This window comes from Salvia hispanica, chromosome 3, assembly GCF_029641045.1.
Source record: "Salvia hispanica isolate PSC_SH4W2 chromosome 3, Shi_PSC_v1, whole genome shotgun sequence".
Lineage (NCBI taxonomy): Eukaryota > Viridiplantae > Streptophyta > Magnoliopsida > Lamiales > Lamiaceae > Salvia > Salvia hispanica.
Window position 1 is genome coordinate 58525395 of NC_142694.1, and position 143372 is coordinate 58668766.

At 37.0% G+C, this 143372-nt stretch overlaps 10 protein-coding genes, 2 non-coding genes and 2 pseudogenes across 24 annotated transcripts; 8 read left to right on the plus strand and 6 right to left on the minus strand.

Annotated features, from left to right (window-relative positions):
- Positions 1 to 7341: 7341 nt before the first annotated feature.
- LOC148931164 (uncharacterized) lies at positions 7342 to 8620 on the plus strand (annotated as a pseudogene).
- An 11481-nt stretch (positions 8621 to 20101) lies between these two features.
- LOC148931165 (uncharacterized) lies at positions 20102 to 21455 on the plus strand (annotated as a pseudogene).
- A 7258-nt stretch (positions 21456 to 28713) lies between these two features.
- LOC125217292 (small nucleolar RNA SNORD14) lies at positions 28714 to 28835 on the minus strand. Its single transcript, XR_007175705.1, has one exon. It is a non-coding gene; the product is annotated as a small nucleolar RNA SNORD14 (small nucleolar RNA).
- Positions 28836 to 28863: 28 nt separating this feature from the next.
- LOC125217239 (small nucleolar RNA snoR99) lies at positions 28864 to 28960 on the minus strand. Its single transcript, XR_007175656.1, has one exon. It is a non-coding gene; the product is annotated as a small nucleolar RNA snoR99 (small nucleolar RNA).
- Positions 28961 to 30418: 1458 nt separating this feature from the next.
- Positions 30419 to 33077, plus strand: NST-K1 (nucleotide sugar transporter-KT 1). Of its 3 annotated transcripts, none has more exons than XM_048112879.2 (7): positions 30419 to 30697; positions 31017 to 31101; positions 31455 to 31590; positions 31716 to 31900; positions 31984 to 32184; positions 32267 to 32428; positions 32500 to 33077. In XM_048112879.2, exons 3-7 carry the CDS (start codon positions 31455 to 31457, stop codon positions 32830 to 32832), a joined length of 1017 nt encoding a protein of 338 aa, XP_047968836.1. In that variant the 5' UTR covers positions 30419 to 30697; positions 31017 to 31101; the 3' UTR covers positions 32833 to 33077. The 3 variants fall into 3 exon arrangements, with proteins under 3 accessions (XP_047968836.1, XP_047968837.1, XP_047968838.1); XM_048112880.2 differs by having other exon boundaries at positions 30419 to 30606; XM_048112881.2 differs by lacking the exon at positions 30419 to 30697 and adding an exon at positions 30705 to 30935.
- A 15957-nt stretch (positions 33078 to 49034) lies between these two features.
- On the plus strand, positions 49035 to 53006 carry BRI1 (Leucine-rich receptor-like protein kinase family protein). Its single transcript, XM_048113638.2, has one exon. It carries the CDS (start codon positions 49251 to 49253, stop codon positions 52782 to 52784), a length of 3534 nt encoding a protein of 1177 aa, XP_047969595.1. The 5' UTR covers positions 49035 to 49250; the 3' UTR covers positions 52785 to 53006.
- A 13397-nt stretch (positions 53007 to 66403) lies between these two features.
- Positions 66404 to 83899, plus strand: LOC125213606 (spatacsin carboxy-terminus protein). 2 transcript variants are annotated; one of them, XM_048114247.2, is made up of 26 exons: positions 66404 to 66540; positions 66975 to 67162; positions 67262 to 69364; positions 70065 to 70140; positions 70378 to 70500; positions 71304 to 71559; positions 71631 to 72116; positions 72191 to 72376; positions 72714 to 73004; positions 73940 to 74584; positions 74879 to 75263; positions 75366 to 75508; positions 75639 to 75809; positions 76025 to 76237; positions 77042 to 77596; positions 77693 to 77752; positions 77882 to 78204; positions 78370 to 78793; positions 79144 to 79614; positions 79728 to 79844; positions 80124 to 80245; positions 80362 to 81067; positions 81407 to 81661; positions 81956 to 82138; positions 82350 to 82691; positions 82779 to 83899. In XM_048114247.2, exons 2-26 carry the CDS (start codon positions 66982 to 66984, stop codon positions 83526 to 83528), a joined length of 9567 nt encoding a protein of 3188 aa, XP_047970204.1. In that variant the 5' UTR covers positions 66404 to 66540; positions 66975 to 66981; the 3' UTR covers positions 83529 to 83899. The 2 variants fall into 2 exon arrangements, with proteins under 2 accessions (XP_047970204.1, XP_047970206.1); XM_048114249.2 differs by having other exon boundaries at positions 67310 to 69364.
- Positions 83900 to 83954: 55 nt separating this feature from the next.
- SAMC1 (S-adenosylmethionine carrier 1) lies at positions 83955 to 87784 on the minus strand. Of its 2 annotated transcripts, XM_048114251.2 has the most exons (13): positions 87715 to 87784; positions 87503 to 87576; positions 87079 to 87186; positions 86710 to 86792; positions 86272 to 86348; positions 85985 to 86075; positions 85774 to 85827; positions 85516 to 85611; positions 85164 to 85253; positions 85011 to 85062; positions 84561 to 84622; positions 84406 to 84486; positions 83955 to 84223 (listed from the first exon to the last, which is right to left on the minus strand). In XM_048114251.2, the coding sequence occupies exons 2-13, from the start codon at positions 87555 to 87557 to the stop codon at positions 84098 to 84100; spliced, it is 975 nt and encodes a 324-aa protein (XP_047970208.1). In that variant the 5' UTR covers positions 87558 to 87576; positions 87715 to 87784; the 3' UTR covers positions 83955 to 84097. The 2 variants fall into 2 exon arrangements, with proteins under 2 accessions (XP_047970208.1, XP_047970207.1); XM_048114250.2 differs by lacking the exon at positions 87715 to 87784 and having other exon boundaries at positions 87503 to 87707.
- A 1201-nt stretch (positions 87785 to 88985) lies between these two features.
- On the plus strand, positions 88986 to 91151 carry LOC125210468 (glucan endo-1,3-beta-glucosidase 8-like). Its single transcript, XM_048110019.2, has 2 exons — positions 88986 to 89391; positions 89765 to 91151. Exons 1-2 carry the CDS (start codon positions 89060 to 89062, stop codon positions 90876 to 90878), a joined length of 1446 nt encoding a protein of 481 aa, XP_047965976.2. The 5' UTR covers positions 88986 to 89059; the 3' UTR covers positions 90879 to 91151.
- Positions 91152 to 95308: 4157 nt separating this feature from the next.
- On the plus strand, positions 95309 to 99386 carry LOC125210589 (tRNA(His) guanylyltransferase 1-like). Of its 2 annotated transcripts, none has more exons than XM_048110124.2 (15): positions 95309 to 95415; positions 95570 to 95727; positions 95801 to 95932; positions 96011 to 96055; positions 96193 to 96362; positions 96526 to 96611; positions 96713 to 96823; positions 97007 to 97266; positions 97348 to 97479; positions 97557 to 97601; positions 97683 to 97852; positions 98012 to 98097; positions 98290 to 98403; positions 98490 to 98649; positions 98910 to 99386. In XM_048110124.2, exons 2-15 carry the CDS (start codon positions 95624 to 95626, stop codon positions 99263 to 99265), a joined length of 1971 nt encoding a protein of 656 aa, XP_047966081.1. In that variant the 5' UTR covers positions 95309 to 95415; positions 95570 to 95623; the 3' UTR covers positions 99266 to 99386. The 2 variants fall into 2 exon arrangements, with proteins under 2 accessions (XP_047966081.1, XP_047966082.1); XM_048110125.2 differs by having other exon boundaries at positions 98897 to 99052.
- Positions 99387 to 101789: 2403 nt separating this feature from the next.
- LOC125214669 (Tetratricopeptide repeat (TPR)-like superfamily protein) lies at positions 101790 to 108855 on the minus strand. Of its 8 annotated transcripts, XR_007175149.2 has the most exons (9): positions 108703 to 108855; positions 108039 to 108123; positions 107179 to 107351; positions 106966 to 107000; positions 106713 to 106808; positions 103544 to 105799; positions 103303 to 103412; positions 102583 to 102652; positions 101790 to 102038 (listed from the first exon to the last, which is right to left on the minus strand). XR_007175149.2 is itself a non-coding variant. In XM_048115785.2 (7 exons), exons 4-6 carry the CDS (start codon positions 106996 to 106998, stop codon positions 103544 to 103546), a joined length of 2385 nt encoding a protein of 794 aa, XP_047971742.1. In that variant the 5' UTR covers positions 106999 to 107000; positions 107179 to 107351; positions 108039 to 108123; positions 108703 to 108855; the 3' UTR covers positions 103097 to 103412. The 8 variants fall into 8 exon arrangements, 7 of the variants coding, with proteins under 7 accessions (XP_047971742.1, XP_088924819.1, XP_088924814.1 ...); XM_048115785.2 differs by lacking the exons at positions 101790 to 102038; positions 102583 to 102652 and having other exon boundaries at positions 103097 to 103412; XM_089068693.1 differs by lacking the exons at positions 101790 to 102038; positions 102583 to 102652 and having other exon boundaries at positions 103097 to 103412; positions 106713 to 106822.
- A 737-nt stretch (positions 108856 to 109592) lies between these two features.
- Positions 109593 to 112414, minus strand: LOC125210628 (Tetratricopeptide repeat (TPR)-like superfamily protein). The gene is made up of 4 exons (XM_048110167.2): positions 111688 to 112414; positions 110874 to 111020; positions 110585 to 110665; positions 109593 to 110143 (listed from the first exon to the last, which is right to left on the minus strand). Exons 1-4 carry the CDS (start codon positions 112363 to 112365, stop codon positions 109976 to 109978), a joined length of 1074 nt encoding a protein of 357 aa, XP_047966124.1. The 5' UTR covers positions 112366 to 112414; the 3' UTR covers positions 109593 to 109975.
- Positions 112415 to 118317: 5903 nt separating this feature from the next.
- LOC148931166 (putative WRKY transcription factor 59) lies at positions 118318 to 119819 on the plus strand. The gene is made up of 3 exons (XM_089067838.1): positions 118318 to 118624; positions 118748 to 118888; positions 119504 to 119819. Exons 1-3 carry the CDS (start codon positions 118377 to 118379, stop codon positions 119661 to 119663), a joined length of 549 nt encoding a protein of 182 aa, XP_088923964.1. The 5' UTR covers positions 118318 to 118376; the 3' UTR covers positions 119664 to 119819.
- A 1715-nt stretch (positions 119820 to 121534) lies between these two features.
- Positions 121535 to 125434, minus strand: LOC148931167 (ABC transporter F family member 5-like). The gene is made up of 9 exons (XM_089068233.1): positions 124376 to 125434; positions 123265 to 123606; positions 123006 to 123146; positions 122731 to 122910; positions 122497 to 122652; positions 122273 to 122374; positions 122054 to 122182; positions 121865 to 121969; positions 121535 to 121786 (listed from the first exon to the last, which is right to left on the minus strand). Exons 1-9 carry the CDS (start codon positions 125285 to 125287, stop codon positions 121691 to 121693), a joined length of 2163 nt encoding a protein of 720 aa, XP_088924359.1. The 5' UTR covers positions 125288 to 125434; the 3' UTR covers positions 121535 to 121690.
- Between the last annotated feature and the right edge of the window lie 17938 nt (positions 125435 to 143372).

Here is a 143372-nt window from a genome sequence, read left to right on the forward strand (position 1 = left end):
AGCCAATACGCCTCCACATCCTACAAGCAAGCCCGGATTAGTTCAAGTCTACCCGCAAATGAGAGGGACTTACCGTTCCATTTTTTAACAGTCGAGGAGAATTTCTCAATGAGTTGAGAATAGTCGGCGGCTTGAGCACACGTGAAGCTAGCGGTATGACAAGATATTTTCCCGGTAAATGGGCGACGGGAAAACCAAACGTGTTGATCAAGACATCTCTTCGCTCATCCGCCATTGTTCCTGCAATTTTTCCCTTGGCTCACTTCAAGTCCCGAACAAGCCGAGAACTCCTTTACTACTTTATTAAGGACATCCAACGAGTACGAATCAGCATGGCTAAACAGCATAAGGTCATATGCGAAAGCAAGGTGAGTAATACGAAGCGAAACACAATGAGGATGATAATTGAAATGTGTCCCCATGTGTGCGAAGTGAGAGCAAGCGAGAAAGATACTCCATGCATAAGATAAAGAGGGTCGGGGAACTTCCATTAACAATAATAGAGTAGGTTGGTGACGTGACGCATCCCATCACTCTTTCCACAAAGATTGGATGGAAGTTGAGACCAAGGAGGACTTCTTCAAGAAAATCCCAGCAAATGGTGTCATAAGCCTTACGGAGGTCAATTTTCACAGTGCAACGCGACACTCCTCGGGCATGATCATAGGAGCGTATGAGTTCCATGGCCAAGTGGATGTTATCCATGATGCTTCTTCCCAAGAAAAAAGCCGATTGGGCTTGATTCACGAGTTGCGGCAACAACAGTTCCATCCACTTGGAGATAATCTTGGTGATGGCCTTATAGAAAACATTGCAGCACGCAATCAAGCGGAAGACCCCGACTTTGGGATTGTTGTTGGACTTTGCGATCAAGGCAATAATGGTCGTATTAAGGTCTTTAGCAGCAGTCCCGTATGAAAGAATTCCCTAACTGCTTCCACAAAGTCGCACTCGAGAGTGGCCCAGTTCTTCTTAAAGAACGCTGAGGAGAACCCGTCCGGCCCCGGCGCTTTCCCCTCATCAATATTGAAAAGGGCATCCTAAATTTCCTAGACCATGACTTCTCGAATGAGCCCTTCTTTATCTTCCTCATTCAGGAGCGGTCCGATCTAGCTGGTTGAGCATCTTTTGCCGTGCCAAAGAGCCCTTTGAAGAAGTTTACAAAGGTCTCGATGATTTCGTCCTGGTCATCCATAATTGCACCGTCTTCCCTGCAAAGGAAAGAGATAGTGTTTCGAACATTGTTAGTCTTAACCATAGAATGGAAGAAAGTAGTATTCTTATCGCTTTGGATAAGATTCTTGATCCCCGCTTTCTGGCTAAAGAATTTCCTTTCCGATGTTGCAAGCATTTCCGCCTTCTACTTAAGCTCTCTGAGCTGTTCGTGGAGGACTAGATCATCCGTATCCTGGTTGATCGTTGATACGCTCGGATTTTGCACGGTTTTAAGGCCATTATTTGGTCTATTTTGAGTATCAAAGTTGCATTGCACGTTCATTAATCGTATATTTTATCCATTTTGGTATTTTGACGTGTTTTGTGAGAAATGTGCAAAATAGAGCAGAAAAATGACACAAAAAGGTGAAATTTCGGAAGCAGGAGCTGTAGGGCAACCCAGCAGCCCACTGCACCCAATGCAGCAGTCGCTGCAACGAGTCCAGGGAGTTCTGGAGCTGTCCAGCGGCCCCCTGGAAAAACGTAGCGCGCGATAGCTGTCTTCAAACTCGATTTGCCGGTGATCCTGAAGTCCGATCAGGTCGTTCTATACACCATTCTCTTCGTCCTGGAAAGAGCTTCAAGTTGGTACAAGAAGCACCTCAATCCGAGTTCTGTGGAGAGAGTTATGATCGTTCTACCAAAGTCGCGCAAAGCTGCCAGCTGCAGTCTAGCCGGAAATTTAAAGATGGAAAGAAGATATTACCTTGTGAAGCCAAATCTTTTCCTTCTACTATGGGGAACGAAAATTACATATTTCCTAATTCTTGGAGGAAACTTATTACCAAATTTAAATCATTCTCAAGCCTATATATACCCATAACCTCATTCATAGAAATTCAACCATTCCATGGCCCCCAAAAGGGGAGCCTTCATGGCTTTCCCCTCCATTCTCCAACCTTAATTCCTTCATCCATCATCCATCACCATTCTTGGAGATTGAAGCAAGGCAAGAGGAGCATGGAGACTTCAAGATTCATCATTGGGTTTTGTTTGTTTATTTCATGTCTCGTACTTTAATTATTGTTTTAGTTCATCTGTCTATGGATTACTAAACAATAGAATTTTGAGGTTTGATAGTAATTGATTTTTATGTTGTTCTTTTTATGTTAAATGTTCAGAACTCGTTTCCACTTGATTTTTCTTGAACTTTTGTTCGACTAATTAGCCGTTACATTGATTATTGTCAATCTTTGATCGGTGATAGCTTTGATTGGTTTATCTTATATGTTCATACAATAATTGTGACATGAGTATTGATGCATGATAGAGATAAATAATGGTAAAACTTGAGTCGGATGAACGTAGAACTAATTAGAATAACTAAAGAGTTAGTGAAATCTTGTCCTTGAAATTCCTCTATTTGCCTAATTCTATCTTCTTCGCTTTTATTGTTTTACTTTATCTCTAGTTTTATATATTTCAAACTCAAATCTATGTTTCTCTAGATAGTATTTGACGCTTAGTACAGCCAGTTGCAATTATATTCCCCGTGTTCGATATCCCGGTACTGACTTTTAGCTATACTAGATCTACCCTGTATATTTGCAAGTATTTTTAGTGCTAATAAAAAGTGCATCAATCGCCAATTGGGCATCCTCTAGATCCTTAGCCGCTTGTTTTGCACGCTCAATTATCTTATTGGATTCCTTGAAGTTGAACTCCCTAAGATCTTGTTTGAACGCCTTTCATCTTTGGAATAAGGCGAACTGTTTAGATCCAACCACTGGCCTGCGCCACTTCTCCTCAAGAAGGGGCTTAAAACCTGCATGGGTCATTCAATAATTGAAGAATTTGAAAGGCTTAAAGTAAGTCTGAACATCACCGAAGATCTTAGTCTTTGTCGGTGAGTGGTCTGTCTAAATACCCACGGGCATAAACGTCGTGTCCATGATGTAACCAGCATGATCAACACCCAGGGCTCCAGGCCCTCCTCTCTGATCCTCCTCGGATAGGATAGTTGCATTTTAAGGGTTAGTTGGTTCAAAGGGCGCCTCCAATTCTTCAACTTCCGAGTCCTCTACTCTTGCATCAGTAGGGATCTAGGTGGATCCATCCGGCAGAGGGATTTTCTCTTCAGCATCATTTTCCATCGAGCCTTTTTCCGCACCACTCTATTGCGCTGCTTCTGCGCCTTTAAGATGTACCGGGTAGTGCGGCACATTGCCCTTTCGGTCGACTACTGTATTCTTATCTTGGTGCGGTTTGATCGACGTAACCGTGTGTGGTAGTGCCGAGTCTTCATTTTCAAGGCCAACAAACTTATTAGCCGTCTCCACCATCGAAGGCTCTTTGTGTCGGGCGACACCTTTGCCTTTATTTTTCCCCGCCGCCTTCCACACTCCAGTGCTAATATTTTGTGGGGCATTCGGACTTGTGGACACATTTACCGTACCACAGACTTAGCTTCGGCCTCTGGACTTGCCTTAACCATTCTTAGGGGCGGGACCTCGAGATTGGTCACGGGACTTTGCTCGGTCTGGGACTTGCGATTTAGGGCGGTTTAGCTTCGCCCGTCTGATTCTTTCTTTTTCCCTTTCCACGGGCTGGGACAGCCTTCACTGGCATGGCCAAATGCAAGGCAAGTGCGTAAATATTTAAGGAGATGCTCGTAGGCAATCCGCTGATCTAATTTATCCCCTCCCGGCATGATGATCTCAATACTTTTATGGGGCTCCTCGAGGATATTGATAATTACCTAGACCCTTGGTCCATCCAGAGTGTATATGAGGGTCGTGTCCTCATCCACCATAACTAGTGTGCCAACTGTGATGGCAATCTTATTTATCGCCGACTTATTCCAGAGAGTCAATGGAGATCAAGAATCCTGATCCAGATGGGGATATCAACCTTTAATTTCATGTTGAAATCAGAGTCCTCCAGCGTCGGCTCCATGACGAGTGGTATGCCAAAGATAGCCTGGGGGCCTCTTCCCTGGACTTTTTCAAGGTCCTTTTGTTGCAGAAAGAGAAGATGATCCACCCTTTTCCATGAAAGGCCGTCTTTACCGGAACGTTGTTGGATCATGCCGAGGACAACTTCTTTTCCTGGAAACCTGGCAGCAAACATACCACACAGGGAAGGACCCCAGCCTTGTCTAATCGGCATGAGGTCCGCGTTAGTAAGGACAATTGAATTAGAGGCTATGGATATACCTTTGACACTGAAAAGGGTGCGCGTCATGGGATTGGCAAGGGGGCGGATGGCTTGGTTTGAGGCAAGTCAAGCCTTTTATCGTTCCTTCTCGAGTTTTGCCTCAATTTCTTCCCTAAGTTCCTTCTCAGGTCTATCGTATGCATCTCCATGATCTACATGCACTCTAACGGGAATCGCATATTTGGAGCACAGGGCCTTGATGTCGAGACCAGTTCCGTCGTTCAAAAGGAGTTGGTCTAGAAGTCTTTGTCGAGTGTTGGCCTTATTATTCGCTTTTGTTTGAGTAGCCTCGTGATTTTTGTTGCGTGCCATTTCCACGCACCATCGGTAGTGGTTGGAGATTGCTCAAGCAAGCGATCCGAGGTCAGCTCGGCCGACTTGCCTCCGAGAGCCGGCGTTGTTGCAGGGTCTGCCACGCCAATATATTTCATAACATGTCCTTCCATCGCTATCAAAGCAGCCACGTGCGGGATCAGGCTTACTTTGTTGAAGAACCTACACGACAAGGTTAGCTAACCCGAAAAATAACTAAGTGTTGGGCGCAAACCAAAAGGGCGTAGGGTGCCCTAGGAGGGTGAGAAACGTTCAGGGGCGCACGCGTCCCTCTCCTGGAATGCTAGCTTCTTCGGCAGGGGACAACGAATCACAAGCGGTGTCTTGAGTACTTGAAGAGAATACCTGCAAAAAGAAGTTAGAAAACAAAGGAATTTGACAAAGTGTTGAATCCAAACCTTGAGGGCATAGGGGGCCCTAGGGAATTGGTGTGTCTCGAGCATGTGCACGCCCTTGTGGCTCGGCCGTCCGCGCCAACTTGTGCACCACAGACACCCCCTGCAGTACCAAATGATCCAAGTATTCTGAACACAGCTCAAAGACAAATCTTTAACAGTGATAAACAAGTGGACGCGCTCCATTTAAGGAAAAACCCAACCCGGTCTGGCCCAAAATCGCTAGAGCCCAAATCCAACCAGTCTCGGCCCAGCGTCTGGGCCCGAACCCAGCAGAGACCCGGCCCAAATTGGATCCAAACCCAGCACAGACCCAGAGCCCAAACCCAAATAGACCCAACCCGACCCTGATCTGCGCCCTTCTAACCCTAACCCTAGAACCAGCCACCAAATACGAATTTTGAATTTGTAGTGTCTAGGTTCTACGTATGTGACCGTTGAGATGGCGGCGCCGGAGACCTTTGAACTTCCGGCAAGGTGGCGCCGAAAAAATTATGGTTTCGACGAAAAAGTCACTGGAAAAATCAGAGTGGCCAAACACCCAAGAACGTCGCTGGAATCTGCAAATAACACAAACACAGACCAAAAACTATCCACCAATAGTATAAATCAGTCCCAAACAGATCAACAAGAGACGAAAACAGGAGATTAAGAGAGGAAGAAGGCCGAAGAACACTTCGAAACAATTCTAAGTGTAGATGAGACTTCTAACTCCAATCCAACCACATTCGAATCCTTCAATAAAAGAGCACCAAACCGAGACCTCCTAGGTGAATAATCACTTCAAAACCTGCAAAAATAGATTAGAACATAAGCAAAACACATCCATAAAGTGTGGAAGGCAATGGAACAATAGCAGATCACAAGAAAACAACACACACACAAAACCCACGAATTAAACACCAACACACAAAAAAATCAGAGATTAAATAGTGAGGGATGTAGAAAACTTAGGCTTAAAGGTGGAGAACTCAATTAACTTTAATGGAATCTTCGAACATAAACCTTCTTCACTTCCAACTCAAAGCAGCCGGCCTTTCTCAATCCGTCGCACTTGCCTTTGAAGACAAGTGATCTCTGAGGAAGCGCTGCAACTGAGTTGGAAGGAAGGGACTCTAATATTCGGTTACACCTCTATAGAAAAGAAGAACACCTCCTCGACGCAAAGTGGGAGAATCGCCGGAATCTGCAAATCGTTTACAGATTCAATACCTCACCTCTCTGACTGATTTTCACACCGTCAATCACCACAAGGGTGACTTCCGATGCTACTGGAGTGGAGAGGAGGCCACTAGAGGGCTGGAGAAGCTTCAAACTCACCGGAAAAATATTTTTAGATCAGCAAAGAAAAAACCAAAGAACCTCAAATCTGCTCCAAAACTGGTGTTTTTTGGATTAAACTCTTCGATTTGATGAGAGGATTAAGTTCCGAAGAGTTGAAATCCACCAGAAGTGAGGAGAATGGAACGCGAGAGGATTTGGGCGGAAATGCTAGAGATAGATAGTGAGGATTCTAGAGAGAATTCTTACCCTAAACTCTCTACTGATTTCAAAACACTTAGGACCCGTTTGATAGCCTACGAGGATAAAAAATCGCCCAATTAGTAATCAAGGAATGGAGGCCCGGTGGGCCAAAATTTGTTATCTTTGACGGTCGTTTGACAGGCAATATTTAATTCAAACCCAATTCTTTTGTCATTGTTTGATAACATATTATTAAAAATCTATTTTAGCATTGATGTATATTTTTTCCTCCCTTTTTTTCCCCTTTTTTTTCCCTCCCACTTTCCCCCCCCCCCCCCCCCCCCCTCTTTTTTTCCCTTTCTTTTTTTCGTAGGGTAGCCGAAGAGTTGTGGCTGGGTTTATTTAAACAGAACTAGGAGCATTGTGGTTGGGTCTATTTAAACAGAACTAGGAAATCTCTTGCTTATTGGTGTTTGGCCTTACCCATCTCAACAAGGATGTTTCAATTTTGTTTGTACCATTTATTTTTGCTGATTTTATGTGTGCAATGTCAAACCTTTTGTGAAATTTTGCAATATAGTTGTGTTCTAATTTTTGTTTACAATTGTGGGTGTTGGTGAAGATGTGAAATTTTGCAATTTATCTGTGTGCTAAAATTTGTTTACAATTGTGGGTGTTGGTGAAGATGTGAAATGTTGCAATTTTTTCAACGATGTCTGTTCGGCTGTGAGTGTAGAGTATAGAATGTTAACCATTTCTTTTTTTAGATAAACATAAAATGGCTGATTACCGTCGTGGCAAAGCAGTTATGGAAGCAGCTCTCGCTGATCGTGGTATGTGTGTGACTTCTTTTTATAGTTTTGTTTTTAGTTCTCAAACATTACACATGGTTTTTGGTATGCATCTCTAATTCAGGAACTAGCAATGTCCCTCGTCCCAAACAACTCAAAGGCGACAGGAGTAGGCGCATGTTGAGAAACCGAGAGGAAGAGGTCCTAGTTGCGGCCTTAAAGGAGCTTGTTGCACAGGGGTGGAAGGCTGACAACGGATTTCGGGGTGGCTACTTAAGAGGCTGGAGGACGCATTACGCAGAGAGTTCCCTACAACAGATATTAAGGCTACCCCCAACATTCAATCTAAGCTCGGTGCCTGGAAAAAGTGCTACTCCACGCTGCAGGCTATACTTTCATTGAGTGGTGTCGGTTTCAATCTCAATGGAGACTATAAAATTGACTGTGATGATGAGCAATGGGCTCACATTGTGAAGGTATTCAACATTCTAATTCCACCTAATTGAAGCTATCAGATGTTTGTTTGTGTGTTGACAGTTATGTTGGGAATGCTATTTTTTCAGGTTGATCCAAATGCAAAGCTTATGCGAAACAAATCGTGGCCATATTTGGATACATGAAAGGAAGTTTTTGGCAAGGACAGAGCCACTGGAGCAGCTGCGGAGGACATACTCGATGCAATAAATTACATGTGTTCGCAAGAGAACCTCATGGGGGTTGGTTCGAGCAACAACTATAGCTCTGCCGAATTCTTTCCGGCCAGCCAAGTCCCCGATGCTTCATCACCCCATGGGGAATCTGACAGTGTTTTTAGTACGCCGCGTGAGACTCCCACTAACAAGGTTCAAAGAAAAAAACGCAAGGTAATGTCTGAGATGAATGGCATGGTGGAGATGCTTGCAAAAATGCACACTGCTACTAATGAGCGCCTTGAGCTCTTAGCAACTCGTATTGGATACGAGTTTGATCTCACTAAGGCACGGAAGGAAGTGTTTGATCTTGTTGGCGTTATACCGGGGCTGACAATTATGCAACAATTCATGGCATGTGGGTTCATACTACACAAAGTGGAGTGTTTGGACTTCTTTATGTCTCTGCCTGCTGCTGCAAAACAGGAGTATGTGATGATGGCTTTGGAGGATAACCCACCAATATGAATGTTGGAATGTAGACCTACTTATCTATTTTGCTTTTTTTGGCTTTAGAAACTTTATCTATTTTGGTTTTTGGGCTGCCTGTAAGGCTTTAGATCCCTCTTCATGCAAGTTTAGCTCTTTTAAGCATGTTGATAAGGGTATGGTGGTTTTAGTAAAATGTTATGTTAATATTATGGTATATATAACATCTATGCTTTTGTGTAACTCTTTTAAACATACAAAATTACTATACAAATATGATTGATGCAAAACAGAACATACTTCATATTGGTACTTACATTAATGTCCACCAAAATACATTATATAGCACACGTCCAAACTACATTAATTCATTAACATCCAAACTACATTTCTAACATATATAGTACACATCCAAGCAGTGTTAATAACATATATAGCACATCCAAGCAACTAGCCAAAAAACAAAACATAAGTAGAGGATAAGCTATAGAGAAGTAAAAGCACACTTACTTGAAATGCAGACAAAAACCATACAACAAGGTTCAAGGATCCAGATTCGCCCTCCACCCGATAGGACTGCAGGATGCGCACGAGCTTCCTTGGGGTGAATAGTATGGCTTAGATGCAACCTCTGAGTGCTTCAATTGCAGGAGTCCGATGGCTTTGATTTCTTTTTCATTGGTCGAACATCGATCACTAACATGATCGGGGTCCTCGAATAGTTTGCGTCGTGCTTTCTCCTTAACTGGCCATACAGGGGAGTTCACTTCTTCACTCAAAGCTTGAAGCGGCGAGATTACTGGAGCATGCAGAGGAGCTTTATCACTTGAGTCCGACAGGATGATTAAAGTTTGCTCATCTTCCTCAACCTTCGCTTGCTCATCACCGAAAAGAGTTACAAGCTCATCGTAGATGGGTTCTCCATTGTGGTAGTAAGCCTCAGCTAGCTTATTTTTCTGTGGGAATGAAAGCATTAGTCATGTCCTATTTCTTAAAACATTGAATTAATTATAGTGTTGCATACCTTAAAAATCTCTCGCCACACTTGGCTAGGAGTTACCACAACATTTGACTGAGTTTTCCAGAAAGTGTCATCGATCTTGATGACTTCTGTGAAGCAATTATACCTGCTCTCAAGATGTCGGAACCTCTCGTACATCTCAGCCCAAGTTACCCCACAACCAAATCCCTTTTGAATAGCTACGGTGGCTGAGTTACCCCACAACCAAGATGTCTGGTACAACTTTCTCTCCCCACTGCATTTCTTTTTTTTTCTGGATAATTGTTTGGACGAGCAGCGAATCCATTTCTGGGGTCCAATGCTTCTTGTAGAAAAAGACATGTTGCTGAGGTATGTTGAGAGCCATCTTAGGAATAATTGCAAGTATGAAATGCTACAACTCAGCTGCCCACTTCTATTTCAAGGATTAGTATGTCTATATATGTGACAACTCGCATTTTTTGTATAAGAAATTAATGTTTAACACCGACCCACTTCTACTTTATATTAATAGCTATAAATTGTGATGTGGCTTGGGGTAGTTGGCTGCAATTGCAAGTTGCTCAATCATATCAATAATCAATTCTTTACAATATTGAAATACACAAATTGTTGGAATTGGCGATTGTATAAACGAAAATAGAACGAGAAAAAAAACAACACACAAAGGAATTTTACGTGGTTCGGTTTTATCAAACCTACGTCCACGGGAAACTATATGGGGATCTTTATTCACAACTACAAGATGAAGAAGATTACAATGGGAATCACGAATGGAATGAAGAACAACACTCACGCTCGCAATCTAATCACAAGACTTGAACTCTAGTGTTTCACTCTTCCTCTCTCTCTTCTTTTCTCCCTCTGTTTCTGGATGCTTTCGGTTGAATGAAGTGAAACCGTGTCACACACACTATATATACCAGCTGCTCCTTGTTAGTTATAACTAACTCAATCTGCAACTCATATACTTAGCTGTGGTGCTGGTGTACATGCACCCTCACTCCAAGGCAACTGATCCGAGCCAGGTCCGAGCCAAGTCTCATGACCACAAACCTAACAATCTCCACCTTGGTCATGCGAATCTTACCCCATACTTGGTCTCCAAACAAAACTCCACCTTACTGTGTAACTACACTCACCAACCTTAAGCAATGCTCAAGCTTAGAGGCTGGTAGTGCCTTTGTCAATGCATCAGCTGCATTGTCTTCTGTGCCGATCTTCAACACTTCGACTTCCCCCTTTGCAATCTGGTCTCTAATGAAATGTAGCCGAATGTCTATGTGTTTACTTCGTTCATGGAAAACTTGGTGCCTGGCCAAACTAATAGCACCTGTGCTGTCACAAAACACTCTGACCACTTTCTGCTCTACACCAAAATCTCCCAAGATTCCTCTCAGCCACATCCCTTCATTTACTGCTTCTGTGAGGGCAATATACTCTGCCTCCGTGGTTGACAAGGCTACCACAGATTGTAGTGTGGATTTCCAACTAAACTGCAGCACCATGAAGCTTGAAAATGTAACCCGTTTGTGACTTTCTACTGTCAAGATTTGCAGCATAGTCCGAGTCACAGTAACCAACAAGAGGATCCTCAGCTCCAAGCTCCTGCCTTTTAAACAAAATTCCAAGACCCTTGCTGCCCTTTATGTATCTCAACATCCATTTCAAAGCAGACCAGTGTTCTCTATCAAACTCCTTCATATACCTGCTCGTGACACTCATTCCATGTGCCAAATCTGGCCTAGTGCAAATCATGGAGTACATCATACTACCTATGATATTTGCATAAGGGATCTTGAGCATCTCTGATTTTTCTTGATCTGTCTTAGGAATCTGCTGCGAGGACAACTTGAAATGCTGAGCCAGAGGTACCTTGACAAATTTAGAATCTTCCATCTGGAACCTTTTGATGAGCTTGGACAAGTAATCAGTTTGGTGTAGCCATATTTCAGCTCTTTCTCTGCTCCTCCGAATGTCCATTCCCAAGATCCTTTTTGCCTCCCCCAGATCTTTCATTTCAAACTCCCTTTTCAACTCTGACTTTACTGTGTTTACTTCATCCATGCTAGCTGCAGCTACTAGCATGTCATCAACATACAATACAAGATAAGCCACTGCTTTCCCCCCATCATGCTTCACATAAACACAATTATCATATGCTGACTTGATGAAACCTATACTGCTCAGATGTGCATCAAACTTGAGATACCACTGCCTACTACTTTGCTTTAATCCATAGAGACTTTTCTTCAAGAGGCAGACTTTATCTTCTTGACCAGGGACAATGAAGCCTTTTGGTTGTTCCATATATATAGTCTCAACCAAATCTCCATTTAAAAAAGCAGTTTTTACATCAAGTTGATGCAATTCCCAATTTCTTTGAGCAACAACTGACAGCAATATTCTGATGGAAGAATGCTTTACAACCGGAGAGAAAACTTCATTAAAATCCACTCCTTCCTGTTGCAAATATCCCTTTGCAACGAGCCTTGCCTTGTATCTTACCTTATCTCCATCAGAACCCTCTATTTTCTTCTTAAAAATCCATTTACAACCCACTGGCTTTTGTGAGCTAGGTCTGTCAGCAAGAATCCAGGTTCCATTTTTGATGAGGGACTCTATTTCTTCTTTCATGGCTTCAAGCCATTGCTTCCACTCACTTCCCCTCATGGCTTCCTCAAATGTAGCAGGTTCATCAAACTCTATGCATTCTGCTATACTTAGTGCAAAATAAGCCATTTCATAATCTGAAAACTTAGCTGGCAATTTTTGTGTTCTCCTCGGCCTATCTCTTGCAGCATTTGGAACTTCTGGCTCTCTAGGTAATCTGGGCTGAGCATTTGTTGGAGGCACCAGGTTATCATCTGCATTTGTGTCTATAGGTTCATAGCTATCCTTCTCTCCAGACTCCACCTCAACTGCAATATCCTTCTTTGTTTCAGTCAGGTATGGCATGGATGCCTCATCAAAAGTAACATCTCTGCTTACTATTAGTTTTCCACTTCTTGGCTCAGTGCACCAAAGTCTGTAGGCTTTTGATCCACTCTGATACCCCAAGAAAATACATCTGAGAGCTCTTGATTCCAACTTCCCTTGCTTAATATGTGCATAAGCCCTACAACCAAAGGACTTGAGTCTACTGAAATCAGGTAAAAGGCCATACCATCTTGCATCTGGTATATCAAAATTTACAGCAGATGAGGGGGACTTATTTATCAGTACAGCTGCTGTTGCTACAGCTTCGCCCCAGAACCTTTTATCGACACCAGAACTCAGCAGCATACATCTCATTCTTTCAACTATTGTTCTGTTCATCCTCTCTGCAACACCGTTCTGCTGGGGATTTCTGGGTGCAGTTTTGTGCCTCTTAATGCCCTTGCTTTTGCAATACTCAGTGAACTCGGAAGAGCAGTACTCCAGACCATTATCCGTCCTTAGACACTTCAGACCAATCCTCTTTTCCCTCTCAACCATTAGATGCCATTCTTTGAAGAATTTGATGGCATCAGACTTTTCTTTCAGAACTTGAACCCATAATTTTCTTGAGAAGTCATCTATGATTGTCATAAAATACCTTCCCCCATTCATAGTGGCCGGTTGAGATGGCCCCCAAATGTCACTGTGAGCATACTCAAGGACAGATTCTGAGGTGTGTATCCCCTTTGGAAAAGGTAACTTCTTACTTTTCCCCATCATACATTGCTCACACTTGCTGAGATCCAAGCTCCTATCAGCTCTGAAGACTCCTTTCTTTCCCAGCTCTATCATTCCCTTGCTTCCCAAATGGCCTAATCTGATGTGCCATGTTACAATATCTGCTGCCTTCTCAGTAACATTTGCACTTCCAGTTACAATAGCACCCTCAAGATAATAGAGAGTCTGCCTTCTAATGGCAGTCATTACAGTTTCAGATCCTTTGTAGATGCACAACTTTCCACCTTCTGATTTGAAACCATAGCCCTTAGTTTCAAGAACTCCAAGGGAAACTAAGTTCCTTTTAATTTCTGGGATGAACCTGACAGAAGTGAGCAAAACAATAGAACCATCTGATAGCTTTATTCTGATATTACCAATGCCTCTGATAGCACAAACTTGATTGTTTCCCAGTTGCACAGAACCGTTTGAAACCTGGAAATCTTCAAACCAATCTTTATGAGAGCTTACATGAAAACTGCAGCCTGAATCTAATATCCACGATTCACCTATAGTTGTCTCCACAACATTCATAATCTGGTGGATCGGCTCTTCCTGGACCACATCAGTAGACCCTTGATCATTTCCTTCCGATGCTTGCTTCCTCTTCCATGAGAAGCAATTCTTCTTGATATGCCCAGGTTTCTTGCAGTAATGGCAGCTACGAGTTTCCTTCTTATCCCCTTTCTCTTTATCTTGAGAATTCTTGGAACCTCCTCCTTTTGGCTTGAACTTCCCCTTATATTTCTTAACATTCAAAACTTATGCAGAAACATCAGATGGAGTGGCTCCGGATCTTTGCAGATCCTTAGATTTTAAGGCCGATTGCACCTCTACCAGAGAGATAGCCTTTTCCCTTCCATACAACATAGCATCTTTTAATTGCTCAAACGATTTAGGAAGGGCATTCAAAAGTGCTATTGCCTTATCCTCTTCTTCCATCTTAGCATCTACATTCTCAAGATCATCTACAATCTTATTGAACTGATCCAACTGATCCCCAATCGGCTTATCATCACTGAATTTAAAAGAATAAAGGCGTTGTTTGAGATATAACCTGTTTGCCAAAGATTTGGTCATGTACAGCTCTCCTAATTTCTTCCAAATTGATGCAGCAGAGTCTTCTCTCGCAACTTCTCTGAGAACTTTGTCATCAAGATTCAAGATGATCGCACTTTTAGCCTTCTTCAAGATTTCGAGCTTCTTCCCGCTCGGCTTCTCGTCAGTCTCTGCTACCTCCAGTGCTTCATCCAAACCTTGATGAGTGAGCAATGCCTGCATCTTGATTTTCCAGAGGCCGAAGTCGTTCCTTCCATTAAACTTCTCGGTATCGTAACGCGCCATCGCCATCTCCTTCCTCGATTCCCACAGACGGCGCCACTTGTTGGAATTGGCGATTGTATAAACGAAAATAGAACGAGAAAAAAAACAACACACAAAGGAATTTTACGTGGTTCGGTTTTATCAAACCTACGTCCACGGGAAACTATATGGGGATCTTTATTCACAACTACAAGATGAAGAAGATTACAATGGGAATCACGAATGGAATGAAGAACAACACTCACGCTCGCAATCTAATCACAAGACTTGAACTCTAGTGTTTCACTCTTCCTCTCTCTCTTCTTTTCTCCCTCTGTTTCTGGATGCTTTCGGTTGAATGAAGTGAAACCGTGTCACACACACTATATATACCAGCTGCTCCTTGTTAGTTATAACTAACTCAATCTGCAACTCATATACTTAGCTGTGGTGCTGGTGTACATGCACCCTCACTCCAAGGCAACTGATCCGAGCCAGGTCCGAGCCAGGTCCGAGCCAAGTCTCATGACCACAAACCTAACACAAATCCTTCTCATTAATTTGTTTATTGCTTTGGTTGTTGATGGAGAGCATTAAAATTGCTTTACTTACTACTTGCAGTAACACCTTCAGCTGCAATAGAAATAATTTATAGGAGCTTCTTGCTATTTTCATTCCCGAGACCATTATCATCAAGATCGTATATACCAAGGTGGAATGATAATTTGGTGTGTATTATTTATAACATATTGACACAGTAATTATATAGCTTAATTATTTTTTATTTTACATGTGCATATTAATCACTGTTATATAGGTTAAAATGTAAAGGTTGCTAATAATAATAAGATGATCAAAAAATAATTTTACTTGATTAAGATGACTAAATTTTTAGTTCGTTCAAGTATACATAATTATATAATGATATAAAAGAACATTTAGATAAATAAATAATTATGTAATGAAGTAGTATAAAAGAACATTTATATAAATAAAAATGCAGTCTGTATAAATAAGAATCCATATAAACGAATATGTATAAAAATAGAATTCCTTTGAAATTTAGCGTACGAGAATGAAATTTTTGTTATTGATTTGAAGAAGATGACATTGTAAAAGTAGACTATCATATAAATTGCTATTCACAATTTAATTCATCAAACACATATATTACAAGAAACAGTATGAAAAAACAGAAAATATAGTTGTACTACAAAATAGATGGAACATAGTCAAACAAAATACAAAATAACATAGTCTAGCAATTACAAATCCGATCAGAAAATATAGTAGTACAAAATAGATGGAACTTAGTCCACCAAAATACAAAATAATACACAAGTCTACCAATGGCAGTCATCAAAACTGTCCATTTTTTGCAGATAAAAGTTACTACACGAGCCTACCAATTACAAATCCAAACAATAATAGCACAATAGCCATAAAGGTCATAACAAAATAACTAGTCTAGCAATTACAAATCCTGCGCAATGAACTGGCATCTTACCGCCACCGCAACGACATTCCGGGACCAACATCGCGTCGTCGTGCTCCAACATGTTCCTGCATATGAACAACAAAATCAGGTATGAGAATGCAGTGGAAAAAACAAGCATATGGAGAATCAATAAATCGTACTTAATGAAATAAAAAACACACATAATTGTTCAAATAAAGTTGTCATATCAGTTGCACACCCACATGATCCCACATAGCTTGTGCCATGTCATCGCGTTTCTGATTCCACTCGGTTGAAGGCTCTACCCCGTCCACAAATTCAACGCCCCCATCATTATGGCCTTCATACTCAGCACAATCCTCGAAGCCAAGTTCTTTCTCTATCGGATCAGTTGGCATCTCAGAGCGGATAAAGTTGTGTAGCAAAAAACAAGCCATGATAAGCCTAACTTGGATCTTAACGGGATAAAATGCCGCACTCCTAAGAATTTCCCAACGCATTTTTAGCACCACAAAAGCACGCTCAATTATGTTGTGTGCCTTTGTATGCCTCATATTGAACATCTCCTTGGGGTTTTGGGGCATTGATGCAGTAGGACCCCACTCTTTAAGGTGGTAACAGACAGTCTTATATGGGCTCAAAAAACCTTCGCTATTAGCGTACCCGTTGTCGCAAAGATAGAAATTCCCTAAGACAACATACACATTGGATGAATATTAGATACAAGGTTAACTACAAATCCAATAATGTTTGAGTGAAGAACAATCATTCAAGATAAGCATATAACCTTTTGGCACACGCAAGCCATGAACCCTATTGATCGCGTCTCTGAGAACTCTAGAATCAGCAGCGGACCCTTCCCATCCCAGCAGGACATAGACAAACCTCATATACCGATCACAAACAGCTAAAGTATTCGTCGCTATTTTTCCCTTACGCGTCCGATACCTCGGCTTATCCACATTAAGTACAAGCATACTGATATATGTCTCATCCAGGGCCCCTAAGCAACCCTAGTAAACATAAAAAGGTAAATATCACGTGGTACTAGTTTTGGAGACAAAGAGAGATGCCATGTATAATGTTACCTTGAACCACTTCCATCGGGGGTCAACAGAATCGGTTGTTACTGGGTCAGGTTTCACCGTAACAAGAGCATTCAACTTTAAAATAGATCTCAATACACGATGAACATAATTAGACACCGTTTGTCCTGACCTCCAAAAATCAAACTTGACGATCCTATGTTTTCTATGGTGTGCTAAAATCTCTAAGAACATTGCTATTTGCTCCTCCACAAGCACAAATCTCCCATCCTTCAGGCCTCCCACGTGTTTCAGTAATTGGCAGAGCCCCCCGAATGTATTACGGTCCATTCGGAGGTTATCCAAACAATCAAAATCAGTAATTCCCACTAACCTATGCATATGCCTTACTTGCATTGGCATCCTATCTATCAAAGTGGATGGCTTAACTGGCATTTCCCTTCGAGTGCGCACTCTCCGTCGGAGGTTTGCATCTAGAAGGCGTAGGATACAAATTGTCTCAAATCTGTAAAGGTGCAAGATGTACTCTAATATTAGAGCCACTGATGCTTCAACTGTCTCAGTACGAGTCTCCATATTACTGAAGCTAGAAATGGAAAAAAAAAAACTTAAAAACAACTCCATTTTAAGAAGCTTCTAAGCATATTTTTGTTACAAATGTGTTAAGTGAGTAAACTTACATAACTATCAAATGTATATTGCCTACTTATGTCGTTTCTTAATGCAGAACCAAATACAAATTCTTACCTCAAATTCAGGAGGATTGCAACAGATATGTTTGTGTGTATGCAGTGCTCGGCAGAGATCCAATGTTGCAAAAGACCCGTCACAGCAAATTCGGCCAGTTTCAACAATGAAGAGAAGAATTTATGTGGGGTCAGAATCTGCAGAAGAATGAGAAAAACAACAGCATGAAATTGGTTTGCCTTGTTATTGGGTGTCGTTGCAACGGCACCCAACAAAAACCTATACCCCAAGCTACAACGGTGTACAAATCGTCTCCCAAAGCGACGACTTGAATTGCTCACAACAAAAATCAAGAGGATAAAAGCAATATAATGAACTCCAACCCGAGATGTTTGTGAGATGCACAATTGAATTTGCAGCTAGGGCTTGAGAGCTTGGAACTCAAAAATGGTGTAAGTGGGAAAATTTGAGAAGAATGAAAATTGCGCCTTTTTTCTCGGTCCAAGAATCGCAGATTACTAATCTTAAAAAAAACGGAAGATACTGTGCATTTGAGGTTTAAATCTGCGGGCCTAGGCGGGCCAGAGTAAAAAAATGGGCTGATGTTGTGGCCCAACAAGGGTATCAAACGAACAAAAATAACAAGTTACTAATCTATTTCTTGGCTCTTGTAGGCTATCAAACGGGTCCTTAGAAGGAATCAATGGATGGACCTCGGATTCAAGTTGTAATCAACACGGCACAACATCCTCGGGACGCAGTTACCATTGAAATGCCATCCGGAGATTTCATTGATGTGAAGCTGGAGTACGAGTTTCTGCCCAACTATTGCCCGGTGTGTAAGAATTTTGGTCACCTTGAAGAGAATTTCCCGAGTAGTAAGGATGAATGGCATCATGTGGGGAAAAGGGGGTGATCCAAAAGCCCAAGTCTCACAGTCGGTTGAAGAGTGCTACTTGGAGGAAACGTCCCCTCTGAGTACAACGTCAAGAATATGGTTGATGCATGCGCATTGTTCGGACATGAAGATGTTTAGGGTGTCGTTTCACATGTTCAAAAGGGGCATACTCAGCAAAGTTGATCGAGCAATGGTAAACGACGCTTGGTACTCGAATGGCTACATGGTCACTACGGAGTATTTACCAGCAGGGGAATATTCTGACCACTCACTAGTGGTCACCACCTTGTTCGGTAACACCATTTCCTATCCCAAGCCCTTTAAGGTTTTTAACTTTTGGCTCAAACACAGAAAATTCTCAAAGCTTATGGATGAGAAATTGTCGACATTTTGTTGATGGAACTGCCTAATTTAAGCTTGCTGAGGATTGCAAGCTTTTCAAAGCCCACCTTAAAGCTTTCAATTTCCAAGAGTTTAGCGATTTCTCCAACAGGGCAAAAGACGCTACAAAAAGCTTGTCGAACTCCAACTGAGAGCGGACATTGATACGACAAACGTGGTACTGAGGGATCAAATCATATGCCAAAAAAACTTGCAGCATATCTCATTGAATCTTAGAGAGCTTTCTTTGAACAGAAATCAAAGCTCAAGTTATCTCTGCTTAGCGACCGGAGCACTTCCTTCTTCCATTCCCTTGTCAAGAGAAATAGCTCACGGAACTACATTACCCTCCTCCATAGGACTGATGGTATGATTACAAGTGATCAAGGATAGATCATCCATGACTTCGTGGAGCACTACACATCACTCTTAGGAACTAAGATGCAAGCCGAGCCCATCGATGAGCAAGTGATTAGAGAAGGACCATTGGTCAGTGAAGAGAAGATGAACTAAGAGAAGGACCTTATCTGAGAGGTCACTGATGTAGAGATCAAAGAAGAACTCTTTGATAATGGAAATGAAAAGGCCCCCGGACCTGATGGCTACTCATCAGCCTTCTTTAAGAAACAATGGGGCAAAATTGGCCAGGAAGTGGTTGATGCAGTCTTGGAATTTTTCAATACCGGCCGGCTATTGGGGAATCTTAACACAACAGTGGTGAGCCTGATACCTAAGACAATAATCAATCCAACAGTTGGGGACTTTAGGACTATCTCTTGTTGCAATGTCGTCTACAAGATCATCACCAAGATATTATCCGCAAGGATGTTACCATTGTTAAACAAGTTGGTGAATGGGGCACAATCTGCTTTCATCTCTGGGAGAAACGTTGTGGATAATATCCATCTGGCTCAGGAATTGATGCGTGGATATGCAAACAAGAAGAACACCCCGAGATGCACGATCAAAATCGATCTCTGCAAGGCATGCGACACAGTGGACTGGAGTTCATTCTAGCGATTCTTAAAAGATTGAACTTCCACCCAAAGTTCATCTATTGGGTGATCCAATGTATTACCACACCTCGGTTCTCAATTGCTATTAATGGAAGCCCGCATGGATTCTTTTCGGGCAAGAGGGGCATCCGGCAAGGTGGCCCCATGTCTCCTACTCTCTTCATCCTTTGCATGGAGTACCTGTCTGGCCTACTTGTTGTCCACACGGCCGACATCAGTTTCAACTTTCATGCTAAGTGTGCAAGGGAGAAAATCACCCATCTTGCGTTCGTGGACGATCTTATGTTATTCTGCAGAGCGGATGTAATATCCATGGGCATACTTAAGGACGTGATGCGTCAATTTTCAAAGTGCTCGGGTCCGAAGATCAACTGGGACAAATCCCACCTCTTCACATCACATGTGCAAAATTCCAAAGCAGAGAAATGGAGGAGCTGAGAGGGATCTTTGACTTCCCAATTGGTAACCTTTATGTCAAATACCTGGGAGTCCCCCTTGAGTCGAAGAAACTCAATATAATGCATTATTCTCCACTAATCAATAAGATTGCCTCAACAACTAACAAGTGGCAGGTAAAAATCTCTATTATGTGGGAAAAGTCGAGCTAATTCATTCGGTGCTACAAGGTATGGAATGCTATTGGCTGCAAGTCTTCCCTCTACTATCCAAAGTTATTGATCGCATTACCTCTATTTGCCGTCAATTCCATTGGGGGACGAAATATCCTCCCGTTCCTTGGAAGGACCTTTGCATGCCGAAAGAAGAATGTGGGCTTGGATTCAGAAATCTAGGAGCACGGAACAAAGCCCTACTTGGCCGAAATCTTTGGAACATCCATGCTGGAAAAGACTCTCTCTGGATCAAATGGATTCAGAGCGAATTCATTAGAGGCAGGACAATTTGGGAGTGGATAGCAAGGCCACAGGACTCACCCTTATTCAAGAGAATTTTGGAAATCTGGGACATCATGCTCACAAATCACCCATAGTCTAAGGATCTTTGGGAGAAGTGGTACGCATCCAAAGGTACAGCTGAAGCTTATGATTGGTTCAGGCCGAAAGGTGAGCGCAAGTTTTGGCCAAGATTTGTGTGGAAAGACTTCGTGCCTCTAAAGTTTTCTTTCACAACTTGGCAAGCTATCATAGGCCGCTTGGCAACGTGCGACCGGCTAGGATACTTGAATGCTGACCAGCACTACCCTCTTTGCACGGTGAACACGGAGTCTGGTAACCATCTCATTTTCAAATGCCCAAAAACTAGGGTCGTGTGGCACGAGATTAAAAGTTGGCTTGGCATGCGAAGAATGATAAGCTCTATACAAATGGCAATTAAGTGGATAACCAAAGAGCGACACGGAGCTGCAGTAATGCGCAAGGCTAGGAGGCTGGCTCTTATGCCAACTGTGAACCTAATTTGGAGAGCTCGTAATGCATACTTACACCAAGGTAATTACCTTGGTTTGGGGTGTCACCACTGCGACGGGAGTCCCCCGTTGTAGGATGGTTGTTAGGGACTAGGGCTGGCAAAATATACCGAAATACCGAAATATCGCACTTACCGTACCGAAAAAATGCCGAAAATATCGCATTTTCGATATACCACACTTTTCGGTACGGTATGATACCTTACCGATAGATTAAGGTACGGCAAAGGTATGAATTTTGCATATACCGCGGTATACCGCATCATACCGCAATTACGGTATATACCGTATGTACCGTAATTTTGTGGTATATACCGTTAATAATTATATATATATTTAACATATTTAATATTTATAAAATTATAATAATATTTTATGGGTTTAGCAATTAGGCGTAAAATTTAATCAATATATATTTTCAAAACTTTTGAATTCTCCTCTCCACCACCGGCGTTCTAAATTCTAAACTTTCAAAACTTTTCAAAAGTCAAAATTAAAGAGTAAAGTTAACCCTAATTCTAAATTCCAAATCTCCACAGTCCACTCCGCCACAGGCCCGCAACAGCTCTTCACGTCTCCACCACCACTCCGCCGCTCCATCACCGCCGTCCGCCGCAGGTGATTCACTCCACCACCGGCGGACACACAGTTGATTCTCTCCACCACCGACGTTCGCCAACACTCCACCACCACTCTACCACCGCTGTCCACCGTTGCATATTCACAGAATCTCTCTCTTTCTCGTATAATATTGGTAGTGAATTTAATTTTTATCTCTTTTTGCAATTTTTTCTAATTCATAGGGTTGTTTGTTTGGATTAGGAATGAATTAATGAATAATGAGTGTAAACTGGGTATGTGTTGTTGGTTGTTGCTGCTATAAACTTGTACAAAAGTTCTCCTTCTGAACTTGATTTAATGATTCTTCAGTTTTGTAGACAAGGTTTATTGAATGGAAGAGCAAAAAACTTTCTTTTTGGTAGTTGATTTAATAATTCTGCAATTTTGTGTATCCACACTTTGAGTGCAATTTTGTGTATCCACACTTTGAGTACTATGTGTATGTGGCAGTGTGTGCTTTTTGAGAAAAAATAATTTGTTGAAGACTAATGGGATGATATATCTTTGCAATGCCTTAGGTTAGTGTGTGCTTTATTTATTGTTTTTCTCCATTTTTGGAGCAATACTTGTCCAGCTAATATATTGTATTAGCTAAAATAGGAGTAATGAGACCGTAGCTAAAATAGGAAACAAAAAAATAACTAAGCAAAATGAGAAAAATATAGTGTATGTGGTTGTAGAATTAGGAGTAATACTTTTTCAGCTAATATATTTTGGTATAACCACTGATCTAATGTCTCTTTTCTTGTTGGTATTATAATGGCTTTAACAAGAAACTTCATTAACTATTAAGTAGTACTAATATTAAAATATATTGTCTTTTCAGGATGTAATCCAAAGCTTCTCATACGGTCCCAAGTCTGCCTATTTCAGAATCACCAAATAATTCAACAATTGATGATGGTTCCAGTCAAAAACGATCAATAGAAGGTGTTGTAGAAGACAAACCTCATCTACCTCCTACCAAAAGAAATAGAAGTCCATATTGGGAGCATTGCCAAAAACAGACAAAGGATATGAGTGGCGGCAAGATACAAATAGGGGTATGTAATTACTGCAAAATTGAAATACCGGCTGTTCGTGGGAGTACTAGTGGCTTGAAAAATCACTTAGTCAACAGGTGCAAGTTAAGTCCATTGTATGATGTGAGCAGTCAGAAAGGTCAAACGGTGTTGACGAAAGAGACTATGAAACAAGGAAGTCGCATCGTTCCTCACTCTTTTAGTCAGAAAAGGTGTGAACTGAAGATGGCTCAATATGTGATCAGAGATGAAGTGTGTTTTCGAGCAGTTGAGAAGCCGAGATTTGTTGCTCTTGTGAATGAGTTTGAACCAAGATTTCAAATGCCCAGTAGAAGGAGAGTGGTAGGTATGGTTTATACCCTGTTTTTAGAAGAGAAGGAAAAAAAACAAGCAATTCTTAATGGACAGAGAGTCAGTATCACTACTGACACTTGGACATCCCTTCAAAATATAAATTATATGGTTGTCACTGCACATTTTTTGGATAATGATTGGATGTTGCATAAAAGAATTATCAACTTCACTAAAATCACAAGCCATGTAGGGGAAGAAATTGGAAAGTTGATTGAGATCTATTTAAGGGAATGGGGAATAGAGAAATTGTTTTCGATCGTAGTTGATAATGCATCGTCTAATGATACTGCTATTGAATACTTGAAAAGGAGAAGGAAGATTGATAAAACTTTGATGTTCGATGGAAAATATTTGCATTTAAGATGTGCATGCCATATACTTAACTTGATTGTTAAAGATGGTTTGAAAGAGCTGAAATCTTCAATTAAGGCTATAAGGAACGTTGTTTTGTTTCTTCATTCTTCGCCTGGAAGATTGAACAAATTTAGGGAGTTTGCTATACTAACTAAGTTTTCTAGTACATCAACCGTTCCCATGGATGTGAAAATTAGGTGGAATTCTACCTATAAAATGCTTGATGTTGCATTAAAGTATAGAATTGTGTTTGAGAGAATGGCTGAAGAATGTGTTCCTTTCATAAAATACTTTCGTGAGAATGATGAAAAGGATAGGGCGATGATGCTTCCAAGTTCAGAGGATTGGGATAATGCAAAAGCTTTTGTACACTTCATCAAAAGTTTCTGTGATCTGACTTTACAGCTAAGTGCTTCTAAAATTCCTACGTCTCATTTGATTGCACTTTCAATGTTTGCTTTGCAAATTGAGATTGAGAAAAAGTGTGGTGATTTAGATTTGACTCTCTCAAAGGTTGCAAAAGCAATGAAACTGAAATTTGAAAAATATTGGGGGGATTGGAGTAAAATGAATCCACTGATTTTTATTGCTAATGTCTTGGATCCGAGGAACAAGCTTCAAATGCTTAAAGTTAGTGTAAAAAAACTGAAAGACAGGAGCTTCAAAAATGCTGATCAAGACCAACAGCTTCAACACTTGTGTGATCGATTTAAAGATTACTTGGTCAGTTTGTGGGGAGAATACAAGGGAGTAAATGATACCGTGTTGAATCAGAGGCCACTTCTAGAATGTGAGGATGTTGGAGACAGTATTGGCCGAGGTGGATTGCATCTCTTTGATGAATTATACAATGGAGTGCAAGAGGAAATTGAACAAGACCAACTGAATCAAATAACAAATGAAGTGGATAAGTACCTAGCTGATGAGATGGAGAAGAGGTCTAATCCTACTTTTGATCTTTTGGAGTGGTGGAAAAATAATTCATCCAGGTATCCAATCCTTTCACTAATTGCAAAGGATATCTTTGCAATTCCAAGCTCGACGGTTGCAAGTGAGTCTGCTTTTAGCTTAGGTAAAAGGGTCGTGGATCCTTTTAGAACGTGTTTGAGTCCAAAAATGGTAGAGGCATTGGTGTGCACTAGTGATTGGCTTAGAGCTGAAAATTTCAGCTTATACAAGGATCCTACTGACGACGACCTTGAATTTTATAGAGAAATTGAAGAAATAGAAAAGAGTATGTTGCTTTACTCTTTAGTATCAATTATTAGCTTAATATCCTTATATATGTTAATTATCCTTTTATGTTTCTTTTGTACATCAAAACATGGGCCAAGATGCTTCTCAAGTAACACCTCCTACTTGAGCTAATCTTTTGTACAAGCACTTACGGTTTGTCAAGGTATTTCTACAATTTTAAATCACAACTGAAATCTATTATTTTGGTTAGTAACTAATGTCACATTGCAATGATGATGTGTGATGATCTGAATTCAGTTTTTGTAAAACCTTAGATCAGCAATGATGATGTATGATGATCTGAAATATTTCAGTTTTTGTGAGACCTTAGATCAGTTTTTGTGAAATCAGATTGCAATGATGATGTGTGAATGTGATGATCTAAAATCAGTTTTTCTGAAACCTTATCAGATTTTATGAAACCTTAGATCAGTTTTTGTGAAAACTTAGATAAGTTTTTGTGAAATCAGATTGCAATTATGATGTGATGAACTGAAATAAGTTTTTGTGAAATTTGAAATCAGCATCTGTGAGTTGTTACAATCTAAAATCAGCTTGCAATTAGATGGGTGATGATCTTTGGAAGCTAAGGGATAATAATTGTAGAAATGAAGAGATATGTCTTGAATGAGCTTGAGAAAAGCCAATTTATCTTTCTGATATGATCTTGAGAAGAGTAGTATGCTATGCATCATGTTTTCTATCAATGCTTTGGTATTAATCTTTCTGATATGAGCTTTCCATGTTTGTTGTTTGATCTCGAACAGGTGTTGATGATGAATTGATGATTGATGCATAATGGAATGGCATCTTCTTTGAAGCTCTAGCATCACTTTCTCTACCTTGAAGCTCTAGCATCACTTTCTCTACCTAAACCATGTTATTTGACCTTTTGGAAGTTATATGAATATTGATGAACTATGTTTTGATTTTTGAATGACATGAATTATGTTTGATTTTGATGGAATTTTATATTTTGGACCTTTTCTAGATAGATGAAATGTTACTTTCAATATTTTATATATCAAACAGGTATGATATGCGGTATACCGCAATACGGTACGGTATACCGAAATGTCGGTAAGGTAAAGGTTTTCAAAGATTGACATACCGAATTTTCGGTATACCGAAAAATTCGATAAGGTATAGGTATGACATTTTCTCATACCGCAATTTGCGGTACGGTATGTGGTATGGCATTCTCGGTGTGGTATACCGTACCGTGCCAGACCTATTAGGGACTTTTTGGACTCGATGTACCGTGCATGGCCGATGCTAAGGGGCAAATTATTGGATTGTTCAACGCAGTCGCTGGCTATTGCCCCATCCTATTAGAAATCTCAGTCGCCCATACCAGAACGCCCCTAGTTTTCCAAGGCCACCAGTATGGTAATATTTCATAGTATGATAAACTCAAGCCAGCCCTTCCGCAGTCTCAGTCGCCCATACAAGCGTTTAGGCTTTTGGCTTCGACAAAAGCCCCACCCGAACTTGGCCAGAGCAAGAGACTGCCACGATGCTTTTTTCTTGGAACATTCCGAAGACACGGGCGCCCCACATCTTTGGGCCACTAGTTCCCCAAGACGTTCCGTATGGTAATGTTTTTTGTATGATAAACAAATGTTTTCATGTTCTAGGCTCGTGAGCTTCATTTGATCTTCAAGCGATCCCCATTCCCCTTTTCCCCAATCAGGGTACTCTTTTTCCTTTTGAGGATGTTTCCCATTTCTGTTTTGCCTCAAGAGGTTTTGATGAGGCCCACCCTACACCGCCGAAGGGTTTCTGTTTGTGGTTTCGGGATAGACCCGGACTATCCCACATGGGTAGGCCTATGTTTTCGTGTAAACTCTTCATGGCAAGGACGTTTGTCTAAGCTATTAGGTTAGCTAGGACCCTTTACTTATCCTCAGGGTTTTTCATGTTTTGCGGTTATATTCTGTCTTAGCATAAGCCCTTGGTTTTGCCCAAGTTTGTGTGTATCTCCTTACTTCACCCTCCCCGGCTCGTTAGCCTAGGCTAGTTGGTTGTATCCCTCGGATATGCCTAGTCATGCTTGTATGTTACTTTATTTTATATCAGTCATTTATTCATTAAAAAAAAGTGACGAGTTCACCTTATAATTGAAAAAATTTGCTAAAAATAAAAATGAACTATTTTTAAGAGACGGGATGACAATGAAAAAAAAATTACAATTTTTATGGTATAAATGGAATATTGCTTGTAGATTATTAGTATTTGATTCTGTTACGTTTGAAGAATTTTTAATTTCCAGTTTGATTATTATTTGCACATAATTAACTTCAGTATGTGTCGTAAATCTATACATATATAAAAGGCGAGTTTTGACCTTATTTTGAAATATTTATAAATTTTGTCCTATTTTAAAATATGTGTAAGTTATGGAATGAATTTGTGATACAATTATACAATTCATAATGAAGTAACCGATTTTTCTCAACAATTATTGAAACCATTATCCATTAATTAGGAATAAGTGAAATTATTAAGGATCAATTGCTTGCATTAACTACAAAAATTAACTTTTGGAACCGAAAGGTTTAGATGTATATCCATGTTTATAATAAAAAAAATAAAATTTGTTTTCTCCATAAGTGTTCAAATATATATAGAGACTTGATGAAAATGAGGTTACAAAACATTTTTAATGATATCTATCGATATATAAAAGATAAAAAGACGAGTTTTGGCCTTATTTTATATATTTATGAATTTTGGGAATAAATTTAAATATTTATAAACAATTATTATGAATAGTATTTATTTAGATTACAATCAATAATTGGTGATTACTAATCTTAAATAGGATAATGAGCATTAAACAAATTTTGTAACCTCTATTGTCTTAATTTTATAATTTATGATTTTTAATTCCATGATCTCTCATATCTCAATTTTGATTTTTAATTTATGATTTTGCATTAAACAAAGGCATAGAATTGTGGATGAATGACATACCAACAAAAGCACTCTTCATTCACTCTCAAGCTCTCAACAATTTATGATACTCCCTCCGTCCCACAAAGATTGTCCCAGTTCATTTTTTATACCCGTTTTGCAAAAATTATAATAAATAGGTAAAGTTGATATAGAGTAAAATAAGAGAAAGAATCATGTAGGTAACACTATTCTCTACATTATTCTCTTTTACTTTACCTATGTATTATTATTTTTGCAAAGCTGAGTGTGAAAAAAGAAATGGGACAATTTTTCTGCGACGGAGGGAGTACATTATAGTAACATTGCATTGCATGATTTTTGGAGCCCCATCAAGTTCATCAATGTTTAGCAGGTTTGAGTTGTTATATACGTTATGAAGAAGTTGTTTTATCTTTAGGGATAATACGTCAATCCAGGAGCATTAACCATAATATAATTTATCATACGGAAAGATTATTTTTTCCTTACAAGACTTATAATTCAGTTTATTTTATAATTTTTATTGTTTTTTTTTTTTTTATTGCAATAGTTAGAGTATGGCGTTTTATAGATCGAAAATTTTATTTCTAACATATCTAACAATTCTTAAAGAGAGAAATATTGTAATAATATCCTATTTTCACTGTTTTTTTTTCTTTGATTGTGTCCCATTTTATGGTTTGAAAATTTTATTCCAATATTTCTAACAATACGATATTTAGAGAGAGATAAAATATTTTTTAAAAGTGTGATATACTCTATTAGCTTTTACTGAAAAAGCTACGTTAATTCTAAATTAGAGAATGAAGGATCTCAGACATCCAAGGAAGGAGAAAAGCATCAGAAGCTCTCAAGCCCGGCGAAGGCGAAAGCTCTCAGGCGGCCACTGCGAATGTTTTGAGAAACAGCCTTAGCTTTATCATCACAGATCCAATTCCAATTTCACACTAAAATAAACGAAATCTCCATCCAATTATGGCCAGCATATTACGGATCGAAGATGCTGACAAAGTGAAGGATGTTTGAATTTGAGGGACGCATTCATCCCCAAAACATTATTTCAATTGCCAGAGGGGAAAACGTTTTGTCCCTAATCTCAATCCAAAATCAAATCCAAATTCTAAAAACACAAACACAGAGGAAGCCGCAGAGGCGACGTTTAACGGAATTTACCAAGTTGAGGAGAGCGATTGAATTGAACTGAATTGATTCTGTTCAAAGGAATGAGAAAAAAGGAAATGAGGAGCAACATATAGATATGGATTAGGGTTTATTGTGGCCAAATTGGGCTTTACTACATGGGCCGGTATTTTAGTTAAGAATAAAGTTTATTTTTGTAACCAAATATTAGACCCAAAAAGTATTTTGCTATATTGTCTCATGTGCAGGTTGATATAATCATGTAGTGCTACTACGTGTTTATGGTTCTAAAATGCTCATATTTAAGATTTTAAATATTTTAAAACTTTTTCTAAAACTAAAATTATTTCTTTGTTATATAAATATAATCTCTTTTTTTATATAGTGAAAATTTTCAAGTAATATCACTAAATACATTTATATTTTTATATATAATGAAGTGAGTAACTAGAAAAAAATAGTTGAGTTAACTAAAGAAAAAAATCAATTGCATTTTTTAAATCTTAAGTCTGTGCAAGTATTTATCTCACCCCGATAAGAAATTCCTAGATCTGCTACACTATTGGACGGAGAATATATTTTTCATTTTATAGCCGTTTTCTATCTATCTATCATCATGAAATAGAAGCCGAGTTTTAAGCAATTATGCTATTTTCTTATATAAATTTGGATAAATGTTTATATTAATGCATATATAAATGGGAGTTATGGAAAAAAATTTTAAAAAAAATGTTATTACAAATATGTTACAACCTCCGTCCTACATTAAGTGTCACATTTAGTGTGGGCACGAGTTTTAAGAAATATAAAGAAAAGTGGGTTGAATAAGGGTGTCACTTATATATATATTAGTTTTATAATAAAATGTGAGTAGAATTGGTTGATAGAATGTGGGTCAACTTACTATTTACGATAAAAGTGAAATGTGACTGTTATTGTGGGACGGACCGAAATTACAAAATGTGACACTTATTGTGGGACGGAGGCGGTAATAAAGTTGGCAAGTTGAAATGTTATGCATATTCATCTAAGTTGAATCAATGATATGTCGAAGTATTTGGATACATAATAAACACAAGAAAATTCTGAATTAGAGAATGTATCATCACAATATAAATGCAACAGAACACGAGACACCAACAACCAAACAATTACAGGAAAATATATGAATTTTTTTAATTATTTCAACTACGATTCTAGGCAATTCTTCAATGTGAATTCAAATAGAGCATTAAAATGGACTAAATTCTTCAACCAATTGGACAGTAAGAGCTAATTTTTCGGGAAAGAAGATAAAATAAAATCACACGAGCCAATTTGTATGGAAAATTAAAATAAAATAGGTACGAAATTAGAAATAGTAATGTATAGTTTCAGTTGGCTCATGTATATGCTGTGAATGAACGTACTGAAAACAAAATGAAGAAAAAATCAATCTTTCCCAAATCAAAATCCAAAGCCGGCAGTGACGACCCATGTTAGAATAATCGTTGAGAGAGAGAGACGACTAGTTGACAAGACGGCTGGATCCACGTTTTCCCATAATATCTCCACTGATTTTTGTAAATTCGGTTCCTAAAATTATTGTCAACTGCCATTCTTGTTCTGGATTTTCTGAGTTAGGAGATAAAGATCAAATTTTGACCTTTTCTGGTAATAGTGATATTGTGTGTTTTGGCTAAGAACTGTTTTTTGCACTGTTTTATTGCTGACTGAACTGAAATTTTTAGAAAAATCATTTGTGGCAAGCATCTATTTCATTCTTTCTTCTTTAAAAGCACTGTTACAAGTTAGTGATTGTGTGTGTGTGTGTTTTCAAAAAATTGTGATGGTGGTTGGGAATTGAGGAATCCATCCCTCTCTCTCTTGGATTTGATGAGCAGGGTTACAAGTTAGTGATTGTGTGTGTGTGTGTGTTTTCAAGAATTGATGTTTTACTATGGATTGAACTGAAATTCTTTTGCTTGGACAGATGCAGGGATAAAGGGGCTGATGCTTTGTAGCTTCTTCTAGCAAATAGCTTATTTGTCTGAATTTGTACAACATTACTGTGGCAGGTATTAATCCCAAATTTCCTCCCTTAGTAAATGCATTATGTAATCTTTTTTAGTCGAAAAATGAAAGTTTGCTTGATGTATTGATGCTTGAATGCTATATTAATTAAGTCTCGAATTAGTAGCATCTGATAAAACCTCACAGAAATTGGCTTTGAAGACTGAGTTGTAGAGATTTTATGACTTATTGATATTGTAACTTCATTTATAACTAACTAATACATTATACATTTGTTTGAGAGTTGTTTAGGTCCGGCCTAGATTGAAATGAGCTTGATTTAGATAAACCGTAGAAACATTGTATCAAATCCCTTCCTTCAATCTGATTTTATGGAAATTTTGTTTTCTTGAAACAGATGAGAATGTCTCCAAAAAGCAAGGAGGAAAACAAGGTAGCTCTTGATTTGGCTGCTTGGTTGTTCAACATTGTCACCTCAGTTGGAATCATCATTGTTAATAAAACATTGATGGCTTCCTACGGTTTCACTTTCGGTATGTTAACTCTGTCTATCTCCCGAAACTTATTCTTGAAATAGAAGAAAAAGGCCTGTCTCAACATTACTAATATGTGTAAATGGGAGGGAAAGATTGCTTAAAATCTGCCTATTATTTTGTAGCTACCACTTTAACTGGCCTGCATTTTGCTGCCACGACCGTGATGACTTTAATCCTCAAACGGCATGGATACATCCAGAGCTCGACTCTCCCAGTGTCGGATCTTGTGAAGTTTGTCTTGTTTGCGAATTTCTCTATCGTTGGGATGAATGTGAGCTTGATGTGGAACTCAGTCGGATTCTATCAGGTCACTCTCCTCAATTCTGAGCCATTTGATGGCACTGATATGCATGTGTGTGTTTCTTAATCTCGTGTTTTGGCTTCTAACAGATCGCGAAGCTGAGCATGATCCCTGTCTCGTGCCTCCTCGAAATCGTGCTGGACAGAGTGAGGTACTCGAGGGACACCAAGCTGAGCATCGTGGTCGTTCTGTTGGGCGTGGCGATCTGTACAGTCAACGATGTGAGTGTTAATGCTAAGGGGTTCGTCGCTGCTGTAATCGCCGTTTGGAGCACTTCTCTGCAGCAGTATGTAAGTCATGTTTCCCCTTTCAACTTATTAACAAATCTTTGCAATGAATCATGAAATTGTATTTTATTCAATTGAATTGCAGTTTGTTCATTATCTTCAACGGAAGCACTCCATCGGTTCGTTCAACTTGTTAGGCCACACGGCACCACCCCAGGCAGCATCGTTGCTGCTGGTCGGCCCCTTCATGGATTACTGGCTGACGAGCAAGAGGGTAGACGCATATAACTACACCTTCTCATCAACGGTGAGCATGTTAAAAAAGAACGCGAGCCCTATAGCATGATTTCGTATTATTCACTCTTTTTTCGTGTACAGATGTTTGTTGGAATATCTTGTGCCATTGCAATAGGAACCAATCTAAGCCAGTTCATCTGCATAGGAAGATTCACGGCCGTTTCGTTCCAAGTGCTCGGGCACATGAAAACCATCCTCGTGCTAACATTAGGCTTCCTTTTCTTCGGGGGAGAGGGGCTCAACCTGCATGTGGTTGTTGGGATGGTGATTGCAGTGGTCGGGATGGTATGGTACGGTCATGCCTCGTCTCAGCCGGGTGGGAAGGAACGGGTCTCGTCTCCCTCGTCTAGCAACAAACTAGACGAAGAAGCAGTCGCGCTGGTGAAATCAAACGAGCCAGACGGGAAGGTCTAGCCGTGGCAGAATGAGCTTCTTTGAGGTGAATTTTGGCACTAAATGGTAGAGATTCATAGGATTACACCCAATATATATTGTTAGAAGACATAAAGTAGGATTTGTCATTTGTTGATTAGCTCACTTGAAATTGATATAGTGTTTCACGATATAAGTGAGTCTAGATTGTCATTGCCAAGAATTTGCATATCTACAACGGCTTTCAATTAAAAGAAATAGATAAATTCCTTAACAAGTTAAATGCAGTCATGAAGGCTGGCCAAGACAATAGGGTTGGGTTAGGTCGGGTCAGGCACTTGATTCGGGAAAAAAAATAGGATATTTGATCCAAAATTTCCCACGTTTTTTCAGTATCTGAGTCGGGTAATAGGGTACCCCTAATACCATTTTGTTAACAAAAATAAAAGATATAATAATATCATATGTTTAATTATTTTTTTAGTTTTCTAATAATATAAACTTTTAATACCCCATAAACTAAAGGTATAAATATAATATAATAATAAGTGGTGTTTGGTATAACCGATACTTGAATTGTGTGTTATTTTAAAATCGTACTACCTCCGTCCCCCAAAATTTGATACACTTTGACTCGGCACGGGTTTTAAGATATGTAATGAAAAGTGAGTTGAAAAAGTTGGTGGAATGTAGGTCCTACTTTTAAAGTATTAGTTTTATAATAAAATGTGAGTAGGAATGAGTTAGTGGAATATGGGGTCCACTGCCAAAAATGATAAAAGTGAAGTGTATTAAATTTTCAAGGACGGACTGAAATGGTAAACTGTATCAAATTTTGGGGGACAGAGATAGTAACATTTAGTGGATAATCGTGTTCGACTTTGATTAGATAGAACACACTTAGACACCCCTATTTGAAGATTACTCTTTTGCTAGAATTAGAATGTACATGTGACTTTTGTGAGAGTATAATCTGATGATTAATAATCAACTAAAATTTGGTCTCCCAAATTACCATTCAACCAAATAATTATAGCACGAGCAGAATCATTAAATACTCAAGAAATGTAGTACTACTACTATATCATTATTCTTCCAAGCAATTTCCTTAGACCATATATGTATATGTCCACTATTGAATTCATGACAGTGAATTTCAAAAATGGTAGTTCTGTGAAATCCGTAAATGGGGGTTGGATTTAATTCCATGTTATTGAATGCAGATATCTACTGTAGTGGATTTATTTTTGTAGCAGGCAATTATTGTAAGAAAGACTTGCAAATATATTGAATTAAAATAATTTTCCATAAATGTGGGGTGAGGAGTTAGCATAGAACAATGATTTTGTTGAAGAAATGACAAGATGCTGCTGCAGAGACAGCTGCATTTTGGAGCCCACTATTTGTTTCCATGCTCCAACCAAATTCCACCTTTGGAAATTCCAATTTTACCATCCTTTACCATTTTCCAAATACGGTTAAAAAATTTAAACCCCAAACTCGTCAACCCACTATCAATACAATGTAAACATAATATAAAATATTTAAATTTTAATTTTAATATCAACATAGCATCAACTATTAACACTGTATTGATATTTTCTAATGATACAAATTATAATTTGAAGTTTGTACAATATTTAGAGCTTGTATTTGATTCATATATTTTCTCTACACACGTGGATCTTCAAATTAGGTTATGGACTTTGATATTGTAAAAAAGAAAACGCCTTACTAATTAAATTATATTTTATTTCATACTTAGACATTTGTGTTGTTAATGAAATGTTTAAGAATTCACATTTAAATTACTGGCATTATATAAATATTATGAGATTTTACGAATATTATTTTTTTTTAATTGTGACTGAAATAATTTAGTGGGTCATTGATTTTTATTCTTTGAATAGTTTTTTGTACTTGGGCTATAGTGCGTTTGTACTTTGGGCTTTAGGTTCTAAAGAGAGGGCCATCATGAAATTTGTCCCACAAATACATGCACAAAATAAACAAGCACTTGTTTAATCACATGGCCTCCCTAATTATGATTAATGATTCTATAATCATCATCCACTAATTACACCATCATTTAAAACAAAATGTATACTATTATATTGCCTCTCCATCTTTAAATAATCCTTACCACTCCTTCACCTCATTGCCTACCACCCCCCAAACACTTTCCTTAATCTTAGGATCAATTTCAATATACAATATTCACGAATTAAAAACTAATTAATTGACTGGATTAGTTTTTGTCTCTTTTTTTGGGTTGGGATATGGAGATTATAATGGTCAACCAAGACACATATTATCATCTTTTTATCTAATCAAACACGTTTAAATTCTAACCAATATATACATATTATTTGCATATCACATATTCATATTATCTTTCATCATAAAAGCTATACGGGAGAATCTTTTAATGTTGAAATTTGAAAATGTTATACTGATATTCACAAGAGTGTCGAATACAAAGAGTAATTTAATCAAATTAAATAATAAAGTATAGTTAAATTTGATTTGACATGCACTTTTATTTCCGGCAAAATATGCTATCACCCATTCACCCTAACATTCCTAACATAGGCACAATATTTTCATATGTCTATAATGGACTACCATGTCACAGCATATTTCACCGAAAATGTGGCGGATGAGATAATTGCAAAAATTACAAAGTTTGTGATTTATATTTCAATTTTATGAAGTGTGCAACAAACCGGAAGTGACTATATTTCGTAATTTATTTGATAATTTACTCTTTATTTTTCCATATATAATATTTATCTAATGGAGATCAATTTATACTCATAAATTGTGACGTACTATGTGTTAATCTATAATTAATTAAGATAACATCTAAGCAAGCATATACATGAAACTGAAATTGCTCACTATTTTAGGAAACGTGGACTCCACATCATCATTGTAATTTCCCTGTACAAAATAGGAAAAAAAATCAAGAAAAAAACAAAAGCTTTGTATAAGAAAAAGTGTGATAAAAAGATAATGAAAAAAATAATTGAGACTTCTTCCACTTTTAAGATATTCAGTGCCTAATTATTCAAAAATGAATGTGAGGAGGTCATAAAAGTTTGGGGAACTTTGAATGTTGATGTCTACTATGTGGGTCCTAAATAAATAATAAGAATTTATTTTAATGTTTGGTGGGGGATAGCCATATATCATGAAAAGTGTTCAATTCTTGAAAAGTAGTACTTGAGTAAACTTTTATTAACTTCATTATTGAATTTTCAAGGAATTAGAATGGACATTTTCAATATTGTAAATTACTGAAATTATGGAAATAGTATTGCTTGCAGGTATGATGTATCTAAGTTCTATGAGAATCGATACAATTATGTGTGGTTAATTAATTTGACTATCTACGTAGGTTTTCATACTTGCAAGAAACTATAACTGAAGCGTGGGGATTGTTAAATTGCAACAAATTTCTAAAAATGATGTGATGTTAGGAAAATAATGTTGAAATGTCAAATTAGAATTTAACGTCACCCATTTTTTTATATATATTCACGTCGTACAGTTTAGTTTAGAAACTTTATTTATTATTCAATGAACAAAGAGATCAATTTTCTAAACACCTCTTAAATATACTATTAGACTGGGCTCTCCAAACACACTATTTATTGCAATAACAATACTAACACTATTTAGACATGAATGATCACTCAATCTCCCAAGATTATTGGGCAACAAAATACCCTCCTCATTTGATAAGTCAAAGTAGGTTTCGACTAATATATTATGCTCTATGTTATATGAACAATGATTAAGAATTATAATCAGCGAGACCTCGTGCTTCCTTAAATAGTCAATAAAGACTTATTTCACTGTTACATTCTTTCAGTGTTATATCACACGAATATCATTCATTCTCTCAGTTAAGATAATTTTTGAATTAATGTCTCAACCTTTCACAATGAGTAGTCAAAGTCTATCTAGGCTATGAAATTCTTTTCTTTTCTACAAAAATTCTAGCTAAGTTACTTACTGTGAACACAACTCATGTCTATTCTACCGTGCAGAAAACTTAAACATGTTTGCTTAGTATTTAAATTTAAATCAAAATATCTTATAAATACATAAGGTATTGTATTCAAAAGATATTTTACAATATATCAAACTCTAAAAAATATAATTCATATAAATTTTCGAATACAGTAGTAATATTTAGAGCATCCACAATGGCTTTAGGCTAGCCATAGGCTAGCCACAAACTCCTACGGCCACATCATCAGGACAAGCAACTGGACAAGCAATAGGCTAGCCATTGGCTAGCCACAACAATCAAAATTAGAAAAACAAATTTACAGAATTAAACACAAAATACGAAATTAAATTTACGACACATATACGGGAAAATGCAATAATTTCATTTAAATTAAAAAAGTGTGTCCTAAAAAAAATTACATAATTTAAAAAAATACATAAAACAAAAAAAACTATTGTCGTGCAGTCCTCCGCGCCCACAACTCTTAAATTAAATCCTTTTGGAGTTGAATATGAGCATCCACTTGGCGCATGTCGGCATGTGTCTGGAGGTGGCCGGTTTCATTGTGAGGTACCCTCCGTCGTACGTTGGCGGTGGCCACACAGTGGCTTGGACCAACTTCATTATCGTCGTTGGCCCAACTAGTCAGTTGTACACCTTCATCTTCGACAATCATGTTGTGTGTGATTATATCAGCAATGCAGATGACATGCCACAAACGCGTTGGGCCCTTAATTGCCGCCCATCGAGCCTGGAGCACACCAAATGCGCGTTCCACGTCCTTGCGCGCCGACTCCTGCCATTCCACAAAGTAGGCCTTCCTGTCCTCATTTGCGCATCTGATCGTCTTCACAAAGACGGGTCACCTAGGGTATATCACATCCGCCAAGTAGTAGCTCATATCATGCCGGTTGCCGTTGGCGACAAAACTGATGGCTGGACCGACGCCCCGGCACTGCTCGTTGAAAATGGGCGACGAGTTGAGGACGTTAAGATCGTTGTTCGACCCGGCTACCCCAAATTACGCATGTCAAATCCACAGCCGATAATCAGCTACGGCCTGGAGGATCATCGTGGGATTCTTTCCCTTGTAGCCGGTGGTGTAGAACCCCTTCCAGGCAGCGGGACAGTTCTTCCACTCCCAATGCATACAGTCTATGCTGCATAACATCCCCGAGAACCCATGCTTCTCCCCGTGCATCTGCAACAGATCCTGGCAGTCTTCGGGGATAGGGTTTCGAAGATACTGCTCACCGAATATTTCAACGATGCCCTAACAGAAATACTTCAGACACTGCAGGCCAGTCATCTCACCGATGTAGAGGTACTCATCCCACATGTCTGTTGCGCCTCCGTAGGCCAATTGTCTGATTGCCGCAGTGCACTTTTGAATAGCTGAGTGGCCGGGTCTGCCAGCCGCATCGTGCCTGAAGTGGAAAACACAGATATCGACGCTCCAAAACGTCAACGATACGCATAAACACCTCCATGCGCATCCTAAAACGCCGCCTGAACAGGTTGTCCCCAAACCGCGGCTGCTCTGCGAAGTAGTCAGCATATAGCCGCTGATGTGCAGCTACGTGATCCCGATCAATCACTGCTCGGTGGTGGACAATGGGTCGAGGTACCGGCGGCGGCGGCTGCAAGGCCCTTTCTAACAGCCGCTCTGCCTCACAGATCATATAGGCCTCTAACTCTTCCAACATTTGCCATTCGAACTCCTCCTCAGCATCCCCACCACTACCACCCCGCGTTACTCATTTCGCTTATTGCTCTTGTATAGAAATTCAGTGAGAGAGAATACTCGTTAAAACAAGCGGTGCAAATGAAAATGACGTTCAAATCGCGTATATATAGTGTTTCGGAAATTAAATTAAAAAAAATACGCGGGCCGATCGCTCGCCGATCGCCAGCCTACAACGGCGGCGAGCGCATCGGCCAGCGACGCGAAATCGGCTAGCGTTCGCCTATTTTCTCGTCGATTTGGCGCTCGCCGGCCACAATGGTTTGGCAAGCGGGCCGGCCTGCTCGCCGCCATTGTGGATGCTCTTGTATGTATTTAATCTTTCACTAAATATGTCTCCCTGAATTGTAAATTTTTTTCATATGAATATATGTAAGCAGCACCACAGTAGTATAAAACTCTATATAACAGTACACACCAAAATATCACTATCTTATTTAAATAATGACTAGATAGATTCGCCACAAAATTTGTAGTAGTACAAAATAAACTTGAGCATTCTACTTATGAAGATTAAATTTTGTAGAAATATCAGATTTTAGCTAAGATTAATGATATTTTCCATCAATGCGATTATGCGATATAAAAATTTGCAAATGCACTCATTTAACAAACATAAACTAGGAGTAGTACTATGTCAAAAGACTAAAATGGGTTGGATATTGTGGAAAATGACAGCACTTCACACGGTCACACAAGCGAGAGGATTGCCGAGTGGCGTCAAAGAGATGTCTGAAATGACAAGAATATCCTTCGAACATTTTTCAAATAGGCCAAAAAAAAGCTGACACTAGAACAATCACATTACTCCCTTACCCCATTTTTGTTACTGTAACTGCCATATTTCCCTCTAGTTATTAATTTCAATTTATATATAATTATTAACTTACTAGTACATAAATTACTACTTATATTTCATGATTATTCAGGGAGTTGGGAAGGTGGGTAATAAGGTAAAATGGCCATTTAGATTAAACTTAAAAGTTGCTCGTACTTTTGAGTAAATGTATTTATATTAAAGTGAGACTCAAACTTAAACTATTTATATTAAACTTAAATTTTACGTTATTTTTAAGTATATGTCTTAGAGCGTCCGCAGCGGTGCTCGCTGGTATGGACGCCGTCCGTGCCGCTAGCGCGGTGTACTGCTGCTCGTCGATGCGCTCAATCCGCTGGCACTGTGCTGATCGATGCATCGAGCACGTCCGTGCCAGCGAGCACACTGACGTGGCACAATTGTATTCGCCAATGGTATATCCGTTGGATTTTCCTTTTTTCTTAAAAACAAATTAAAAATAATACCAAAAAAAAAAAAAAAAAATAGATTCCCAAAAAATATAGCCGTTTATTACCGTATTTTTGAATTTTTTTTATTTTTTTTGAATTTTTTTTATCCCAAAAACATCAATAAATACACACATTCATCATCCATTTTTTCATACAACACATTCAACATCCATTTCATAAAACTTATCTAGGATTTTAATTATGTAATTTTAAATTTTTAGGATTTTAATTATGTAATTTTTAATTTATTTTAATTTGTAATAGTAATCTGGGTATTTTTAATGCATTTTAATATTGTGGAAATGTTTTTCTTTAAATTAAATAATGAAATGGTGGGACTCTTGAGCATGTCCTTGCGGAAGAGCATGGATGTGGGTGTTGTGCTCTTGCCTAAGAGCAGGAAGTAAAAGTGGATCCGGGTCCATGTCCGTACTCTTGCCAAAGAGCACGGATGTGGATGCTCTTACAAATTTTTTACTGTACCTATAGTACACATCCAATTTGATATTATTTCATAGAACATGTAAAAATTGGTTTAGGTTTATAGTATAAAACTGGAGAAGTTTTCTACATAAAAAAATGTGATTTGGTGTATGATTAGATATAGTAATTTTTATGATTTGGTGTATGATTAGATATTGATCTAAATTGCTTTAAAGTAGATTTAGATATATATATTGATTTACGTCGTTTGTAGATTGAATATAGAGGCACTTTAAAGTGGATTTAGATATATACACCTTCTGTCGGCGAATAGGAGTCCTGTTTTTTTATTTTATTCCGTCCGCGAATAGGAGTCTCCGTTCACTTTTACTATAAATAGTAATAATATGGTCTTACATTTCACTAACTCAATTCACTCACATTTTATTTAAAATGTATATTCAAGTGAAACCAATATTTCACTCACTTTTTTTAATATTTCTTAAAACTGGTGTCAAAAAGAAATGAAACTCCTAATGTCAGACTACAAATACTGATGTATGAATAGGCATAAGCAATGTTTACTCATAGTGAATTTTCAAATAGCAATGGTTATCCTTGTCATAATAATAAAAGGGATTAAAGTAATTTGTATGGACAGGCAAATTTAGTACCATGAAAGTATTTAATCTTTTGGTGTGAGAACATGTTATAAATATATTCTTAAAAAATTAATACCTTTATAATAGAGAGATACTTACCGCCTCCAATATATGATAAATAATTACTACTTAAGTATTCCCTCTATCGGAAAATAAGAGTCTAATTTCTTTCCAAAAATGTTAAGAAAAATTGATAAAAGAAAAGGTCAGTGTAATATAATCTTTACGACTTATAAAATTAAACTAAATATATAAAATAAAATACGTAACAGCTAAATAAATAGACTACACGAAAGTGTGATTCACAAATAATAACGTGAAGTACGTAGCAACGAGGAGAATTCCGATTGATGTTGCTTTCACTAAATAGTGAATACAGTATTCATAACACACAAAGCATTTAGTCAATATATGTTATCCGATGTTATCCGATGTTATATTTAAATTATGTAATCAACTTTTCTATTTTTACACATATATTAATTAAGAATATACATGTTAGGGTGACCATCAATTTTAAAATGAGAATGTACTCACGATCTAATAACCTTTTTAATTCACTTTTCATTATATCCGTTAAAACTCGTGTCCAGTCAATATGTGATAAAGTTTATGGACTGGAAGAATAATATTTTAATTTAATTTTTGTTAAAACTCTCTAAATTCTGTCCCACATCGACTTGGTGACGATTCAATCTAATCTATATAAGGATGGATAACCCTCCCCCTTATGAGGCCTTTTAAGGGGTGAGTGGCTCATTTCTAATATGAGTGGCCCATTTCTAATATGGTATCAGAGCGGGCCCAAGTCGATGATGGTTTTCTCTTTATCTATTATCTACCTCACGAGTGGAAGACCGATGTCCTTTCCGGCCCACACGTGAGGGGGCGTGTTAAAACTCTCTAAATTTTGTCCCACATCGACTTGGTGACGATCCAATCTAATCTATATAAGTGTGGATAACCCCCCCCCCCATGAGGCCTTTTAAGGAATGAGCGGCTCATTTCTAATAATTTTCTTATATCTGTGATTCACTATTAAGTTAACTAGTAATGCATGGCCTTGGTTATGGATGATGGAATGCTAATAAATACTATACGCAGTAATATTGAAAAATGAAATGTAATAATTGATACTCCATCACGTCAAGAAAAATAATGTACACTTGTCATTTTTTGATGTCCATAAAAAATATAGTATATTTAAAAAAGTAAAGTTTTCAACAACTTCTCTCTTATTTTTTGCTTTTTTCCTTTCTCTCTTACTAATATTATGGATTCCACATTTCACTATCACTATTTCTTTCTTACTTTTTTTTTCTTTCTTTCTTTGTACTAATAATATGGACTCCACACTAACACTACTTGTCTCATACTTTTTTTTCTTCTCTCCTATTTTATCTATTCCACATTAAAACTCATGTTATTCATAATGTGTCCTATTTTTTGTGGGCGGAGGTGGAGAGTGGAGTAGTATTTTTCATTTTCAAAATGTTAGAAGTGGTATTTTAGTAATTTGAGATTTGTGTTGCTAGATTTACTGCAATGCAGGTACAATTGAAATGCATATTTTTTGCTATTTTTGTCCTTGAAAAGTAGATAGTGAAATAACTGTTCAATCTTTTTTGTCTTAACGTAATCGACGGTGAAGATTGTGTGCTCGTGGGACCATGAATGAATGCTGCCATAGATTGCGACGTACTACTAAATAATTGACCACAGCGCGTGTATTCCATTCCTTAATTTTGGATTGTGATCCATACTAGTGGTAAATTATAAATTAGCATGAATAATGTAACATAATAATCATATTTTATGTTTATTACTATCATTATTTATGTATTGATGATTTGATTCGACCATAATAGTCGTGCAAATTTTTCTTATTAGGTTAATTGAACAATTTTTTTAGGTAAATAATTAACAAAGTATATTAATTTTTATTTATAAAAATTACTCTCTCTTGTCGCGGACGAAATGAGACGTTTCTATTTTGACACAAAATAGAAACTGATTGGGTTGGACATAAATTATATACAACTTCCAACTCCCCTCATACTCCCGATGTGGGATTAGTTTGTACTCAACAAACCTCTCTCTCAAACTCAAACCAGATCACATCTATTTATATATTTCAATTTTTGTATCGCCATTTTCTGAAATAACTTAATATATTATCGTTGGGTTCGTCATTCAACAATATGTTAGCACATATTCTAGCTTGTAACTCCTTTATGTATCCTCTTTTTAAGTTTTTGGTCTTTTATTCGGGATTGCATCGTTGAATACTTTTAATCAATCCACCGTTTTTCTTAAAAATAAATAAATATGGAGTATATTACTAACTTAAAAATGCAAAATATATGATTCAAATCGAATATATCGAATTATCGTTGTTCCCATATTGAAATGGAAGCATTTCTATTCCACTTTTTGCCATTATTCTTTAGACGGAACATATTTTTTAGAGTGAACTTCAAATATGGTCCCTGGACTATGGGTTTATCTCGAAAATGGTCCCTGGACTTTAAAAATATCACCAGTAGTCCCTGGACTAAGGGTTAATATAAAAAACGGTCCTTTTGCACTGTTTCGAGACGAAAATGCCATTTTGAGGGATTTTGGGGGGTTTGGGCAATTTGGTCTTTTTACACTTTTAACAGTTTAAATCTGATATTATTTCAGTTATGTACTAAATCTGATATTATTTCAAAATTATCATTCTTCTTCCCTTTTTTCATCCTCCACTTTGTTTCTTTATTTCAATATTAGATTTAATTTATAAAATTAAATTTTAAATTTTGATTTTATATATCAATAAATTTTTTTAATTAAAACTATTAATTCATGGACACTATAAATATTGATTAAAACTATTAATTTTTGTTATTTAATATAATATTCAGCTGAATTGAAAAAGTACAGAAAAATAATATTAATAATGATGGAAAAATATGAGCTATTCTATTTAGCCTTCGTTCGATTGTTATAATTGTTTGTGATTGAATATTATGAAGTTGACTAAAAATTTTATATAGGAGTATTTTTGTTGAAATTTTCTAGTCATTTTGATTGTTTTCAAATTAATAAATGAAAATTATATTAGTCTTACATTAGATGCATATTTATTTCAAAATAAATCGTGTTATATGATCTATTTATGATTAAAACTAAGGTGTTGTCATATCTTATTCATTAAATATTAGACACTATCAAATATTGATTATGACAATTAATTTTTGTTATTTAATAATTTTTATAATTAAAAAATTTTATTGATATTTAAAAACTGAAATTTAAAATTTAATTTTATAAATTAAATCTAATATTGAAATAAAGAAACAAAGTGAAGGATGACAAAAGGGAAGAAGAATGATAATTTTGAAATAATATCAGATTTAGTACATAACTGTAATAATATCAGATTTAAACTGTTAAAAGTGTAAAAAGACCAAATTGCCCAAATCCCCCAAAACTCCTCAAAAGGGCATTTTCGTCTCGAAACAGTGCAAAATGACCGTTTTTTATAGTAACCCTTAGTCTAGGGACTACTGGTGATATTTTTAAAGTCCAGGGACCATTTTCGAGATAAACCCATAGTCCAGGGACCATTTTTGAAGTTCACTCTATTTTTTAGTCCTCGAACTTTGTCAAAGTATCATTTTAGGTCCGTGAACTTTGAAAATATCATTTGAGGTCCGTCAACTATGAGTTAATATCAATCTAAGTACTTTTTTACTATCTCCAAGTTTTTTCGGTTGAAAATTCCCTCAATACCTTGAAGGATACACATATTTATAAAAAAATTATCACATACTCATATCTTTCATAAATATCTTTACTATATTTTTGATGAAATTTCTAAATATAACTGGACCTTCAATATTATCACTTAATATTGTGACATGCAAGAAAAGTTCCTTCTTCAACTTTTTATAATTAAAGAATTTTAAAACATTTTTGAGGTAAGAATACTCGTAAAAATTAATGTCACAGTCAATAGACGATTCTTGAATATTGATAAATATCTCTACTATCTATTTTTGACTGTATATTTTTGACAATGTACCAATATTCAAGTGTCGTCTATTGACTGTGACATTAATTTTTACGAGTATCCATACCTCAAAAATATTTTAAAATTCTTTAATTATAAAAAGTTGCGGAAGGAACTTTTCTTGCCACAAAATCGATAATATTGAAGGTCAAATTATATTTAGAAAATTCGTCAAAAAAATATATAATAAATTTATTTATAAAAAATATGAGTTTGTGATAAGTTTATTAAAAATATGTACCCTTAAATCTATTGAGGGTATTTTCATCCGAAAAAACTTGGAAATAACAAAAAAGTACTTAAATTGATATTAACCCATAATTAACGGATCTCAAATAATATTTTCAAAATTCACAGACCTAAAATGATACTTTAACAAAGTTTATAGAAAAAAAAAATGTTCCCTCTATTCTTTATTTATATCCTAATAGGGGTGCACTATGGTGCCACCGTAGATAGGATAACACCATACCACCAATATAGTCCGTTAGATCTCATTTATGGACGCCTAGGATTAAGTTTCGTGAAAAAATACGGGTTTGCAGTCTACTATATTAGATATTGCAGTCTACTGCATTAGATATTACAGTCGTGGTAAACTGCAATATTATTGTGGTAAGACTGCAATATTCAATTAACAGCACTGCAATCTGGTAACGTAAAATTAGAAATTTTCTATTTTACCCCTCCATATTTTTACACGTGACAGCATGACAAACACACGATTTTCAAATCCAATAACCTAAAATAATAATATGGAGTTACAATAAAGAGGATTGTTATCTTAATACATCCCTATCTTAATATCCTTAAAATGTGTCATATTCCCACTATGTAGCAAGGCGTAGGTTACCTTTCGTATGATGTCAATCAATAAATTTTAGATTCTAAATAAATGGTCACAAATCTCAATCTTCATAGTAAAACAATTTAGTAATTTATATTGGTATAGGCCGCAGCTATATTTGACACTTACTTGTAGGCTATCAAATTCGATAGATTATTTCTCCAAGTTTTGTATATTACATGAATGCACATGGTTGGTGTATGTATTTACGTTTATTCTTTGTCAATATTTAATAACTCGACTGCGTAAATGTAATAAGCATAGTTCGATTAGATTTGGTCCATCAATCCTGTAATTCTAAAAATAAGTTGAATCTTTTTTCTAAATTCTGCAATCATCTTATGATGAAAAAACTAATCGTCTTGGTGTATTATATTGTTTATCAACCAAATGACATAATTTTTACAAATAGACGGCATCATTACATATTTATCGGTAGATACATTCATATACAATTTTCATTGTCATATCAGTTACAATTTCACAAAATTTCGATTTAACAATTGTGATTCAATCTAAACTTAATGTTCATTTCAATTGATCTTCAAAATTGCGAAACAAAATCATAATTTGAACAAATTTTTATATTCTTTTGGCAATTGCTATAAAATTATTGTCATAAGTTCATACAACAATAATTGAAGTCGGTTATACATTTGAAGCATATATTCATAAACGACAGTAATAAGATTATCTTTACTGATTGAATTATTGATAAGTAGTAACTTTTAATTATCACACTTTAAATTAAAGGGGATTACATGAATATCATACATGCATTGATCATATCATGTTTCATATCACACTTTAATTTGGTTGAATGCCCAATAAAAGTTATCTTGCTAGATGCACCAATTGTAGCATTCTTATCAGTAAAAAGGTTTATCAAAATGGGTTATGAAAGTAATTTGGAGATGCCTCTTTCCATTTTCATTAATCCATAAATAGAAGGATTGGAGTTCGTAATAAAAACCTCATTACTAGCTAGCACACAATTAAATGAAGGAAAAGAGAATTGTTGACATCACTTACTATACCTGCATTTAGTGTGACAAAAAACGTAATGGTCAAAGAAGATAGCCATTACTCCAAAGTCTATTTATGACAAAACGTAACAAACTCTTTAAGTATTAACGCAAGGGATGAAGTAGGCGCACGGTTTTGCATAATATATATATATAAATACTCCTATAAATTGTGGAGTGGAATACTGATAAAAGCATCTTTTCTATAAATTTCAATCTTTAAACTTTAATATAAACAGTTAGATTTTTAAGATTTGATATAGTGATATTTTCTGTTGACGTTATTACATCAAATCTTGAAATTTAACTATAATATACGGTGGAAAGGGATGTAGCGCCGCCCGCTACTGCTCGGCAAGCGGCAGGGATGGGGATGTCGGGCGGTTTTGGGGTTGGAATGGTGCAGAGGGGAGAATCAAAATAGTAAGTAAGTTGGAAGGAGGAAAAGATGTACGGTAACTTTCATTTTATAAAAAACAATTATTTTCAGTATCATCATTATAGATATGTATTTTTTGAATGAATAATGCAAATTAATATAAAAAATATAAGCAGTATTATTAGAGGAATAATTTATTGTAGGAATTGTGGTATAATGTAAATAATGAGTTTCAAAATTGATGCCTTCAAATATTATTTGCACCTTTTAGGTATTTGAACTCTAAATAATATCACTATTGATCTCTAGAATATGCAAAATACAATATTAGTCATTTCCCCCCCTCTTTTTGCCTATCGGCCTAAAAGGATATAAAGTGTCTTTCTATTCCCTCATTTCATGCAGTGACTCCTTGCATATGAAATATTACTTCAATCTTTTTTTCTATTTTCTTACTTAAATATGTGTATTGTTATACATGGGTTAATTTCATCAATAATTACCAAACTATGGTATGTGTATCAAATTTATAATAAATTATAGTAATTTATCTAAAAATAAACTTTATACTATTATTATTTACGATTTATTTATTTTTTATTCTAGACACTTAAATTTAAGTAACCTTTGATGTCTCATGTGTCTATATAGCCAGGGTCAATTTTGAAACGTATCATTTTTCCATTGAAGCTTACTACTATTCATTATTTTTCTTAATTGTAATATGTAAAGTGAATTTTAATTCAGAGTGCATATTCAATCAGTGAAGTAACAGACAACATGAAATTTCTTAAATATAAAAATCACTACTACGTTCTAGCATCTCCAAGGGAAAGAGTAAATGGAAAGGTAAAAGAGAAATAACTACCATATTTATCTCTTCTTGATAAAATTTCATGCTCCTATGGAAAATGTATTTGGGGAGGTATTATATCTTCTTTCATTTTGAGAAGGTATCTTTACCTCTTCTCGAAAGAAAAGGCAAAAAGTTAGTTGATTTTATTTGTCTTCTTAATTTACCCTTCTCTTGGAGTTCATTACTTTTTAAGAATGTATAATTACCTTTTTGAAAAGGTAAATGAGAAATATACATTCTCAACTTACCTCTTCCCCTGATATGCTCCAAGAGAGAGGATAAAGATATTCATAGTCTTTTAGGACTGATGGGGTAAAAAAGGAAATACTCCCTGCGTTCCAAGGAAGATGACCCCTTTCTTGGGCGTCACGAGATTTTATTTTATGTAACTTTATTTTATGTGTTAAATGGAGAGAGTAAAGTAAGAGAAGGGGATAAAGTAGAGATAAAGAGGTTTTTATTTTAAGTAATGCGTCATCTTGGTTTGGACAAATCAAAAAGAAAAATGGATCATTTTTAATGGGATGGAAGGAGTAAATGATTTCAAATACTAGCATTTTACTACATTTCTCAGAGGTTGTAGTATGATTCATCGAGTTTAAGGAATTAAAAGTATTGATTTGGAAATATGAATTTGAAGTTTGGATGAGAGGGATGCGTAGAGGGATATGGAAACTTGATAATTGGGAAGTGTTAGATAAAATAGGTAGTGAGTGGGGGATATGTATAATCTGAAGTCAAAAGTAATGATGGTCCGAGGCCAGTCTGTAATAAAGGTGATGAATTAAACTTAATTACACTTTGAGATCATGAATGAAGACAATTGTAATTAAAGTCACCCCAACGGAATCTACATTTAAAATAGACACTTCCATCCATTCTTAATCACACGTACGCAGCCCAATCTCTCTCTCTCTCTATAAGTAAATACAAGCATGTGATTCAACAGCTGTGTGTCTCTTCAACTAAACAATCATCACTATATATCTCTCTCTTACCATCCTCACTTCCCCTTTTGACTCCTCCCATTTCACCACTTCTCTCCCTTCTCCTTCACTTTCTCTGCAATCTCCTCTCTTTCCAATGGGAGAAGAACACAAGCTAATTTGCAGCTAATTCCCCCCCCCCCCCCCATTAAATTTAACACCCTCCCTTCAAAATGAAACTACACACTACTAATCTCTTCCTCCTCCTCCTCCTCCTCTCCTCCGCCGCCGACAACAGCCGCGACTCCCGCGACCTAATCTCCTTCAAAAACGCCCTCCCCAACCCAACCCAGCTCAGCGCATGGAATCCCAGCGCCTCCCCCTGCAACTTCCCCGGCGTCTCCTGCAACAACAACTCCCGCGTCTCCGCCCTCGACCTCTCCAATCACCACCTCGACGCCGACTTCTCCGCCGTCGCCGCCTTCCTCCTCCCCCTCCAAGCCCTCCAGTCCCTCAATCTGCAAAACTCCAACATCTCCGGCTCCATTTCTAAACTCACCTGCTCCGCCGCCCTGATTTCGTTGGATCTCTCTCAGAACTCCATCTCCGGCCAGCTCTCCGACCTCGCCGCCTGCTCCTCCCTCGCCTCCCTCAACCTCTCCGCCAACTCAATCAACCACTCTCCCCCACGCGCCGCCGCGTTTCCCTCCCTCAAAACCCTCGATCTCTCCCACAACAACATCTCCGGCGACTCCGCCGCCGCGTGGCTGCTCTCCGCCGCCGCATTCCCCTCCCTCCAGCAATTGTCCCTCCAATTCAACAAGCTCGCCGGAATCCTCCCGGAACTCAGCTCCAAAAACCTCGCCTATTTGGATCTCACCAAAAACAACATCTCCGGAAATTTCCCCAAAATCGGCGACTGCTCGAGCTTGCAGCACCTCGATTTGTCCTCCAACAGATTCTCCGGGGAGGTCGGAAGCTCCCTCGCCTCATGCTCGAAGCTCACCTTCCTCAATTTAACCGACAACCACCTCACCGGAGCTCTCCCCGTGCTCCCCGCCGCCACTTTGCAGTATCTCTACCTCCAGCAAAACGACTTCCAAGGCGTCGTTTCGTCGTCTCTCTCTGAATCCTGCTCCACTCTGATTCAGTTGGATCTCTCCTTCAACAATTTCACCGGCTCCTTGCCGGAAACCCTCGCGGAATGCTCTTCTCTAACTCATCTCAGCGCCTCCAACAACAACTTCTCCGGCATATTGCCTGTCGACACGCTTCTTAAATTGACGAATTTGAGAAATCTGCAGCTTTCCTTCAACAATTTCGTCGGAGATTTACCAGATTCCTTCTCAAAGCTGCAGTCTTTGGAGGTTTTGGATGTGAGTTCCAACAATGTGTCTGGATTAATTCCGGCTGGGCTGTGCAGCGGAGGTGGTACCAGCAGCTTGAGGGTGTTGTACCTTCAAAACAACATGTTCACAGGTACAATCCCTCAAAGCCTGAGCAACTGTTCAAATTTGGAGTCACTTGATCTTAGCTTCAATTATCTCAGCGGCACAATTCCTGCTAGTTTGGGTTCTTTGTCTAAGTTGAAAGATGTAATTCTGTGGTTGAATCAACTCCATGGTGAAATCCCTCAAGAGTTTATGTATCTGCAGAGTTTGGAGAATCTGATTCTTGATTTCAATGATTTGAGTGGCTTGATCCCTTCTAGCCTTAGCAACTGCACTAGGTTGAACTGGATTTCCTTGTCCAATAACAATCTCTCCGGTGAGATACCGTCCTCGTTGGGGCAGCTGCGCAACCTGGCTATCTTGAAGCTCGGCAACAACTCCTTGTCCGGGAGCATCCCGGGCGAGTTGGGCGATTGCCAGAGCTTGATTTGGTTGGATTTGAACACAAACTCTCTCAATGGCCCGATCCCGCCTGCTCTGTTCAAGCAGTCGGGCAACATTGCTCAGGCCGTGCTAACGGGGAAGAGCTACGTGTACATCAAGAACGATGGGAGCAAGCAGTGCCATGGTGCTGGCAACTTGCTCGAGTTTGGGGGGATTAGGGCTGAGCAGCTGAATAGGATCTCGACTAGGCACCCGTGCAACTTCACCAGGGTGTATAAGGGCATCACCCAGCCCACGTTTAACCACAATGGATCGATGATCTTTCTTGATGTGTCGTATAATAAGCTGGAGGGGAGCATACCTAAGGAGCTAGGGACGATGTACTACTTGTCGATCTTGAATATGGGGCACAATGATATCTCTGGCCCGATCCCTCAGGAGCTTGGGCATTTGAAGAATGTAGCCATTCTCGATCTGTCCTACAATAGGCTGAATGGCACGATCCCACAGTCGTTGACAGGGCTCACGTTGCTCGGGGATATTGATCTGTCGAACAATAATCTTTCTGGGATTATACCTGAATCAGCGCCCTTTGACACGTTCCCGGATTACAGGTTTCTTAACAATTCAGGGCTGTGTGGGTACCCTTTGCCTCGGTGTGGGGGCGAGGTGGCTGCGGGGAGCTCGGGCCAGCATCCTAAATCGCGTAGGAAGCAAGCGAGCCTTGCAGGGAGTGTGGCGATAGGGTTGTTGTTTTCATTGTTTTGCATATTCGGTTTGGTTATTGTGGCCGTGGAGACGAAGAAGCGGAGGAAGAAGAAGGAGGCGGCTCTCGAGGCGTACATGGAGAACCACTCGAACTCGGCCACGTTGCAGAGCAACTGGAAGCTTAGCGCGAAGGATGCGCTGAGCATCAACCTCGCCACATTTGAGAAGCCATTGAGAAAGCTGACCTTTGCTGATCTCTTAGAGGCCACGAACGGGTTCCACAATGACACATTGATAGGGTCCGGTGGCTTCGGGGACGTGTACAAGGCGCAGCTCAAGGATGGGAGTGTTGTCGCCATCAAGAAGCTGATACATGTGAGTGGGCAGGGCGACCGGGAGTTCACGGCGGAGATGGAGACTATCGGGAAGATCAAGCACCGGAACCTTGTTCCTTTACTAGGTTACTGCAGGGTGGGCGACGAGCGCCTCCTCGTGTACGAGTACATGAAGTACGGGAGCCTCGAAGACGTACTCCACGACCGGAGGAAGGCCGGGATCAGCCTCAACTGGTCTGCGAGGAGGAAGATCGCGATCGGGGCGGCCCGGGGGCTGGCATTCCTCCACCACAACTGCATCCCGCACATCATCCACCGGGACATGAAGTCGAGTAACGTGCTCCTCGACGAGAATCTTGAGGCTAGGGTTTCGGATTTCGGGATGGCGAGGCTGATGAGCGCGATGGACACACATTTGAGTGTGAGCACGCTGGCTGGCACTCCGGGGTATGTGCCCCCAGAGTACTACCAGAGCTTCCGTTGCTCGACCAAGGGCGACGTCTACAGCTACGGGGTTGTGCTGCTCGAGCTCCTCACCGGGAGGAAGCCCACAGACTCCCCCGACTTCGGGGACAACAACCTCGTCGGGTGGGTGAAGCTCGTTGCCAAGACTAAAGTTAGCGACGTTTTCGACCCACTCCTTCTCAAGGAGGATCCGAGCCTTGAAATCGAGCTGCTGCAGCATCTGACGGTTGCGTGCGCGTGCCTGGAAGACCGTCCGTGGAAGCGGCCCACGATCATCCAGGTCATGGCCATGTTCAAGGAGATCCAGGCAGGGTCGGGGCTCGACTCGACGTCCTCCATCGCCATAGACGACGACGCCTTCACCGCCATCGAAGGGGTGGGGATGAGCATCAAGGAAGGCAATGAGCTCAGCAAGCATTTGTGATGTTTCAATGGATTCTTTGTGGAGATGCTGATTCAAAATGCCTCTCAAAAATTTTCCCCTCAAGAAAATGGTATAGACTTGTACTTGTGCCTGAGATTGTTGTACCTAGCTAGTAGAAGAAAAAAATCTTGTTATTACACATAAAAAGGGATGTTGTTTAACTTGTAACAAATGTTGTACAGATATAGTTTGAGTTTGTTATGAATCATTTTACATTTTTCATAGCTTTTCTTTTTGTCTGAAAACACATCAGTTTTTGGTTTTGCAGTTTTTTTAGATTTCTCTGACCTCACTGTGATAGTGACTAAGTGTGGATGGTGATTTTTGGAACTTTCTTTCAACAGATCACATTCACTATTGTTCACCTTCAGAAATTTAATTATTTTTTAGTTAATTATTGTACTTATTTTATTATTGTTTATTGAGGAGGGGTTGAAATTTGAATAAATGTGAAAATGTGTCTGCTATTTCTTACATGCATGGAAGTCACACATCAAATCCTTCCATTTAAAACTGGGAAATTGTAGGTCCATTTCTCATGCTTGACAACTGTAATGTCCAGCTATTTTTCACAAATATTCATGTGTATATAAATTATAAATATAGATTTTTTTTTGTTTTCCCAAACAGGGTGTATCATTATCCAATAATTGTTGAGAGATAAGAAAAGGCATAGTCCCTTGACTAGTCAAATCTTTTTTATGTGAATAAAAAATAACATGGAGCATTTAATAATTAGGGATCATAATGGTGGAATGTCAAGGTAATTTAGTGTTTTTAAAAAAAATTAAAGGCTAAAGTAAATGTGATTATAAATGGGACAAATAATAATCATTTCACATATGCCATCATTTGTTTTGGAAAAGAGAAGGAAAAAATCTCAATTGATTCAACTTTCAGAAGATATATTGTGCACTGATTTACTTGGATTACAATATGTCATCATCCAAATGAGTGATTCTCTAGCTAGTACCTAAATTTCTTTTTCTTGAAAGTAATTTTTGATAAGAAAATAGTATTTTTCTTTTTGTAAGATTCACTTTTGGGAAGATACCATATGACATATGTACTCATTTTCTTGGAATACAATTTGTCATCATATCCCAACACTACTTTTAAGATTAGTGAGTGGTCCTTCACAAAATTATTATAGATTATGGAGTAGTTTGTATTTTTATATAATTTTGTTTTGTTTGTTTCTTTTTTAGTGTGTGTGTGCGTGTGCATGCGCATGTGCACGTGTAGTCTTGCTTGAAGACTATGCAATCCGCAAAGCAAGGTTGGGTGCTCTATTACCAATAAAAGTGCACATTTTCACCTTAAAGTTATCAACTTCAAACTCAATAAAGTCCAATTCTATGTCCTAACCCTTAACTCATTAATTGAGTATAACAACTATGAATTTAATAGTATATTTGATTTGATATTACTATAATTTATTTGCTTATAACTCCGTCTCTTCCGAACCAACTGCATTGTTTCTACGGACTGTTTATTTGTCAATTCTTGATATATTTATTCACAAAATTTAATTATATTTTATTATTATTAAACAACATTGTAATAAAATAGTAAGTACTTGTATTTGAATTTTTGGTATGAAATCACAACCTACCAAAACCGCACCATGCATAAAAGGGAGGAGAGCACGAATTTTGGAAATTTCATGCATTCATATGACCATATTATATATAGACTTCATTTTGCAATTTATTTAAATAATACCTGTTGAATTAAAATATTCCATAGTGTTCAATTCCAAGAGTGGACCATGTATAAAAAAGTCCAACTATCTCATAGTTTCAATGCATCAAGGCACAAACTATTCTATCCTTATTAATGCCTGCCCACTTGGTTTCAAAATATTTGTAATTTAAGAATTTCAAGATTTGTCCTCATCTCTTCAACACATTTCATGGATCACCCATTTAATTCTTTTTATTTAATTTTATTATTTTCATCCTTTTGTTTTCTTATTTTCCGAGCAAAACTTGAAAATAGATGTTGCGTCCACCAAAAGTTGTAGTAGTATACGTTAGCACCAAATATATTTATAGTGAAAAAACAAACATAATCTAAGAAAAAACGATAGTTATATAGTAAAAAAAATGCTTCACTTTCACTCAACCAAACAATTTTTACAATGCAAACCTAATTAAATGTGGACACCTAATTAAACATATTCCTGCAAATACAGCTGTGCTTGTTTCTTCATCTCTCCAACTCCATGATTTAAATAATTGCAGTTTGTTCCCTTATTCAGTTTGCATTATTGATTTTATAATTATCCAGTTGTTATCTAATATATAATTTTGTTTTTTGCTTAGTAACACAAATATACGTTTATTATATTAGATCTCAAAATAAAAATTAATATAAATTCCTTTACTTAATTCATAGCCAACCAGACAAATCTCCCACCAAACCGGTACTACTCAATTCACAAATCAATTTTTTTTAGTACTATTTGAAAACATTTTTTTAATGAGTCCCATCACATGTGAGTTACCTCAATTTAATGCAACTATCTATTAGTTATCTTTCATTTAATCAGAGAAGTATGTGGCATACGGCTGTCCTAATTTACGTACAAAATTAGTACTACTAATAATATACACTTATCAACTAATTATTCCCTTTATTTTTAATCAACTATGAATTATAAATAATTTAATCTCTTAACCATGGTGGAATTGTCTCTTGAACTGGTTTTTATGTATGAAAAAAAGGTGGAGTACCATTTTTATAATTTAAAAATGTGGGATTTATAGATGGTGGGTATCATTTTTGTTGGAGTAATAGTTTTAGGTAAACACATATATTAATTAGCAGTAGTATTGAAACTTTTCTATCCGAAGTAGAGAGCTACCAAATCTCTTCAATTATTCAAATGAATGTCATTCGTTTTAATATTCTCAAATAGAGACATGTCTAACAATGAAATGTATGTGTGTACGTAGACAAATACACCAAAAAACAAGTGTGTGTAGGCCACTATGTTGTCTCACGCACTGAAATTGATCTCTTATTGATTGAAAAAGACTCTTTTAAATTGTTAATATAACTCGATTATCTTTAATCTGTTGTAAGCAAAATTCACTTTCTTTTACTGCAATTTTTTAAAATAAAATATGATCCTAATTAATCGTTTAGAATATAAGGTAGATGTGCCCCAAGTCTGGAAATGGTTAGACAAATTTTCTTTTGCAAAATTATAAAAGTGGGAGAGAATGATTTGTCCCTTCAAAACTTTTTAGTGAAAAATCACAGTATTTTGCCAGCCAATTTTGTCGTCGATCCTATCACTCATCCACACATTCTATATATATGATAATTAAAATAAATGTGATGAGTGTCGTGAAATAGACATGACTCGAAATATCAGTGAAGTTCAAACTCATTAATAATTTGGTCTCCCTCTAAATAATATTTATGGTTATCATAAAGTTGTAATCGACACGTGGATGTCATCAACCCTCAAATTATAGTCTATCAAGTGAATATAGACAAAATTAAGGTACACAACATTCAGTAAAAAAAATATAACACGTAGTATTAGGCATATATAGGGTGATTAAATATTTCTGTTAAAAGTAACGCTTTATATGTGGCAATGTAAAATAAAACTAAAATTATGAATTTAGTTATAGAATTCGCTTGCTAAAATCCAAGAAAAAAAAAGAACTTGTAAAGGTTTGACGGTTTAATTACCCCTTTTAAATAAAAAGATAGGAGTATAAATTATTTTCATAGTTTGAATGTTCTACTAGTACGTACCCAAATGATAAGTTTATAAGTTCATTTGGAGTAAAAACAAAAATTAGAATCATTGGAAGCAAAAATTGGGCTCTTATAATTCAAAGTTCTAAAAGTTATTTCGAAATTTGAAGATTAAAACTTCAAACAAACTTGTGAGACATGATAAAATTATTTGTACAATTGCATCTATTATAATATCCACGTAGGAATAAGGGTATAAATTTGCACTTAAAATTTTTATATTATTATAAAAGTACTAATTATTTATCATAATTCAAATAGAAAATAAAATTGATGTGTGAAGTTACGTACTGATGACCACTCAATAAAGGCACAACATAGATTGCTCTAATACAAAACTAACTGTTGCGCCGACAGGTTCTCATGGTCATGTAATTCTTCTAAAAAGTTTACCACACTAATTTTATCCCAAGACATATAATTTCACATTATAAATATATATGTCGAAATATCAAATATTAATAAATTTTGAAGGAAAAAAAAAACGAATTTAGAAGAGGGGCCAAACAAGCCATAAATCTTTTGTAAACCGGTAAAAGCATGATTGTCACCTGTACGGCTCCAAGCCGTCCCAACAATCAATCTCAGCCGTTGGATTCAGCGCACGCGGGGCCCGCGGAATGCAACGACATGAGCGCGTGCGTACTCGATCACTATCTCTGGTGTTGATGTGTCGCGCCACGTCATCATCGGGCTGGAATATTTTGGAGTAGACACATGGGGTTTACAGTTCTGTGGGGCCCCCTCGATTATTTCTAAAATTATTATAAATTCGGAAATAAGAAAAGAATATGCGAATCATCTACTTTGATGGACTCTTAACCGAATTCTCAGACACATTAGGTGACCGTGACATTTATCACTTCCTTTTTTATTTTATTTTTAATTTGGAATAATGCTAAATAAATGCATTAATTTTGATTAATTTAATTTTTTTTTTGATGATTTTTGATAGCTAATTACTTGAAAAATGAGTGGGTGGTTGTTACTCCCTCTGTCCCCGATTAAGAGTCTCATTTTTCCATTTCGGTCCGTCCCCAATTAAGAGTCACACTTCATTTTTATCATAAATAATAAATAGGTCTCACATTCCACTAACTCAATTCACTCACATTTTATTATAAAACCAATATAAAAAATGGGTCTCACATTCTACTAACTTCTTCAACAAACTTTTCTTTACATTTCAAAAAATCTGTGCCCGGTCAAAGTGTGACTCCTAATCAGAGACGGAGGGAGTACATTTTTATCTATATACTCCTCTGCCTCAAAATGCCATATTTGCAAACTACATAATTTTAGGATGTTTTATTTTGTGCGTTAAATGAAACGAAAAAATATAATTTTTATATTAACATATTAGGATTATAATAAAAATAAAATGTACTCCCTCCGTCCCACATTTGTAGTAACATTTAGTTATGACATGGTTTTAAGGAATTGGTGGAATGAGTAATTAATGAAGTGAGAAGTGAAGTGTGTAATAAATGAAATGAGATAGTGGAGTGAGATGATGGAGTGTGTAATAAATGAAGTGAGATAATTGATTGTGTAATAAATGAAGTGAATTGGTTGAAGGTGAGTCCCTCTTTGACTTTTTGATTTTTTATTTTTGTTTTGATTTATTTTAATATAGATAATGACATTTGGGTGTAATTTTAGTGAATAATGGGATAAAATTTTATGTGCAAATATGGTAAATTCTAAATGTTACTCCAAATGTGGGACGGACTTTTATGGCAAAATGTTACTACAAATTTGGGACGGAGGGAGTAACATCTTTAATAGAATAAACTAAAAAGAAAAATATATACCATAAAGACCGAGGTAATATTATAAATTTTTTTTACAAAAAAGTGCGATTTAAGAGCATCCACAATGGTTGGATGATCATCCGCCCTAGTGATGGCCACATCAGCATTTCTTAGTACTATCTTTCCTTCTACAGTGGTTCCGCCCTAGTCTCCGCCTTATCAATTACCCATTTTTTCATTTAATTTTCTTTGTTATTATTATTATTTTATATTTTCACATATTATAAATAAATAAAATTAAATACTAAATTAAATGAAAAGCTTGTATATTACTTAATATAAAAAATGAATTTATAAATTTTATATTTAATTTTAATCAAATAAAAAATAGCAAATTATAAATATACCACTATAGAACACAACAAATTTAAATAAAACACTTACATTAATCGAATAAAATGAGAAAAATATAATAAAGATCAAAATTAAAAAAAAAAATTGTTGAGTTCGGGCTTGAACCCACAACCTCTATAATTTTTTAAGACACGATTACCATTAGGCTAAACATAGATTTTGTAATGAAATCAAACAAAGTTTTATATAAAGCAACAAAAACTCTCTTTTAAGGAGTTAAAAACCTATCTATAAAACTACCATTTATCCCACATCGAAGTTACAATGAAAGTTGGAGTTGAAAACTTATCTATAAAAGGTTTACTCAAACAATGCAAAACCTATTCATTTAGTGTAAATGATTATATTCTACAAAATATATTCTCACACTAATTCACGAATCCGTCTTTTAGTATGGATCATTGTAAAATTATAGTTTTTTTTTTTAATTTTAATTTAAAAAATTAATTTTTTATTTAAAAATTAATTGTTTAGAATTAAAAATTGATTTTTTTTTTAAAAAAAAATTCCGAGTTCGTCCTCGTCCGACCTCTTGCAATGGGCGGACGAGGGATCGGGCCACCATGTGAGACGATCGAACTTTCAGTCGTCTCACTCGTCCTGACGATCGTCCATCCGCCTGCAATAGGTGGACAATGCGGATGAGGACAAAAACCACTGATCCGGGAGGATGAGGGGTGAGCCATTGTGGATGCTCTAAATGGTCATTCAAAATCGCCTTTAAGAGGTCCCACAAAGAATGAAAAAATTTCACCAATTAACTATCCCCTCCAATTTTATACTTTATTCATCCATGAAAAATAGTCCAATTTTGTCATTTTGGGATGTTAACAGAAAATGGTCCTGTTTCTAAATATGGAAACTTTTTTTTCTCATACTTTATCCACTTTTTCTCTCAATCTCTCTTTATTTTACGTGATTTTCCCTTTCTCTCTTACCTTGTCAATTTCTAATTAAAACCGTACCGTCCACAAATGAGACAATTTTTGTGAACGGAGGGAGTAGTCCACATGCAAATTATTGGTACTAGTAATAATTTTCAAAAAAGGAATTAGTTAGGTTAGGGCCATTAAGTTTTAATATATTTCTAAATTGTCAAAAATAGTGGTTTTCAATTTAAACATGTGTTTGCATAAATTAAACTATATAAGCTCAATTAAATTAAGACCATCCACAATGCTAGCGGTGGAAGGGGGGTCGGACCGCACCTGGGGTCCGGCCCGAGACTGACAGCGTTCAGTGGCGAAGTCAGAATTTTATGATGGGGCCCAAGTCACTGTTAATAGTTATAGGGTCCATTCAATGTCGGTGACATCGGATTTGACCGAAATAATTAATATTTAACATTTTTAATTTCTGTGTAAGAATAATATTGATGGAAACAATTTTCTATTATTGGAGTGACAAAGAATTAAAATTAACATAAGTGGTATAAAAAAAGAACAAATAGAAATTATGTTCCCAAAAGTAGAAAGTAGAGAGAATTAGTATTTACACATTACTATATTGTATTAGAATTACAAAAAAGAGAGAGAAAAAAAACTAGCAAATATAGAAGAAAAGAACTATGCTGTGGAGAGATTCGAACATGTGATATCTGGGTCACCAAACAATATCGAAAAGTTGTATTGTAGTTTGCATGTATTGTAGTTTGCATGTATTATACTTGTATTGTAGTTTGCATGTATTATATATAGGCAATCGAAAAGTTGATGGGGGGAATCAGGTTTTTAGCAATTGTAGTTTTTGAATTTATAGGATTTGTAATTTTTAATTTTTAAGGTTTTTAATTTTAATTTTTTCGAATGAATAATAAATTTTCCATGTTATAATTGTTCCATGCTTTCAATTTACGATTAAAACAGTTAGGAGTAGTTGTGAATATTGCAATTTAATATTTGTGGCCTAGATGAGATGCGATAAAATGAGGAGAATGATGATGTGGTAGAGATTTAAATTCTGGCCCGAAATGTAGTTGTGGATGCCCTAGACTGAGCTACTTCAAGACAAGATTATTCTTCATATTTTTCTGCTATTAAAAATAATAAAACTACCAACCACGTCCGTAAAGAGTAACATATTTGTATTTTATTCTAAACTAATTAATGTTGGATGATACTCCACGTAAATAAGCTATTTCAAGTCACAATTCACAAACATAAGAGCATCCACATCGCTGCTGAGGAAGGCGTCCGTGCCACTGGCGCGGCATTGTGCTGTCCGCCGCTGTGCTCTTGCCGACGGCATGGCACTGCTCGATGCATCGAGCACGTCCATGCCCTGAGCAGGGTGACGTGGCGCGACAGGATTGGCCAACGGCATAGCCGTTGGCATTTTAATTTTTTTAAAAAAAATTTGAATTTAATTAAAAATCATTTTTAAATAAAAAAAATATTTTCCCACTTCCCAATAAATGATATCCATTTTCTTACCGATTTAAATTTATTTTTCAATTTTTTTCTCTAAAATTCACATTTTCATCTATAAATACCCTCATTTCCACACAAAAAATTTCCCACCACACTACACAATTCTGATCTAAATTCTATCATCTTAATTTTCTCATCAATTCTCAATCTTTCACTCTTACAAAAAAAATATCTGGCTCCGGCGATCACCCCTCCAACTCCCGCAGTTGGAACCACGAATGGTTCGGCTCGACACCATTCCCTAGTCCGGAAACGCAATTCTCAGCCCCCCCTCAAACCCAAGGTTCTCAAATTCCGTGTGGTTACCGGCCTTACCTAGTGGACGACCAAAATGCCCCTGATGGGCGATACGGGTGGGCACCTGAACAAGGATCAGGAGGGAGCGACGACACTCAAACTCCTCCTACTCCTACTCCTCGTAGTGTTCGTGTTTAGTGTCGTGTCGGTGACACTCACGTCCGCACCCCATACACTCCGTGGGAGATGGATAAGTTATTCAAAGCCTATTTGGCAATCTCCAAAGATCCGGAGGTTGGCACAAACCAAAGCGGGGATAGGTTTTGGTTCCGCGTCTCTTGCCGGTACAATGAAAACTGACCGGATGGAACCATCGAGCTCATTGAGAGTATGGTGCGCAATGCCATCTTCAGAGCCAACGAAGAAATCCAAAAGTTCCAGGGGTATTACCTTCAGGAAGAGCGGTCGGTGGGGAGCGGCAGGAGCGAGCTCGACATCGTCAGTGCCACCATGGCTACCTACCAATCCCAAGATTACAAACCGTTCAATTACCTCAACCCTTGGCAGGATGTGCGTGTGCATCCGAAGTATAAGGGAGGCGTACCATCCTCCTCCAGCAAACGATCGAGGTTGGTATCCCTATCCGACGCCGGCGAGGATGAGGTGGCTAGCCAGTTTGCCGCAGCTAACTTGGGTAGCCCCGACGCCAGCCCGAACAGTTCTCAACGCCGGCCGCAAGGAAGGAAACAAGCGACGACCAACCGACGTCGCGCCGCTCCCGCTCCCTTTGTGCCACCTCAACTCTCCACCAACTCGTCGTGGACCCTTTTGGCTCAACTCAATATGGCCGAGACGTTTCACATGTCTCCCGAGCAACTTGAAGCACGGCGGGCAATGATACGAGGTCTCCGACAAACATTGGGGATATGGAGAACTAGTCTTCCATAGGGGTATTTTTAGCCTTTAATTATGTAATTTTTAATTTGTAGGATTTTAATTATGTAAATTTTTTTAGGATTTTAAGTATGTAGTAATTTTTATTTTTTAGGATTTTATGTTTGTAATTTTTATTCTTTAGGATTTAATTATGTAATTTTTATATATTTTTAATTTATAATAGTAGTTCGAGTATTTTTAATGTATTTTTATATTGTAGAAATGTTTTTAGTAATTGAAGTATTTAAATTAAATAATGGAATGGTGGGACCTTGAGCATGCTCTTGCGGAAGTGGATGTGAGTGTTGTGCTCTTGGGGAAAGGCAGAGAGTAAAAAATTATTAAAAGTGGGTTCGGGCCTACATCCACGATCTTTGGCAAGAGCATGGATGGAGATGCTTTAATTGCATACGTAATAGATGCATGGACTGTATACAACAAACTAAATTTAATTAAACGAGCAAACTAAGATTCATAATTAGTAATATACTCCATTCGTCCCCCATTAGGAGTAACACTTTGACCGGGCACGGGTTTTAAGAAATGTAAAGAAAAGTTGGTTGAAAAAGTTAGTGGAATGTGGGACCCACTTTTTTATATTGGTTTATAATAAAATGTGAGTGAAATGAGTTAGTGGAATGTGAGACCTACTTATTATTTATGATAAAAATGAAGTGCTGCTCTTAATTGGGGACGGACCAAAATGGAAATTAGTAACTCTTATTCAGAGACAGAGGGAGTAAATTACAAAAGATATCAAACTCAGATTTTGGTAAATCAATCCAAAAATTTGTCTAATAACCAACCAACTTTCCTTTCATCGATTTTGTTAGAGTGTCCTCAATATAGCCCCCACGGCGGTCTATTGCTGACATGCGGTTGGACGTTCCACGGCGACCTATTGTGAGTCGCCGCAGTCGCCAGAAACATTGTTGTTTTTGTTCTTCTTAATTTATTTTGTGATGATGTGGTGGAAGCGTTTTTTGTGGGTGTACTGACTGGGCGCACAATTTTTTGTAGCTGTGGCGATGCTGTTCCACCTCTATTATGATTAAGGGGACGAATTTTTGGCCTTATTTTGCCCTCATATTCAAATTAATTTTATTTATTCTCGAGAATAACAACGTTTATAAGCAATACGCATGATCACCTCAATTTTTAGGCGGCCATGTTAATATTAAATTTAGCAAAAATCAGATAAAGTAGAATAAAAGATTTTGAAATTAATGTGAAAAAAAAGTTTGGGTCCAAAATTAACAATTCACAAACAATTGCTACTATGGTAGCAGTAATTGGTGTCTTAAAAATCCAATTGTCGAGTTGATACATGAGCGGGTTGAGATGTTTTGTTTCCCACTTTCGCACGTGTCAGCATTGCTGCCCGCAGCGGGTGTATATGGGCAAGTTGCGACGGGCAATGCATGGGGCAAGTGGGGCAGCAGGAATTATTGAAGACTTTTAGCTCCGCTGGATCCGCCCACGTGCGAACGCCAGCATGTGGGACCCGCTCACCGTAATTTCATTTTTTTAGTTTACCATTTTTCTTCCTTTGAATACTTGAATGACTAAGAATTTGCCACCCAGTTTATTACCATTCCATGCTAGTATTAAACTCACAACTAATTAGTACTATTAAACTTACAACTAATAACTGATGTTATATATTCTATCCTTAATGTTACCCATCTGCCAAATTATTACCATAAGAAATTTTTTTATAACATCATGAACAATGCATGTATAAACTACTTACACAAAAAATTAAAATATGCTATGATTATACTTTCAATTTTTAAAATAAGACACTTGTTATAAAGCAAAAATATATGACTCTTAATAAAAACAGGAGTATAATAGTGCTATAAATTATTATAGAGCTAGTATTTTAGTTTATAAAAATGTTAGGATAAACTTCTAATTTAGTTTTAATATCGAAAATGGAATAGAATTATTTATGGCAGAAGGAGCTAAAAGTGAAAACAAATGGGATCTTAGGAATTCGCGCATAACTACATAAATGGTTTTCATGGATTCAAATTTTACATTTACATCTCTACTATTTCCTCCCGTACTCATTTACAAGTAATCCGTTTTATAAGATTATGCATTTTCTAATTTTAGAAAGTCTTTTTATTCTAATAAAGTGATATTCATTATCCTCTAGTAGTAATATTTTAAGACTATACACATTCTTTTTTTTTCGCCTGTTTAATAAGATTATTACTCCCTCCGTCCCCCATTAGCAGTCACAGTTTGACTGGACACGGATTTTAAGAAATGTAAAGAAAAATTGGTTGAAAAAGTTAGTGGAATGTAGGACCCATTTTTTTATATTGGTTTTATAATAAAATGTGAGTGAAGTGAGTTAGTGGAATGTGGGACCTACTACCATTTATGTAAAATGAAGTGTGACTCTTAATTGGAGACGGATTGAAATAGAAAAATGTGACTCTTAATCGTGGACGGAGGGAGTAACTTTGTAACTTTGTAATAATAGGAGTATTTTGAATTGGTTAATCCTGTTGACCAAGTCACGGGTCACAAATATTTATACAAAACGAAAAATTGGGGCGCGAAAATGAAAACAAGGCCTATAAGAAAGGCTAACGAACGTGCGGGTCACGTGGGACCACGTGGTGGTGGCATCTCTCTATATATAAATATTAGTGATAATAATCCAATGGCTGTTTTGGAAGTTTTTTCAAATTTTCATTACTCTAATCAAACCGAACCATTGAAAATACACCCCCTCACGTGCTCTTGTTCCCTTAAGTCTTGGATATTTTGGTAAATTAATTTAAGTATAAATGTGGCAAACCCTTAAGATATGGTTCTGTAAAACTAAATATTTCTTGGAGAAACACAAACGGAAATACTCCCTAAAATATACTCCTAGTAGTAGTATTTGTCTTGTACTATGTGCAAGGAATAAAATATAATAGTGGTAGCTTATGTTAAAATACAAAATTGTTGAGCTTTTTGGATTCTAAGCTCAAACTCATATGCCTGGATTTTCCCTTGCAACTCACCTCTATTGGGCTCCACAAATAGCCTCTTTTACAGACCAAATTCATGGACTTACAAGTTAGGTGAGATAATTCGATTCATATTCAATTGTATATTTGTAATTATTGAAATATTAATGAACCCATTGAAATATACTACTACTTTTTTCTTTTGTTCATAATATATTTGATTTAGTAGTGTTAAATGTCCGTTTATGAACAGAATGAAGTAGAGTTGGGCTTTCAAATTTTTCTAACACTAGGCTATTAGTTCCTTAGATATTGTGGTTTAATTTTTGGGCCCAATTGATAAGGCCCACAATAAAAACATTTTAGTCTTGAAGATTTTGGAATCGAATCCATTAAACCTAAATATTGTTGATCAAGAATTCACATCTTCACAAAAGTATGAAATAGAACGTCATGTAGTAGTTTTTACCCACTAGTATTTGATATTGATGGGGTAAACTTATTTGATAATCTATCACAAGGGCGTTTTTATCCAATTATTATAGGCTTATTAGCAACTACCAATATACTCCCTCCGTCCGCCATTAGGAGTCCCATTCATAGGCGGCATGAGTTTTGAGAAATGTTATGAAAAGTGGATGGAAAAAAGTTAGTGGAATAGGGATTCCATTTGTATATATTAATTTTAAATGAAATGTGAGTAGAATGAGTTAGTGGAAGGTGGGACCCTATTACCATTTATGGTAAAAGTGAACCGAGACTCTTATTCGCGGACGGACTAAAATAGAAAAACGGGACTCTTATTCGCGGACGGACTAAAATAGAAAAACGGGACTCTTATTCGCGGACGGAGGGAGTAATGTCTTACATGAAATATTACTTTTTTTCCACAAACTTTAAAATTAGCACTAGTATATAATATCATAAATTTACATTTGGTTGTATATAATATCATAAATTTACATTTGGTTGTCAATTTCACTCTACGGTTAAATTGGATTCTAACGACGATCTCGAAACGACGTCGTACTATATTAGAGCTTCCCCTTAATTTCTTTTTTCTCCTTCGTCGCTCTTTTCCCCCAAAATAATAATAATAAATAATAATATCGTGCCCCCAAAATTTGCGAATTTGGGAATTTGCGTTGTTCCAATCTCAGAAACTGGAAGAGAAAAATCAAGACTACATTTGCCCTGATGAAACCGATCATCTAGAACGTCGTCGTATCAGGTTTACTCCCCAGCTGCTACTGTTTCATACAGATTAATGCATATTTCTTTTCTATTTATTTTTCTCAGATTCTTGCTTGAGCTCGATGAATAGGTTTAATTACCAGTAACAGCGATTTGATTGTGAGCAGATTGTATTATTATGTAGCTGGAAAGGAGTGATGCTGTGGAAACAATTGTGAATTAGTTTTGAATGTTTGAGCTGAAAATTGAACTTATTTTTCTTACTTCGATAATAAAGTGTTGGTTTCGTGTATTGATTAAACTTGAATTTATTGCCCAGTTCAAGTTAATTTATGATGAATGAAAGAAGTTCTGGTACTGGAGCTCAATATTAACTCGCATGATGCAATTTGAGAGTTTTATGGTTTGTTCTTTAGCTGTCAATGGATGGTTTTAACTTTTAATCAATTTGTTGGTTGATTTTCAACGCAGGGAGTCTATGGATCTTGATTCCCGTCCTACTGAGGATGGTCTCCCAGTACTGCAGTTGAGGAAATGGGGTCCCTCAGAGTTTCCATATAGCCCATCTAGTTTTCGTGAGGGTTTTATATCTCCAACGAGAAAGTCGTTGTTGTTACTCTCTTATGATTCTGAGGCATTATGGTTTCCCCTAGTTAAAGGTGACTTCCAAACTTACTCGATGTTGATCTTAAAGACATAACACTTACATTTCCAAAGAATAATGTTTATTTGTTGTGTTCATTTATTGTATACACCAGGTCGATGTATAGGAAATAATGATTCTGAACATTTTTCTGATGAAATAGTTGCTGATCCACTAGAATCAAGTAAGCCTGGTATATCAGAGCCAAGGGAAAGTATCTCTGGCTCTTCTGGCACTGTAGATTTGGATGGAAAGACTGGCTACACATCAGGTTCAGGAGTTAGTATTCAAGAATCTACCGGTGCTTTTATATCTGATGTAGATTCAGTGGCATGGGGTCTATGCGGGAACACATTTGATCAGCACGAGGGGGCTTCATACGAAGAGCTACTTTTTGTCTCTGGAAGACAAGGGGTAGTTGTACATGCGTTTTCTAAGTTTGGTAAATTTAGTGGAGTAATAAAACCTGAGCAAGCAAGGGATGTTGGGCAAGGGAAGTGGATGGAGTGGGGGCCCTCGAGAACCTTATCTCCAGATATTGAGGTTCATGAAGAAGTAGAATCTCATGATAAGATCACCGGGAAAAGGACTTCTGATGCAGAAGCCCCTGTTAGGGATGGTCGGTCAGCTAGTCCAAAGATATGGATGCAAACGTTTTTGACTGAAGTTGAAAGAGTAACATCTGGTGGTTACGTTTATTCTAGGTACCCAAAGATGCCATTATTTCCGAATGATGTAGTTGTTTCTTTTAGGATATATGACCAGGAATCACCATTCTCCGACCCCGTGTCTCTTGGTGATACAGCACCATGTAATCAAACAAATCCCAGCATGCCAATCATGGGATGCACTACCAATAGATCAGATACAGATCTTAGTTCACCTGTCACGTCAGTTGCAGGGGATAGTGTATCTAGCTTGAAAAGTGGTGTCACTAATGGTCCGTATAAGTGCACCAAAGTTTTCTCTAACAATTTGCATCGGTTAGTTGGCTTCGCTCTATCCAATACTAGTTATTCAGCTGTTGATACTGGCAATTTAAATGATGGAAACTACACAAAAAATCTGGTTTCAGTGGCCAGAACTGTGAGCTGGGGAATACAGTGGCTATACTCAGCAAAACTTGATGAAAAACTTGATACAGGTCCATTTGAGTGGATAGACTTCAGGTTTTCTGATAGATTTCTTATTTGTCTCAGTACATCTGGCACAATCTCATTGTATGGTGCAATGACTGGTGAGTATATAGCATCTCTTGATGCTTTTAGGAGAAATGGACCTGGCTCTTGGCACCATATTGGTAGTCTTACCATCAGAAGAAAGTTTAAAAGGCTCTTTGTATTTCCTCATTCCTTATTGTTAGGTGTGATGGATGAATCTGGTGTAATCTATGCCGTACCTACTGATAACCATGTCCTCGAAGACCAATTTTCATTTGAAGACGTCCTCCCTTATCAATACTATTCAGATCTTGGACTTTTAATGGGTTGGGAGGTAGGGGGTGCTGAGATTGGATACCAACGGGTACTTTCTAATACATCAAAGGCTCATGGTATTAGTAGATTAGCAGGTTATGGTAGATATTCTCATTTCATTGGTAAAGAGAATCTTATAAACGAAAATAGTCATATAAAGGATTCAAAGGGTACCAATGGCTCGTATCTCATGACCTTTTCTAATGCAACCCATATGTTGAACGAGAATAAGCTAATGCTTTCTGATTTTCCATCTTGCCTTATAAGGAAAGCTTTTATACCCCCTTTTGGATGCAGTGAAGATGATGTTATCTGTTGTTCTCAATTTGGAGTTACTCGCCTTACTAAGAGATATAGTTATGAGAAGAGACAATGTCAAGTTGTGCATACCAATCTACAATTAGATTTTGTTGTGAATGATGATATAAATTATGTCATGCCTACTGGGGAGACCTCTTCTAATGAAGCTGTTGGCTGCAATTTCAATGGGTGCTTATATTTGTTGACCAGAAGAGGTCTCGCGGTTGTTCTTCCCTCGATTTCAGCTACCCCAAATTTCTTTCCTGTTGAGGCAATTGGATATCATATACCAAATTGTTCTAGTAGCATAATGTATGGGGCAGGTGATCTTATGGGAACAGGTAGAACTAAAAAACCCTTCTCACCATGGAAAGTGGAGGTTTTGGATCGAGTTCTTTTATATGAAGGCCTTGAAGTTGCAGAAAAGTTATGCATGGAAAATGGTAAGAATATCCTCAAAAGTATTTAGAACTCTTTCTCTCTCTTGTAATGGCTTCTCTAGTTCGCTCTTTGGGATGTCCACAAATGCTTTGTATTTTCAGATCAGCCCCTTTTATCATCCTTAGAGCCCAATTTAACTTTTGATTTCGAGGGATAAGTTATTTCTGTTTCCGGGGAGTATGTCATAGTAGATCAAGGCAGTTTGATGCTCACATTTTCTTCATGTTATTACTATATATGTGTGCATTAGCACTTTCCCTTTTCTTATATAAGTGACAGGGCGGACATGATTTTTGATACTAGGAGACCTTGATGTAATATGTAACTTTTCGTAATTAGCTAGAACTTTTGCTGCTGCTTCTTCTAGATGCAAAGAGTTATCAAAGTCTTCTACATTACATGTTTCTGAATCTCTTACTATATCCAATTGCTTGTGTTGAAATTATCTTTGACAACTTGGTAATGTATCCATTATCTTATTTATTTATTACGATTGTGTACTAAGGTAATGATGAAAAGTTGAATGTGTTATCATCACATTTAAGCTTTGGTTTTGCCTATTCCACTTTTTGTAATACTCGTCTTAGTTAGGAGTCATATGTGATCGTGGATGTGATAAGAAGTTTACTTGGATTTCTTCGTTAATGAGGGAAGTCATAGTACAGAACAATATTTCTAACAGCTGTTACTCAAATATTACAGGCTGGGTATTGGGGATTTCTCGGATCCGTCACTTGCAGTTGGCTTTGGCTTACCTTGAATTTGATGAAATTAAGAAGTAAGGTTACATGTTTCTGTGGCTTCTTTTACTTGATTTTTATCAGTATGATAATAACAGGTGATGTGAAAATTACGAAAAAACTGAAGTTACTGTGAGTGTGAGAATTGCACATCACTGGTATTCCTGAATGGATGCATTACGTTTTATAATCTAGGTATAGTTTGATAACTCGTGAAAAAGGATGAAGTGCTATGATAGAGAATCTGAAATTTTGCTTCTAAATTTAACAACCAGCTCTCTGGAAGTGCTTATGAGGGTTGACATGGCAGTGGAAGGCATCTTGAGGTTGCTCTTTGCAGCTTTTTATCTGATGTTCAATAAAGTAAGCAACGATAGTGAGGTTTCTGCTGCATCAAGGTATGATGTACTTCTGATTTATCAGCTGCAGTATCTTACATATGTGAAATATTTGTGGCATATGATTTAAGCTTGCATTAATTAGTAATAAGGGTTCCATATATGATAGTTCATGTAATATTTAAAAATATACTCCATATTGTAAACTTATGTCTTGAACTTCAGACTGAGGCAGTTCAAGCTTGAATGAGGTTGCTTTTCCTACTTGGATCTCCATTACTGCAATATAGAAGCCATCAACCTTATAAGTATCACCTTTAGGTGTCAAGGCTGAGGTGTCAAGGCTGAACCATTGACCTGAATGAAGTATAACTGGTCAAGTTTTTCTCCAGTAGCACCAAAGTGCCTCATCTAAGTTTAAGACGCACAAATCACAACCTAATCAGATGTTAACTATTAGTTAATGAGCTTATAGCCGCCACAGATATCTGACACCTCTTTAAAGGCACTTCCATAATTATAGTTTCAAATAAAAAATGCATGTTCCACAATGGTGAGTTTGTTTGATGCAGCATATATGTTTGCTCAGAGAACTCATAATAAAAGCTAAATCTGTTGCATATGGTCTGAGTGAGGGGAGGGGTCGGCGAACTGCTTCATCTTTGCATAAAGTCCTCTAGTGATCATATGGTTCTTGACTTCTTTCAATGTTGTGCCATTATGCTAGCCGATTCTAATCAAATTCCCCTTTTTGGCACCACCTGCATAGATGCAGCTAGTAGATAAGATTATCACATTTAATGTGCTCAAACAAATTTTATTTGATATATTTCCATAACTAGGTTTCAGTGACTGTAATGCAGGCTTCTAGCATTGGCCACCGATTACGCAACTAGGGTCATACGTAAATATGGCTTATTGCATCATAAGAAAGTGTCTGAGAAGCCATTGGAGGTTAGCAGTAATGACGACCCTTATCCTCTATTGGTGTTGACTGAAAAAGAGCATGATGAAGAGGGAACTTCAAGAACCCTTGCTGAAGCAGCACGATATTTGGTGGTTATTCGGAGTTTGCAGCAGCAGTTGAATGAAAAATTCAGACGACCAGGACAAGTATTGGTAAGTTCTTAATGTTTTGCTTGTTTTAATGTAGAGAATAATGATAAATGACTACTCTTCTTGTGTTGTAGATGGTTAATGCTGGGTTGGTGAACACGGTTGGTACTGGTCGATTGGAGGATGAATACAAGAATCCAGCTGTTCTGGAAGATACTTCATCGCTGATTAGATCAGATCAACGTGGAACTGCAGCTTCTACCTCTGGAACTGAATTGAGTAATGAAGAGAACCTTGCTCTGATGCCTGTGGATACAGTTGGTGCTGATTTCCAAGATTTTCAGAACTTTGATAAGATCCTAGTTTCTGAAGGAAGCACATATGTAAAAAGAACTTCTAGAATAGAGAATCCAAAAGATATGATAGCACGTTGGGAGTTGGATAATATGGACATTAAAACGGTTGTGAATGATGCATTGCTTTCTGGCCGTCTTCCTCTTGCCGTGCTTAGATTGCATCTACATCATGTGAACAATTTGTTACCTGACACAGAAACTCGTGATACCTTTAATGATGTCCGGATTGCTGGAAGAGCGATTGCATATGATTTATTTGTAAAGGTTAGTTGATCCAATATTAAAGTTGAAATAATGTGTCACATGCGTCCTTATTATTTTCAAGTTGCAATGGATAGGGTGAGATTGGGCTTGGTACAACAACATTGCAAAAGCTTGGGGAGGATGTTGAAACAACCTTGAAACAGTTAGTTTTTGGAACTGTCAGAAGATCTCTGCGGGTGCTAGTTGCAGAAGAGATGAAAAGATATGCATACCTTGGGCCACAGGAGTTAAAGATATTGGAAATGTTATCATTAGTAGAGGTATGTGACTTCGTTGTATGAAATATAACTTTCCAAGATCTTGAATCCGAGAATAATGCCTAATGTTTGTGTAGAATTCAGAATTAATTATTAAATCAAACAAAAAGAAGCCTTATTACAGTATTTTCCTGAAAAGAAAGCTAACACCTTGGCTTGACTAGTAGTGGGTTAGTTTGCATGTCTACACCATTTTATGCCATTTTTCAATGGGGATTTCTTATTGCGTTTTCATGAAGAGATTGGTTTTATGCATTTATGCTCTGGGATGATGTTATTTTTGGCAGTAAATTTGTAATGAGCTAACACTAATTTATTCCCTCCCCCCCCCCACCCAAAGAGGGTGTATCCTTGCAATAGTTTCTTCAGTACACTAGCGACCAGGAGAAAGGGGCTTAATAGAATATCTAATGAAGAACCACTTGGGGAGATAAGTTTGCACCTATTGCACCCACTATTTGACAATCCTGTCATTTCATGTGGAGAGATTGATGGAGTTGTTTTGGGTTCATGGACGACCATTGACAAACATTCTATCGCTGCTGAAGTAGATGATGACACCAGCCATGCTGCTTATTGGGCTGCTGCTGCAGCTTGGTCGGATGCCTGGGATCAAAGAGTTGTTGACCGTGTAAGTAAGATGATGCAATTTTCAAAATATTTTATCATGGCTAATTATACCATTAATTTCTTTTTGTCTTGATTAAGATCCAGCTACTGTATATAATTGTGTGTTCCGGTGTATATTTTTCTTAGTTGGCACAGTTTATAAATGGTGACCATAAGCTTCCTGCAATTAATGTTGCAGAACATTCTTGATTTTGCATTGATAAAGACATGGTTATGTTAAATTTATATATTCTCAAAGAATCTTGTGGAGTTGGTTGGAGATGTGTACTTGTCTAAGTCATAACTGATGCATCTAACAGATTATTCAGCATAAAAACCTTTCTTCCTTCTTAGATAGGAAGAAATGTTTAGAAACTCCTAAAGAATGTCTTTTGTTTGCATTGGAAAATGAAAGAACCGCCACAGACGATCTTGATGATGGTATAATGTCTTTACTCGATGGATATAACAGAAAACTTGTCTTTAAAATTCTTAGGAAAGAACCACATAGATTAAATAGTTTAAATTTAATTTTGTAGGATATATTATGCATGCCATGCTAGTATTTATTCAGACTTCTGAATGTGCCGATTCAAAGTAGCAATCCACTATCTGACATGGCCGGTGGCTCTTTATTCCTCCTAGACTTAGCTATTTCTGTTTGTGTCATTGGAGGTTTTGTTTTCTTTTCCTCCCAACTTGGTTTGTCGTAAGAAATATGCATAAAACATGCGTCATATCTTGAATTGATTTTATTTCTTAGTGAGTCTCATTTTTGTGAATTTGTGATTCCATTTTGTAAGTATGTGATTGAGAATGCAGATGCAAATGTTATTCATGATTCCAAGGGTCAAACTATGTAGATTTTCTGTATTTTTGTTCTGTTATCAATAATAGATAGAAAACATTCCTACAGGAAACTGCTGTTCAGTTTTAGCATGTTTTCTTCCTGTGCAGATACTTCTGGACCAACCTCTTCTTATGGGTGTTAATGTGTTGTGGGAATCTCAAGTTGAGTATCATGTATGCCATAATGACTGGTTAGAAGTTTCAAAGCTACTAGAGGTAGTTCCACCATATGCACTCTCTCCTGGAAGCCTTAGCATAAGCTTGGATGATATACGTCCAGCTTCATCCATTGAGTATGGTCAGGAGCCCCCTGAATTCAACAAATACTCAAGTTTCCTTGAAGACTTGGACACTGTATGCATGAATGTGCAAAACATCAGACTTTTCAGGTTTCCTACAAACAGGTCATCTTCTGTGTGGTTAAGGAGGCTTATGGAGCAGCAGCTTGCAAACAAATTAATCTTTTTGGTGGATTACTGGGACCGAGTATCAGATATTGTACCTTTGCTGGCCCGATCAGGTTTTATGAGTGATTTACATGACACTTCTTTCCTGGATGGAGCAAATGATGGTTCATCTGAGTTACTGGTTATTGGTGATGCATCTATTGATCCAGATGCAATGCAGTCTCTACATAAAGTTGTTGTACATTTCTGCGCCCAGTATAACTTACTATACCTTCTGGACATTTATCTTGACACTCACAAACTGGCTATTGACCATAGTTCCCTTTCCTTTTTATTGGATGCAGCAGTAAGTTCAACACTTATTATTTGTTTACAATTCAGTTTGGGTTCTCTGGTTAAGAGATGCATGTAGTGGTCTTAGATGTTACATAATATAGTTTGCTTCTTAGACATGCAAAATATCAGCCAATAAGTAGGTCGTGGCTGTTACATAACATTTTCTCTTTCAAGTTATGCCCTTGATGGGATCTGTGCAAATTTATTTTGTATATTTCTCGGATTTTATTTTGAAATTTTTGTGATAGGGTAATGACACATCAAGCAACTTGAGGATATTGATTCATACTGATTGTATTTTCAGGGTGATAATGAGTGGGTTAAGTGCTTGCTCTTAATGAGGGTTAAAGGAAAAGAATATGATGCATCATTTTCGAATGCTCGTGCGGTTGCTGCTCTAAATTCAGTTCCAGGTAATAAACTTACTGTGGAGATGGATGACATCGTCCATGCTGTTGATGACATTGCAGAAGGAGCAGGGGAAATGGCTGCTTTAGCCACATTGATGTTTGCTCCTGCTCCTCTACAAGAATGCCTCAGTAGTGGCAGTGTAAAAAGACACTGTAGCTCTGCTCAATGCACCTTGGAGAACCTTAGACCAGCCCTTCATCGGTTCCCTACATTATGGAACACCCTTGTAGCAGCATGTTTTGGTCAAGATCCGACTTGCCGTAATCTCAAGACAAAAAGTGAGTTCTTCAACTTGTTCTCTACCCTTTGCCTGTGAGATATTGCACCATTGAATATCATTCCATATTCTCTTCCCTTGATAACTCTCTTCTTTGGTATAGTGTCAGGATATTCTGAGTTGTTAGACTACTTGAACTGGAGAGAAGGAGTATTCTTCTCTTCCCTACGAGATACTTCAATTCTTCAGATGATTCCATGCTGGTTCCCTAAGGCAGTGCGGAGATTGGTTCAGCTTTATGTGCAGGTTATTCTGACACTGCACTGGTTAGCTACTTATATTAGATATTGACATATCATGAATCGGGAGTTCAAATTGTCTACTTCAATTCTCTTCTTCTTTTACATTTTTATTTATTTATTTATTTTCTGAGCAGGGCCCAGTTGGTTGGCAATCATTGGCTGATTCAGAGACTGAAGAACTTTCTCTTCTAAGAGACATCTATTATGTTGTAAATTCAAGTGGTCATGCTCAGATTAGTGCCACATCCTGGGAAGCTGTCATCCAGAGACATATAGAAGAGGAACTCTATTCATCTTCTTTAGAGGTAATTGATCTATGTTTCTTGAAAATCCAGTCATGCATACTGGAAACTCCAATTTTGAGATGCTTGAGATAGTCCATTTTTCAAAATACACCTAGTAAAATTCATATCCAAATATTGGAACGTCATGAATCCATAGCACAAGTTTTCTCTCAATCATATTGCTCCTGTTTCTTCCATCTAATATCGTGCAATATTGTATTTTGCTCTGTCTTCAGGGAGCTGATGTTGGACTTGAACACCATTTGCATCGTGGGCGTGCATTAGCTGCTTTAAATCATCTCCTTTCAGCAAGGGTCCATAAATTGAAATCTGATAATAAGCATTGGGATCAACCTGAATCTCTATCAACTGGGCAAACAAATATACAATCGGATGTGCAGATCCTTCTTTCACCAATAACTGAGAGTGAAGAGTCTCTTCTTTCATCTGTAAGAATTAAGTCATCATGCATAGCAAAGGAAGTTATCATCGATAAGATGAACCTGAAAACCAACTGAGATTTTCTGCATGTTTATTGTTTAAGCTCTGATGGAACATGAAATAATGATTAAATATGCTAAACTCTAGATAAAAAGAATGCTTATGGCTTTATGCTAATACTGTAAGCATGTTAGTCATCTCTGTAGAAATCTTGTTGTTCATGGAGTTGTATCTAATCTAGAAGTCATGGTAGAAATCGCTGAAACCGAGGTGGTTGTAGATGATTAGAGATGTAACTTTCTGACCATATATCACTATCTGGCGTTCCCTCCCTCTCAATCGGCCCCTTAATGGTTGATATGTCAATGTAATCTGGATAGTGCATACAGGTTTTTTAAAGTTGCCTTAGTCTTTATTCCAAAGATTGATTGTGCAAGTATGTTTTTTCACCTGGAGGCTGGAAAGGATGTAATAAGTGCATTTTGTCATTTTGTAATTAGATTTGTGGAGGAACTAGAGTTCTAATGCATATAGAAAACCAGCTCGATAGATCTAACTACAATAATGCCATAGCGTTATGATAGAGGGAATCCATGAGGAGGTGCTATGTTGAAATGTAGCTGCATATTTTTATTTCCTCCCCAGGAAAAATCCTTTGTTTTACTTTCGTATAACCTTCATATTCTCTCAACATAAGTGTCTGGTTAAGCATTCAAAGTAAAACCAGTATAAGAACTCGGATAATTATCTGGTGTACCCTCTTGTTCTGGTGTCAATCTGGCCCTCACCTCTGTCTGCCTTCTGTTGTTCAGGTTATACCCCTTGCTATTCAGCATTTTGATGACTCTGTATTAGTGGCTTCATGCGCTTTTCTTTTGGAACTATGTGGTTTATCTGCTAGTACTCTCCGAATGGATATTGCTGCCTTGAAAAGAATATCTTCTTTCTACAAGTCTGCCGAGAACAATCAGTATATGCAACAATCTCCTACGAGCCCTGCTTTTCTTCAGCCGCCTGTTGAAGTAGACGTAACAGAATCTATAGCTAGAGCACTGGCAGATGATTATCTTCATAAATATTCTAGTAGCATAACGCAGAAAGGTGACCGAAACAATAGTGTTTTGAATCAACCGTCACGAGCTTTATTGCTTGTTCTTCAGCACTTGGAAAAGGCAAGTCTTCCATTGCCATCCAATAGCATGACCTGTGGGTCTTGGTTGTCAAGTGGAAATGGAGATGGAGCTGAGTTAAGGTCTCAACAGAAAGCCACAAGCCAGCACTGGCAATTGGTCACAGCCTTTTGTCAGATACATAACATTCCTTTAAGCACTAAATATCTTGCTGTATTAGCAAGGGACAACGACTGGGTATGCTATTTATTCTGTATCGTTATACTTGATCTGTTGATTAATGTCTTTTTGGTGGCTAAGGTAACGTCATTTATGTTACCAACCTTTAAACAGGTTGGCTTTTTGTCCGAAGTTCAAATTGGGAAATATACTTTTGAAACAGTAATGCAACTGGTAAGCTTCATATCCTAGAATGTATGTAGTGCAGAACAAATAAACCCTGCGGTTGACTACTTTGTCCTTTTCCTTTTAAATGATAGTAGCTGATGCAATTCCATATTTACCTTGTCTGCCATGTATCAGGCATCAAAGGAGTTCAGTGACCCCTGTTTAAAATCTCACATTACAACAGTTTTGCGAAGCATGCAGTCCAGGAAAAAAACTGCACCAATGAATATGGATACTGGAGAAAAGGACAAAATTTATCTGTCAAATGAGAATCTTTGCATGCCTGTGGAATTATTTGAAATTATAGCGGGATGTGAAAGAAATGAAAGACCTGGAGAGGCTCTTCTCCTGAAAGCAAAGAACTTAAGCTGGTCGATTCTGGCTATGGTTGCTTCTTGCTTTCCTGATGTCTCTCCATTGTCCTGCCTGACAGTTTGGCTGGAAATTACTGCAGCAAGGTTTCCATGCTTTAAAATGATTTTCTTTTTTGCTTTAAGTATTTCCCTAAATCAGTCTCATGGATCTTTCCATATCATAATTTTGAACCTTTCCAAGTCTTATTCTGTCACTTGATTGCTTTCTTTAATTTCGAGAATATAATGCAAATTTTCATGTCTTGTCAGGGAGACTTCTGCCATCAAAGTTAATGACATTGCATCTCAAATTTCAAAAAATGTTGGAGCTGCTGTTGAGGCTACCAACGCCCTTTCTCCTGGCGCTAGAACCATAACATTTCGTTATAATAGGAAAAACGCGAAGCGTAGGCGCCTTCAGGAACCTGTTCCACTGGATACTTTGACATCCGCAGATTCTATAAGTTCTAAAAGCTCCACTTTTTCTAATACTCAACGTTTTCTTCATGAAGAGGGAAGTGATAAAATAGGTGATAAAGATGCCAAGTTTTGGACTGACCCTAATAGCATGGCTAACACTCTGTCAAGAATGGTGGCTGTCCTCTGTGAGCAGCACCTGTTCCTTCCTCTGCTAAAAGCTTTTGAAATATTTCTACCGTCATGCTCACTGTTACCTTTCATCCGTGCTCTTCAGGTTAGTTAGTGTACAACACAGTTTATCAGTATAAGTAGAATGTCTCAGCTGGAAAATTGTTGTACTATATTTCAGGAAGTAGAATCAGTACAAAAATCTAGTCTTGTTTTATAATGCCTGATCAAGAAATGTAAAATGTGACAGTTTTTTATTTTGTTTCCTCTTGTTCTCTTGTTCTTTTGAATACCTTTTAACTTTTAAGTGATTGTCATTACCAAATCATCTGAGCTATTCTTTCCTAATATAAAGAAAAGAACCTAAGTTACTATATACTACATTGCAGTACTTCAATTTTCTCCATCAATGTTCAGCTGGACCATTTGCTTTATTGATTTATTATTCTTCCCTAGGCTTTCTCACACATGCTCCTCTCAGAGGCTTCAGCACATCTTGGATTATTTTCAACCATAATTAAGGAAGAGTCTCCTCTTACACTACCTAATTGGGAAAGAGAAGGGAAAGTTGGGACATCGTGGACAACTTCGACTGCTGTCAAAGCTGCTGATGCCATTCTTTTAACTTGCCCATCTCCATACGAGAAAAGATGCTTGCTAAGGCTCCTTGCTGCTACCGACTTTGGTGATGGAGGGTCTATTGCAGCACGATATGGCCAATTGTCTTGGAAAATAGATATGGCTGAACCCTCTATGAGGGGTGATGAATGCCCCCTCCTTGGAAATGAAACGTTTGATGATGCTTCACTTCTATCTGCATTGGAAAAGAATGGGTATTGGGAACAAGCACGCTGTTGGGCAAAGAAGTTGGAGGCCAGTGGTGAATCACGTTGGAAATCTGCAGCCAATCATGTAACTGAAATGCAGGTAACATGATTTTTAATCTTTTGTCTTCCATTTGTAAATGCAAGAAGATCTCATGAATATCTCATTTATAATTTATTCAAATAAATGTTCATGCGTTTCTCTGCAATTGTTAGGCGGAAGCCATGGTTGCAGAGTGGAAGGAATTTCTTTGGGATATCCCAGAAGAGAGGGTTGCTTTGTGGAGCCACTGCCAGACACTTTTCATCAGATATTCCTTCCCAGCATTGCAGGTAAGGTTATTTCACAACTGAGGTTAAAGGAATGGCTAACATCACATAATCCTTCATTGTGGGGTATCTATCTTTTTATTTTGTTGCGACTCTTTCACTTTTTCATTTTTCTTTCTTCTTATTTAATTTTTGTCTTCGATGGGGTGGAGTAAGATCAGTTGTTGGAAAAGGTGTTTGTAGGACAGGTTTATGTGGCTGCCAGCACCTGCATTCTATGTATCTCTATTTGAGTAAGCCAATCATTAGCTGAATGTGCTGTGCTCCTCTGTGTGTATGTAGGCAGGACAATTCTTCTTAAAACATGCTGAAGCTGTGGAAAAAGATATTTCAGCAAAAGAACTTCATGAGATTTTGCTACTTGCTCTGCAGTGGTTGAGTGGAATGACAACTTTGTCAAACCCGTGAGATTTCGTTTTTTAATTAATATTTTTTTTATCCCTGTGTCTCCCAGTAAATATTTTCTTAATCTTTCTTTCTACTGAATGATTGTGGTACTAAACATGAATGATATCTGCAGGGTTTATCCACCACACCTTCTACGCGAAATTGAAACTAGAGTGTGGCTCTTAGCTGTGGAATCAGAAGCTCTGGTAAAGAATGAAGGTGATGTGAATTCATTAATTTCATCTGCCCGGGAGCCTGGAGCTGGCAAGAGTTCTGATTTAATGGACCGTACGGCAAGCATTGTTGCAAAAATGGATAATCATATGAATGGACTTAGGCTCAAATCTTCTGAGAGAAATGATAGAGAAAATGGTCAGCCTCATGTTAGGATGACTCAAACTGGCGACGGCGGCTTAAAGACAAAAAGGAGAGCAAAAGGCTTTGCATCAAGAAAACCTTTGTTTGATTCAGGAGACAAAAAGTATGACTCTGAATCTATACCTCTCAACCCTAGAGATGAGACACATTTAGTTGATGAAAGTTCAAAAATTGATGCCTCGTTATCGAGGTGGGAGGAAAGAGTTGGACCTGCTGAGCTCAATAGAGCTGTTCTTTCACTGTTAGACTTTGGACACATAACAGCTGCTAGACAACTGCAGAATAAACTTTCTCCAGACAACATGCCATCTGAATTTTTTATTGTTGATGCGGCTTTGAAGCTTGCTGCTCATTCAACTTCAAGCATGAAGGTGTCAATGTCAATGCTGGACGATGATGTATCCTCTGTTATGCAGTCATGCAATCTTCTGACTGAGCAGCAAGTGATTGATCCCCTGCAGGTAATAACTGTGTGTTACTATTTGATTATTATTGGAAATTTACAGTCATTTCAGCTTGCCTGCAAATTCACTCAGGCATTAGTGATTGTCAATTTTCCCCCCCCTCTGGTATGAAAGAACGTTGTGACTTCTGCATCCCAATGCAACTTCTGCTAAGTTAGATCTGCGGTGTTGGCTTGATATTTTATTTGTCTCATGATATTCGGATTTAGGTCATATAGGTGCTTTATGATATTCATGTTTTTATCTCTTGTTCTTGCTTCAAGCCTTTTTCTGTGTGTTTCCTATATCATAGTGCTAACTAAAAGTTTCATTTTAATTTTCAATTGCATTACATAGACCCTGGAGAGTTTCCCAAGTCTTCTTAAGGAGGGTAGTGGACGTGGCCTATGCAGGAGGATAATCTCTGTTGTTAAAGCTGCAAATGTGCTTGGTTTAACATTTTCAGAGGCATTCGACAAACAGCCAATAGAGCTGCTGCAATTGCTATCTCTCAAAGCGCAAGAGTCTTTTGAGGAAGCTCATCTTTTAGTTCAAACACACTCAATGCCAGCTGCTAGTATTGCCCAAATTCTCGCCGAATCATTTCTAAAGGTGAATCTGATGCTTGTGTAATAATGCTTTTTTTTAAAAATAAAAAATAAAAATTGCTGTATAATATTTGTATGATATTGAGATGAGAAACTGCAGTGGTTGCTTGTCTTTTTCAGTTTTACAATGCAAAAGCATCCGTTTTCTGGTTAACACATGACAATCATATATCACATATATGAAATGAGCTGCAAATTCTTTACTCATTGAAATTGAATCTGCGTAGCCTACAGGTTCAGCAATGTATTAGTATTATTCTTGAGATCTAATAATGTCATTTCTATTGAAATCTTTCAGGGTCTATTAGCAGCACACCGTGGGGGTTATATGGATTTTCAGAAGGATGAAGGACCTGCTCCACTGCTATGGAGAATTTCGGACTTCCTAAAATGGGCTGAGCTTTGTCCTTCTGATTCAGAAATTGGCCATGCATTAATGAGACTAGTAATCACAGGGCAAGAAATACCCCATGCGTGCGAGGTAACTTTTATTCTCCTCCAATAAGGTTAAGGTCGTGGTGAAATATTCTTCAAGTAATGATATTCAAAATCACCATGATCCCTGTATATACATTTCTGCTCTACTTAATCTAAATGTGAACGGGGATTCCCTTCAAATGCAACTATCCTCAATTGTCGTTTCATCCGTTCTGTTTTAGACTATGACTTAGTTACTTCACAAACTGATGCAGGTTGAGCTTCTCATTCTATCCCATCACTTCTATAAGTTGTCAGCATGCCTTGATGGTGTGGATGTGCTCGTAGCTCTTGCTGCAACCAGGGTAGAAGCTTATGTCTGGGAGGGTGATTTCTCGTGTCTTGCGCGCTTGATAACAGGAGTTGGAAACTTCCATGCTCTTAATTTCATACTTGGGATACTAATCGAGAATGGCCAACTGGATATCCTCCTTCAAAAATTTTCAGCAGCTGCTGATGTCAACAGTGGAACTGCTGAGGCGGTTAGGGGATTTCGAATGGCTGTTCTGACATCACTCAAGCAATTTAACCCAAGCGATCTCGATGCATTTGCTATGGTTTGTGCTCTACCCTGTTCCTTTATGAATCGAAATTAACGTTTGGACCATCCTCTGGGTAAGACACATTCTCTACTTCTCCTGCAGGTCTATAATCACTTTGACATGAAGCACGAAACCGCTGCGCTTCTGGAGTTACGTGCAAAACAATTATCTCAACAGTGGTTTCTTCGTTACGACAAGGATCAAAACGAAGAGCTCCTTGAATCCATGCATTATTTCATTGAGGCTGCAGAAGTGCACTCATCCATTGATGCTGGCAACAAAACTCGCAAATCTTGTGCTCAGGCATCACTTGTGTCGCTGCAGATACGAATGCCAGACACAAAATGGCTCAATCTTTCCGAAACTAATGCACGGAGAATATTAGTAGAACAATCTCGGTTTCAAGAGGCCTTAATAGTTGCTGAAGCTTACGGCCTCAACCAGCCTAGCGAGTGGGCTCTGGTTCTCTGGGAGCAGATGCTCAACCCCGAGCTCACCGAACAGTTTGTAGCTGAGTTTGTCGCTGTATTACCTCTCCAGCCATCAATGCTAGTTGAACTTGCAAGATTCTATCGGTCCGAGATGCAAGCCCGCGGAGACCAGTCCCAGTTCTCGGTGTGGCTCACTGGAGGAGGCCTACCGGCAGATTGGGCAAAGTATCTCGGTAGATCATTCAGATGCTTGCTGAGGCGGACAAGAGACATCAGGTTAAAACAACATCTGGCTGTGTCAGCCACTGGATTTGATGACATAGTCGAAGCATCCAACAGGGAACTGGACAAGGTCCCGGAAAACGCAGGACCCCTTATCCTGAGGAAAGGACATGGAGGGGCGTACCTCCCTCTGATGTAGCTGCCCTCTATGCGCAACGAGCAGTCATTCATCTCCGTGCATGGTAAGTACAAATCAATAACATTAGCCTATTCCGGCGCTGTTTAAATACATGAAGTTAAAAAAACTACTCAAGTGGTTCGATTACGATATGGAGTTTTTTTTTTGGCTCTGTGGTGTCATATATTTGAAGTAGTTTAGAGCTTTGAAAAACGATGCAGGTAGATAGAGCTGATGAGGAAATTGTATTTTTTTTTTGACATGTGGTTCTATTCTAGGCAGCAAGTTGATTCTTTTGAGAGTGAAGCATCCATGTTTTTTTTGGCGACATTGTAAAACATGTACAATATGTATATATCGTTTTCTGCATAATAAAATATTGGCTTCTTTTTTTTCCTTTTTTTTTTTTTTTTATGTTAAATATATCTCACGTTTCACATGAAAAAGTAATAAAGCGTCTTGGGATCGATAGTGCCGTGGATTTTTAGAACAACTCTTCCAACGCGTGGTGTTTCTGAGCTGTTTATTGTTGTTTCTCCAAAAAAAGGCCTAACAAAAATCATTCTGTAACAATAAATAAAATGTTTGAGCTACTCTAATTTTGAACGTGTCTGATTCTCCGGTCGTTTCTGTTCGAGGAATCGCTTTGTCCCTTCAAGAACTCCGAAAAAGATGGAGCCACCAATGCCTATCCACATCACTCTCGGCCCGATTCCCTGTTATGCAAAACACCAATCAAAACATGTTTATGAAGCTCTTTGTCATCTTTACGTACATCAGAATCGCTCAGGGTCATGTTGTGTGCGTGAAGAATTTTCCATAGCAAAGAAATGCATGTCGAAACATGGGATTTCTGATTTCTATTCTAGAGGGGAGCAAGGGGCGTATAAGCTAATACCTTGAGTAGCGCAGAAGGGCCTTCGTCTCGTACGATAGTCTGTACACAGTCAAAGATGCCTTTATACTGGTTTGCTGATCCCTGTGTGCAAAGATAGGTTAAAATGGAGCAGGAAAAACATCAAATACACGGATTCAAAGGACGCATAATTATACCTGAACCATCAACCTAGTCTTAATCACATCCAGGGGAGTGGTTATGGCTCCCGTCAGAGCACCTGAGATGAACAGAAGACAGTAGGGGATTATGAAAACATGCATACCGGAGCTCTAATTGAGAAATGTTGCATTCGTTGATTGCATTTTGCCACTCATTTTTCATTCTTTTGGTTCACTCTTTAGCCAATCCGACGAGATAAATGGAACACTGCGATTCTGTGCTGTCACATGTTCTTAACTAGAAGAACTGTAACTTGTGCAAACTAGCGTTTTTCAAATACATTCTATGTTTGGTACTCTCCTTCTTCAATAGCTTGTTCATTAGTAAATGATTAACATGCTCAATCCCGAAGCAAAGGGAAATGACAAGACTAAGAATTTGAATGCTACGGCAGAAGAGTGAAATCATGTAAATTCATGCTGGTAAGTTCGTGGAAGCCAACTTACCAGCAAATGCACCGATTACAGCATTTTCTGCATCTTTCAGATCTCTCTTAGCCTGGTCGGAGATATAAAATGTGAAAACAGCATTAGTCATAATGAAAAGAAGTCTATGCGTAAATGTATCAACTAAACAGCTTTAAGAGAGGGAATCATTACCGCTAACTTATAACCTAGTCGAAGTTGTTCATAGATACAGAACTGAATAGCATCGAATGGCAAATCTCTTAGTAGAAACGATCCATATCCCTATAACAAAGATAATTAGTTAGTTTCAAATGCCATGCTAAGATCATACCAGAGCAGTAACACAGAAACTAATTTGCATCAGCGATGTTTGTAGTTGATGAGAAAGCAGCAGTTCATCTGATCATAATGCAATAAGATGTAACACCAGCAATTACATAAGAGAAGAAACAGAGATGGAATGAAAGGGACATATACCCCATAGTTTAAGACAAACAGGATGAATTGATTCACAGAAAATATCAAACATGATCAAATGTCATACCGCATAGAGTCCTTTAAAGCCTTCTTTGGCAATGATCATCCGAACAGCATTAGGGGCAGAGTTAAATTGGCCTGTCTGCATTCGCTGCTTAACAACCTGAAGCATCAAGACTAAGCATGACAACAGCAATAACATTAAATATACAAGGGAAATAAAACAGGATGATTAAGTAAAAGTCCACAAATACTTTCTTAAAAGAAGAAAGAAAAGGGATACAAATAATAGAAAATAAGATTTTTTCTTTTGATAAACATTTACCTCGGTGGGGACACGAATGAAAGAAGCAGCCATGCCTCCAATGGCACCAGCAGTCTATAGAAAGAAGTGACCCGGATTAAGATATTGATATGTAAAGTGTGTTTTGGGTTGAGTGTTTTTGAATGTTTGACAAAGGAAACTAACAGGCAATCACATACCTATTAGCTATGCTAATGCATATTAGGTAATACGCAAATATGGTGAACCTTACCAGATGAGCAACAGCACTGAGGTTCTCTGGAAAGGTCCTCAAAAGTTTTTGCTTGGCAGGCTCATAAACACCAACAAACACAGCAGATGCACTGTCCAAAAAATCTTTGAATCATTCCACAACTTGCAGATATTTAGCATATATGTTTTTGATACTTGCCAGAATGTGGATGTAGCTTACTAATAAATAGCATAAATTATGATGTGTGAACTCAACAAACTTATTCCTCTATTGCACAACTTAACCTTCTCTAAGTATTAAACTAATACATTTAGACAAGTCCTTACGGTAACACTCCAGCAAGATTTCCAGCAAGGCCAGAATATAACCCTTTGAGAATTATTTGACCTCCACCCCGTGCAGCCTGAAAAGGAATTAAACTACTTAGACAAATAAAAGGTAGTACTATATAAGAAACTTTTTCAGAAGCATGTACCAAGTATATTTAACGAAAATCCTCATTAACTTGGTCTACCCATTTTAGTTAGCATAAGGGACATGGTGTGGGTCATAATGATGTTGAAAAATGATTATAATAAAAATAAGAAACAAACAGCTGCAGTTGCCATGCAAGCTCTGAAATAATTTTATTAGTACTATGCATTAACAAACAGGTTTAGCAAGCTATGAAATCAGAATGGTATACAATACTCTAGCAGGTTTAGCAAACGGGAACAATGACTGCTAATACTTCGTTTATGAAAATAGTGCCAATGAGAGATGACCTGCAATCGTGTCTTTATTGTATCAATAGGATATAAAGCTGTTTCAACTACAACACCAGCTGTCCCACCAGCTATAACACCCTCTGCAAAAAGTATATAGAAATATAATACAGTAACTTAGAGAGAACCTGAATGCAATGTGTTTAAGATGCCCATGATGTGAATGGCATGAATACTAATATGCCACATGTGTTACCCATGAACCGAGGATCCCATCGAATAGGAAAATGGACGAATATAAGCAACGAGTAGCAATAATTAAAGCAGAGAGGCCCTCCAAAAAAAGAAGCTACACATTCACACAACTGGCTGTTCTATTGGAAACTTGGGATGCATATCGAGAAGTTCAGAATTAGATTCCAACCCTACCAAATAGCAGTCGCAAAAAGTCGAACGGATTTTCTTCTCGCGCTTTAACTGATGCAAAGAACTTTTTAGGCTCCAACTGAAGGTTTTGCATTTTCTTGTTAGATAACTCTGCAAAGCAAAATTAGTAATTCAACTAGGAATCCAGAGGAATGCCAAGTTAAAACAGTAAATTGCAAAAATTAAACAAATTATCGACAATACTTTGTTGGCAATCCTACATTTTCGACACAAAACACCTCTACAATCATTGCTACATGGAGCAATCCTACCTTGCTAGTTCACTAATAACACCGATTACAAAAGGATAAACACAAAACAGATATTAATAAATTCACAGAATCAGTTCGATTTCGCAAATGCTGGCCGAAATCGAACATGTGCTGAGAAGATTAGTCAGTTTCAGCAAAGGATGGATGCAGATTACCTGAAGATAACGCAGAAGAGCTGTTTGCATCAACAGCTAATGTTAGCGGAGCCATCAGCACCTAAAACTCGATGCTTATAAAAAGCAATCATCACAAAAATTCAAAAAACGAAAACATAAAATTACTCAGCTGATAAAGACGAGCATTTTGTCAGTAGACATAACTGCCATCAAATACATTCAGAGAAAGAAAGAGAGAGAGAGAGGCGCACCTGTATGGGACGAGGAGACTGAAGAAGAAGAAGAAGAAAAGGGGATAACAGTTTAAATAAGTCTGTGCATTTATAAATTTATTATCACTATACATATTTGATTCATTATTAGTATTATATTTATTATTTATTATTATTATTATTACTATTATTGTTGTTGTTGTTGTTGTTGTTGTTGTACTCCTCCGTCCAATTAGAACTGAAGCATTTGTTTTTCAACACGAAATTTTATGTAGTGTTATTTTGTGAGGGTAAGAAGTTGGTGGAATGTGAGGTCCACATACTAAAAGTGGAATAAAATAATTGGTTCTATAAATCATGGGCAAACAAAAATGACAAAAAAGTTCTTTAAATGTTGGACGGAAGAAATACTAAAGATGAAAAAGTAGAGAGATGTTATTTCCATTAGGAAACATTATATTTGTAATGGGACAACCTAAAAAGGAAAATATTTTAATTTTAATAGAAAGGGAGTACAAAGTATAAAGTTCGGTTAGAATTTTGATCTCGCTATTACTCCATCCGTCCCAGATTAAGAATCGCTTTTGTATAAAAGTCCGTCCCAGATTAAGAGTCACTTTTAAAATTTTCCATATTTGGTCATACAATTTTACCTCATTGTTCATCAAAATTACATAAAAATGTCATTATCTAAATTAAAATAAATCAAAACAAAAATCAAAAGTCAAAAGGGACCCACCTTCAACCAACTCCATCATTTCACTTGATTTATTACACATTCTACCATTTCACTTGATTTATTGCACACTCCACCATCTCACTTCATTTATTGTACACTTCAACTCTTTCTTAAAACTCGACCCATAATAATAAGTGACTCCAAATGTGGAACGGAGGGAGTATAATTTTTCAGTTATATTGGAGTTGTTTATTTTTAGAGATTTTGGTCAATGGAAAACTGGTAGACTAGTATAGTGATAGGTCATAGGTGGTATTTATCATTTAAAAAAAAAAGAATATAGTAGATTATAAAAGTTGGAACTTTTAATTTGGCATTGCTATGGCTGCTTATAGAGTTACTACACTAGTTATGTAGGCAGTAAATAATGATTTTATTTATTTGATAACCACAAATATCGATTTTCACTCATTTTGATCCATCTCCTAAAATCTAGGAATAGCATTCATTTCCATTCCTCATCACTCACCAAACAATTAGCTACCATTGACATTTAACTATTAATAATCTCAAGTCGATTCTAGTATAAATCACACGCCTATATGCTCGCAACGAGTTTGATCGATAGAAAAAAATACAGGATTTTGTGTGCTTCCCTCCTCACATGATATCAATTGTATTGTCTCGATCGATCGAGCTTATACGATGAAACGGGCATGGGTGGTGTTCGTGGTCGTGGTAGTGGGGCATATGATGGGTGTGGCAGAGGGCCTGGGCGTTAACTGGGGAAATCAGGCGGCCCAAAACCTACACCCTAGAAATATTGTACAAATGCTAAAGGATAACAATATTACTAAGGTTAAATTGTTTGATTCTGATGCTTGGGTTGTGAAACATTTTGCTGGGACAGGAATTGAAGTGATGCTTGGTATTCCCAACTTGCATTTAGCCTCTTTAGCTGATAAATATAAGCATGCTCAGGAATGGGTGAAGGCCAATCTCACTAGGCATCTCTATCAGGGTGGTGTTGATATCAAGTAAGTAGCTAAGAGAATGAGAATGGTGGATTATAATCGGGAAAATTATCATTTAAATCATAACTTTTGGTTGATTTCTGATTCTCATAACTTATAAAGGTAGCTAATTATATCACTACTTTTGTACATTTTTTAATTGTCCATACAAATAAAATTTGGATGAAATATGTTGTGATTTTATGCTTTTCGTCATTATATCTTCACCATTACATAATAATAATCATCTAAAATCGACCATCATAATATGGAATAATGCAAAATTTATCCAAAAGTTAACCAAAAATCGTGATTTAATGTGCTAATTTTATAAGTTTTGGGATAGACGAGAAATCAACCAAAAGTTGTGATTTAAATGAAATCAAATCAATTGCAGGTACGTGGCCGTTGGCAACGAGCCATTTTTGAAAGCCTACAACGGGTCCAACTTGCAGACAACTTATCCCGCGCTTTGGAACATCCAAAAGGCGATAAACGAAGCCGGGCACGGTGACAAAATCAAGGCGACAATCCCCCAAAACGCCGACGTCTACGACTCCGGAACCAAAGGCCCGTCGGCCGGTGACTTCCGCCCCGACATCCGAGCCACGATGAAGCAGATTGTGCACTTCCTACGTGACAACAACGCTCCTTTCGTCGTCAACATTTACCCTTTCCTCAGCTTATCTCTCAACCCCGATTTTCCGATTGAATACGCCTTCTTCAGTGGCGGTGCGAAGCCCGTGCAGGACGGCCAGATCACATACGACAACGTGCTGGATGCGAACCTCGACACCCTGGTGTGGTCACTGCGGAGAGCCAACAGTGGAAATGTCCCCATCATCGTCGGCGAGATCGGATGGCCCACCGACGGTGACAAATACGCCACGGCGGATTTGGCGAAGAAATTCTACGACGGATTCTTTAAGAAGATCTCAAAAACTAAAGGGACGCCGCTTTACAAGGACGAGATTGAGTATTACCTTTTCGGGCTGACGGATGAGAACATGAAGAGCATTGCGCCTGGCGATTTCGAGCGCCACTGGGGCGTTTTCAGGTACGACGGGCAACCTAAGTTCCCGACGGACCTCACGGGAAGAGGCAGCAGCAACAGGATGCCCGTTGGGGCGAAGACCGTCAAGTACTTGGAAAAGAAATGGTGTGTCTATGTCAACAGCAGCGAGACCCCCGACCAGCTCGCGGCCAGCATGGAGTACGCCTGCACCCACGGGGATTGCACAGCGCTCGAATACGGGGGGCCTTGTGGTAAACTGGATAACTCAACAAAAGTTTCGTACGCTTACAACATGTTGTTTCAAATGATGTATCAAGATGTGGAATCGTGCGATTTTGGCGGACTTGCGAAGATCGTGACAAGGAATGCTTCGGTTGGAGATTGCCTCTTCCCCATCTCGTTGGATACGGATTGGGCGTGGAGACTCGGGACAGACGTGACCTCCACTTTTATACTCGCCTTCTTCGTGTCGTTGTTATTGTTGTTGGACTTATGATCACAAGGATTGTGTTTGCAACGAGGTGTGAAGTATGATATACGATCATTCATTCTATTCGCTTTGTGATCATGATTGATTGCTAACTAAAAATATACTACTTTGCAGCGAGATATTCTCTCTTTTTTTTCACTTACGTTATAGACATTATGAGAAAGACACAATATCCAACACCACGTTGAGGGTAAACTTTAGATTGTTTGGATTTTGCTTTTTCTATTTGTTTGTATTGTATATTTATATGTTGAAAATGGAAGATTGAAGTGGAATTGCGATTTAGGGGTCCTCTTAAACAAAATAAAAATGAGTTACTCAAGTAAGGGGCCATTGCTAATTCTTTTCTTTTCTCCCTCTTCTTTGTTTCTATGCTGAATTGGAGTTGCTTTGATATCAATTCTTTCCAATATGATGTTGTCCACCTTTGATGGATGTCATTTGGAGCACCAAATTGGGTAAGGCGGCAATAACATTCACTAGCTTTACTTTGTTAGGAACTTAGGATTATGGTTCTAAAAATGGACAAAAATAGCTCTCTGTTTAAAATCTATAATCTCTGAAAATTTATCCCTTAGCTTCCATTTTCGTCCGTCCTAAAAAAAATTTCAACTTTCACTTTTATTATTTTTAGTAGTGGTCTCACATTCCATTAACTCATTTTTACTCACATTTTATTATATAAAAGTAGAACCCACATGCCACTAACACTTTCAACCCATATTCTATTATTATACTCCCTCCGTCCCACATAATTTTATCCAGTATTCCATTTTGGACCGTCACACATAATTTTACACACTTCACTTTTACCATTTTTGATAGTGGACCTCATATTCCACTAACTCATTCCAACTCACATTTTATTATAAAACTAATACTTTAAAAGTAGGACCCACATCCCACCAACTTTTTCAACTCACTTTCCATTAAATTTCTTAAAACTCGTGCCGGGTCAAAGTGAGTAAAATTATGTGGGATGGAGGGAGTATATTTCTTCAAACTTAGTCCTATCAAATGATGACAAATTATAAGGGACGGAGGGAATACTTATGTACAATATAATACTATAGGGGAGTGATCATTTGCTAACTAATTAACAAACAAATTAAGACCCAAGAAAATTGATATAAAAAAACACCCGAGTACAACTCCCTTTTGGTCCAAAACATATAGTCAAATTACGAATTTGGTCCATTACATTTATTTTCCGATTTTCAGGTCCATAACATACGAAAATTGCTCTCGGTTTAGTCCTTTTTGGACGGCACCGTTAAAATGCGGAAGTCAAACGTTAATTAGCAAAAGTTTGACTCAATTAAGCTTAAAATTAGATTATTAAAGACTAAATAATTTGCTAATTTTTTTCTTAAAAAATATACCAGTTAATTGTTTTCATAAAAAATACTAAATATTTATTTTCTTTAAAATAACAATTATTTAGTTTAACACTTTACCTCTCTTCTATTCTTCTCTCGTTCTTTCTTCCCCACACAGTAGCAAAGAATCCACCAAAACGTCCTTAATTAGGAACACTGAGCAAACAAATTTGAAATAAAGAGGTTAGGGTTTTCGTTCTCTCGTTTCTATTTTCTACAATTATTGCTTCAATTCTCTCGCGAATATAAGGTATTCTCTCTCCAACCATGAGTTGGGAGTCGCCGTCGCCGAACCCACCTGAAAATGAAGTGGATCCACCTGAGAATGAAGGCGAGAAGGGCCCTGGTCCGTCGGTAGCTAACCCTAGTCCCGAAGGTGGGTTGGTGTAGTCGAACCCTAGCCCCGCCGTGGAAGTCGAAGCAGAGCTACATTCTGGTAATGACGAGTCAAAGTCAAACCATAATTCTTACAAGGGTGCCGACGACCTCCGATTGACGCCGATGACCCCGAATTAGAGAGGAGGACGAAGATTAGACGCGACCGCTCGGTTTCTCGTAAGCCGCCACTTCCTCCGAAGGAGAAGGCCAAATTTGAGAAATTTATGTATGTTGTTGTATATGCTCTATGTTTTGTAGTTGTTGTAGGGATATTTTGTATGTTGAATTAATTTGATGAAAATCCTAGTTTTTGTTTGAAATTTGTATTTTGAGTTCGATGCATTTGTAAGCTAGCTTGCTTCTTCTTCTTCGAGATTCGAACTTGTTATTAGATGCATTTGCGAGCTAGCTAGCCGGGTAGATTTTGAAACTAACAAATCACCCGGTTGGGTGATAGAATATCTACCCATTATGGACTCCTTACGCCTTTCGAATCTTTGTATTTGTTGGTGCAAAACTCACCCGTTGCGATGTATGCCCGGGCGGGTAAGTAGCTTTGCTGTGTGAAATGGTAGATAGTGGTTCTGTTCGGAGCATTTGACGTGCATTTCTGGCGGGTCTCCGGCAAGATTCATGCTGCTGCTGTGCTGAATTTTGTGTTAAAGCGTAGTGCACACCAATTGTTTGATGGAATGTTTAAGTGAGCTCCAATAAGTTTTTTACATCATATGAACAGATTTGATGAAAACACGATTAAAAATATATATATTTATTGGTATATTTTTTTAAGAAAAAAATTAGCAAATTATTTAGTCACTAATAATCTAATTTTAAGCTTAATTTAATTAAACTTTTGCTAATTAACGTTTGACTTCTGCATTTTAACGGTGCCGTCCAAAAAGGACCAAACCGAGAACAATTTCGTATGTTATGACCTGAAAATCGGAAAATAAATGTAATGGACCAAATTCGTAATTTGACTATATGTTTTGGACCAAAAGGGAGTTGTACTCAAAAACACCCACGAAAATTATCATATGATAATATAATGACGATATTATCATTCTGTTGAAATTTTGTCTATTATTTATTGAACTTTGTGAGCTTAATCTCATCTACTCATTTCAAAATTCAAGGGTGTAGATTTAGTCTTAGTTTTGGATTATGGTGTCATAAGCATTAGAAGAGGACTCTAATACTATATAAATATATGCTGTAGTATACAATTTACTTTAAAAAATATTTTTATATTTTTCATTTATTATCTATATATATATGAATTATATTTTTATATAAATTGAAACTAAAAAAGTAATAGTATATAGTAATTTTAAATTTGAATTCTTAAAATATTAAAAATTTAGATACAGTATGCCGAGTAAAATGAAATGAAAAAAAAAATAGTAGGTGAAGAAGAACTTAAAATGTGATTAATGATTTTTTAGAGACAATAATATTTTATCAAGTTTAAGAACTTAAAATGTAGAGACAATCATTTTTTAACCTTGATGCTCGGCCATGCCTAACCAACATCGAGAAGAACCGATTAATGAACAAAACAAACAATACAAATTTCGCATGGGAAAGAAGAAACAAGATTAATGCATGAAACAAACACTGCAAATTTTGTATACCTCCTATTGCAACTTTTGTTGGACTGTAAATTAGGCAAATGAGAAGAGTCCTATTTATAAAAAAGTTAGACATGAAGACATGCTTCATGAACTAAACATAGAGAGAAAGATTAAAATGGCTGAAACACTTGAGAAATATGCAATGGAGACTTGAGAATTGAGAGAGTAGAGTAATGGAGATGCAAGCTAGAGACTAGAGCAGATGGAGACTACAACATGCATTTTTCTCTAATTTTAAAAGTAACCTAATTATTATGAAAGTTAGCATAAAAAATAAAATAAATATTTGCTATACTCTACCAAAGTTTCAAACGTGTAGAATAAACTATTAATTACATTAATTAAGATAATTTAACTTTGGATATTTTTATAAACCCCCTAATGGAGTGATGAATTGCTAACTTATCATTTAGTTGCTAACTATAACTAATTCAAGGAGTGATGAATTGCTAACTTATCATTTAATTGCTAACTATAACTAATTTAAGGTCATAGGATTTTAGAAAACTTGTGATCTACAATTTCTCATGTGTAATTTTCATTTTTATTAATAAAATAAAAAAAGATAAAAAAAAACTCCAAATTAGGGTTTTGGATGAAAATGTCAATATAGTGTTTCGAAAATATCAACACAATGCTTTAAGAATGTTAACCCATTGCTTATATTGACATTCTACATGTATTATATTGACATATTTTATACAGTATGTTGACATTTCTGCTATACGAAAAAATTAAAAATTTTCAATTTTTTTTTTCAAATTTTGACGTCGGAACATATGCATGTAGGATATCGTTGGAATCCATATGAAATTATCTTTAATTTGATATATGTTAATTGACATTAATATTCCTATTGATATTTTTTGGAATTAATCATATTGCCTTATTGACGTTTTTCGTTGATCGTATTTATATTTAGGGATTGATGATCTAAGCCCTTAATTTAAATATGTAATGACTATTATTTAATTATAATTAACAATTAAGTTTAAGTTATAAGTTAGATATATAACAATACCAAACCCCTAAACCTTAGTAAAACCTAAACTAAAGCGCTGTTCTTCCCCATTTCGGTTTCTCCCCCTCATTCTGCTTCTCTATCTTTTTCCTCTAAAAATTTCTGCAGACGACAAGTTTTCCACAAATCAGGTACACATCTCCTTTCTCAATTCGAAACTACACAAACAAAATGAATTTAATTGTAATTTTCTGAAATTCAAAAAGTAATTTAAGTTCAGTGAAAACTACATACACAATTGTAATCTCTTCCGATCATAATTTCGGCCTTGTATATCTGATCCAGCTATTAGTCGGAATTTCGGAGTAACTGCAAGATTAAAGTGTGCAATTTAACGAAATGGCAAATAGCAAGTACGAATATGTGAAGTCATTTGAGGTGGATGATGAAATCATGCTGCCCAACACCATCATTGTCCGTGTTCATGCCCGTGATTTCTGCAGGTTAGTTTTGAATTTGAAGCATAAAGTGTTCACAGTTCTTTAAGATAATATAAGTCATATCAATATCATGTAGGTTTTCTGAAATGCATGAGTTTGAGAAGCCGAATGATAAGAAAGCATTAGAGTTAATGAATGAGTGTGCCAATGCTGTTTTGGAGCAGTTTCCAGATGTTATATTCTCGTATGGTTTCAGTGATGAGTACAGGTGAGTAACAACATATCTTACAAAAAATCTCTTTCCATTGTTTGGTCCATGATGATACTTTTATATGGTTGTTTGCAGTTTCATATTCAAAAAGGAAACCAAGTTCTACCAGCGGCGTGGCAGGTGAATTCAAAAGAATTTTTACTTCTAAAAAATGGGATCATTATCTCTAAATATTCCATGTTTGTTGTGTTATTACAAAAAAGTCTGTATAATTTCATGTCTTCGATTGCCAAGCTGACTAAAAGTATACTTTGCAGCAAGATACTCTCTCTTATTGTGTCTTTCTTTTCATCCACTTATGTTACTAAGTGGAGGGCTATTCTCCCTCAGAAAGATTTGAAATGTGCCCCTTCATTTCGGGCTCGAGTTATTTGCTGTGCATCTATGGAGGTTCTTCAAGCATGTCTGTTATGGAGACAAAATGAATGTAAGTTAATTTTGCTTTTTACATTGGTGCAAATCTACGTGATAAATTTCTAGTTCTTGTCAGGAAAATGGCATCTGTTTACGTTGTAGTGCTGTCATTGAACTATATACGATGCTCGGGTCTTGCTATTTACGAAAATTGAAATTTATTATCCTTTTGGCAGGTCACACAAATAATCAGTATAATACTTGTCTTTGGCAGCTGATTAAAAGTGGAAAGAGTAAAGAGGAAGCACAAGCCACATTGAGGGTGAACTTGAGATTGTTTGAATTTTTGCTATTTTTCTATTTTGTTTGTATTGTGAATATATCTGTTGAAAATAGTACATTGAAGTAGAAATGCGATTTCAGGGGTCTCTTAAACAAGATAAAAATGAATTGCTTTACCAGTGTTTTAACATCAACTACAAGAAAGATATTCCGGAGATGTTTCGCCAAGGTACATGCACTCTCAAGACAGAGGTAGTTACTAATTCATTTTCTTATCTCCCCCTTCCTCGTTTCCATAGATCTATGCTGAACTGAAGATGCGTGAATGGCTTGAATTTTCAAATGAGCAAGAATGGCTTGAATTTTGTGCTTAACTAGAAGATGCGTGATTAATACAACTTACACTGGTTAAAACTTTCTCTTTGTTGTGACTAGGTTGAAGATATTGTGAAGTACAAAGATGATGGCTCCCCTGTCAAAAGAACTAGGAGGAAAGTCTTAAGAGTTCACTCAGAAAATATTGCATCAAAAAGATTTTGGAAGGAAAAATCTTGTCTCTCGAAAGAAGAGCTGGACCAATTTTGTGAAGATTTGAACAAAACTAGACCTGAGTATGTCAAATCTTTCCAATACGAGAGCAGATTGATGTTGTCCACCTGGATCGTTGTTCGCATTGATGGCTGTCATTTCCACAGGTAACTACTTACTTCAAGTGGAGCTCCAAATTGGGTCGGTAAATAGCACTCAGTGGCTCTACTTTGTTGGGATTATTGTAGGTTTTCCGAAATTCATGAATTCGAGAAGCCTAATGATGCACAAGCTCTCAATCTGATGAATGCATGTGCTGTTGCTGTACTGGAAGAGTTTAGGGATGTCATTTTTGCTTACGGTGTTAGTGATGAGTACAGGTCATTCATCATTTTCCTCATCATTGGTTTTTAACAATGTGTGTATGTGTTTGACAAGTTATTTGGTACTTTCTCAGCTTTGTTTTGAAGAAGGACTCTCAGCTATATCAAAGATGTGCCAGGTTTCTATTCTATTACGATCTTGTTGCATCTGTTCAGATTTATCCTCTCCGTAGTTTAAAATACCTTCACTTCTGGTGCAGTGAGATAGTTTCTTCTATTGTATCTTTCTTTTCTTCAACGTACACGATGAGATGGAATGAGTTTTTCCCGCAAAAAGAGATGAAACGCCTACCATATTTTGATGGTCGTGCTGTTTGCTACCCATCCAATGAGATCATTAAGGATTATCTAGCATGGAGACAAGTTGATTGTAAGCTTAGTTTATCAATCCCTCAATCCTATTTCTGCTATGACTTCAGTAATTAAATGGAAGCTCCATTACTAATACATGTATAAAGAATCATAATTTTGTCGATGTATACCAAAAAGAAAAAAGATCTACAGTATAATCATTACTCCTTATTTGCAGGTCACATCAACAATCATTACAATACTTGCTTCTGGTTGCTCGTGAAATCCGGAAAGAGCAAGAGCGAAGCACAAAATGATTTGAAGGTAGTCAGTCCTTTGGATTATTTAATCACTATATAGTTTAAAACGACCTTGTGATTGATGATTGATGATGATCCCATGGATTATTCAATGTTGTTTGAGGTTTCGACCATGTCCATTCTATTCTTCTCTATGAACCATTTCTTAGTTTAGAGATTGGTTCATACCCTCTTTTTTCTTATTTCTAATTTGCAGGGGACTCAAACTCCGGAGAAAAATGAAATTCTTGATAGACTTACTGGAATTCTCAACTATTACGACACATTGCCACCTATGTTCTGCCTGGGATCGTCCATTTTCTGGGACAAAGTGAAGACTCTCTCTGCTTCAGAAACTTCATTTGATCTCTAATTATCTGTAGCATCAAGGCTAACTTGGAGCCTGTGTTCATGTAGGAGACGAAGATGGTGGACAACGAAGAAGGTGCTACTGGCAAGTCGCGCAGGGTAGTCGTTGTAGGACATTGCAACATAATCGAGACAGGCTTCTGGGAAGCGCATCCTGAGATACTAGACGAGAAGGTGGATCGTTTTAAATCGGTTCAAATGGCCAATGGTAAGATGATCTGCTATGAAACTTCCTCGGTTGCCAATTTTGATATTTCACTGCATAATATATGAATGATTAGAGTTGATTCATTTCGGATTTCGTAGAAATCAATTAGTACACATGTTTGTTTTTGGCACACATCATAATTTAATCTATTACTATTAAACTTGATGGAAGTTTGATTTCACATTGTAGTGGCTGCTGATGTTGATATTAATTTTTCTGCCTCGTTATCAATGTTATTTGTGAGTAGTTTAATTTTGTAGTTAAGAGCACTCCCAATGGTCCGGCGATACACTCGGCGATTTTTCGACTTAGCGGTGCGGAGAGTGAGGGAAGCGCGACCCCCATCGACTTGACTGGGGATGGTCCGCACGAGCGCCCTGTGGGAGCGAAGAAGGCGAAGGGGAGGCGGAAGGGGAAGGGCGCATCGTCGGATGCCCAGTCGGAATCCCAGTTCATACAACAAGCCACGCTCTCTGCCAATGTCGCCAGTCTGACGCAGCTGTACACGCTGTACTTCACCGGCGGCGGAACCCCAGAAGAGAAGCAGTCCCTCTGGTCGACCATCCAAAATATGAAGATCCCGATGGGCCTCCCGCCGGACGCTCCTCCCTCTTAGTTTTTTAAATCTTTGTTTTTTATGGTGTTTTATTTGTAGTTTTTTTTTTCTCGTTGTATTATATTTTCCAATGATTAATACAACGATGAATTGTTCATTATAAATCTATTTATTAAACACATTTGTAGGGAAAATTAAACAATATTAAAAATGATGATGTAAAAATGAAATGTTGAGTTAGGGAAAAATAAGGGAGAAATAAGAAAGAAACCATTGGAGCAGTTGGCTAAAAACTGGGTATAAATTTTGTTGCTGATGTGGCGGATGTGGCAGGAGTTAGGGAGAAATAAGGGAGTTTTTAGGGAGAGCATTGGGAGTGCTCTAACATACATCATTAAATGTTGAAAATAAAAATAAAAAAATATAGTATTTGACACAAGAAAATCCATTAGATTTCTGTCTCTTGATTTGTAAAAATAAAAACTACTATGAAATTTTAAAGATATAGGTAGGCCACAACTTCAATATGAACGACATGATAATAGATGGTCCACTTCATTTTACTTGTCATCGGAAAAAATGGATTGGACTTAAAAATTTAAAGTGTTCCAAATGTCGAAATTATACGCACAACAAATAAAAGTTTTTTCGAGATAGTATTAAATTAAAGACTGTAGTTTTGGCCTTAATCGGAGTATTGTTGTTTGGCTTTTCTATTATATTTGTCAAGGGTAAATGTTTCAAAAATACATCAATTTTTGGTCAATCTAGGGTTTTCAGCATGATTAATTTTTTTGGAAATATTAATTATACATGGCGATCGGGATGTTTACCGGTTCCACATAGTTTATAGACCAAACTTATAATATTGTAAAAAAGTAAACAAAATTTAAAAGTGCTCAAAAAATACCCCCTATAAATGGGTTTGTTTTGTAACACCTTAAAAATACATTGTTTAAAGAAATGTGGTAAAAAAGTATACGAACTAGAAATGTTATAAACACATACAATTACTTTTAAATGATAAAGCACCTCAAATATAAAATCCTTGATAATTTTTTTTCTTGTTTTTTGGACATCTACAATGTGTACTTCTATCACATTTTAATGGCAAATAAATAATATAAAATTCATTATTCATGTACTTTAATCACATATTCATAGCTACTGGTGTTTAGATTATAAATTGGAAAACTGGGAAATAAGATACAAATTCAAAGCAACGTCTAATAAAACTGAATCATTGACACGCTTACAACAATCAGTTTTTGTATATGAAGTCCTATAAAAAAACTTAAAATTTGATAATCAAAAGTAAAAGTACATTTTTAAGGTGCTACAAACAAAATCATACAAAGTTAGTGTATTTTTTTACCACATGCAAAATTTATGTACTCCATTTTTTTACAATATCATAAGTCTTGGTGGAACTGGCAGTACCCGATCGCTACCTAGGATTAATTTCGCCAAAAATCTAAATTGACCAAAAGTAGGTTTTGAATTGACCAAAAATTAGTGTATTTTTTTGGCTATTTACCCAATTTGCAATTTTGATGGTGTGTGAAGAGAAGTGTAGTAGTCTAACATTACTCTAATTAGAGTTAGGTTCTGAATTTAAAAACTCAACATATGAAGAAAACAATTCAACAATAATAATATGATTTTATCACGATGTGGAGTGAGATTTGCTCCGTTGACGCATCGAGTAACAATGCTAACTTGTTCCAAGCTAAGCAGTATTGTTTGTCCAGTGATTCCATGTAGGCAAATCTCATGCTTTGACTATACTATGGGAAATTTATGTTAAACATTTACCGGTGCAATAATGAATGTAAAAACTGGTCATGTTTGCAAGGGCACCTGTTAAATTCTCCAAATCATTGTCCACATCGGCTTGATGATGATCCTAACTTTTCTATATAAGTGTGGATAACCCTCCCCCTTATGAGGCCTTTTAAAGGGTGAGTGGTCCATTTCTAGCAGTCAATAAAAAAGAAGTGACAGCATTAAAATATTTTCAAACATATGTTTTGGGTTTAACGTTAGACAAAGGAAACTTACATGTAATCACATATCTATAAGCTATGCAAATGTATAACAAGTAGTACTAATACACTAATATGGTGCAGCTTACCAGATGGCAACAGCACTGAGGTTCACTGGAAAGGTCCTAATAAGCTTTTTCTTGGTAGGCTCATAAACACCAACAAACATAGCAGATGAACTGTCCAAAATCTTTGAACCATTCCACAACAACTTACACAAATTTAGCATGATAAGAAACTTTTTTCAGAAGCATGATATAAGGGTCATGTTGTGAGTCATAACGATGTCGAAAAATGATACTCCCTCCGTCCCATAATAAGAGTCCTATTTCACTTTCAGTAAGTAGACCCCACATTCTACCAACTTATTCCACTCAAATTTTGTTATAAAACTAATACTACTATATAAGTGGGACCCATATTCCACTAACTTACTTAACCCACTTTTCTTTACATTTCTTAAAACCCGTGTCATAACTAAATAGGCCTCCTATTCTGGGACGGAGGGAGTAATAAAAATAAGAAACAAACAGCTTCAGTTGTCATGTAAGCTCTTAAATAATTTTATTAGTATTATGCATTAACAGCTACACATTCACACTTATTCTACTGGTTGTTCTATTGGCAGCCTCTGATGCATACATTCTAAATTGAGAAGATCAGAATTAGATCCCAACCGTACCAAATTGTAGTCGCAAAAGTCAGATGGCTTTTCTTCTCGCGCATAAACTGATGCAAGAACCTTTCAGGTTCCAACTAAAGGTTTTGTATTTTCTTGTTAGATAACTCTGAAAAGCAAAATATGCAATTCAAATAGGAATCCAGAGAATACTAAATTAAAACAGTGTTAACACTAAAGTGCAAATTAAACAATTTTTCAATTATTAGTTTATTGCCAATCGCATTTGGAAAATGCAATCAGAAAACATCCATCATATAAATCACATTTTCATCACTGCATGAGGCAATCCTAAAAATTATTTCTGTACCTTGCTGCTTCACTAATATCACCAATTACAAATAGATATATACAAAACAACAACAAACTCAGTTGGAAGGCATCCATCATATAATTTAAATTGTCATCACAAAACACCTCTACAATCGTTGCTGCATGGAACAATCCTAAAAATCAATTCTCTACCTTGTTACTTCACTAATAACATCTATTACAAAAGGTTAAGTATATAAAACATCAACAAACATATGATAAATTCAAAAACTCGATTCGATTTCAAACCACACATTCTAGCAAATGATGGCATAAAAAGAACATGTGGTGAGCAGAATACTTGGTTTCAGCAAATAATAGATGAAATTGGTGCAAATTACCTAATGATAATGCAGCAGAGCTCTTTGCATCAACAGCTAATGTAAACGGAGTGGGCGCAGCCATCAGCACCTAAAACTCGATGCTTTTAAAAAGAAAACATCACAAGCAACTAAACTTTCTTCAAAATATAAAGCTCTTTGTAACACCCTAAAATTGGAATTAGATGGAATTTTACTGTTCCAATTAGATAATCAGGGAGCTGGGATTAAACAGTAAATAATTCAACATTAAAAATAATAAAAAATGCAAAGGATGAATAATAAAGTTTATATAACTAATACACTACAGAAATTAAGCATTGGGATTTATAGATAATTGGTATGAAAAGAATTTAAAAAATTATTAAATTAGTATTAGAACATAGTATGTTTACTACAAGGGTAAATTAGTAATTTCAGTGAAATCACATTTCTCCCCTAAATTTTTAAATCCTCAAAAGTGTTGGTTATGTAGAAAGATCTAAAAAATATGTGTATTAGTATAATGTTGCCATTTGACAAATCAATAGACCAATTAATAAAATAAGAATGTATGCATATGATTCTGTTTATTAAAAAATTGAATATCCCAGTTACCACAAATAAATGACATGTGTAACTTAGGCTCATGGCTATTAATCTCCAAAATGGTACCAATGACATAAATAGCTCCATTTTCAATAACTTTCATAGTCATTCAAAGCAATCAACCATGGGAAAGAAACAGCTCAATCAACCAACCCATAACTGCTGCTTCATAAAGAGTGAAGAACATCTAGAGCCATTCGCTGTATAAACTGCAGTAACCTTCAAGATTCTGTCTGCCTATTTCTTTTTGGTGGGTGGCATACCTGCAGTAACATAAATTAGTAAAATCAACAATCAACAATCAACAATATATATAAAGGGCGTTAATAAGGTTCCTCTACACTATCGATCTCTTATTGTTTGCTCACTTTAACAAACTAACCCCAAAAATTACCTATGGGCAAGAGTGCTTAGACATCTTGTCCAATACTTTATGAGCCATGGCCAAGTTTGAGTCAGATGTAAAAGCTTCTACTAAAGCTTGGTAAACATATGGGTCAGGTAACATATCCTTCTTCTCCATCTCCTGCAGATAGACCAGAGCACAATCTGGTCGATGACACTTGCAAAGCCCATGAATTAGAGCCATGTAAGAAATTCTATTAGGGCGGCATCCCTTATGCTCCATATCAATCCAAAGATTAAGAGCGTCTTCCGGTTTTCCGGAACTGCACAATCCATCTACTAGAGTTGTATAGGTAATGATATTTGGTTCCACTTCCTGTTCTATCATCATCGAAAAACACAAAACAGCCTGATCAGCATTTCCCTCTTTGCACCAGCCATCAATTAACAAGTTGTATGTAACTACTGATGGGACAAGTCCCTTGTCAAATATCTCTTTCAGAATATCTTCAGCTTCATTTATCCTTTTAGCCTTACAAAGACCCTTAATGATAGTGTTATGGGCCACTACATCAGGGCAATAACCTTGTCCACAAATCTCTCTAAATAGCTCCATACCACGGTCTAGTTCATTGTCATTCAGAAAACCATCAATAATTGCAGAATATGCAATCATATCAGGGAGGAATCCTTCTTTGCTCATGTCAGTAAGGAAGCTATATGCTTCATCTGCCTTTCCATCTTCACATAGCTTCTTAACAAGCAGCGTATAGTTTTTTATCCAAGGCTCATGCCCACAAGAACGCATCTCCCTCAACAAATCAATAGCTCCGACAACATCCAGTTGCCTACATAATGATCCAAGTATGCAGTTATAGGTGAAGTGCGTAGGGTGGATTTCTGTCTCCTTCATCTTATTGAGGAGATTAAAACATTCATTCAACTTATCGGCATTGCTCAAGCACTGAATCAAATTATTGAAAAGTAGAACAGTACAAGTGCAACCACATTGATCCATAGAATGGAACAAGTCTAGAGCCATATCTAGTTTACCAGCATTGCATAAGCCACCAATGACAATTTCAAAACAAGTTGAATCAAGCTTTACCTTTGTTAAAGATGTCACACCTTCCTGACTGTTTTCATTCAGACTAGAACCTGTACATGCCTTCAGCAGGCAGTAAGCTTTATCATCATATCCACCGTTAATGAGATCTTTCAAAACAGAAGTAAACAACGAAAGCCTTCTCCCCGCGTCCAAATCCATCAAAGCATCTTCAAGCAATTGAATCATGTCTCTCTCATCCAGTATACATGACAAAAGCTGGTAAATTATTTGCACATCAGGAGGAATTCCTGACACCCGCATGTACTTGTACAACATTAGGGCTTTCTCTATCGCCTTATTCTTACATAAACCTCTAATTAGTACATAATATATGGGAACATCAAGAAAATATCCATGTTTCTTCATTTTATCATACAGTTGTAGAGCTTTATCCACTCTATCCTCCCTCACAAAGCCATGGATTAAAATGCATAATGTTTTCTCATTCAAACTAATCTTGAGATTCCTTTCAGCCCACTCAATCAACTCAAATGCCATATCAACTTCCCTGCACTTACTGTAAGACAGAACCAAAATAGCCACTATATGCTGATCTACCAATCCCTTTTTAGTCAAATCATTGAAAACCAAAATCGCCTTATCGAATTGGTTGGCATTGCAATAGCATTGTAAAGCTGGTGTCAATGCATGCTTATCGATGGGCCAACCCAACTCTCTCATCTCATTCAACCTATGCTCCAATAGAACAACATCACCGCTTTTGGCAATAACCTCCAATAAACAATTATAGCTATAGCCATTCAAATCACAAAGTGCAGACATTTTCATGTGATCAAACAACGAATTAGCTTCTTCAACTAGACCCTGAGTACCTAGACACCTGAGAAAATATCCAAAAGCCCCTGGCGTCCAATAACACGATGTTTTAGTCAAAGTTACAGCAAGCTCCCTCAGTGGGGCATTTTGTCGAGCAGTTGCTAGGATTTCAGCTATGGCATTGTACACATAGCAGTTGTGCGTGTAACCACGTTGATTGGAGGCCCATTGGAAGAATATCTGAGCCGATCTCCAGTTCCTCAATGACTTTAAGACGGTTTCAACCAGTTGGGGAGTGAGCTTTGAGCTCAATTCTTGAAGCTCTGGGGATTCCAAGCAGAAGGGTCTTTTCGTGAAAGTGGAGATGAGGGAATCTTCAACTGTATTTGTGATCTTGCTGCTGCTGCAGAAGTATTTGTTCTGAAACAGGTGAGTGGTAGGATTTGTGTTAGCATAGAGTGTTGAGACAATGGAATTGAATATACGAAGTGTGCGAAGCATGGCCATTTTAATTGAATTGGGATTTTCCTGTGCAAACTGCTCTTATAAACTACTCAGTATTGAAGTTACACTAAACATGGCGCCAATTCAGTAGGGATATCATATTTTGGCATCCAATTATCTTCGCCGATTATCGCCACTACTAAATAGATAGTGAGATATAGGAGCCGCTATCTTGATGAGTAATGTTAAAGTTTGATTAGTCCATCCAATTTTATACAGATATGCACTTAAATGTTGAATATATGTTGTTTAATGTATTAATGTTAAAAAGTCTGAAAATGACAGACAAACTAATTAGCTGAGAACGTGTAAAAGGAAAAATAGAGCAAATTTATAATATTTGGATGAAAATACCCACAATTTTACCCAAGCCAAATTCCTGTTGACTCAAAAATCCTAGTATTTCAAATATGGAAACTCTCACTCTCCCAAATACCAACTCTCTCTAATCTCTCTATTATGTGCGAATAACGAGTGCGCGAGTTTAAATGTCCCGGACCTTTCTCCACTCCTCCACTCTTCCTCTTCCTACAACACATATTTAATAGGCTCCACATCTGGATTTAGCCAACTTACTTTTGAAGCATCTAATGTTGTTAGTTCTAGAAAGGTTGGAGTTCTCAATATAATTCTAGATATATAAATTAAGCACCAGCGCTACTAAAATGAAATAAGAACCGTTTGTTGGTGTTTTATAGTATTTCTCATAATAATAGATTCCATGCTTTTGATGTATACTTGACTTTGTGATTGAATTAATATATGAGCATATAATATAGGTATGAGTTGATTCATAAAAAAAAATCTTAAATATGATAAAACGCCATACCGTATAGAGACCTTTAAATCCTTCTTTGGCAAAAATCGTTCGGACAACATTAGGGGCAGAAGTAAATTGGCCCGTTTGTATTCGTTGCTTAACAACCTGAAGCATCAAGACTAGGTATGACAATAGCAATAACATTAAATATACAAGGACAAAAAAACAAGTTGATAAAGTAAAAGATCCCAAATACTTTCCTAAAAAAAGAAAGAAAAAGGATACAAATAATAAAAAAGAAGTGTTTTTGTTAAACATTTACCTCAGTGGGTACACGAATGAAAGAACCAGCCATGCCTGCAAGGCATCAGCAGTCAATAAAAGGAAGTGACACGCATTAAGATATTGATATGGCAAGTTTGTTTTGGGTTGAGAGTTTTGGAACGTTAGACAAAGGAAACTTACATGTACTCATATACTACCTATTGGCTATGCAAATGTATAACAAGTACTATGCTAATATTGTGCTGCTTACCAGATGAGCCACAGCACTGAGGTTCTCTGGAAAGGTCCTCAAAAGCCTTTGCTTGGAAGGCTCATTCCACAGCACTGAGGTTCTCTGGAAAGGTCCTCAAAAGCCTTTGCTTGGAAGGCTCATTCCACAGCACTGAGGTTCTCTGGAAAGGTCCAACAAACACAGCAGATGCACTGTCCAAAAATCTTTGAATCATTCCACAATTTTCACAAATTTAGCATATGCTTTTTTAATATTTGCCAGAGCATAAACGTGTAGCATACTATAAAAAAATACCAAATAGCATGAATTACAATGTGTGAACTTAACAAACTTATTCATGTATTGCACAACTTAACATTCTCTAAGTATTAAACCAAAAGATTTAGATAAGTCCTTATGGTAAGACCCCAGCAAGGCCAGAATATAACCCTTTGAGAATTATTTGACCTCCACCACATGCAGTCTGAAAAGGAATTAAATTACTTAGACCAATTAATAGGGAGTACATAGGAAACTTATTCAGAAGCATGCGCTGAGTTTAATTTAATGAAATTCTCGTCAACTTGGTCTTCACATTTTATTTAGCATAAGGCGCATGTTGTGAGTCAAAATGATGTCGAAAAATGATAAATCTTAATAAAAGTAAGTATCAAACAGCTTCAGTTTAACATGCAAGCTCTTAGATTATTTTGTAGCATTATGCATTAACAACCATCTTTCCTTTCTCCTCCTCTAAGATATGAAGTATGAACAATACTCTTTGCAACCACCAGGATCCAACTTAGCATGAATTGTTTACAATACTCTAGCGAGTTTAGCTAACAGAACAATAGTTGCTAATATCTTCGTTTATGAAAATAGTGCCAATGAGAGATGACCTGCAACCGTGCCTTTATTGTATCAATCAATAGGATATAAATCTGTTTCAACTACAACACCAGCCGTCCCTCCAGCTATAACAACCTTCGCAAAAAGTATCTAGAAAGTTAATACAGTGACTTAGAGAGAATTCCAATGTAATGTGTAAATGTGTTTAAGATGCCTATGATTTGAAAGCATGAATACTAATACGCAAAATGTGTTCTCCATGAACCAAGGATCCCCTCATATAGGAAAACGGAAGAATATAAGCAACGAGTCCAAGCATGAGCAATAATTAAAGCAGAGAGGTCCTCCAAACGAAGAAGCTACACATTCACACTACTCACTACTGGTTGTTCTATTGGCAGCCTCTGATTCATATCTTCAAAAATTGAGATTTCAGAATTAGATTTCAACCGCAACAGATTCAAATGACTTTTCTTCTCGATGCAAATAACATTTTTAAGTTCCAACTGAAGGTGTTAGATAACTTGGCAGAGCAAATTAGCAGAGGAATACTAAATTAAAGCACTGAAAACACTAATTAAATAGCTATAAGAGCTTAAACAGCTGATCAAATATTTTCCCAATCAATCTAAATTTTGATTCAATAAACTAGAAAAAAACATCTTTTTACGGAATTGGATTTATCTACTTGAAGTGTGAAGTATGACGTCATACCAAGGCGCGGACTTGAGAGGGCTGACGCTACCCTCGAGAAGCAGCGGCGGCTGGGGTGGAACCCGGCGGAGGCGGCGCCGTGATGTTGCTTAGACTAGTCATCGTCGTGCCGGTGTAGAAATGAAACGAATTTTTCCGAATTTTAATTACTCTTTAATGTGTTACTCCTATATTATTATTCCTAAATTTAGATACTATACTATCAAAATATTTAATACAAAAAATACATTATTAAAATTCTTTAAAAAAAATGCATATCTAATAGTAATCCTTAAAATTTGAAAATTGGATGAAAACATCTCACAATGTCGGTGCAATTTGAAAATTGGATGAAAACATCTCACAATGTCGGTGCACTTTTAATACGAGTATGCATACAAGACTTTCTACAACACGTTATACAAGACGCCTCTATTCGCGTCCCAAATGCCCGATGGAGCCGGAGTCGTTGCACTGCCCGAGCGGACAATTCTTCCCTTGCCTATGCTCTTCGTCGTCTTCATGCCAATTGGACATTGCCTCGTCCTTCGGTTCATTCTCTTGTTCACACCTACGGATGTGGACCTAGAGCCGCCCTTGTCTAATATTGCCACGCAACAAACCTCTCCTAGGTCAAGGCATATTTGAAAGAATATGCGTCTCACTTATAACACTAGCCCAACCTTTCTCTCAGTGTATAGATGCGATAGTAATGTTATTACATTAAAGTGTGTCCTAGCTAAATTTAGACTAAGATATTATTGTATGTAAACTCTGGTTAGTTGAATTTTATTATGGTACAATAAATATTGAACTAAAAGGATCTTGGTAAAAATTAAATTAAACCAGCAACAATTTTAATTAATTAACAATGCTGAATATATTAAATATGAGAAAATAAATAATAAAGATAGCCTAAATAATTCATAATTTGAATTGAGATGGGAGATCAATAATAAATTCGATGTGCAAGAATATGTTCTCTTGGTGGTGATGTGTGGTTTGCAGACTATTGCACGGAAGCAAAATTTTCCATCGTTTCGTTGAATGAGTAATTGCAGATGGAAACAAAGTGCGTTGCACTACTCGCCTCGAAAATGCCATTTCAAGAAGATCAATGATGTCCAATGCCTTCTACGTTGAGTCTCCTGAAAATTTGCTAGATAGCGCCTCTCGGCTTCCTGGAACCAGCCACAATCAAAACACGACACATCAAAAATGGCATCTTACACGAGTCTCCTTCATGGCAATCTTCTGCCATTCACAAGAAATCAGGCGTTTTTTTAATCTTGATTTAACGTTGAAGATCCTTCTGAAGTTGCTGCTTCGTTTCTGTTCTTGCTGCTAGAACAACATCATCCATGAACCCTCTCTCCGGGAATTCTTCTGGGACGAGGCTTTGGTATGTCTCAAAGCTCTCGTCTGCTTCCTTTTTCTTGTCCAGCAGGCAGTATACGATCCCCTGAAGCACATTTCACTAAGAGAATCAGACAAGATTGTAAACTGACGCTCTAGGGAGCTTTGAATATCTCAGTGCACGAAGCCAAGAGGGGAAGAACGGAATATGCTTATCACCGATGATATGAAGTTTTTTTATTCTTTCTCAGCTTTAGATATTGTAACAATGAACACTATCAAAATCATAAATTCACAATAGTTTTTTTTGATTCAGATCAAATGTTTACACCGATAGATGGAGCTCATGAGCGGATAAAAAAATTTGGTAGTACTATAATCTACCGACAAATCGAGCATAATTCTACCACGAGAGAATCATCATCGACTAATATAGTCCTAGCAAGAAGCAGCAATAGAAATGGTATAGTTTTGATGTTTCATTGTGCAGTATAGTAATGAAAATATGAAATAACGAGCAAGGTATAGGGACAGCTACTTGACTAACCTGGCAAAGATACGGGCGAAAATCCCTTGGATTCTCGTCAATGAGAGCTTGAAAATTCCTCAACGCCTCCTCCAAGTCTCCCTGCAGTAACCACAAGGGAAAGAACGGAGCATCAAGTTCTCCACATGCACAAAATGCCCTAATTTTTGCCAGGACACAAAACACCAACACTTTTCTTGTTTTATCATGATCCAATTTCCTCTTATTGTCAACGACAATTTCGATGATTTTAACTTAAAAGAATTAAACTACAAAAGACTAGAATAACTAGGATGCCACCAATTGTCACCTTGATTAGATGCATTTGTGCAACTAAAATTCTTATATTTCGCTCTTCATTGACTTTATTCTCCCGACGAGCAACCTCTAGAGCCCTATCTAGCATCTCGAAAACAGCTGCTCCTTCTTTGTTCTTATGCATCACCATTGCCAGACCCTACCAAAGAAAGGGCAACACAAAGATTCGTCTCGCTTATCTATAGCAATAGAAGCAGCAAACAAAGAAGTCACGAATTAAACTATGGAAATACTTAGCATAAATTTGGCTAGAACAATACAACATGAATGTATAAATGATCATCAAAAATCATTTCAACAGCCTTCCCCTCCTACCTCTCCCATTAACATAGATGACATTGGAGCACAAATCAATAAAGAATAACAATCACAAATACATGCCAATCAAGAATCATTTCAACATCCTATCCCATCTACACCTTAACTAAAATCCACCATTTCAACATCCTACCCAATTTAAGCCTTGACTAAAATTGATCATTTCAACATCCTACACATCTCCACCTTTTACTACACAATCAATGATATCAACATCCTAACCAATCTACACCTCACTAAAATCAATAGAACCAGACCACAATTCAAGCAAGAACATCAACAATCATAACCACACCACAAAATACACAACCAATCATTTCATCCTCCATCAAAACATTTTTTCTTCAAATCATCCAACATCATAACTCAACCCAATATCAAACTAGCACTCTCAAGCACAAACTCAACCAAGAACAGTAACAATCACAATCAAATCACCACCAAAAACAGTTAAATGCACATCTCTAAACAAACCTAAGACATCATACATGCAAAGCTCTAAGCAAGAGAGGTTTCTGGTTGAGTATATTCTTGAACAAGCTCTTAGCCTCATTCAAATCCCCCATCATCTCATAACAAAGCGCCTGCAGCAGCCTCCACTCCATTTCACTAGGTTGCAACTCAATCAACTTCTCCACATTCCCCACAGCTTCGCGACTCTTCCCCCTCCTCATCTTCACATTCACAACCATCTTCAAAACATCAACATCACTAGGATTTTCCTGCAACAATCTGTCGCACATCTCCTCGCCTTCGTCATCACTAGCTCGAGCATCTTTCTTCTCCTCAAAAACCTCACTTTCTTGAACCGGCTCTGCCAAAGCAGGCCTTTCCCTCACACAGCCAGCGAAAATCAGTGACCCCAGCAATAAAGTTGCGATCTTTGCTACAAGAAAGCTCGATATTTTCTTCCGGGGAGATGAGAAGAGGGCTGGGACTGAAGGGGAGGTAGTTGATTGAGGTGAATTAGGAAATTTCGCGGCGAAATGGAGAGAGAAAGATTTGGGGGTGAGAACAAGGGATTGTGAGGAGGGGCTTCTGATTGCGGGGCGTGGAGATTTGGGTCTGTTGTTGAGGGATGAGAGAGTGAAATTGGAAAGAGATGAAGCAGCCATTTTGTTTTCTAAATCGGCGGCGGAGATGGCGGCTGAAGACTGTAGATACATAATTTTTTCTCGCCACCGGCGGCGGAGATGGCGGCAATGATTATTTTATTTTTATCAAATTATAGTACTCCATATTTAAACGTTATATCATTTGAAAATTTAAGAAAATTTAATTGGTTATTTTATTTCACATAAAAAATTAAAATGTTGAATATTATAAATTCTTCTATTTTAGTTAATTTAATAAATTATTTGCAACATTATTCAGGAGCGGATTCATAATTTTATGTTTAGAGCATGGTAAATAACATATCGACTTGGAGCTTCAAAATTTGATCTTCTTTCTTCTCTTTAGAGCATCTCCAATGGTCGGCTAGCGACCGGCTAGCCGATTCGTCGCGCTGGCCGATCGGCTAGCTGAACCATTGGAGTCGGCGAGCGTGAAATCGGCCAGCGGATCGGCGTGGGCTGGCCGATCGGCTAGCCGCCATTGTGGCGGCCCGATCGGCCAGCGCCGCTATTTGTTTTTTATTTAAAAAAAAAAAAAAAAAACCTATATAAAAGCGATTTTCGTTTCATTTTCATTTGCACCACTTGTTTTAACGAGTTTTCTCTCTCTCTACCTTTATGTACAAGAGCATCATCGAGCGATTGATCACAACAACGAGTCCAGTCCAGCGACAAGTGGATCTCAGACTCCCACGGTACCTGTGGGATCTGGATGGGGGCAGATGGGCCCGGGGTTTAACATCCCTTGGAATCAGATGATGGGGATGATGGCCGGTGCGCCGGGGGGAGGTGCAGGGGGGGAACCCGGGGGGTATGCCGTGGGGGATGCCGGGCGGGGGGCAGGGAACGGCGGGCAGTCAGCGCCCGGGTGGGGGGGTATGCCCCAGATGCAGCAGCAGATGATGGGGATGATGTGCCAGGGCGGGATGCAGCACGGTATGCATCCCGGGATGCAGGGGTCACCGGGAGGGGACACGGTATATCGTCCCTCGCTTGATTTTTTGACGGCTTCGTCTCACACGTCGACCCCAGTGGAGACGCAGTTCACTGGCGATGACCTTCTGTCATTGCATGATATGGAGATCGATCTCGGGGATCCGGATACTCCCGTTCCGGCGAGGCGGGCCGCGCCGAAGAAGAAGACGAGGGGGAAGGCCAAGGCGGTCGGCGAGTCATCGCAGCCCGCTGTTGACGACACCCCTGGCCGGAGGAAGTGGACGGAGGATGAGTATGCCGGGGTGGCCAGGGGGTGGTTGGAGGTGTGCGACGATCCGCTGGTTGCGAACAACCAGCGGGAAGGGGTGCGAGCGCACCAGGGCCGCGGTGGGCCGTTTTGCGAATTTGTACGCCAACGCCCTCCGTTAGCTCAGTAGTGGGCAGAATGAGGATGACGCCCGAAGGATAGCCGAGAGTTAGTTCCCCTTGCAGGGGAAGTATAAGGAGTTCACCTTCTGGGAGTGCTTATTGTTGCTGAAGGACTCCGAGAAGTTCCGGGCGGGGTGCGACGCTGGGTGGCCGAAGAAGCAGCGACTGAACTATAGCGGCGACTACAGCGGCAGCAGCGGCGGATCCCACGACCTCCCCCCGGATGCTGAGGAGTTTCCATCCTCTCTTTCATTTACTGGTCGCCCCCGCCCGGTTGGACAGAAGCGGGCGCAACGGGCTGCGAGGGGCGGATCCCCCCTATCGCCCCGCGAGGTCCAGTCCTCCGCCCTCCCACCCGCCCCACTCGAGTACACTCTCCATTCGCGTAACCATACGCGGGATCAGATGTACAAGGTCTTGCAAGAGTGGAGGGCCGCCACTGACCCCACGGAGAAGATGTTTATTCACGAGATGCTCGAGAGCATGCGGGTTGATTTGGAAATCGCGAGGGCACGGCTAGCGGGTTCCGACGTGGGCTCAGATACCACGGGTGGCGTCGGCAGCGGCGGCGGCGAGGACGACGGCGACGGCAATGAGGAGTAGAGAGTGGCGACGGCGACGGCGATGCGGGGCTCGTGTGTTGAAGCCTTTTTTTTTAAAAAAAAAAATCATGTACTTTTTTTTAAAAATCTTTGTACTTTTTTTAATGGAATGAATTATTTTTCCCGTATATGTCTCGTAAATTTAATTCCGTATTTTAATCGTAATTTTAATTCCGTAAATGTAGTATATTTTGAATTATTTTTATTGCGGCTGGCCTAAATCTGATGTGGCAGGTGGATTTTTTAGTGTTGCTGACATGGCAGGAGAGAGAATGACTGGCCTATTGCTGGCCTATGCACCATTGGAGATGCTCTTAATCTATTTCTCTCTAACGAAATCTACTTTTATTTTTTTGGTAACAATTCACTGTCCGTTAAAAAAATGGATGACGTTTTTAATGACACTACTAGCTAGTTCATTGTATACTGAAAGTGGATAACTTTAGTTTGTCACTCTCTGTTTTCTCGCTCAAGATGTTCATATTATTGACTATTACAAGATTTTAGATGGAGTTGTTAGGTAGAGTAAATAAAAAGAAAAAAAAATAGTTGAATATTTTAATAAGGAGAAAGAATTGTTCTCAAATATAAAAAATAGACATTTTGAGTAAGACAAAATAAAAATAAAGATAGACATCTTGAGTGAGACAGAGGTAGTACTTAAAAGAAATTGTGTACACACACAACACGCAGGCACTAAACAGTACACACAAATTTCAAGAATGTGTTTATGTGCATGTCCAATGTGTGTATTTTGAGTAGCGTGTGTGTGTAGCGTGTAACATTTGTATATAGCGTGTGTATTTTGAGTAGCGTGTGTGTAGTATGGGCAGTGTGTGTAGTTTGTGTACCGTCTGTATGTTGTGTGTGTGTTCAGTGTCCTATAAATGGATATATGCACTGGAGGTATCTAATTTAAACTATTTAGAAATTTAATTACGTACATTACATATGGAATTCAAATCGTGGACTTGAGAAATTTATAATTACTATTATACTCCCTGCGTCCCAGATTAAGAGTCACTTTTTGCAATAAAAGTCCGTCCCAATTTAATAGTCACTTTTAGAATTCTCCATATTTGGCCATACAATTTTACCCCATTCTTCATCGAAATTACATAAAAATGTCATTATCTACATTAAAATAAATCAAAACAAAAATCAAAAGTCAAAAGGGACCCACCTTCAACCAACTTCACCATCTCACTTCATTTATTACACACTCCACCATCTCACTTTATTTATTACACACTTCAACTCTTTCTTAAAATCCGAGCCATAACAATAAGTGACTCCAAATATGGGACGGAGAGAGTAATTAATAATTATTTTTAAATTCAAATATTTTTATTATACCAAACATTGATTAAAATTTTAATTTCATACTCTCAATTGCATGTATTAAGTATTTCATACTCTCAATTGCATGTATTAAGTGGAGCCTTAGATTAGATCCAACTAATTTCAAAAAAGAAAAGATTAGATACGACTAAGATTGTATGATAATTTCCATCACTCCAATTTTGAAAAATCGAGTTAATTTTGGGTTTGTGAGCACTCTACTCGACTACTTTGATTTATAGATCGTCACTATTTTTACAATTTAAAAAAAAAAAATTATTTGAATTAAGCATCAACTTTTGTTTTTGTCATTTCTTTCAATTTGATTGCTTTGTTTATTTTATAGCCCAACACAAAATCGTTGATTAATCGTAGTACTATATCCTAAACAATTTGAGGTGTTGACCTTTTAGGTAAAATCGCAATAAATTATGTAATACTATTAATCACACTATTGTTGTGACATACCAACAAATTGGGGCTTGATAAACATTTGAGACGAAAAGCACAGTTTTGTTTTATTCTCTATATGGCTGTAATGTCGATAATTGAATATAAATATTGAATTTTATAGTAGTAATAGTTAGTGTGCTGTTTAATTTTCAAGATATTTATTGGGAGGAAGGTTCTTGGGTCGTGAAGACTAGGGAGAAAATTCTTTGATTTGGTCATTTTCAGCATATAGAAATTTTAGCAGCCACCTCATTTCCGTGTACCTTCTATTGTGACAATAAATATGATCACTAAAAATAAATTATTATGATCACTGATTCCATATTTGACAACATTAATTCGATGACATCCATTGACCTAGCTAGTTTTATCAACTAGTTAGTGACGCTATAATTAATTATTTAAGTGGGACTTTGCTCCATTTGCTTTCCAACAAAATTCAAACGGAAGTTGCGGAGAACTTGTTAAGATTAATTATCATAAGTGATAATATATGCTACACTTATGTTGTTTTTCATGACAAACGACCATAAACATCACTGCCATAAATTGTCCTTATCATTTAGTTTATGTTTCATCTCATAAATTATAGCCAAAATCATGAAAAATGCAGATTGCGTAAAACTGATCAAATTAAAATATGATTTTTTATTTATCTTTTTACTTAAAAAAATATAAATATAATTAAGTGCTAATAATCTAAAAATACATTAACGGTAGTCCAATATAGGTCTTTATCATTTACTTTGAATATGGTAAAAAAAATATACGAATTTTTTTAGCATGTAACCAATTTTCAACAAAATTGAATTTCACCCAAATTAAATCTAAAGTGACATGCTGGATGTCCAAAACAAGGTCGACTTGGTCTGATGTGTAGCATTTCAAAATTTCAAACTTAACCAAAATGATGTCGTTTGATCAAAAAAATGCATAAAAATTTCAAACTACATATAAAAAATCTACCTAATTAATCATCATATTTAATTTAATGTTATTTGAATATGTTAACTTGTCATTTTAAAACTAATTTTATCATGTCATTTCCATAGATTTCATTGGGCATGTCGCATATGATTTCATTTTGCTATAATACTTGATAGTGAAAGATGAATTGACCTAATGTATGTTTTTGCCATTAGCCGTGTAGTTACTAAACCATGTTTTTCCTCCTTTTATTGAAAAAAAAAACAAAAAACAAAAAAAACAAACAAACATGTTTTGATTATTTAGTAGTTTGTAATTTGTATATTTATTGTTTTTGTCATGATTTATCTGATTTGAGAGTGGAATATATGTCAGCGATGCTAATGATAAGTGCTAAAAATAGTGTTTGTATAATAAGTGCTCGTAATGTAGATGCATACATCCTAGCTATAAACGAAACTAATAACTAATACACATTTAAATTGACATCTGCATTTTAATGTCGAATGAAAATTCATTTTCTCCTACAAAACATCTAACAATATAATTCACTACTAGCAACTTATCCTTGAGAATTTATATATGGAGTTATAATATTGTCATGCCAAAATAAGAACAAAGAACCAATAATATTAATTTGATTTATTATAAATTCGTATTTAAGCATATTATGTGACAATAATTTCCAATTAATTTAAATAAAAAATAGTATAATTGTCCACTAATAGTTATGGTATACCTTAAAAGTATAGAAGAAAACCGTTATGACGTTTACTGCTATTTTGCTTAACATAGACTTATTTATATGCTCATACTTTAAAGATTTTCCAAAATATATGATCATGCAACAAAATATGATAGTTAAAATCATCATGAAATCACTTTTAATTTTGAAATTGTTTTGTGAAAAATAAGTATAAATCGGTAAAGATATGCAGAATTCAAAGTTTTGAGATGGTTTTAGGAGAGAAACGATATTGAATCCAATAATACTACAAGGAGAGAGTTTTACTAATGTCCTAACTATGCCACTTAAATTGGGCCAAATTAGCTAATTAGGACTATTTAATTTGGATAAATAAAATGTAATGACTTTGATAAATTAATGAAATTCTAAGTCCTATCATTTCATTCATTCACATCCATCCAAGTAGTGATAATGCTGATGTCATAAAATGACGTCATCCACACCACTCAGCTAGTGCCACATAGCTTTGGAGCACCTTCATTGTATGCCTCTAGGAAAGGGTCCATGAAGCTTCTTCATGCAATCAAAATACAAAAAATGCAAACAAAAAAAATTCCAGAAATTGTATTTATAAAAACGAATGGAAACGCTCCACTTTCCACAAGCTCAATTTTCTGATCATCAAAATGTCCTTCAACTTCAACTTTGATTCAATACTAAGTATTGATCCTCAATTTCAAAAACCTCCAAACCCTAACCCTAACCCTAATTTTGATAGGGAGATCTTTCATTACCAAGCCGATGATGCCTTGTATTTCAAAGATGTTTCGGATTACCTCATGTCGGAGGAGAGATCTCTCTCTTCGAACAACAGTGTTTTGGATAACGTAGCAAACAGTGTTCACGATGAATCTTCGAGCTCAATGGGAAACAAGCAAGTTCAATCCCTTCACTTTTCTTTACTTTTTTTTTTGAAATTTCCTTGGTTGGATATTTGTTAATTAATTTGTTTAATTGTACTTATTTTGTTTAATTTCATGTATTGCAGAGAGAATAGAAGAATAGTGAGGAAGTACAAGAAGGAAAAACAAGATTATAGGGTTGCATTTAGGACCAAATCAAAGCTTGAAATCATGGATGATGGATTTAAATGGAGAAAATATGGGAAGAAAAGGGTCAAGAGCAGTCCTAATTTGAGGTATCATCAGTTTCCCAATATTTTATGATCAAAATCTCTTGGCTATATTTGATCAAATTTAATTTCCCTATTCTCTTACCCTACTTTTCTTAGTTGGTACAAATTATTAAAATCAATTTGCAACACCGGCCCTAATGCAATAATATCTCATTAATATATGTTTCAATATGTGCATACCAATAAAACTAGATCATGATATTTTTACAGACATAAAACCTTTTGTAGTATTCCATACATAAATTTTGTTAGATATCTGCAAATAGTTTACTAGAGCTCATATCTTTGTCAATTATCGGTTCGATATGATATTTGTCGCTTCCTTAATTAGCTTCCATTTAAAGATCTGTTTAACTTGTGATCAACTTTGTCTTTTTGTATAGTTTGAAGAAAAAAAAAACTTGAGTTTTTTGTATATATATCAAGTCTATAGAAATACATAAAGACAGTGTAAATTATTGTTATATGTATACACATTAGTAGGTATTTACATAACAATTGATGCTAATATAACTATGAAATATAGGAAACAAAAATACAACCATATATACAGTGTTGATATGCAGTAGTAAGTGATATGATGAAATTAATATGATGAATTAATTGATGAAACAACAGGAATTACTTCAAATGTTCAAATGGAGAATGCAGTGTGAAGAAAAGGGTAGAAAGAGATGGAAATGATTCAAGCTATGTGATAACAACTTATGAAGGAGTGCACAATCACGAGAGCCCTACTTGTGTGCTTTATTGCAATCCACAATCACTTTCTCTTTGATAGTATTACAATTTACAAATAATACTATGTTTCTCCATCCAATTCGGATGTAACTGTATGTGCAATAATGTAATTTTCTCATATACTTTGTGCATCTGTGTAAAACGTATATATGCTAATTGAGATCCTATTCCTATATACGTATTATATTTTCAATGTAATTTCGTTTGCCCACTAATTGCTTTCAAAAATAGATTCTGGCTTTTTATCCATTTAATCTATCGAAATCAAGTCCCACTAACTATTTATTCGTTGTTACTGAGAAACTTTGATTAATTATATGAGTTTATTTAACACTTCAATAGGTTACATGGTACGGGAATCAACATTACATTCCATAAGTTATTCAATTAAAATCTGGAATACTTATAATTTATTATTTCCCATGTCCTTTAAAAATATGAACTCCTTTACATTATCTACTAAAAGTTATTAACTTCATAATAGACCACACTATCCGCTAATATTATTTCTATTATCTTCTCTTTTTCTACTATTATTAGGAATTGATTCATAAATATAATTATGAAACTATGAAAGCATTTTTTTTGGTCACTTTTACAGTTAAAATATATGTAAAAAAATTGTAACAAACCTATATTTATTTGTTGATTGTAATATATATTGTGCTGACACTACAACAAAAAAAAACATTAATGACATTTTTAATGCAACTAAGGACGCTAATTTGTATTTCTAAATATACCACCAACGCTTGAAAAGGATCGTTATTGTTATTGTCCAACTAAAATTAGAGGACGCTAATTTAGAAACACTTTATTTTGCTTCTAAATTATTGTTAATTTTCCATTGCAGGTAATTGCGTTTGTGTCCCCAAAAAATAAGTACTTTCTTGTGTGAACGTGATACATCAAAGGTACTAAATTTTTCTTTATTTTGGATTATCCCTAAAATTAGTTTCTAACTATTATTGTAACATTTCTCTTTTATGAAATAAATATATTTTTTACTAATAATAAATCATCCACGTTTCCTCACTAATTATCTTACTTTGTCAATTTTATATTTTATCTCTCCATGAAATAATATCCGCATTTGTCGTTTAGGTCAATCTACAATTTAAAGTCACATTTTTTTTTAATTATTGGTAAGTGGACCCCACTATCCACTAACTCATTACATTCATATTCTATTATGAAACTATATAAAAGTGGAATCTGCATTCCACTAACTTAAAACTCGCACAAACAGAGTCAACATGAAACTTTAAGTCGTAGACGAATGGAATATTAAAATTCATTAAATTTGTTTGATTTGTTCTTTACAAATGTGAAAACCCAAATTGAGACACAAATATTAGGGGTATTCTTTATTGTCTAAATCTTATTGGGATTTTGCAATGTTGAAATTGTTCCCTCTGTCAATTGGGTTTTTGGGTTGGAATCTAGAAGTCCCAATTTCATAAAAAAGATGCCTTCATTCATAGAGATTTTGCTTGTTTCTTGACGAATGTGGAGTAGTAGTGAGGTCAGTGCATTGGAGGAGACATTTCCCTAATTGAGATTTATAATACTAATGCACATGTTGTTGGTTTTATGGCTATAGTAGGAGAGTGAGACTTGATGTTGCTTTAATGCTTTAAGCAGTGTTTAAAGTAAAAACAAAATCACAAGCCAGTCTTTCAATAACGAAGTGTTGTACTATTCTATATTTTGTGATCATATTAGGAGCACAAGTGCACTCTGGTGACCAATTTGTCAAAGTGCTATAGATAAATTACCAAGATCTGCTGTGGATAAACTCATAATTTCGATTTTTTTTACTATTTTGGTCCGCAAGTCTGATTTTGTTTTTACTATAAATGGTAAATAAATCCACGTCCCACTCCGAGAAAGTGGATATATCGAGGATAAACAGCAACAACGCTTAGTATTCGATATTATCAACTTCAGGAGCTTATAACCAGCTGCACTTTCCATTCCAATAATCGCTAATCAATGAACCTATTCTATTGTGTTTGTTGCATATATACAAATGCATTTAAGATTCAAGAATCTTGTGAGGCTTCACTTCCATCTCTTAGAATTCTTGGTACCTTTCGATTTCTGTTTCGCGGCTTGGAACGCCTGCATCTTCTGTTTCTTACGAACCTCCTTCTCCGCCTGAGCAGCGAAAAACATAAACGCGTGTTAGGACAATGTCGAACTAGTCGACCGAGATCATTGCAAAAACTCTAGTACCTTAGACATCTTGGATTTTGCTTTTGCCTTTGGTGACTTCTCCTCAATCTCCGCCTCTCGTTCAAGCTCCCTCTCTCTCGCTTCAAGATTCTTCTCCAAATAATACTGTTGTTATCAAGAACTATTAGATCTCGTTTCATTCGTAGGAATTAGAAAATGAAGAAACGGAAGATCTAAACCGGGACTCACATTGTAGTCTCCTGCATAGTCTTGTAGGGTCCCGTCCTTGACTTCCAAGACTCGATTCACAATCTGCTTTATGAAGTATCTGTCGTGTGAAACTGTGATAACCGTGCCTTCATACTCGTTTATTGCCTCCTAATAAAACACACAAAAAATTAAGCTACAAAAATTCGAAGATGGAAAGGACTGCAAACTGAAAAAGATGGAATAGACGAGGAGCCTCACCTCGAGCATCTCCTTGGTAGGTATATCCAAATGATTGGTCGGCTCATCCAAAACGAGCAGAGTTGATGGTTGCACCATGAACTTGCAGAAGGCAAGGCGAGCCTGCAATACAAGGAAAACGTGCAATGATTTTTGTACTGTATCTACTAAAGTGACAGAACAAAGCATTCAAACACAATAACAAATCAAAATATATGATACAAGTGTGTGGACAAGCATCTAACCTTCTCACCACCACTCAGAAATGAGACCTTCCGATCGAGCATGTCCGCCTTGAAGTTATAACGGCCGAGTAGACCCTTTACGTCGTCAAGCCTCCAGTCCTCTGCAACTTCAGCGACAGTTTCCAGCACGGTTTTGTCCAAATCAAGCGCTTCCGCCTTAAATCAAAACGAACATCTCCGATTAGCCAAACAAAAGTCAGAAGACAAGAAAAATGAGTCATGCAGGTAGCAAACCTGATTCTGCTCGAAATAGTTTGGTAACACGTTGTGTTCACCAATCAGAACCTCCCCTCCATCCGGTGATTCCATGCCCATAATCAGTTTAAGTAGCGTACTTTTTCCACACCCGTTAGGGCCAAGAATCGCGATCTTTTCTCCCCTTTCAATCGTTAGATTTGCGTTCTTGAACAACACCTGGTGGCAGCAATTATACAAAAATTTTCAAAGACGATGTTCCATAAATCAACAGATAATAAGCACTTTCATTTCATATCGAGTAAGGTAATTACCTCGTTCTCGAAACCAAAGTCAAGACCTTTTACTGTGACGACAGAACGACCACTTCTTCCACGCTCTGGGAACCTAATCTTCATTTGCTTCCGAATGAATGGTTTCTCGACTTGTTCTTCATCCTGTAGTTTTTCCAGCTTCTGTTGACACAGATTTCAAAAGGGATTGTGAGAAAAATGATAAAGACATTAAATAAAACAACTCTTAATTCGAGTTTCAGCAGAAAGTTCGTTATGTACAAACATATCAAAGAGTGACCTTTTCGGCGGTGGAAGCACGACCAGCATTTGCTCCAGCATTCAACCTACTTATAAGGTCCTTTGTGTGCTCAATTTCCTTTTGCCGTTTCTCCCATGCTGCAAGCTGAGTTTCAACCCACGCTGCCTTGGCAATGATGTAGTCTGAGTAGCTTCCTTCAAATGTTCTGGAAACTCCCATATCGGTTTCCACAATCTTCGTACATAACTGGTCCAGGAAAGCCCTGTCGTGGGATATGATGACCATTGGCACGTCTTGCTTATTCAGATAACCCTCTAGCCACTCGATTGTGTCAAGATCAAGGTGATTTGTCGGTTCATCCAGAAGTAACAAATCCGGATCCTGCAGCATCACATTCACATATGATCACAAAAGGTACAATTTCAAAACCACAACAAATAGTAATTACACAATCGGCCAACATTCATGATCTCGCACCAATAGTTTCAAATGAGAAAAGATACAGCACAACACATTGTTCTGTTTTGAGTCCAACATAAACAAAGTTGTGACAGCTCAAATAAATGCATAGGTAGATAGCTAGCACTATTTAGAACCTATACATCAAACCATCAACATATTAAAGGATGAGACAATCTTCAACTACAAACAATCAAATCAAAGTTTCATTTACACCTGCAGAAAAATCTTTGAACAAGCTAAAACCATCACAGCAAAGCATCAAATCAAAACCTATAATCCCTCGAATATGAATAATCATACTATCAACAATTCAATTACAACTGCAGCAGAATCTTTGAACTAGCTAAAAGAAACACAACCAAAACATCGAGATTCAAAACATATAAATCCTCAAGTACGAACAAGCAAATCAACAAATCAATCAGAACTGCAGAAGAATCCTCGAACTAGCTTAAAGCCTTTAAACCAACACAATCAAAGCATAACATTTCAAAACATATAGATCCTAAACTACAATCAATCAAATCAACAATTCATCTACACCCACAGCATATGCTTCGAACTAGCTAAAACCAACACAACAAACCATCAAGGATCAAAAAATATAAATCCGTAAACAATCAACAATCATTTCAGAGCCTATATGTCCCCAACTACAAACAATCAAACCAACAATCTTGTTTTATACCTGCAACAGAATCTTCCCAAGTGACATCCTCATCTGCCAACCACCACTAAAAGAAGCCACAAGCCGGTCCCCATCTTCAGGTGAAAACCCGAGATCAGGCATCAGCTTACTGATCTTCACATCCACCTCATCCAAATTCACAGCTTGAGCCCTCCTCTGCAGCAAATCAAACTCATCTAAAAGCCTCCCCATCAGCTCCAAATCGTCAACTGACTTCTCTATCGCCTTCTGCACCTTCTCCAGCCTCTCCGCAACCTCCATTTCCTCCTTGAAAGCGCTCAAGAACTCCTCTTTCACCGTCCTCGTCGACACCACCTCGAATTCTTGGCTCAAGAAGGCAATTTTCATGTTGCTCTTCGCCTTAATCACATTGCCCGAATCAGGCTCCTCCAAACCCGCTATAATCCTCATTTGGGTCGTTTTCCCCGCGCCATTAACGCCCACTAGCCCAACTTTCTCCCCCTTTTTCACCTCCCAGTTGATATCTTTCAACACGGTGACGCCCTTATAGCTCTTGCTGACGTTTTCTAACCTAACGCCGGAGGAAATTGAGGAAGCGCCGGTGGAATTCTTGTTCCCGCCGCGCTTGTAGCTGATCTCGGAGGCGTCGGGGTTGGTTTCTGATAAAAGGGATTCAATATCTGCCTTCTCCTCCTCGAGGGTTTTGGCGGAAGTGGATGCTTCGGTGGCGATGGCTTGGAATTTGGGGGAAATTCGGAGGGGGGTTTTGAAGAGATTGTTAGGGCTGATTGCGGTGGCTTTGATTGAGGAGGAAGCAGCGGCGGTGATGGTGGTAACTGAGGAGCAGTGGAAGGGGCGGAGGGCCGCCGGGAAGGAGTGGGAGAGTGGCGTTGCGCCGGCGAGGAAAGTCGACCGGAGGTCTAAAAATTGGAGCTTTGATGCTAAGTCCATTGAGAGTGTGAATTCCGATAGTATAATTAGTGTTGTTGTGAGTGTTGGAGAGAGTTTTGGGAGAGAGAAAGCTGCGTTTTATCACTGCCGCGAAACGCCCTCTTTCTCTGCTCTGAGGAATTGAAGATGCAACAGAGGTGTTGAAGAAGAAGATGTTTTCAATTAGGGGTAAAAATGTCCTATCGTTAAATAGAAGATTTGATAAAAAAATTTGGTGAAGAAAATATAATAATATTATTAATTAATAAAAAATTTGGTGAAGAAAATATAATAATACTATTAATTAATAACAATAGAAATATGATCACTTGATATAACTATGATAAATTAAAACCGACTACTAACAAACCCATGGTATGGACGTCAACATGAAAATATTCGTGTGCCAGCTAAATATAATTACACACGAACATCTTTTGTTAATATGTAAATATTAATGTCTAATTACTAAAAAGAATAAACCTTAATACATTAGTCAATATTTTTTACAATCATAAATGGTAAGATTATAAGTCATCTAGAGCAAGAGTAATTATTTCTTGAATCCAACTAATGATAATTTTATACAAAAATACTTGCCAATAAAATACTCCATCCAAAAAAAATGTGGGGAAATTCGAATTTTCTTCCAAGAATATATTTATATATCTATTGGAGGGAGGGCGACAAATTTTGGGGCTTGGCAAAATTATGTGGATGATGAAGATTATAGATAAAGTTTTTTTGTGGTGTAAACCAAATTGACACTGCAACCTCACATTTTCATGCCACGTCTACAAAGAAATTCGTATATGCTGCATCAACCACTCATATCATTTGGAGAGATATATACACTTCTATTTTGCGTAGTCACACAATGTAGTTTATTTATTTGTCAAGCCGATATGTTTGACATATTGGAGAAATGTTACTCGTGTGAGTGAAATAAGTGTAATATATCCTCCATTTCTTCAGTCCCATCGTAAATGATTATTAATTTTACTTGGAATGTTCTATTTAAAATAATTTAAATTAATATTGTAGAAAAAAGCAATATAATTATTTTCTGTTATTTTATTTTATTTCATTTTATATTTTATTTTGTCTTTGTTTCTCTATTTTATTTTCTATTACTTTATTTTTCTTCATTTTTTCTTTAAAAACTCTCCTGCTTTACTTTATCTTCACTTAAGAAAATATTAGTAGTATACTATTTTTTAATCTCGTATCCAAAATGAGTACCATTTCATTAATTTTCAATAGAGTGCTACATTGTGTTAAGAATTACACTTGTAAAGAGATATTTATTTCTAGTTTCCAGGCATAGATTTGTATGGTGTGCATGAGAAAGAAGATTAGTTGAGATATGGACACCATTTGAATTTGTTTTCTGTGTAAAGACAATTATAATCTTATCATGGTTATTTTCAATTTTTTTTTTCATTTGGATTTCTATTGTAGATTTAAACCAATTAATCTTATAGTTATAGTGACATATTATAGCATTACAATTTACAATGAGTATAATTCAACTCTATAATGAAAATTCAATTGTCCGCCATCAGAAGTCTCATTTCTTGGCAACACGATTTTTTAGAAATGTTAAGAAAAGTAGGTGGAAAAAAGTTAGTGAAATATGAGTTCCACTTGTATATATTAATTTTAAATGAAATGTGAGTGGAATAAGTTAGCGGATTACCATTTATGGTAAAAGTGAACAGGGACTCTTATTCGCGGACGGAGGGAGTAAGTTTACTTCATCTTCACTCACAACAACACCGAAAATCTGAATGTGAAAAATAAACAATGCTCGTCTAGCTTCTAACCTCAATGTCTCGTAAATACTCCACCTCTTCTTCATGTGTGCTTGTTCCCAATCCCTGTAATTGACACAACATAGTGGCTGTTCGGTTCATGAAACAAAATTGTCTTGAGATGCAGTGTAAGATATATTAAAATAGACCTTGGCTAGGATTAAATTAGTCTTATGTATGGTTATAGAGTAGGGTGGAGAGGAGAATAATGAGGAGAGGGAGATGGACAAATTAGTAGGAGGGGGTGAGGTGAGATGGTTAGTCATGAGATTAGGTGAAAAGGAATCCATTCAAATGGCCCGAAACAGGCCCAAATCTACAATTGTTAGCTAAAATTTGGTTGAAAATGTGAATGAAGAAGATAAAAGTTATCATGGGAACCGAACGGGCACATAGAGTAGAAATAAGTTGTGATGTTCAATTCATATTGACAATGAATATAAGAGTTATGTGGTTCGGTTTGAAACCTACATCCACTGGAAAGGGAAGAATCCTTTTATTCAATATACACAACAACGATCCTCACAGCACGAACAAACCTCGAAACTACAAAAAAATGCTGACAAACCTCGTAGTACTTTATGGTCCAATTTTTCACTTCACGTTGTTTTTCCATTCTTCATACTTATGAAGAGTATAGAAAGTTTCTACTCTTCTGTCATCTTTGTGTTTAGCCTGAATCAAGAAATGACAAAAAATTAGTGGATAGTAGCAATTACGATGATGTCGCTTCATATTCAAACCTTGATGATAGGGGTTATGAGCTCTTTAAGGAAACAAGGAAGTTTGAGCAATGCCGGCCATAATGTATAGAATAAGTTGATCACTAAACCCTTCATTTGGAAACCATAGTCATCATGCACATCGAGGACTTAATTTAAATATATAAGACTCAATTCAAAACAAACCAAAATGTGAGTCAGAAGGAAACCTTAGTCGTAATGACCATCACATGACCATAATTAAGGGTTTTCGTGTCCTCATATTCAACACCATACTCGAGACCCATAATTTGCATCATTTCGCTAATCGCAGTGTTTTCAAGTACTATCTCGCATTGGGGCATTACACTCACATTGGGCAACCCCCTAACAGAGGAAACACACCATAGTTTCTTTTCACCAAAATTTTTAGTCCAATGTGAGCTTGCTCACATTGGACAAGATAAACTGAATTAAACTAACCAAATATGAAGGTTTAATCTCAAAGAAAACTTGCTGCTAACGTGTCGGCGTTGTTGGAGTCCGTTAGAATCAGGGTATCCTTTTCACCCAACTCGAGAGCTTGGGTGTGAGGCAACTTTTTTACTTTCATGATGGTCAGGGCGTCAACAATCGAGAAATACCGTTGTTGATTTTGCCTCGGAAACGACTGAGAATTAACGCTTGTAAACCCTGCAACTATCGAGAACATGTGAAGATTAATGGACATTTATTCTACTGGGCCTGATTATTGTTTCAGCCCATTAGGATTTAATTGTTGGCCCAATACTTATGGCCTGCTTTGACCGAGACCTGAGATCTACGGCTGAGATCTAGCCACGCCGCAGCTCACTCGGATCCTCGATGCTGGCCGTTGGATCCAGGGTTTCCTGTGTTATGTGTGAGGCATGTGAGACGGTTGGATTTATTCTAGATCCTTCTCTCTCTCTCACTCTCTCTCGATGGCGATTTTGTCTTCGATCTTCTCTCTTCTCCGTTCTCCGACGACTCTCCGATGACTTCTTCCGATCATACGCTCGGTATTATTGAGTGTTGATCTGTGACGGCTTCGGCGGCGGTAACCACTTTGGTTTCCGGCGGTGGCGACGGTAATAGGCGACGATCTGTGAGATCCACGAGTGAGACCTAATTTCAACGGTGAATCGGTGATAGATCTGGTGTTTGAGGAGGCGGTGTGGCTAGATCAGCAGTGTGACCGTGTCTGATCTTCGGTGTTCTCCTTGGATCTTGATTCTGGTTGAATAACTCGGTGCTATCGGCGGTGTCTGAGCCAATAGCTTGATTCCTTGAGATTTTCTTAGTTTCTTTCTTAGATCCGAAAGGATCAACTTGTTGTTTTACTAACTAGTTTACTTAGTGTGCAGGAGCTTTGAATCTAGGTTTCCAGAGGCATCTTGGAACGAAGTGATCGAAGCTAGAACTGTAATCTTTGTAATAGTTAGGGGCTTTCGGTTGTAATTGAAGTACACCATTCTTGTATTCAATTACTTGTAAATAAGCCGCGTGGGTGAGGGTCTGGCTTAGCCCTTTTGTAGAAGAACAAAGAGGTCCTGGTAAATAGTGAATCCAACTAGTACTTAGACCCAACAGAACACATCTTATTAACCTATCGAGAATTAACAGCCTAGACACATATTGAGTCAAATATTTTATTTGGAAACCATTCATGTATAGAATAAGTTGATCACTAAACCCTTCATTTGGAAACCCTTCAAATATTTTCCAGGCATAGATTTGTATGGTGTGCATGAGAAAGAAGACTAATTGAGATATGGAATATTGGGGTGAGTTGGTACGGTATACTGTATCGAGAACGCCTTACATCATACTATACCAAAAACTGTGGTATGACAAAATAACATACCGATACCATACTAAATTTTCGGTATACTGCAATCCGGTATACCAAAAATTCGGTACAGTTAATTTTTATACCGTTACTTTATCGTTGTTGTGGTATACCGAAGTTTGGTAGGTATACGGCGTAATACTGTTATGAAAAAAAAATCTTTTTTATACACAAAATAATTAAAAGTAGGATTTTCACATATTTTTTTAATTCAATTTTTTATATATACATATTAAATACAAGGGGAGTGATCAATTGCTAACTAATTAGCAATCACAAATTAAGACCAAATCTTAGCCATTAGATTAGAAGATCTAGTGGTTGAAATAATGCCACATGGATTATATTTTTAATTAAGAAAATTAATAAATAAAATTAAAGGGTATTAATGTCAATATTCTCTCATTAAAATCATCTTAAAATTTTAAATTTACGTAACTCTCTCGATTTAAATTATTTTTTCGCAAAAAATATATCAAATTAAAGATAATTTTATAAGGATTCCAACGAGATCTCAATTGCATATGTTCCGACGACGTTCGGATGATGAAATTTGATATTTTTTTTTAGTTTTCGTAAATGTTGATAACCAGATTTTTATCAACAAATACATCAAAAAATTTCAATATGATGCATATAAAATCTCAATAAAACCATGTAAAAATCTCAATAAATATGTGTTGATATTTTCTTGTACTAGTGTTGATATTCTTATGTCATATTGTTGATATTTGTAATATACTATGTTGATATATAAAACATTCACGAAAATTATCATATGATAACATAATGACGATATAATCATTTTGTTGATATTTTGTGTACTGTTTATTGAAATTCGTAAGGTTCAATCTCATTTTAAAATTTAAGGGTGGAGATTTGGTCTTGATTTTGGATTAGGATGCAATAAGTAATAGAAGATGAACCATAAATACAATATAATATTATACTATAATATATCAACATATACCGATTTTTCGTTATGTACCAATTATTCAATATATTGTGGTATACCGAATCACCGGTATATACCGAATATTCGATATACCACGGTATAGGAAAATTGATACTGATATTGTATTGAAAAATTTCGGTACGGTATCAAATTGCGGTATGCCGAATAACCGGTATTTTCGATATTTTTTGGTTACGGTAAGTGCGATATTTTGGTACTTTTCGCCGTGAAGATTATGATATTACTAAATAATTTTATTTGACATTTTTTACTTATTTGAAATCTTGACCTAAATAGAAGAAGAATTGCTCATAATTAGAGAATAATAATGAAATCCAGAACTCTCACCCTTCATGAACTCATGCCATAGTTCTACATGAATTGTGGCCCGATGAAAAAACTTGTCCATCATCAGCCCAAGTATATGACGAAAAACTTTTTGATGAAAAAGTTGTTGAACAAGTATGCCTATGTCTAAATTAGTAAGTAAATTTATTATAGAAATCTCTTTATAACAAAATTTAAATGTTTTTAGATCTTTAAACTCAATGAGGAAATAATTTTGTATGTTTTCAAACTTGAAAATTCCAAAGGATTCTAAAGCTGCAATGAACATTTAAGAAGGAATACATAAAGAACGATGCTATAAGTCGTTTTGATGGGCCAATGTATTTGTATTATCCCCAGCTTTAAGTTTAGGAACTCCGTAAACAAGGAAATTTTATAGTTAAACGCGTTTGGGAATTAAATGGATAAAGTATTCGTTGTAAGTAGAACTCAACTTTCCATATAAACTAAGGAGATTAATTAATAAACTACATAAATAAGGAAAGAAAATTAGATGTACTACATTTACATTTTATAATTCGATTAACATCATCACATCTATATTAACAAACAACTATTACGACAATAGAAATCACACCAACAACATTCAGTCTCCGAGAGCAGGTTTAGGTTTATTACTAGTATTATGGCATGTATTTATAACAAAATGTTAAATGTTTTTAGATGTTTAAACTCAACAAGGAAAAGATTTTGCATGTTTCCAAACTTGAAAGCACCAAAGGATTCTAAATCTGCAATGAACATTTAAAAAGGAATACATGGAGTATGATGTTATAGGTCGTTTTGATGGGCCAGTTTAGTTGTATTACACCCTAGCTTTAAGGGAAACAAATACATAAAAGTAAGTCCATTAACTTTTTTGCATTCATATTTCTTTTTATGTTCATTTATACTAATTAAAATTCTATCGGGTTTTAGAGTTAAGGTTCGAGTATCTATTATTAGCGTTGTGTCGGTACAATATACCGTATACAATACTGAAAATATCGGTACGAAAAAATTTCATACCGTACTGTAGCGAAAATTTTGATTAACCGAAATTCAGTATACCGAAATTTCGTTATGTATAATATCATTACCGTTACCGTATCGATATTTCGGTATATCATACCGAACTTCGGTACACTATACCGTTATATCGTACCATTTCGTATACCTTTGTATCCAAAAATATATTTTAAAAAAACAGAAAAATATATTATCTATTTAATCTATTTAACAATTTTATATATACATATATTAAATATTCTCTCCGTCCCACAAGAATATGCACTCTTTCATTTTTAGTCCGTCCCGCAAGAATATGCACTTTCTAATTTTGGAATTTTTTTTCTTTCTAATGACGTGAGACCCATTCTCTATTAACAATACTTTAATTACTTTTTCTCTCTACATCTCTCCTACTTTACCAATTTTACATTAAAACCCATGCCGAACCAAAGTGCATATTCTTTGGAGACGGAGGGAGTATAAGTATACATTATTTAGGTATGTAAGTATATACTGATTTTTGACATATACCGAAGATTCAGCATACCGCGGTATACTGATTTTTCAGTATAAATTGTATTTTCGGTATACCGCGGTATAAGAAAACTCATACCGTTACTGTATCGAAAATTTACGGTACGGTGTTGTACAATATCGAAAATTACGGTATACCAAAAATTCAGTAATTTTTTATATTTTTTAGTTCGATACGATAGATATACCATTATTTTTTTGTTATTTTACCAACCCCTAGGTTTGATGATAAATAGATAATGTTTGCAATGTATAAACTTTAATGTGCTACTTATAGAAAACAAATGATAACCATATTAAACTATGATGAGAAGATGATATCATTATGATGATAAAAATTTTTATTTTACTTACTTTTTTCACTTGTGATTTACTTTTTTCTCTTGTGATTTAGTAGATGCAAATTTACCATCTTAAATTTTGCATCTTTGTTTTATTTTGCTATTTTAATACATATGTATTAGTTTTTTTATGATAATTTAATGAAGATATAATGGTATCACTTTCCATAAATCTCAATCATCCATATTTGGATCCACTTAATATAATATGTCTACCGTTACATATCCCGCTAAAATGGCTCCTCCCAGAGGAATAAACGTTGTAACTAATGGTCTTCTTTCAGCAAATATGTCTACGTTGTGTATCTGTTTGGAGTGTACAAATCAATTAATACTCATGCAATTACATTTCTACCTCTTGCTTGCCCTCTCGAAGTTGTTCTTTTTTGTTTTGGGGCTATTTCATGTTGAACAACAGTGATAGAAGAGGTTGTGTGCTATTGGCCTCTCAGACCTTTCGAAGTTTTGTTTTATATTGGATTTTGTTCTTTCGCATAGCTTTGAATTTTTCTTCTGCAGTGGAGCATAATTTTAATTCGCAAAATTTGTTTAAAGTTGTGCCTTTTGTTTTACCCGAAATCGGTTGGTTAATTTAGTTTATGCCATGGAAAGCATTAGGTCATCTTCAACCATTTACACTAAACTCAAACCCATTTTTGAATAGAGTAAATGTCAATTTTGGTCCTAAACATATGGCCGAAATACGAATTTGGTCCAAAACATTCATTTTTTGAAAAACGGGTCCATAACATATGAAATTCGTGTCGTTTACGTCCATTTTTTACGGTGTCGTCAATTTTTGACGGTCAACCATCGATTAGCACAATTTTGACCCGATTAGGCTTATTTTAATTACTGTAGCTCTAACGCCCCGAACTCTTTAAAATGGGGGACGCTACCAACATACTAAAATTCTAAAAATAAACTAATTTCTTTTATTTTAAAGTAAAATTTAGTGGGAAATAAGAGGAAACGAAAACGTTTTAGTTATCTGGAAAGAGAAACATTATTGACACGTTTTCTTAAAAATATAAAATATTGACTCTATAACAAGTGCATATCATAATAGTATATTCTTCAAATGAATAAGTCTACCAAGATCAAAATATTTTTTTTCCTATTCATGTAACATACCCTAAATAAACCTTATGTTATCAAAAGTCATATCTTGGGGCACAACCAAAAAGAAACTCGCTATTATTAGCCACATGATTTTTAAACATAATAGCATCTAAGTTACCAATTTACTCTCCTAACAATTCCTTTTTACCCAAAATACCAAAGGATTTCCTAGTCAAACATAGCAGCTGGGAGACCGTGGACCACGTTGACCGTTGCCTCGTGTACGCAAGCACACACAATGGGGAATAAATACACTGCAAGTAGTTATAACCAATTGTGTAATGAATCGTAACATAATGAACCATCTCAATCTCGGTCCCTCGTGGACTTGACCCCTCGTGGACTATTGGTGGGCTTTCAGCGACCCATATGATCCCTCGTGGGCCCATAAGCTCATACGAATGACGCACGACACAACAATGATTTTAACCATGTAACCACTTCGCTTACGGATAAAGTAAACCCCACCTCGAAAGTTGCAATCCAAAAATAACCTCTTCAAGCTTGGTTCGGTTGTCCATCCTCAAGCCTTGGATGCGCCACTCCTAGCACTTGGGCAATTTAATTTAGTCTTTAAACTTTTGAACTTAAACACGAAAATCAAACTCATTTTAAACTCTAGAACAACTCAAGCTTCTACTCTTAATCATAAAACCAATTAAACATAACAAATAACTCTAACTAAAACAAATGGGAAACATAATCCTCTTTTATGAACCATTTTTTTCAGAATCTGCCGGAAACAGGGCAGTCCATTTAGAAAATTCACTATAAATCCATATGAACTCAGTTGAAGCTGAATTTTGGTGAAACTGTAAAAGACATCTAAGGATAACTTCTGGTAAAATATGAGCTGAAACGAACTCTTTTGGTCTGTCAAATAAGCCCCAAAACCCACTTTTGAAATTGACATTTGTTAACAATAAAAAATTTTACACCAAAGTTCAATTCTTTGGTTCTAAAATGCAGTATATAATCAATTACATAAACACAATCAAATTTAAGAATTCTCTTATACAAAATTCTAAGTAAGTCATCAATTTATACAATTTCATCCCAATAACCAAATAAATAAAGTTAAAACAATAAAAAAGAACTAAAATTTCCAATCCTAGCAAAAGATGAAATTTCTCACTTTTACGCATTGACAAACAAAAGCACAAAGCTTGATATCAAAACCACAAACATTAAATTAGAAGGTAAGATAATCAAAGGAGGAGTTCAATTTCTACCTTAAATCGCAAGAAACTTGAGTTTGGGAAAACAAAGCTTCTACCCTGAAATCTATTAATGGAGGAAATGGGAATGATTGTATCAAGTAAGGAAATGAATCTGCATTGGTCGGAACTAGGCTCGCAACGGCGACAACTTCGAACTCATGACCTCTTGGTCAAGAGACTAAGACCATTGCTTCTCCACCATAAGCATTTCTTGGTAATAACATGAACACCAGTTATTAAGTATTATATTGAAACAAAATATTTTTTACCTACTCAAACCAATAATTCATGTTTAAATTTATATTATAGTTACAATGTAACGCCCCACTTTTTCAAACCCTAATTTTCGGGTTATAAAATTTTTGCATTAAATGCCTTAAATGCTATGATATGTGGATTATTTGATGAGTAATTAATTGCATGGTGTCTTTGTGACCTAATTGCGTATGAGAATGGAGATTGAATTGAATAGTCAAAGATGTGGAAAATATGACGTGGCTAATTGAATAGTCAAAGATGTGGAAAATATGACGTGGCCGTTGAAAGGTCAATGCGTTGAGAAAAAGAAGAGGAAGTGAAGAAATGATTGATTTGATTGATGAATATTTGATGCGGAGTAATATAATTGTGGTGAATTATTTTCCTAAGGGATGAGTGAGAATTAAATAGGAGCATTATTTAATCATGTGGAATTTTCGACCCTCCTACTTATTGGAAAGAAATCCTATTTTTCTTGGATTTAATTATTGCTTGTGATAATTATCCGAATTAAATTCAAAGTCCGAATATCTTTTGATATCCATGAGATTTTCGAAAATCTCATCCAGAAGGGAGGGAGAAATTATTTAGTATACTATTTGAACTCTTATTTATTCTATTCCATGAATAAATATAAATATGCTAGAATATCCTACCATATCTCGCCATATCTAAGAAGATATTGCCATATCCTAATTAAATTAGGATTTGAATCAAATCCCTTTTGAAGAAATCAAAAGTCACGCCACTTTTGGTATATATATTGGGAAGATTTAATTATTTATTCTTGCTCCGTGATAATTTATTCTACTCCGTGAAATATTTGAATTTAAATCATAGGCTAATCTAAAAGCCTAGAATTCGAAATCCCCTATTAATTCTCTTCAAATTTTCGGTCCTTCAACAAACAAATCTTCCCAAATCTTTATTTATTTAATTATTGGATTATATCTTGCACTCTATAAATAAGAGTGAGAATCCAAAACCCTAGCATCAGAAGAAAACCGTCCCCCTCTACTTCACGTCGCTCTTTTCTCTTTCCCACTCTCTCCAAAAATTACTTCTACATTCTTCAAGATTTCTTCATCAATTGAGAAGAATTCAAGTTGAAATTCAAGAGTTTATTGAAGAATCAAGGCTATAATTTATTTCTACCGTTCGTTCTTTTGGAAAAGGTACTTTAATTTTTGATCTCCTCTTCTTTTACCGATTAATCGGTGTTCTTGAGTCCACATGCATATAGATTGAGTGAAGGGGAAATTAATCGGTAAATTTTGGGATGTATGGATGTGTGTGTGTATGTGACCGTGTGTGTGTAGTCGTGGGTGTGTGTGCGCGCACGCCTCGGCGTGCGTGCACATGTGTGGTGTTCGTGTGAGTGTGTTGTGTGTGGAACACTCATGCGTGACACGATTTTGATGGTGAATTTGGAGTTGTTATTTGAATAAAAATGATATGCTAATCATACTTTGATTTTGATTGATGATTTTGAAAATAATCGATGGGAAAAAGGGAAATATGGGAGACATGCATGATTTGAGATCAATGATTGAAACTGATTTGTGATACGCCTAATTTAAAGGTGATACTTCGCGCTCTCAGCGTGATAAACGAGGAAAAGAGAATACTATCAAGCTAAGCCGACGAGGTGGGCTTTCTTTTAAAATAAGGACATTGTCCTAAACTGATATTGATGAGAATGAGATATGTGTTATCATGCCTTGATTTGTTTTGTCGTGCCTATCCCTCGTGGCTATGCCACTATTGATTTAGTCGAATTCGGATCCTTGTAGAGCCGCAAACTCTACTTGGATTAGTGTACACCAATGTTGGACCGAGTGCTGGCGTACGGGTCGGCCGGTCTAGTGACCTGGATTGCGGCCGCAGTTCTACTTAATTGTTCATTAAATGCTTTGGTTAAATCCCTTTTAAATGAAACCCTAGCCTATGATCTTTGATGCATTTAAGTCCGCCTAGTTAACGATCTCCACATTTATTATACCCTAGATGGGCGGGTCGTTACAGTTGGTATCAGAGCGATCGTTCTTTCCGCTCTGGACCCAAGAGTTTTGTTGAATTAAAAATCTGAAATTTGTGTAAATTGATTAATGGATAATCGTCGAAGGCTCAACACCGCAACTCGTCTCCGCTTAACCACGATGAATGAGGTAACAAGTATCTCTTGAATATTGATTTGAATTATGAAATATTGGAAGTTGAAGCGAAAGGGAGTTGTTGTGATATTTGGAAATTTGTGATGGAATATAAAATGATGATTATGCATGCAATTGAAATTTGCGGATTATGATTATGCAAAATAAAAGATGAATGCTGTTATGCAAGTGATTTGCGACTAGGATCGCTACGAATCGAATAAATGAGATTCTATATGATTTGTGATTTTCGTGATGAACGACATCTATGAGTATTGATTTGAATTGTGAGATGTTGGAAATTGCGATGGGAATATTACTCTGGTGAAAATGAGAATATTTCAATGGTAATAGAAGTTAATATGACGTCTTTGAAAAAAAAAATATTGCTTGGGAGTGTGAAATGATGTATATGTATGGATATGAAATTGCTAAGTGCGATTATGCCAAGAATGATGAATGATGTTGTGCAAGTGAACTTGTATTTTACTCGATAAAGAAAATCGGCGAATACGTGTTAGACTTCTATGTGCTTGGATGAATGAAATCCTATATGACTGTGATTTCTTGATTGTATGTGAAACAATACCTATGGGAAATGTGAAGTAAATACTATGGCTTTAGGAAAATGTTGTGAAGATATGAAATGGGAGACATTATGAGAATATACAAATTGTTTTTAACAATGAGGCATGAATGCGTTGAATGTGATGGATATTGAAGTATGATTGTGAACTTGTATTGGTTGATGTTGAGATTTGTTATCACTTCTGCGAAACTAAAGAATTAACTTGAAGGAAATACACGTTGCTTCCATGAACGACAAAACTTTATGCCTATGTGATTGAAATTTCATGACTATGAAACTGTGAAAGGCAAAGCATGATACGCGTGTGGTTGCGAACTGTGATTGTGATGTACATGCGCATGAACTACATGATTTATGAAATGCGATTCCATGAATGATTGATGGACTGAGTGTTGCTATTCACATATATCGATTTACGATATTTGTTATGAAACACCAAATGGGTTATATGACAAACCTGTTTGATTGTGCAATATATGAATGAAGTTTCATGTGGTGATAACCTATGACCAATGAAGTACAAGGCATCGTATAGAATCACTACGAGAGTGAAATGTGAAATTTGTGAACTCTGTTGCGAACGTAGAAGCCATATGGAGCTTGAGTTAGGTAATGATCGAATATACGTTGAAGTGTGAGACTTCAAGCTATGCTTGAAATTATAGAGTGCCTAAGAAGTAGGCCAGACTGAATGTGCTAGAACTCAGTTGCAAGATGACAACTGCAATATCATTTCCCTGAGTGACAAAACCAACGAAAATATATATATGTTGAACTTGGTGTATCCTTACAATGGTGAGATCATACCTAGGAGCTAATAAAACTATGCAGTCTTGCATACCCTGCCAAAGTGGCAACGCGACACAAATACGATGACGTTTATGACACATTAAGATCGCGTGTATAATGGCAATCGAAAATGACCATGTGGCATGGCAAGAAGAAGACTTTGAAGATGCGACCATCAAAAATAGTTATTAATTTCGATGATACGATGAATCTCAATTTGGAATCCACGGTTTCATAGAACGATGTTACTATGTTCATGCTCACGAAAAATGTGCGAGAGAGTGCGACCTTCGTAGCTTGAATGACCGATTTTTTAAATCAACAGTACTTACTTGGATCCTAAGTTCTTTTCGGGACGTTTTGAATGACCGTGAGCCATTGTCTATTTAAACGCCTTGGTTGATTCACAATTTGCAGGTGATATCCATTATTTCTTTTCCTATAACGAGTCATGACTCACTTGGCTTGAAAATTTGGTGTTTGCCCTTGTAACTTTGGACATCTGGATTGAGTGGTCTCCTTTAATTCGTCATTCATAAGGACGATATTTGAATTTACGAGCCTCCGTCATTGAACTTTGATCCTAAAGTTGTTTGCAGTTATGACCTTTAGTATGATCACATCTCCAGACCTGATTTATTCAAATGATGGAATATTCTACTTGAAATTTTGTTCACCTCTTCATTTCGCCAGTTCGCTCTTGCAGAAGTGAAATTCTTTGTAGCTCAATGATTTTTCTTTCGCCAACACCAAGTTGAGGCTATGATGTTCTCTTCTTCGTTAACGGGGTTGATCGTGTTAATTTTCTGAAAAGTTCCAATCACTTTGGGTTGCCCTCAACAAACCCGTGAATCCATTGATGTGATTATATTTTTCAATAACATGATGTCATTGAACCATTGATAGTGCTACTTCATGACATTTGTCTATGTTTCTAAATTTTGCCGCGACCGATTGTTTTAGGCTTTGACATATTTGAACGATATCATTCATTGCTGTCCGGAATTTTTGCAAATTTTGATCGGGCAGTCTGCTATGGAATTTGAGATTTATGGTAGTTTCATCCTGTTTTCATGACCTACCTCATGTTCTTTCGAACTCTCGTCTGAAGTAAATTCTCAAGCTCTATGGGTTTTACTTGATCCCTCTAAACCCATTTAAAATTCTCAGAATGGACGAGTTAAGTTCAACGGAACTTAGTCCTCGCCTTGTTTCAAACCAATTGTCAATGATGAGATTTGAAAGTGTCGAGCTAGAAATATTATCCTTGTTTCCTTGATTAAGTTTGGAGCCTCCCGATGAAAGACATTTTGGTGGTGCTTTTTCCAGTTGAAATCAATTTCCATCCAAGTAAGACTGTTTGATCAATTTTCGAATTATTGATAATAGACTCAAGGAAATGTTAGAATTGTGCTTTTGAATCACGCGCGGAAATTTTTACACCAACTAAAAGCGTCGACATAACCAATAAACGAGATGTTAGATCATCTGCAACTACGAAATGCCTGTCAAGCTGCTAGAAGATCGAACTTAAACAATAATCTCTTGAGAAAGGAAATATGTGTACGAATAGCTGATGATCAATGCATGAATAACGAAGCGGAAAATCTAGATATTTGTTGTAATCGGATGTTTGGAGAGAAGACGATGGTGTCTCCACCGGTGGGTGGGACGATAGAAATCTCTCGAGCATGCACGAACGTAGGAATTCTATTACGAGATCTTAAATTAGTCGCTCACGACCTGCAAGTAATGGCGATGGGAGATATCGATGTAATCCTAGGAATGGATTGGTTGACCGCGAATTTTGCGACGATTCGTTGTAAGGAGAGACATATATACCTACAAGCTTCGGGAAGCGAACTCACCATGTACCACGGAATCTCGATGAACCGACGAACTGCCACCATATCCGCGTTTCAGGCGACCGCAATGATGAAAAAAAGGGCGAACTGCCTATCTTGTCTACCTCCATGGAGAGTAGAAGGATGAAAACAAGATGGAAGATGTCGCTGTCGTGCAAGAATTCCCAGACGTTTTTCCAGAAGTGTTACCTGGACCACCGCCAGATCGACAATTGGAGTTCACGATTGACCTTGAACCGGGAGCTGCACCCGTATCCAAGGCACCATATCGAATGGCGCCAAAAGAGTTGGAGGAACTAAAGATACAACACCAGGAACTCATGGACTTAGGTTTCATTAGACCTAGTGACTCGCCATTGGGCGCGCCAGTACTTTTTGTAAAGAAGAAGGACGGATCAATGAGGATGTGCATCGATTATAGGGAGCTAAACAAGTTGACTCTTAAGAACAAGTATCCACTGCCAAGGATAGATGACTTGTTTGATCAACTTCGATGAGCAGGAGTCTTTTAAAAAATGGACTTGAGATCCGGATATCACCAACTACGAGTTCGAAGGGAGGATATACCGAAGACTGCATTTCGTACAAGATATGGACACTACGAGTTTGTTGTGATGCCGTTCGGCCTAACGAATGCCCCAGCAGTGTTCATGGACTTGATGAATCGAATATTCCATCCGTACTTGGATAAATTCGTTTTAGTTTTTATAGATGACGTACTAGTCTACTCAAAGAACGAGAAGGAGCATGAGGAGCACCTACGAATCACGTTGGAAACGTTGAGGACCGAGAAGTTGTACGCTAAATTCAGCAAGTGTGAATTTTGGCTGAAGGAAGTGAATTTTCTAGGACACATTGTGTCGGCAGAAGGAATCCGAGTGGGCCCCGCCAAGGTTGAGGCGGTACAACGATGGAAGTCGCCTTCAACACCAAACGAAATTCGGAGTTTCCTAGGATTGGCAGGATACTACCGAAGATTCATTTAAGGATTCTCCAAGATAGCGAGACCAATGACGCAACAACTCAAGAAGGGAGTAAAGGTGAATTGGACCCCAGAATGTGAAGCAAGCTTTCAACTCTTGAAGGAAAAGTTGACAACCGCGCCAGTGTTAGCTGTGCCCGAATCTGGAGTGATTTACGTAGTCTACACCGACGCTTCGAAGGTTGGATTAGGATGCGTATTGATGCAAAATAATAAAGTGATCACCTACGCGTCACGACAATTAAGACCACACGAGTTGAACTACCCAACACACGAGTTGGAGTTAACAGCAGTGGTACATGCCCTAAAGATTTGGAGGCATCATCTCTACGGAGTTAGATGTGAAATCTTTACGGACCACAAGAGCTTAAAGTATTTCTTCGAGCAAAGAGACTTGAATATGCGACAACGAAGATGGCTCGAATTAGTGAAGGACTACGATTGTGGCATCAACTACCACCCCGGCAAAGCAAATGTAGTGGCAGATGCTTTGAGGCGTAGAGATCATTCGCAAATAGCTACTTTTCTAACAGTAGAGGAAGAGCTTGATACGAGAATTTAGCAAAATGCGATTAGAAGTGATAAGAGCACCCGAGACAGTGGAAGAGTGAATTGCCACTTTGGTGGTTAAGCCAGATCTAAAAACGAGAATCGTTGCAGCGCAACGGATGGATGCGGAACTAGAGGAAATCCGAGTTGAAGTGAGAACCGGCGATTCCGGAAAATTTAGTGAGGAGTCCGACAACACCCTCACCTTTGAAGGAAGGTTGTGCCTGCCAAACAACGAAGAACTCAAGAACGAGATCATGGGCGAAGCTCATGAAACTCCATACACTGCTCACCCTGGAAGCACGAAGATGTACCAAGACTTGAAAAAGTCCTTTTGGTGGAATGGCATGAAGAGAGATATTGCGGCATTTGTAGAACGTTGCTTAGTCTGCCAACAGGTGAATGCATTACATCAACGACCGCATGAAAAATTACAACCATTGGAGATACCCGAGTGGAAATGGGAGCATATCGCCATGGATTTTGTGACGCCCTTGCCGAAGACCCTAAATAGGAACACCGCAATTTGGGTGATTATAGATCGCCTTACCAAGAGTGCGCATTTCATACCGATTCCGGTAACCCATGGATCGAGCAAGCTGGCTCGGATCTACATAAAGGAGATTGTGCGATTGCACGGAGTCCCAGTGACAATTACGTCCGATCGTGACCCAAAGTTCACATCGAAATTTTGGATTAGTCTACAGCGCGAGCTTGGAACGCGATTGAATTTTAGCACGGCGTTTCACCCGCAATCCGATGGGCAATCCGAGAGGACGATCCAAACCCTCGAGGATATGTTGAGAGCTGTGATACTCGACCGCGGTGGAAGTTGGGAGACCGTACTACCGCTAATTGAATTTGCTTACAATAACAGCTTTCAAGCAACAATCAACATGGCGCCATATGAAGCCTTATACGGAAGAAAATGTAGATCGCCGCTCTACTGGGATGAAGTTGGAGAGCAACGGATGCTAGGACCCGATGCGGTCGAAGAAATGGTTGAAGTTGTTCGACAAATTCGTG

Excerpts from the sequence above, each read along its gene's own strand:
- NST-K1 (XM_048112879.2), top strand. The coding sequence starts at position 31,455 with ATGAGAATGTCTCCAAAAAGCAAGGAGGAAAACAAGGTAGCTCTTGAT. Across the intron at positions 31,591-31,715 it reads TTCCTACGGTTTCACTTTCG|CTACCACTTTAACTGGCCTG; the intron begins GTATGTTAACTC and ends ATTATTTTGTAG. Across the intron at positions 32,185-32,266 it reads GCACTTCTCTGCAGCAGTAT|TTTGTTCATTATCTTCAACG; the intron begins GTAAGTCATGTT and ends ATTGAATTGCAG.
- BRI1 (XM_048113638.2), top strand. The coding sequence starts at position 49,251 with ATGAAACTACACACTACTAATCTCTTCCTCCTCCTCCTCCTCCTCTCC.
- LOC125213606 (XM_048114247.2), top strand. The coding sequence starts at position 66,982 with ATGGATCTTGATTCCCGTCCTACTGAGGATGGTCTCCCAGTACTGCAG. Across the intron at positions 70,501-71,303 it reads GAGGTTTCTGCTGCATCAAG|GCTTCTAGCATTGGCCACCG; the intron begins GTATGATGTACT and ends ACTGTAATGCAG. Across the intron at positions 81,068-81,406 it reads AAGTGATTGATCCCCTGCAG|ACCCTGGAGAGTTTCCCAAG; the intron begins GTAATAACTGTG and ends TGCATTACATAG.
- SAMC1 (XM_048114251.2), bottom strand. The coding sequence starts at position 87,557 with ATGGCTCCGCTAACATTAGCTGTTGATGCAAACAGCTCTTCTGCGTTA. Across the intron at positions 85,254-85,515 it reads GCTTTAAAGGACTCTATGCG|GGATATGGATCGTTTCTACT; the intron begins GTATGACATTTG and ends TCTTTGTTATAG. Across the intron at positions 85,063-85,163 it reads GACTAGGTTATAAGTTAGCG|GCTAAGAGAGATCTGAAAGA; the intron begins GTAATGATTCCC and ends ATCTCCGACCAG.
- LOC125210468 (XM_048110019.2), top strand. The coding sequence starts at position 89,060 with ATGAAACGGGCATGGGTGGTGTTCGTGGTCGTGGTAGTGGGGCATATG. Across the intron at positions 89,392-89,764 it reads CAGGGTGGTGTTGATATCAA|GTACGTGGCCGTTGGCAACG; the intron begins GTAAGTAGCTAA and ends AATCAATTGCAG.
- LOC125210589 (XM_048110124.2), top strand. The coding sequence starts at position 95,624 with ATGGCAAATAGCAAGTACGAATATGTGAAGTCATTTGAGGTGGATGAT. Across the intron at positions 96,612-96,712 it reads AAGCACAAGCCACATTGAGG|GGGTCTCTTAAACAAGATAA; the intron begins GTGAACTTGAGA and ends ATGCGATTTCAG. Across the intron at positions 97,480-97,556 it reads GGTGTTAGTGATGAGTACAG|CTTTGTTTTGAAGAAGGACT; the intron begins GTCATTCATCAT and ends GTACTTTCTCAG.
- LOC125214669 (XM_048115785.2), bottom strand. The coding sequence starts at position 106,998 with ATGGCTGGTTCTTTCATTCGTGTACCCACTGAG. Across the intron at positions 106,809-106,965 it reads TCATTCGTGTACCCACTGAG|GTTGTTAAGCAACGAATACA; the intron begins GTAAATGTTTAA and ends TTGATGCTTCAG. Across the intron at positions 105,800-106,712 it reads GATTTAAAGGTCTCTATACG|AACAAATACTTCTGCAGCAG; the intron begins GTATGGCGTTTT and ends CACCTGTTTCAG.
- LOC125210628 (XM_048110167.2), bottom strand. The coding sequence starts at position 112,365 with ATGTATCTACAGTCTTCAGCCGCCATCTCCGCCGCCGATTTAGAAAAC. Across the intron at positions 110,666-110,873 it reads CACAAATGCATCTAATCAAG|GGAGACTTGGAGGAGGCGTT; the intron begins GTGACAATTGGT and ends TGGTTACTGCAG. Across the intron at positions 110,144-110,584 it reads TTCGCCCGTATCTTTGCCAG|GGGATCGTATACTGCCTGCT; the intron begins GTTAGTCAAGTA and ends AATGTGCTTCAG.
- LOC148931166 (XM_089067838.1), top strand. The coding sequence starts at position 118,377 with ATGTCCTTCAACTTCAACTTTGATTCAATACTAAGTATTGATCCTCAA. Across the intron at positions 118,625-118,747 it reads TCGAGCTCAATGGGAAACAA|AAGAATAGTGAGGAAGTACA; the intron begins GCAAGTTCAATC and ends CAGAGAGAATAG. Across the intron at positions 118,889-119,503 it reads AAGAGCAGTCCTAATTTGAG|GAATTACTTCAAATGTTCAA; the intron begins GTATCATCAGTT and ends ATGAAACAACAG.
- LOC148931167 (XM_089068233.1), bottom strand. The coding sequence starts at position 125,287 with ATGGACTTAGCATCAAAGCTCCAATTTTTAGACCTCCGGTCGACTTTC. Across the intron at positions 121,970-122,053 it reads ACTATGCAGGAGACTACAAT|TATTATTTGGAGAAGAATCT; the intron begins GTGAGTCCCGGT and ends TGATAACAACAG. Across the intron at positions 121,787-121,864 it reads CAAAATCCAAGATGTCTAAG|GCGGAGAAGGAGGTTCGTAA; the intron begins GTACTAGAGTTT and ends TTCGCTGCTCAG.